Raw genomic sequence first — 144,179 nt, 5'->3', positions numbered from 1 at the left:
CGCCCCGCTCCGCGCTCCTCCCTCCTCAGCACGCAGCCGCCCCGCCCCGCGCTCCTCCCTCCTCAGCACGCAGCCGCCCCGCCCCGCGCTCCTCCCTCCTCAGCACGCAGCCGCCCCGCCCCGCTCCGCGCTCCTCCCTCCTCAGCACGCAGCCGCCCCGCCCCGCGCTCCTCCCTCCTCAGCACGCAGCCGCACCGCCCCGCGCTCCTCCCTCCTCAGCACGCAGCCGCGCCGCCCCGCGCTCCTCCCTCCTCAGCACGCCGCCGCCCGCCCCGCGCTCATCCGTACAATGCGGCCGCCGGCCCTGTGCTCCAGTCAGGAGTGTTTCATCTCACTTGGTCTCTGTCCTCCCTTTCAGTTAATTCAGAGATTAAATCAGTTTAGAAGAACCTTTGCCAGGAAGGCAGCCCGTGTGCTAGCCGTGCGACCTTCCAGCGTGTTGGAGGGTCGTCACCACAAACCCAGGGTGGATAGTGGCGCGCGGCGGCTTCTGGAGTGCGCGGCATCACCAGGCACAACCCATCCACCGCGGCTCCTGCTCCTGTGCCCGGAAACTTGGGGTTGTATTTGAGAACGTCATCCAGGTTTCCCCCGCCTTCTCCAGGCTCCCTCAGGGGAACACTTCCCAGCACCACAGGCCACCGCCTCCACAGGCAACAAGAAGTGTCCACGGAAATGCCCAGAGCCCCCTCCTCTCGGGCACACTCACATGGCTCTGCTGCCACTGGGTGTGAAGAGCCACTTTGAAGGGAAGTGTTCAAAGCTCAGGCCCCCGGGCATTCTCAGCTCCGGCCGTGGCCCGTCACCCCAGGTGAGGACTGCTGTCAACCGATTTTTGTAGGGAGGGGGTTCATCTTAACCACCAAGTCCTCCAGAAATGAAGTTCTTTGATAAAGAAGCTTCAAAAGACTAGAAAGTTGTTAGCTTATGCCCCATGACTCAGGCTATTTTTCACTGCCACCTAAATATAAAACTGAACTGTTGGGATCATAGGCTTAAAAAAAACACTCTGGGAAGCTGAGGCAGATGGATCGATTCGGCTTGTGAATTTGAGACCAGCCTGAGTAAAAGCGAGACCCAATCTCTACTAAAAATAGAAAAATGAGCTGGGTGTTGTGGCAAGTGCCTGCAATCCCAGCTGCTTTGGAGGCTGAGGCAGGAGGATTACTTAAGCCCAGGAGTTTGAGGTTGCTGTGAGCTGTGACAACACGGTACTCTACCCAGGGTGACAGAGACCTCTGTTCTAAAAAGTAAGTAAATAAATAAAAATAGAAGATTTTTAAAGGCCAATTTCAGGCAAAACCGGGAAGCCATAGAAACTTGCCATCTCTGTACTCCATCCTGATTTTTTCCCCCCCTCATTTTTTTCCTGTCCTGTGGATTGCAATCTATTCTCAAATCGCCTCTCCCAATTCTGGAAAGGTTCTGATGTTGGTTTACACTTTTAGTCACAGTACTCTTCAGACTGTTGAGAGAACCCTGATATCATTGGTTTCCAACTTTCGAGTTGTAAGCTGCCTGAAGGAAAGAGAGCCAAGATTGTAACAAACATAATAATTTAAGATTGGAAGATTCTTTTTTTGTGTGTGTGTGTGTGTGGTTTTTGGCCGGGGCTGGGTTTGAATCCGCCACCTCTGGCATATGGGACCGGTGCCCTACTCCTTGAACCACAGGCGCCGCCCAAGATTGGAAGATTCTTTTTTTTTTTTTTTAATTTTTTTTGTAGAGACAGAGTCTCACTTTCTGGCCCTCGGTAGAGTGCCATGGCCTCACACAGCTCACAGCAACCTCCAACTCCTGGGCTTAAGCGATTCTCTTGCCTCAGCCTCCCAAGTAGCTGGGACCACAGGCGCCCGCCACAACGCCCGGCTAGATTGGAAGATTCTTAAAGGAAAAGGCTCAAAAAGAGACTGCTACTGCAGGAAATTTTTTTTTTTTTTGTAGAAACAGAGTCTCACTTTACCACCCTCGGTAGAGTGCCATGATGTCACAGGACTCTCAGCAACCTCCAGCTCTTGGGCTTTCGCCATTCTCCTGCCTTAGCCTCCCGAGCAGCTGAGACTACAGGCGCCCGCCACAACACCCGGCTATTTTTTGGTTGCACTTCAGCGGGGGCTGGGTTTGAACCCGACACCTTCAGTATATGGGGCCCGGCGCCCCACTCACTGAGCCACAGGTGCCACCCTACTGCAGGAAATTTTAATAGTAAAGCAATTTTCTTCACAGATAATAAAACTGATTCTCCTTCAAGTATAAATGGCTGCATTGACAAAATGTCTTCAGAGAGTAAATTTATAGAGATGATAATGGAAGTGTGAGCTAATTGTCAATAGTGAGTAAAAACCACATTAGCAACAAATTAGAAACTAAAGGTACAGCCAAGCAGGCAGACTTCTGTTACTGGAAAATTCAGCAAATACCCAGTTTGATTGTAGTACAACTGACAGACTCACTCCAAGTTTTAATGGTGTCTGGGGGCAGCAAATGAAGAGACTCAAAGGGCTAGCTCAACAGTTAGGGCTGACTCAAAAACTAGAAAGCTGACCAATAACTGCACAAGGAGATTGACCCCTGAAGTTGAAATCATTGGAGATAAAAATGTCCTGTTAGTCAAGGTGAAAAAGACAAAGCATATAGCTTGACAGATAAAATTGTCCTGTTAGTCAAGGTGAAAAAGACAAAGCATATAGCTTGATAGAAGCCTTTCTAGGAACTAACTGGTCACACAAACCTTCCAAAGCAAGAAAGACGACCCGGTGATGTCAGGCACAGTCAAAGTGAGGTGTGTACCAAATTATGCTGGTGGGCTGAGAGTGGTAGAGATTTGACAACCAGCTCCCTTGAGGGATAAAGCTGTGATTTACAATGTGGAGCATGCACTCTTACCTGGTGTTTCCTCCTTACAGATAGAATAGACACCCCAATATCCCCAAAAGCACAGATTATAAAACTTAGTAAAATTGTTGGGTCCCTTCGTGGTCGCCACTTGTCAGGTCCAATCTGGGGTGCCACTTGGCGGAGCCCCAAGACACTGGGTCTCCACCCAACCCAGGGCTTTGGAGTCGGGACACTAGGTCTCTGGCCTGGCCCAGGAAACTGACTGGACATGGACTGCTATGCTAGCTTTCTCGGGTTAGGTCTCATTCAGGTCTCGGGTGTGGAAGCGCCTTAGAAGTCACAGTCAATATAGATATTTTTTGCAGTTTCTGGCCAGGGCTGAGTTTGAACCCACCACCTCTGGCACATGGGGCCAGCGCCCTATTCCTTTGAGCCACAGGCACCACCCCAGAAATCACAGTCAATATTGGTAGAAGCATCTCGGCAGCAATCTCAACAGCAGTCTGTCAGTCTTCCTTCTTTCCAGCAGCTCTTCCTGAGGTTATTTATAGAAGTAACACCACAGGTGTGGGGACTGCTGTGCAGTAATATGGTGGTCTTGTCACATGCTCACGTGCGCTCGTGCTCTTTAATGAGAGACCAATGATGTTAAATGTCCAATGATGTTAAATCCCTGCCCCAATCCCTTATAGCCAAGGTATTTCTCACAGGTGTCTCCTACAATTCCCCCCTTTTGTGTATTAACAGATCATACAACTGTTCTAACTGAAATTGTCACGATTCTTATTTCCCTCTCTCTCTTTTTTTTTTCCTTTCTGAAGATCTTACTGCTTTTGCTGCCTTTTGCTTGCTGCCTTTAGCTTGCATTCTACCACACTCTTTACAACTTCCAACATATCCACAGGAACTCTAACCCCTGCACACAACACACCTTTTACTTCTCATCTCAAACTTCTTTTTTTTGCAGTTTCTGGCCGGGGCTGGGTTTGAACCCACCACCTCCAGCATATGGGGCCAGCGTCCTTACCCCTTTGAGCCACAGGCGCCGCCCCTCTAACTTCTTACATCCCAAATCTCCCATACTCTCTGCATCTTATTTACTGTGAATTGTGTTAACTGGCAAACAAAAGGTCTTGCTTTCCTAGCAACGCAGAGTGTCCCCTTTTGCTATATAAATTGTAAAGGACTAACAAAGGGTCCCACTTTCCTTGCCATCTTTGATAGCGAGAATCTTACTGCATTGACTGTCTCTTGTCACCTCTGCCAGTAGTTGGCGACCAAGTCCCACGTTTCTTGCGGTCATTGGTAGCGAAGATTCCACTGCTTTCACAACCCCTTGCTGCTCCTGCTTTTTTTTTTTTTTTTTTTTATAGAGACAGAGTCTCATTTTATCACCCTCGGTAGAGTGCTGTGGTGTCACAGCTCACAGCAACCTCTAGCTCTTGGGCTTAGGCGATTCTCTTGCCTCAGCCTCCCAAGCAGATGGGACTACAGGCTGCTTCTGCTTTTGGTAGCTGGCAAATAAACGTACTGCCTTTTGCTACTTTGCCTTTAGCAGCTGGCGAACAAAGACACTGCTTTTCTTGCGGAATTTTTCCTTTGCTAGTTGAATTATGATAATTCCTACAAACTTCTCACAACCTTCTTATACTTGTTATCTTCTTTACTTCAAAATTCCTCACACTTCTCAAAACTCCCTATACCTCATATACGTCTCATCTCAAAATTCCTTCCTTATATCTCATACTTCTCATCTCAAAACTCCTTATACCTTTTATCTCAAACTTCCCAAATTTCTTATACTTCTTACATTTCCTATCTCAAACTTCTCATACTAAACTTATTATTCCCAACAAACCTCCTACAGTCTTTCATTCCCCCAAATTCCAGCACTCCGTCCAAAGCTCCCAACACTCAGTGCCACTCTTTCACTTACTGTCTTTAATTGCTGAAGGCTTCACTTACTCTCGCTCTCTTTCTTTAGCGGCTTCTTTTACTCCCGAGTCTTAGCTTTCTGTTTTTCTTTCTAATTGCCATTCTTGCAAGACTTCACTTCCCCTGTTGTTTCTTCACCAGCCCCTTCCCTTTCAAACAGAACTCTTTAACTGCCAGTAAGGGATTAGGGGCATGTTGTCTCCAAAACTACTTCCTGCTGACAACGGGTGAAGATATGGGGAAGGTAATTAGAACTTATAAACTTGGGGCGGCGCCTGTGGCTCAGTCAGTAAGGCGCTGGCCCCATATACCGAGGGTGGCGGGTTCAAACCCGGCCCCGGCTGAACTGCAAATCAAAAACTAGCTGGGCGTTGTGGCGGGCGCCTGTAGTCCCAGCTACTCGGGAGGCTGAGGCAAGAGAATCGCTTCAGCCCAGGAGTTGGAGGTTGCTGTGAGCCGTGTGACACCACGGCACTCTACCGAGGGCGATAAAGTGAGACTCTGTCTCTACAAAAAAAAAAAAAAAAAAAAAAAAAAAAAAAAAGAACTTATAAACTTTGTACTATAACCTCTCCTTCTGGCTACTCCCGAGTATTTCCTTTTTCAGTCTGCATCCACTATCCCATCCTCGTTGCCACTTGTCGGAGCCTGGAAATGCCGGATCTCCAGCACCGACCTGGGACCTCTTTGGAGTTGGGACTCTAGGTCTCTGACCTGGCCCAGGAAACTGTCTGCAGCAGCTTTCTCGGGCTAGGTCTCATTCCGGTCTTGGGTGTCGAAGCGCCTTAGCAGTCACAGTCAACATTTGTAGGAGTGAGATCTCAGCAGCAACGTCAGCAGTAGTCTGTTGGTCTTAGTTCTTTTTTTTTTTTTTTGTCCGGGGCTGTGTTTGAACCCAGCACCTCTGGCATATGGGACCGGCGCCCTACTCCTTGAGCCACAGGTGCCGCCCTGTTGGTCTTAGTTCTTTCCAGGAGCTCTTCCTGAGGTTACTCATAGCAGTAACACCACAGGTCTGGAGACTGCTGTGCAGTAAGGTCGGTGTTCTCCTCACATGCTCTTACTTGGCTTGTGCTCTTTAACAAGAGACCAATGATGTGAAATGATGTTAAATCCCTGCCCCAATCCCTTATGACCAAAGTATTTCTCACAAGCGTCTCCTACATAAAATAATAAGGAAATGATAGATTGTGAGTACTTATTTATCTTTGTTTTTACTGTAATTCATTTACTTATAATTATACAATTCAAGTTTTTTTTTAGACTGTCTCACTCTGTCACCCTGGGTAGAGTGCCATGGCTTCACAGCAACTTCAATGTCTTGGGCTCAAGTGATCCTCTTGCCTCAGCCGCCCAAGTACTTGGGACTACAAGTGCCCACCACAACACCAGGCTATTTTTAGAGGTGGGGTCTCACTCTTGCTCAGGCTGGTCTCAAACTTCTGAGCTCAAGCGATCCACCCACCTCAGCCTCCCAGAGTACTGGGATTACAGGAGTGAACCACCACACCCAGCCTACAATGAAATTTTTCTTTTTTTTTGCAGTTTTTGGCTGAGGCTGGGTTTGAACCCGCCACCTCCAATATATGGGGCCGGCACCCTACTCCTTGAGCCACAGGCACCGCCCTACAATTAAATTTTCAATAATGGCTATGGTTCACAACCAGCTCACAAAATTTCTAAAAAATTAACAATAAGCTCCAGCATATCCTTAAGCATAAAGATTTAATCAAAAGACAAAAAAGAACCACACACAGGAAGCCTTGCGGTGCACAAGATTATATTATTATACTTCTAGACATAGCACAGAAGCTTATGAAAAGTTGTAAAAAGAAAAAAACAGTAGAAACCCTGGTGAATACAATTGTTAGGTGCCACATGGGGACTTTTCTATGCTGCATTTAATGTAGAAAAACATGTCTATTAATAAAGAATCCAGAAGAAGAAACAAAAAGGAAGTAAACAGATTGGGTTCTCATCACAAACCAAAATGGGATAAAGAGAAGTGAGAAACGGGAGGAAAACATGCAGCTGGGCAAAAACAGCGCCCTGTGGGATTTAATGTGGCTCTTCTGCGGTTAGGAACCATTCTTTGTCTTACACTGGCTAGATATCACCAAAGCTGGTGTAAGAAATGAAATTTAGAAACACTGGTCTGTTTGCTTTCTAGACATTGCTGACTTTCAAGGACTTAGATTTGAGAGGAGAAATCATTTTGAAAAACATAAGGAATTAGGAAAACAATTTTTACTTTTTTCTTACATTGTCATCTTCTTTGAAAAATGAGATAGCGTTAAAAGTACGTGGGTCATGGGGCGGCGCCTGTGGCTCAGTCGGTAAGGCGCCAGCCCCATATACCGAGGGTGGCAGGTTCAAACTCGACCCGGCTGAACTGCAACCAAAAAAGAGCCGAGCGTTGTGGCGGGCGCCTGTAGTCCCAGCTACTCGGGAGGCTGAGGCAAGAGAATCGCTTATGCCCAGGAGTTGGAGGTTGCTGTGAGCTGTGTGATGCCATAGCACTCTACCGAGGGCCATAAAGTGAGTGAGACACAAGAGTGTCTCTACAAAAAAAAAAAAAAAAGTACGTGGGTCACCATGAAAATTTTGAGATAGACTGTTATGATCCATTATTTCACTTCCAAGAAGCACAGTCGACAGGGTCCCTTTTGATTCCCAGAGCAAGTTTGAACTTGCTCAGCTTATGGGTGGTGCTGGGAGGGCTGGGAGGGCTTCGTTTGTTTCTGTCAGTGCAGATTTTACATTTCTTGATTTTTGTGTATCTCAAAACTTTCGTAATGACCCATGTAACTCAGTGGTTTTCTGAGGTTGCCTGAAGGCTTCACTGTGCTCACTCAGGGCAGGTGCATACCCCATCAGCAATAGCCATTCCCTGTCCCACTGCAGCTGTCACTAAGGAGCAGGACACTGCTAACTCCAGTTCACAGCTGACAGGAAGCAGCTTCCACGTTAATCTGCCCAGGGGAGATTTTGTGACTCTTGTGTGACACAGTCTCAAAGTAGAAAATCTTACATTCCTCACGTTGCTGATGTCCCAACCATGTGCGGCCTCAACTCTACATGGAACGCTGGCTTATTTTAAGACTGGCTGAAACATGGAGTTCTACTGATTGCCTTACACACAGACATTTTTAGCCTGTATGATGTGATTTGTAGCCAATAATTTTAACTTCCATAATGTCATTTCCGATCAAAAGAGAACAGCTCCCATCTGAGGAGTCCTCCTCCCTTCTTTTAAACTTTCTTATAAAACTGGTCATCTGTGACAGACAGAACACCTCTAACTTTGTTAGTGGATCTTCCCAGCTTGACGCTCATATTCAGCTGCCAATAAATCTTTATTAAATTATTTCTTCCTCAACAGCCTTAATCTTGGCTGATGGCCTTTTGCCCCACTGAGCAAATGTGGTCTCCTAGTCTCAGCCAAGTCACCCCTGCACTCAGTTGTCATCAGGTGAAACCTTCTGTCCAAGGCAAGCCATCAAAAAGATGGAGATCTGGACTGCGCCTGTGGCTCAGTGGGTAGGGTGCTGGCCCCATATACTTAGGGTGGCGGGTTCAAACCCTGCCCTGGCCAAACTGCAACAAAAAATAGCTGGGCGTTCTGGCGGGTTCCTGTGGTCCCAGCTGCTCGGGATGGTGAGGCAAGAGAATCACCTAAACCCAGGAATTGGAGGTTGCTGTGAGTTGTGTGACACTCCGGCACTCTACCGAGGGCCATAAAGTGAGAGACTGTCTCTAAAAAAAAAAAAAAAAAAAAAAAGATTGAGATCAAATGGAAGTCTGCTAAAACTAAACAAAAACTTCATGGCGTTGTACGAAACACACAGAAAGCATCTACTCTACCACTGCTGAAAAGTCCCTGGCTGCTTAACATGAAGCATGCAGGCACAAGGATTTCAAAACTAAAAGCCACTGCTGCACTAATTGCAAAAAATTTCATCCAGGTCTATCTCTCACCTCTCCTTCCTTCATGAGAGAGACTCAGCTCTCTTTGGAAGTGCTCTAAACTTTCTCTTTGTTCTTCTTAAATAAAATCTGTTACCCTAAAAAAAATTTCATCTAATATTCAAGGGCTTGGAAGAGAGCCCATGGTCACTTTATCTCCATTAAAAGCAGTGAGATGAGCTTGTGCCCAAATGGAAACATTCATATTTCAAGTCTTTAAAAAAATTACCATGATTTAGCCATAGTCAATAGACAACTGGTGAGATTCTGATGCAGTTACAAATGCCAAGTAGATGCATCTTCCCCATCTGGGCTTCTTTAGTAACAGGAATAAGAGTTCAGTGTGCAGAAATCCAGGAACACAACAGCCTTCAAGGTCATCTAGTCTAACTTCCTTTTAAAATGACTTAAGACTTTTTATTCACGTAGACATAATATCCTTCCACAACTTGATTGTATTTTAATGTAATCAGTTTGGGCAATTTCAATTAAAGTAGGAAAAATAGAACATAGAGTTAGTCTCCTTTAGCCCCCCAAATTTATTTATTTATTTTTATTTTTAGAGACAGAGTCTCACTTTGTTGCCCTTGGTAAAGTGCTGTGGCATCACAGCTCACAGCAACCTCCAGCTCTTGGGCTTAGGTGATTCTCCTGCATCAGCTTCTCAAGTAGCTGAAACTACAGGTGCCCTTCACAACGCCCCGCTATTTTTTTGTTGCAGTTTGGCCAGGACTGGGTTTGAACCCGCCACCCACGGTATATGGAGCTGGCGCCCTACTCACTGAGCCACAGGCGTCACCCATCAAGGTTCTTTTTTTTTTTTTTTAATGCAATGAATGGTAAAGAATAAGATTGGTGTCATAACAATTCAGCTGTTATGTGACAAGTGATGGACCATGGGTTCATTTTCTTTTTTTTTTTTTGTAGAGACAGAGTCTCACTGTACCGCCCTCGGTAGATGCCATGGCGTCACACGGCTCACAGCAACCTCTAACTCCTGGGCTTACGCGATTCTCCTGCCTCAGCCTCCCAAGCAGCTGGGACTACAGGCGCCCGCCACAACGCCCGGCTATTTTTTTGTTGCAGTTTGGCCGGGGCTGGGTTTGAACCCGCCACCTCAGTATATGGGGCCGGCGCCCTACTCACTGAGCCACAGGCGCCGCCCCATGGGTTCATTTTCATCCACCGTCCCACACATCATGCCTTAGAATGCTTTGAAATCAATGTGGAAAAAAAAAAAAAGGGAAAACACGGTGGCGGGGGGGGGGGAGCAGAAAGGAAAAAAAGAAATAAAAAAAATCAATGTGGGGCAGCGCCTGTGGCTTAGTCGGTAAGGCGCCGGCCCCATATGCTGAGGGTGGCGGGTTCAAACCCGGCCCCGGCTGAACTGCAACCAAAAAAAAAATAGTTGGGCATTGTGGCGGGCGCCTGTAGTCCCAGCTACTCGGGAGGCTGAGGCAAGAGAATCGCTTAAGCCGAGGAGTTGGAGGTTGCTGTGAGCTGTGTGACGCCACGGCACTCTACCCGAGGGCAATAAAGCAAGACTCTGTTTCTACAAAAAAAAAAAAACAAAAAAACAATGTGAATTAAAAATAGCCTTTCTTAAAAACAACAAAAAAGCATGCAAAATTATTACGTAAGTTTAGGTATTATCACACTAATGTAAAACAAAGGATAAAGTATGCACGCACAACTCAAAAGAGTTTACAAAAAAGAATGAGGCAAATGCTTATTTGCTCAAATAATTATAAATATAAGCGAAGCACTTAAAGCAAAGAACTCACGTTCTGAGCTTTAAGTCCTCATCATTACAATTAAATCTTCTACAAAGCAAAATATTGATCAGAAAAGTTTATAAAATATTTTCAAAGATCCTAGTGCATCATTTGGAAATGATTTCTCTAAAATAATCAATAGTTCCCTCTCAAATCTCAAATGGTTTATCTGTTTTTTTTTTCTTTTTTATTTTTTGTAGAGACAGAGTCTCACTTTGTCACCCTCAGTAGAGTGCTCTGAAATCACACGCTCACAGCAACCTCCAGCTTCTAGGCTTACGTGATTCTCTTGCCTCAGCCTCCCAAGTAGCTGAGACTACAGGCGCCCGCCACAACGCCCAGCTATTTTTGTTTGGCCGGGGCTGGGTTTGAACCCACCACCCTCGGTATATGGGGCTGGTGCCCTACCCCCTGAGCCACAGGCGCCACCCAGTTTATCTGTGTCTTTAAAACACACACACACACAAGTTGGGAGAAAATTTAAGAATCCCCACACATAGCCGGGTGTTGTGGCGGGCGCCTGTAGTCCCAGCTACTCTGGAGGCTGAGGCAAGAGAATCGCCTAAGCCCAGGAGTTGGAGGTTGCTGTGAGCTGTGTGATGCCACGGCACTCTACCCGAGGGCCATAAAGTGAAACTCTGTCTCTACAAAAAATAAAAGAATCCCCACACAAAGGAACTCTGAAAACAGAGGTACATAATAAATACATTTTAAAGATATGATGACTTGGTTGAGTTTACTAAATGGGTATTTAGCCCACGGAAACACTTCACATCCAGAGGAAGGTGAACAAAGGTGACAGCAAGCAGAAATGAGTCAGGCGGGTCCATGTTCCTCCTTGACTAAGATGGGAAATTACTTACCTCCCTGTTAACAAAGATTAAATTTCTAACCGGACAAAAACACTCATTATGACCAAAATAGATTTATCATGAATAAGCACTTGTTGAATAATGTAAGAAAAAAAAATTTTTTTTTTTCAGGGGAAAGCACGAACACAGTCCCCCACTACCACAAATTATGCAGTCGAGTTTCCCACATTTGGGGAAATCGCAGGGGTCAGCACATCCGGAGTGCAATGGATAAGCCTCGCCCTGGGAAAACCACCTTCGTGATCATGGTATCTCCCCTCCCAAGTAAGTATTTTTTTTTTTGTAGAGACAATCTCTCACTATGTTGCCCGGGCTGGTCTTGAACTCCAGACCTCAAGTGATCCTTTTGACTCTGCCTCCCAAAGTGTTGAGATTACAGGCATGATCAATGTTAAGAAAAATTTTAGTCCCTTATTGTAAATTGCACAAAATGCCCATAATAATTAGCTGCTTATAAGGGTTTCCTGGTTCGGTGCCTGTAGCACAGTGGTTACAGCACCAGCCACATGCACCGAGGCTTGTGGGTTGAACCTGGCCCAGGCCAGCTAAACAATAGTGATGACTGCAACAAAAAAATAGCTGGATATTGTGGCAGGAGCCTTTAGTCCCAGCTACTTGGGAGGCTCAGGCAAGAGAATCGCCCAAGAGTTTGAGATTGCTGTGAGCTGTGATGCCACAGCACTCTACTCAGGGTGACATAGTGAGACTCTGTCTCAAAACAAACAAACAAAAAAAAACACCCCCCAACATAAGGGTTTCCCATTGAGCAATTAGGAAGATAAAGGTGATTTGAAGGAAACTTCTGTGGATAATTAATATTTCATATAAGTCATACATAAAACCAAGCATGTAATTATATGCCTTTGGATTTTGTAATGACAGGTACAAGACACGGCTGTCCCATATCCTTTTCTTAAGGGCTCCTCACAATACCTTGAGGGAGTGGTTGGGAGAAGTCACCCCAAGTCACACCACAGGATGACTGGTGAGGTTTCAAGGGTTAGTCATCAGCTGTCTTCGGGGACGCTTCAGTAAAACCCATTTCAAGGGCCAGGTGTGGTGGCTCAGGCCTGTGATCCCACCACTCTGGGAGGCAGAGGCGAGTGGATTGCCTGAGCTCAGGGGCTTGACTAACCTGAGCAAGAGCAAGACCTTGTCTCTACTAAAAATAGAAAAACTAGCCAGGTGCTGTAGTGGGCACCTGTCATCCAAGCTACTCGGGAGGCTGAGGAGGATATCTTTAGCCCAAGAGACAGGTTGCTGTGAGCTATGATGGTACCATAGCACTCTATTGGGGTCACAGAGTAAGACTCTGTCTCAAAAAAACAAAACAAAAAACCATTCCCCAAGGAATGCAGTCCCCTATCATTTTCAAAGACTCAGACTTCAAAATTAATTACCTAAGATTATTATTTGGTCTATGGCCCTAATTCTGTTACATTTGAATAACTCAAAGCAGTTCATGAAGTCTTAGAAATATTAAGATAGAAGCTCTCAGAGTTTTGATTATGGAGGGGTACAGAATACCCCAAAGTTAATATTCAGTATGATGTCTTGGCATACTGAATATTTTAAGCTGAAGGAGTACTGAGAAATGGAAGATGCTGGAGGGAGTGTGACCTGCTGAAACAGGTTACAAGACCATCTGAAAGAACCAGACCAGTGCCATCTTAGGAGTTAAGTTTTGCTCCCCCCCACCATTTCACTCAGTAAGCTTAACTTTCCAGGTAAGCCCAGGCAATTCCCCGAAATCATGAGACAACTGCCCACCAATCAGGGACCCCCCCACCTGACCAATCCAGAAGTGCCCCCTTTGTTTCAAGCTGTGCACGCCCACCCGCTGCATAGGACCATAAAACCCCCCTGCTCCAGAGCTTAGGGCTCCTGGCTCAGATCCATTGTAGCAGAGACCCCGGGAGCCCAAGTTCAAACTTGCAATAAACGGCCCTTTTGTTTTTGCATCAGACTCTGCTCCCTGGTGTTCTTTGTGGGGGATTTCAAGATCTGGGCACAACACATATGAGAGATGCCCTCCCTATACCTGGAGGAAAAGAAAGGAATTGAAATGAACAAGTCTTGCTGTTTCCCCCAGCTCTCTGCTTTTAGATTATACCCATTTATCCCATCACATATTCCTGTGATTTTCCACTCTTCATCAAACTAAGTACAAAAACACTTTGTTTAAAAAAAAAACAACTTTGTTTCACCATTTCTGTGGGTCTTCATTTCCTTATGTCAGGTAAAACTTGTACTAAATAAATTTGTTTACCTTTTTCTAGTTAATCTTTTATTTTTTATTTTTGTGAGACCAAGTCTCACTCGTCGCCCTGAGTAGAGTGCTGTGGCATCATCATGAAAGGACAAAGCTAACTTCATTTTGTTAAAACTAACTCCATTTTGTCTCACAGCCTTCACTGACCCCACTTTGCCCCCAGCCTTTAATTTACAGCTGCATACCAAAGGTGATAGGCAACCTGCTTCCTCCCCCACCCCGGCTCCAGTGTGTTTGCCCTGAGCGATAATGGCACCCACTCTCAGCCCCAGTAGTAGTAAATCTTTCCCCTAAGCCCCTATTCCTCCCCCCACTTTTCTGTATCCTTAAAACTGCTCTTCCCTCTGTTGTAGGGGCTTCTCTGCCCTCCTGCTGCGGCAGAAGCCCAGATTCAAATCTGTGAATAAACGGCTCTATTGTTTTTGCATCGCACTCGGCTAAGGTTAGTGGTCTTTGTGGGGGATTTCAAGATCTGGGCACAACAATCATAGCTCACAGCAACTTCAAACTCCTGGGTTCAAGCAATTCTTTTGCCTCAGCCTCCAGGGTAGCTGAGACTACAGCCATGTGCCATCACACCCAGATAGTTTTTTCCATTTTTAGTAGAGATGGGGGTGGAGTCTCTCTCTCTTGCTCAGGTTGGTCTCAAACTCTGGAGCTAAACAATCCTTCTGGCTCAGCCTCCCAAAGTGCTAGGATTATAGGCCTGAGCCACTGCACATGGCCCTTGTTAACCTTTCATCAGTCTAATTACTGGAGACCCAGACAATGAACCTAAGATAGGTAATGAGGGAAGAAAAAAAAAAAAAAAACTTGGTGTGGGGAATGTGAGTTCCTTTAGTTCAGGGGTCCTCAAACTGCGGCCCGTGGGCCACATGAAGCGGTGTGATTGTATTTGTTCCCGTTTTGTTTTTTTACTTCAAAATAAGATATGTGCAGTGTGCGTGGGAATTTGATTAGTTGTTTTTTTAAACTATAGTCTGGCCCTCCAACGGTCTGAGGGACAGTGAATTGGCCCCCTGGTTAAAGTTTGAAGACGCCTACTTTAGTTTATCAGGCCCAGAGAGACATTTAAAATGTACCAGTGATACCGGAGTTTCAGGTTCTCCGCGATTTGAAGAATGAATCCATGGACCACAGAATCAGTGGTAAGTCAGGATTTATTCACAGAAACAAAAATTACAACAACTACAAAACCCAAACCTCCAGGCAGAGAGAACCCAGAAGGGGTTGGAAGTCTATCCTCTGGCTCTCTGCTCAGGGGTTTACATAGTGGCAGGGGTTTTGTTTTGCAGGAACTCAATGTTGACTTTAGGGGGTGGGTCTTCCTCAGTTACAGCCAGCTGTCAAATGAACTCTCCTGCCTTGGAAACTTACTTGAAATCCACCAGTCAGAAGTCATTTCCATTGAATGATTGTTACTAAGGCTCAAAGATTATTAAATTGGGAGAAAGAGTGCTTTAATACAAAAACTCCATCACCGAAACAGCAGCACATTGTAATATATTTAAAACATGGGCCAGGTGTGGTGGCTTACGCCTGTGATCCCAGCACTGTGGGAGGCTGAGGCAGGAGGATCACTTGAGCTTAGGAGTTCCAGAGCAACCTGAGCAAGAGTAAGATCCTGTCTCTACTAAAAATAGAAAAACTAGGGCGGCGCCTGTGGCTCAGTCGGTAAGACGCCGGCCCCATATACCAAGGGTGGCGGGTTCAAACCCGGCCCCGGTCAAACTGCAACCAAAAAATAGCCGGGCGTTGTGGCGGGCGCCTGTAGTCCCAGCTACTCGGGAGACTGAGGCAAGAGAATCACTTAAGCCCAGGAGTTGGAGGTTGCTGTGAGCTGTGTGACGCCACAGCACTCTACCGAGGGCCATAAAGTGAGACTCTGTCTCTACAAAAAAAAAAAAAAAAAATAGAAAAACTAGCCAGGCATGGTGGGCACCTTTCGTGCCAGCTACTCAGGAGGCTGAGGCAGGAGAACTACTTGAACCCAGGAGTTTGAGGTTGCTATGAGCTATGATGCCATGGCACTCTACCAGGGTGCCAGAGTGAGATTCATTCTCAAAAAATAAAATAAAATAAAACCGAACAGAGTAAGGAAATGCTCATATTCAAATTTGAACAAGAAAGTTACTTAATTGAATTTGACACCCACGTAATTTTTCATAATTTATTTATGATGGGAAGTTTTTTTTTTTGTTTTTTTTTTTATAGAGAAAGAGTCTCACTGTACCGCCTTTGGGTAGAGTGCCGTGGCGTCACAGGGCTCACAGCAACCCCCAACTCTTGGGCTTACGTGTTTCTCTTGCCTCAGCCTCCCGAGCAGCTGGGACTACAGGCGCCCACCACAACGCCCGGCTATTTTTTTGTTGTTGTTGCAGTTTGGCTGGGGCTGGGTTTGAACCCGCCACCCTCGGCATATGGGGCCAGCGCCCTACTCACTAAGCCACAGGCACCGCCCAGAAAGTTGTTTTTTTTTTTGAGATAGAGTCCCATTATGTTGCCCTTGGTAGAGTGCTATGGAGTCACAGCTCACAGCAACCTCAAACTCTTGAGTTCAAGCAATACTCTTTTCAGCCTACCGAGTAGCTGGAACTACAGGTGTCCACCACAATGCCCAGCTAGTTTTTCTATTTTTAGTACAGACAGGGTCTCACTTTGCTTGGGTTGACCTTCAACTCCTGAGCTCAGGCAATCCAACTGTCACGGCTTCCCAGAGTGCTGGGATTACAGATGTGAGCCACTGCGCCCAGCCTATATGGAAAGTTTTTAGAGATTACGATTCAAGAAAAATAAAACCTTTCCTTTGCAACCCAAGCATATACTTTGTCTTGTTTTTGATACTAGATGCTTTGTATTTAACAAGAAAAACACCAATTGTATAAAATTGGAACATTTAAAACTTATTTAGATATATGTAATACATACATTAAATAAGGTTCAAAATTGTATTTTTTTTTTTGAGACAGTGTCTCATTATGTTGCCCTCAGTAGAGTTGTGGCTTACAGCTCACAGCAATCTCAAACTCTTGGGCTCAAGTGATTCTCCTGCCTGAGCCTCCCAAGTAGCTGGGACTACAGGCACCTGCCACAGCACCTGGCTATTTTTTGTTGCAGTTGTCACTGTTGGTTAGCTGGCCCGGGCTGGGTTCAAACCCAGCAACTTCAGTGTATGTGGCTGGCGCCATAAACACTGTGCTACAGGTGCCGAGCCAAAATCATATTATCTTTATTACATACTTATTATGTATCTTGGATATCTAACAGTTCCATAAGCAATCTCAATTGTATAGTGTGTAACTTCTCTTAAAAAATAAACTTGAAATTTTATGAGTTTTCCCACACATGAGCATGTTAGATTGTAGCAATAACCTACAGAGGTCAATGGGGTAAAATAATAACTCCATTTTTTTCTTTACAGATAGGGGTATAATAGATGGTAAAATTTTAGGACCCTCTAAATTCATTGTGCCAAGAGGGTTAGGGCCTGGGAAGCAGAGTAATAGAGCATGTTTGCAACCCTGCTTCTTAGGTTACAGGTTAGCTCTCTTCCCCATTATTCTTGTTCAGTGACTAGGAATGACCCGAGACCAGACCTTTCCTCCCTTCCCATCACTGATCTTCATGATAGTTAACTGTCTCCTTTATCATCCTGTTCCTAACTCAGACCAGAGGGAACCTGAGAACCCATAAAAGCTACATCTTCAGTTTGTGGAATGTTAAATATACCTTTCCCCAAAAGAAAAAGACCACTCAACTAATCAGATCATTGTAACCACGCGTTAAGCTTTACATGAAGATGTTGAAATTCTGTAAATCTTCCCTAAGCTTTATTTACAAAAGTGATCTCAAACTTCCACACTTTGGAACACTTGAGAATTTGTACTTTTTGGGCAGAGCTATCCTTTTTTTATTTTTATTTTTTTTGAGACGGAGTCTCACTCTATAGCCCTTGGTAGAGTGCCATGGTGTCATAGTTCACAGCAACCTCCAACTCTTGGGCTTAAGAGAGTTTCTTTTCTCATCCTCCTGAGTAGCTGGGACTACAGGCGCCCGCCACAATGCCCGGCCATTTTTGTTGCAGTTGCCACTGCTGTTTTAGCTGGCGGGGGTCGGGTTTGAACCCGCCACCCTCAGTATATGAGGCCAGCGCCCTACCCACTGAGTCACAGGTGCCGCCCAGGGCAGAGCAATCCTTAATCTCTGTGCTTGAATAAATCTCTTAAACTAGACTTTTTTTTTGAGACAGGGTCTGGCTCTATTGTCCAGGCTCCAATGCCACATCATCATAGCTCACAGGAACCTTGAATTCTTGGCCTCAAGCGATCCTCCTGCCTCAGACTCTCAAAGTATAGGATTATGGATGTGAGTCACCCTCCCAACTCTCTTTAACTAGATGCTGACTTTTTCCATTATTTTAAGGTTGACAGGAAAAATGAAGTATTTGTGATCAAAATTAGAATACAAATAAGATCCTCAAAGGCTACAGCAATGCAAGGGAACTTAACAAGTTGAAATTTAAACAGATAGGCTGGGTGGGGGGCTCTCGCCTATAACCCTAGCACTTTGGGAGGCCAAGGCGGGTGGACTGTTTGAGCTCAGGAGTTCAAGACCAACCTGAGCTAGAGTGAGACCTAGCTCTGCTAAAAATAAAAAAATTAGGCTCAGCACCCATAGCTCAGTGATTACAGTGCCAGCCACATACATGGAGGCAGGCAAGTTCAAACCCGGCCTGGGCCTGCTAAAACAACAATGACAACTGCAACAAAAAAAATAGTTCGGGATTGTGATGGGCACCTGTAGTCCTAGCTACTTGGGAGGCTGAGACAAGAGAATCACTTGAGCCCAAAGTTTGAGGTTGCTGTGAGCTATGACACCACAGCACTCTATTGAGGGAGACATAATGAGACTCTGGCTCAAAAAAAAGAAAAAAGAAAAATTAGCCAGATGTTATGGCAGGCACTGTAGTCCCAGCTACTTGGGAGACTGAGGTAAGAGGATCACTTGAGCCCTAGAGTTGGAGGTTGCTGTAAACTGTGACGCCAGAGTATTCTAGCAAGGGTGACAAAGTGAGCTATCTAAAAAAAAAAAACATTGTTTTTTTTAAACAGATACCATAGATTGTGTCCTTGGGGGTCTAAAAGAACAACTGCACAAACAAAATAGCTTAACAACAGCCCTCATGGAAAACAAGCAAGGCAATGAGTTACCAGTATTATACTGTCTCATAAAAAGCTGCTCGAATCTTAGACTGCGCTGGAAACATCATCAACACTCAGTGTCTACTGTCAACATCACTGCAGATAAACTAAGTGCTCTGGGAAAAGTCACATATTTATATTATCACCTATAATACGGGATTCATGATTATAATCAGGTATTTTAGATTTAAAAATGGGCAATGAACCTTTGTAATACTTCTGCATTTATATATGTAATTTTATTCCACCAGTAGGTCCTTGTGAGCTGTGATGCCACGGAACTTTACTGAGGATGATAAAGTGAGACTCTGTCTCTACAAAAAGCAACGGTTCTCAACCTATGGGTCACAACCTACAGAACTGTATTAAAGGGCTGCGGCATTAGGAAGGTTGAGAATCACCATTTTAAAGGGATTTCATCAATAATTTCCTATATTTAGTTAACAATTCTTGGTTAATCTGAAGTAGGGAATACTGAATAGCATCACTAAATATAAAATAAAAAGTTTTTAATAATTTGCAAAGACAGCACAGAAAATCAACACCATAACCAGAATGCCAGTTTCACCAACTGCAGCACTGACCCCTCTTGGCTGGAGAAGTCACGTGGGCTTGGTGTTGTCAGTGTGCAGAGTCCGTGTAAAGTGCTACTACTGTGAACAGACCCTGTGACTATGTAGTCAGAAGCTGCCTACGGGAACAGTTATTTTCAGTGAATGAGTCTGTAGACTCTACATTATAAAAACATCTTCAATAAACATCAAAGTAGCATTTTATTTTATTTAATATTTTTTACAGTTTTTATTTTGTATTTATTATTATTATTATTATTATTTTTTTTTTTTTTGCAGTTTTTAGCCGGTACCAGGTTTGAACCTGCCACCTCTGGTATATGGGGCCGGCGCCCTACTCCTTTAAGCCACAGGCGCCGTCCCAAAGTAGCATTTTAGATACAGTACTGTAACAGTGCTTACTACTTTTCTATCCCAGGAATAAAAATTGACATGTAATAAGATTTTCAGAGCCCTAACAATAGAGGGTCGCCCCTTTCTGGGCTCATCTGTAATTACACAACTAAAGGCTACCTGGAGTTTGTTAAATAATTCATTTTTTAAAAGTCACTTTCTGATATTTCTTCCAAAGTATGTCTCTTCATACTTTTTCATATTCTTTTTTATACTAAATGAAAAAGACACCAAGAAAGGGGCTTCAAGAGGAATGGGAGGAAAGCCTGGCCTGTGGAACGAAGTCTGGAGGGCCTGTAGGGTCATTCACCACCAACCAACAGAAAAGGACCCAAATGCCTGGCAGTGAAGGGGACTGAAGGACAGAGGAAGGGGAACTCACACCCCACGGCCCCTGTGTGCGTTTCTCTCACCTCTGCTCCTTCCCGGGGGGCCCACTTCCAGCTCTCTTTGGAAGTGCTCTAAACATTCTCCTTGTTCTCCCAGAAACTCGTGCAGGTGACTTTTGCTCTTGTCCACATGACCTGAGCCACCCCATTTTATTTTCAGTTTCCAATCACTTCTGTTTTGATTACTGCTGTGCCTCTATTGGAACTTTCTAGCTCAGTTGACTAATCAAACTAGGACCCCTAACCTCCAACACTAAACTCTTACTTACATCAAAATTTAAAAAATTATTTCCCCCTCTCTACCTTTTAATTAAATATTCCAGTAGAAGCTAAAACGGTCTAAGGAAAGAAAAAAATAGATTGTTACTTAATTTAAAAGTTCAATTTCAGATAGTAATTCAGATATTTAAACCTTAGAGAAAAACTTTATGAAAATTACCATTTTTTGATTTTAATGTTATTTTAGTTTTTAAAGAAACTTGAATGAGGGTAGGGGAGAGGAGGCAAAGGACAGAGTGGAGGAGGGAGGGCAATTGGCAGGATCTCACCTAACATGCACAATGTGAGGGTATTTGGCTCACCCCCGGTGAAGGGCTCAACTACAACTTGGAACTTTACCTTAGAATTCAAAACTACGAAACCAGGCGGCGCCTGTGGCTCAGTGAGTAGGGCGCCGGCTCCATATGCCAAGGGTGGCGGGTTCGGACTGCAACAGAAAAATAGCCGGGCGTTGTGGCCCGCACCTGTAGTCCCAGCTGCTCGGGAGGCAAGAGAATCGCGTAAGCCCAAGAGTTAGAGGTTGCTGTGAGCCATGTGATGCCACGGCACTCTACCTGAGGGTGGTACAGTGAGACTCTGTCTCTACAAAAAAAAAAAAAAAGCAAAAAAAGAAAAATACACAGGTACTAACAAGTCCTTTCAATTCTCACAAACAAAAGGACCTTTAAAATACTTCTAAAAACGATACATTTTCTTTCAAGTCAATCTGATAAACTTGATGACAGTTAAATTTTATTCACAAATGCTGTTAAACATGAGGGGCTAAGAGTTTTGCGGAAACACAAATTTCTACAAGATACAAATATTATTGGTGCATTTTGATAACAATGGAGTAAGTTATTTAATACACACAATTTTATGATAAAAGATACCCCAAATGGAAGTGTCATCTCTTTCCTGCTTGATAAACAACATTCCCAATATCAGCACTTTCCCCTTCTCTCTTAGGCAACCATCCTTTTGCCTTCTTCTACCTACTAGGTATCTGCCAAGATTAGGGTTTGGAGGCTGAAGTGAAGGCCCTTTCAGAAACATATTCTGGATGCCATCCTTATTTCCATGCAAGAAAAAAGCTAAGGGCGGTGCCTGTGGTTCAAGGAGTAGGGCGCCAGCCCCATATACCAGAGGTGGCATATTCAAACCCGGCCCCGGCCAAAAAAAAAAAAGGAAAGAAAAGAGCTAAAATTCCACATAAAAGATGCTGATTTTTCGGGCGGTGCCTTGTGGTTCAAAGGAGTAGGGCACTGGCCCCATATACCGGAGGTGGCCGGTTCAAACCCAGCCCTGGCCAAAAACTGCAAAAAAAAAAAAGATACTGATTTTTCAAATACATTTGGTACACCAGTGAGAAACTGTCTGCCCAATGGATCTACAGGTTGACCAGATTCAGCTCTGAGGACAGATTCGGCATACTGACATTTGTTAAATTTCAAATATTCCTGAATTAATTCATTAATTAGAAGGTTTTTATGAGACAATGATGGTTGGTGTTCATGGTCATTATCTAGGGCATCGGTTCTCAACCTGTGGGTCACGACCCCTTTGTAACAATGAAAATACATCACGGCTTTAGGAAGGTTGAGAACCGCTGATCTAGGGCATTAAAACTTTAGCTTGAATGCTTGATGCTTGCTTTTAAATGCCTTACTAGCCTTTCCAATGTGCTGTCTGCAGCCAGCATACGCCTCGGGTGCTCTCTGGCCAGTGACTTCTTCGTAGCCTCCCTGTGTCTCCCCAGGTCTAATTCATCTCTTCCTTTCCCTCAACCTCAGGATGAAACGCCACTATGATGAGGATTCTTTTTTTTTTTGGCCGGGGCTAGGTTTGAACCTGCCACCTCCAGCATATGGGACTGGCACCCTACTCCTTCAGCCACAGGCACCACCCTATGATGAGGTGATGAGGATTCTTATAAAAACCCTTGGGGGGGGGGGGTGTGTGCCTATGGCTCAGTTGGTAAGGCGCCGGCCCCATATACCGAGGGTGGTGGGTACAAACCCGGCCCCGGCTGAACTGCAACCAAAAAATAGCCGGGTGTGTGGCGGGCGCCTGTAGTCCCAGCTACTCGGGAGGCTGAGGCAAGAGAATTGCTTAAGCCCAGGAGTTGGAGGTTGCTGTGAGCTGTATGATGCCATGGCACTCTACCAAGGGCCATAAAGTGAAACTCTGTCTCCACAAAAAAAAAACAACAACAACCCTGGGCGGCACCTGTGGCTCAAGGAGTAGGGCACCGGTCCCATATGCCGGAGGTGGGCAGGTTCAAACCCAGCCCCGGCCAAAATCCAAAAAAAAAACTCTTAGGGAATCTCATCCCTCTCAAGGTTGAACCTTCAGATACATTAGAGAGTGTAAAGGCTGACCCAGGATAAGAAAGTAATTCCTTCTCATCAGCAAAGACTGATTCTTGCTGGCAAGTATCTGGAAGATGGACATACTCTGCCTGACTACAACATTCAAAAGGTGTCCACTCGGGCGGCGCCTGTGGCTCAAGGAATAGGGTGCTGATCCCATATGCCAGAGGTGGTGGGTTCAAACCTAGCCCCGGCCAAAAACCACAAAAAACAAACAAACAAAACAAAACAAAAAAAAAAACAAAAGGTGTCCACTCTTCATCCTGTGGTGATTTGAGAAGACTAAGACACAGCTAATTAAGCTAGCTGTCCTGACATACGGGAAGGTGGATGAGAATGGTAAAATTATAATCATCACCTTCATCAGGGGTGTCCTTCAGATGACTATGGTGCTGGGATTTTTATGGCCAGCCACTTGGATAGACATCACTGTGGGAAATGTTATCAGTAAGCCAGAAGACAAGCAGTTGTGTATGAATTAGTGAAAGGCATACCTAACAAATAAGTAACTAAATGCCCTAATACTATTTTTCCAAGGTGTCTTTTAAAATGGCCTTCAACTCAGTGACAGTCACCACTTTTCAATAGCTACCAGGGGTGTGCCTAGAAAAAAGTTATGTCTAGAACAACTGAATTTGCCAGGAAAGAAATAACATTTTAAGATAGACAATAGTATGTTACAGGTTACTATTTTCTCTCTGGCTTAATTTTCATTTTGAAAGGTTACAGAAAAGTCTAAAGTTTCTGAGTACAGAGGCAGACTAACTAAAAATATCTTCTCTTTTAGAGATGTTAGCAAGGAAGTCACTAATCCTCAAGAAAATGGGCATTTGATAAAATAACTGACATTAAAAACCACAAAATCTTTCTTTTACACTGCTGGTGGGACTGCAAACTAGTACATCCCTTTTGGAAAGGAGTATGGAGAATTCTCAAAGAACTCAAATTAGATCTCCCATTTGATCCTGTAATCCCATCACTAGGCATCTACCCAGAAGAAAAAACATCATCTTTTTTTTTTTTTTTGTAGAGACAGAGTCTCACTTTATGGCCCTCGGTAGAGTGCCGTGGCCTCACACAGCTCACAGCAACCTCCGACTCCTGGGCTTAAGCGATTCTCTTGCCTCAGCCTCCCGAGTAGCTGGGACTACAGGCACCCACCACAACTCCCGGCTATTTTTTGGTTGCAGTTTGGCCGGGGCTGGGGCCGGGTTTGAACCCGCCACCCTCGGTATATGGGGCCGGCGCCTTACCGACTGAGCCACAGGCGCCGCCCACATCATTTTATCTTGAGGACACTTACCTGGGACTGTTTATTGCAGCTCAATTTACAATTGCCAAAATGTGGAAACAACCTAAATGCCCACCAACCCAGGAATGGATTAACAAGCTGTGGTATATGTATATCACGGAATACTATTCAGTCATAAAAGTAAATGGAGACTTTACATTTTTTGTATTAACCTGGATTGAGTTGGAACACAGTAGGCTCGGCATCTGTAACTGTGGTTAGGGCACTGGCCACATACACCAAGGCAGGTGGGTTTGAACACTGGTCTGCCAAACAACGACAACTGCAACAATAAATAGCCGGGCGTTGTGGTGGGTGCCTGTAGTCCCAGTTACTTGGGAGGCTGAGGCAAGAGAATTACTTAAACCCAAGGGTTAGAGGTTGCTGTGAGCTGTGACACCACTACTCTACTAAGGGTGACATAGTGAGACTCTTTCAAAAAAATAAACAAAAAAACCCCCCCAAAATGGAGAAGCAAGAATCCAATGTACTCAATTCTTTTTTTTTTTTTTTTTTTTTGTAGAGACAGAGTCTCACTTTATGGCCCTCGGTAGAGTGCCGTGGCCACACACAACTCACAGCAACCTCCAACTCCTGGGCTTAAGCGATTCTCTTGCCTCAGCCTCCCTAGTAGCTGGGACTACAGGCGCCCGCCACAACACCCGGCTATTTTTTGGTTGCAGTTTGGCTGGGGCCGGGTTTGAACCCGCCACCCTCGGTATATGGGGCCGGCGCCCTACCTACTGAGCCACAGGCGCCGCCCCAACATACTCAATTCTAATATGAAGGTAGTAGATGATTTAATACAAGCTGGGAGTAGGGGAATGAGGGAGCAGGGAAAGGGGAGGTGTGAGGGGATGGGGATTACCATGTATGGCACACCTCTTGCGGGTGAGACACAATTATAAGAGGTACTTTACCTAACAAATGCAATCTCAGTGTAACCTAATTCTTTGTACCTTCAATGAATCCCAAACCATAAAATAAATAAAACCACAAATTGTTAAATGATACAATGTAACTATAAAAATTTTTTTTTTTCAGGGCTCCATGGCGCCTGCTGCTCAAGCAGCTAAGACGCCAGCCACCTACACCTGAGCTGGCAGGTTTGAATCCAGCCCGGGCCCAACAAACAATGATGACTGCAATGAAAAATAGCCAGGCCTGGGCGGCGCCTGTGGCTCAGTGAGTAGGGCGCCGGCCCCATATGCCGAGGGTGGCGGGTTCAAACCCAGCCCCGGCCCAACTGCAACAAAAAATAGCCGGGCGTTGTGGCGAGCACCTGTAGTCCTAACTACTCCGGAGGCTGAGGCAAGAGAATCGCTTAAGCCCAGGAGTTGGAGGTTGCTGTGAACGTGTGACGCCACGGCACTCTACCCGAGGGCGGTACAGTGAGACTCTGTCTCTACAAAAAAGAAAAAAAAAAAGAAAAATAGCCAGGCCTTGTGGCAGGCGCCTGTACTCCTAGCTACTTGGGAGGCAGAGGCAGAAGAATCACTTGAGACCAGGAGTTGGAGGTTGCTGTGTTCTGTGATGCCACAGCCCTCTACCGAGGGTGACAGCTTGAGGCTATGTCTCAAAAAACAACAAAAAAAAAACTTTTTCAGTTATTTATCTTCTATTTGGTTAGCAGGGCAGATTTCTCAAAAAGCAGGGTTAGTTAGGTGCCTAGTAAAGACATTAATAAAATAACTTTTATTAAAACAGTTTTGAAAAGAATTAAGTTTTCATTTTTCCAAATGACAGTAGAAAATCAGTTTCAAAGTTACAGCTTTCTGAGTTTTCCAATGATCAAATTTGCCCTAGGATACAAGGGCTTCTGATCACTCAGGAGCCCTTCCTGATCTCGAGGGACTGAACAGAGCAAGGTTCAGTTCCTGGCTGCCTTCTCTCTACACCACTGGGTAAGGACTTCAGTACCACTCACCTGCTGTACCTCTAGCCCCTATCTGCCTACTGAACCTATGTACTACGTCTGTGTCTTCTTGGATCCCAGATTTAGCAAGCCTAAAATCACCTTAGATCACCACCTGGTACCTCTTCCACCCCATCTCCAACTCAGGAAACCGTACCACCCTTCCCCAGGAATCACTCCTGACTTCTGCTGCCCTATTCCCTACGCGCAAGCAATTTATCAAGTCCTCTCAGCTCAAACTGTAGCACATTAGATACTTCCACCCCATAACGTAGTCTCTACCACATCTGCTTCCAGGGCTGGCCAACCTTTGTACTTCTCTGCGGCACATTGGAAGAAAAGTTGTCTCTGACCACATATTAAAAACACAAACACTAACAAAAAAAGAAGGGCATGCAGGGGCGGCGCCTGTGGCTCAGTCGGTAGGGCGCCGGCCCCATATGCCGAGGGTGGCGGGTTCAAACCCGGCCCCGGCCAAACTGCAACCAAAAAATAGCCGGGCGTTGTGGCGGGCGCCTGTAGTCCCAGCTACTCGGGAGGCTGAGGCAAGAGAATCGCTTGAGCCCAGGAGTTGGAGGTTGCTGTGAGCTGTGTGAGGCCACGGCACTCTACCGAGGGCCATAAAGTGAGACTCTGTCTCTACAAAAAAAAAAAAAAAAAGAAGGGCATGCATTATTTTTGTGATCTCAGACACACAAACAAAAACATCCTCACATAACCTGGGGCTTCAGGGTGGACACCCTTGGATGGCAGTAGACTCCCTCTAGTCTCTTGCCTATCTTTTGTTTTTTTAAGACAGAGCCTCAAGCTGTTGCTCTGGATAGAGTGCTGTGGCATCATAGCTCATAGCAACCTCCAACTCATGGGCTCAAGGGATTCTCCTGCCTCTGCCTCCCAAGTAGCTGGGACTGCAGGCACCCGCCACAACGCCTGGCAATTTTTTGGTTGCAGCCATCATTGTTGTTTGGCGGGTCCGGGCTGGATTTGAACCCACCAGCTCAGGTGTATGTGGCTGGTGCCTTAGCCACTTGAGCCACAGGCCCCCAGCCTTGCCTTTCTTTATCTTTCTTATCTTTTTCCCCACAGCCAATTCTCAACACGGGAGAGGGGTAATCTATGAAATGTAAATCGTATCTTAGCACTTTTCTGGCTTCCTATCAAACTGAGAATAAAATGCAAACTCTTTTCCAGAAACCACATAGCCCTTGCCATTGTATTACATAGGGTGTCCCCAAAATTGCCATATGCAGGTAAAATGAAAAATTGTAGCTAGATGTAGCTTTATAAAAGATCAGTTACAAACTTTTACAAAATATTGTGGACACTTCCTTGTAAAATTTTATAATGAGTTATTTTGTAAATGAAGGTCCATTTAGCTACAGTTTCCCATTTTCCCCTATGTGTGGTGACTCTGGGGACACGCTGTATGTTTGCTTCTTGTTGTTTATTCTAGAATATAAGTTTAAAGAGAGAAGGGATTTTGTCATTTTCACTGCTATATCCCCAAAACCTATAGATGGTGAATTAACCAATTTGCTAGACCAGCGAAGATCACTAGTTCTAGTGAGCATTATGATGCCCTTATCAGCTTGTAACAAAACTATGAAAACATAAGGGTTTGATTTTTATCAGCGTAATTTCAGATCAGTAACTTAACACATTAAAATGTGCTGTGATCTTACTGGTTAACTGTAACGCTGGGTGACTATTCCTTTCTTTCAGCAGTGCTAGAGGTGTAAACTTCAAATCACAGGGAGGTTTCGTGCTTTGTGATTACGGCTCCACTACTGCGGCCCTCAGGAGGGGCGACCACGACCACCGGTGATGAAAGGGCTGACAGACAGGCAAAGAGGACATGTACAGGCAACGTGAGCACTGAGAAAGCACGAGGATGTCATCTGTCTGCCGTCTGTCCGGGCTGGGATGACAAAACACCATCCATCAGGAGCTCTGTCAACAACAGAAGGCTGGGAAGTTGGAGACCAAGTCACCGGTAGATGTGGAGTGTGGTGAGAGAGACCATGTCCTCCAGGACAGCCATCTTCTCACTGCAAACCTTCACGCTTGAAGGGCAAGAGGTCTCTTTAGGGCCTCTTTATGAGGACACTAATCCCATTCATGAGGGCTCTGCCCCCAGGACCCCATCACCTCCCAAAGGCCCCTTCTCCTATTATCATCACCTTTGGGGATTTCTTTTTTTTTTTTTTTTTGCAGTTTTTGGCTGGGGCTGGGTTTGAACCCGCCACCTCTGGCATAAGGGGCCAGCGCCCTACTCTTTTGAGCCACAGGCATTGCCCTGGGATGGGGATTTCAACATAGGAATTTTGAGGGAATATCAACATTCAGACCACAGCAGCCAGTAATAGCCAATATATGGGTTATATCCTAAAATATGATGCTGGAAGGGCAGCAAAGCTAGACAGTAGCAGAGCACAGGGTCTCACCTACCTTGCTAAGGACTCCAAACCGTTAGCAGCCGCAGCACCCCCTGCCCCACCTGCACTTTAGAAAGCCTTCTGTGTGAGGGTGGAGAATGTGGAAGGAGTGTGAGAAAGGCAATGCCCAGAGGAGAGATCAGTTAGGAGGCTCCAGAACCAACTCAGGCAAAAACTGTGGCTGGGTTTAGGAAGATGTTCCTGTCAGCTCCAGGCTGAATCAGGCAGCTCTGAGGCCTCCCGTGTCACCCTGTTTCAGGACAGCCCGAGTGACTGAGTCTGGCACACTGGCACTGGTGTTACAGATATTTCTTCCAAAGATCCCTAGCATTCCATACTTAGAAATTCTCAGTCCTGATCCAGTTTTATCCTTGTCACATTAGCCTGAAATGTGGTCATTAACCCACTGTTCATTATGTGGTGCCAGCCGCCAGGAGGTTTCATGTACTCTGAGCTGGCCCAGTAGCTCTCTGAAGGCAGGAGCACCCTGGCATGGCAGCAGCGGTGGGATAGGGACACAGGCAGCATTCATGGGTCCTCTAACACACAGCTATCTCTCTACCAAGGTAAGGGAGTACCCTCCTCTTTCCGAAGTCTGTCCCTCAGTGGACTGCTCAAACTATTTCTGAACCCAGGAGGCATCTCCCACTCAGAGTATCTTGCCTGTATGTAAATCATTTCTTCAAAAGGAAATCATTAGTAAGAACTCCAAGGCTGAATTCAGAAATGTCTGAACCCTTCTCTAACCTCTCCCACTTCTGCAGCTGCTCCAACTAGCTCCCTCCAGTCTGAGAACCCTAATCATCACGTTTAAATAAGACCACTTTTAACATTCAGTAGCGTTAATTTTAAGAGACTCCCCTCACCATTTCTATTTGCTTCACCTTTTTTTTTTTTTTTTTTGCAGTTTCTGGCTGGGGCTGGGTTTGAACCCACCACTCTGGCATATGGTGCCAGTGCCTTACCCCTTTGAGCCATAGGCACCACCCACACCTTTTTATTATTATTATTTTTTATAGAGACAGTCTCACTTTATCATCTATCATCCTTGGTAGAGTGCCATGGTGTCACACAGCTCACAGCAACCTTCAACTCCTGGGCTTAGACGATTCTCTTGCCTCAGCCTTTCTAGTAGCTGGGACTACAGGTGTCTGCCACAACGCCCGACTATTTTTTTGTTGCAGTTTGGCTGGGGCTGGGTTTGAACCCGCTACCCTCGGTATATGGAGCTGGTGCCCTACCCACTGAGCCATAGGTGCTGCCCTGCTTCACCTTATGTTAAGAATAAAATACTACTTCAAAATCTACAAAAAGGGAACCATGACCAGGGATTAAGTGAACATAGTATCTATTTTTATTATGAAACATTAAATTTTGACACATTGCTTCATTTGCTTTTTAAAAATCTATTATCTGACTGGGCGGCGCCTGTGGCTCAGTGAGTAGGGCGCCAGCCCCATATGCCGAGGGTGGCGGGTTCAAACGCAGCCCCGGCCAAACTGCAATCAAAAAATAGCCGGGCGTTGTGGCGGGCGCCTGTAGTCCCAGCTGCTGGGGAGGCTGAGGCAAGAGAATCGCGTAAGCCCAAGAGTTAAGAGGTTGCTGTGAGCCGTGTGACGCCACGGCACTCTACCTGAGGGCGGTACAGTGAGACTCCGTCTCTACAAAAAAAAAAAAAAAAAAAAAAAATCTATTATCTGACTTAAACCTATTCAGCAAAAATGACAATAAATTATATAAATCATAATTTGGGTCTTTTAAAAACTAGGAACATAATATGTTTTGTGATAATCAACAATACTAAATCTGAATTGCATGAGCTGTTAACTTACAACATGTTCTAGATGTTTAGCTCAAAATAAAGAGAAAACCAACCATGTTAATACACTGTTGCCAAAGTTTCTCAGACTCATCGTCCACATCACCTGTGTGCACCAGCATCCTGCTCGTCACTGAGGACAGAATGCAGCCACGTCAGTGTCAAGGCACTCATTCTCAACCGTCCTATTCCGCACATCTTCGCAGTCACACTGGATGCAGGGCTGATGATACACATCATCTCTCAGCCCAGGCGATCTTGTCTTTAGGTGAACTCATTTCTTTAAAAGAAAATCATAAGCTAAAAACTCAAATGCTGAATTTAGAAACAATGATTCCAATTCAATACATATTAAATCAAGTATGTTAGTACTTAAAGTCACCAATTCTGAAAAGTAAAGTGAACTAAAGCCACTAGCACTGCCACCACACGCCTTAAATGGTGCATCCTTTGATGTCTGAAGCTCTCTGCAAATTGTATTTTGGGACAGTTCCTATGAATTTAAATAAAAGGTATGTATTCTGCATAAAGTTAGAGTTCTGGGGTTTTTAACATGGGTGGCAACATTGAAAAAGTATATCAATAGTCTTATTAGTGAATGTGTCTAAGTCTTTATTTTCTGCAGAGGCAAACCAAAGTACTGTCTTAAGATTCCATCCTCCAAGTTACAACATCACCCCTATCGTTCCTGGAGATTTTAAAGCTAGATACTATCCTGGTCCTTGTCAGCCTCTTCATTTTCATCATCCTCATCTTCTTGGTCTCCGGGTTCAACTTCATCCTCTTCTACAATCTAGATTTTAAAAAATGCTATTTAATATTATGAAGATTTGTTAATGTCACATTCAGCATGCAATAATATACACTCTATTGATAAGTTCTATATTCTAATAATTACAGTAGAATACAAGCCATGTGATTTTTTGATTTAATGCTCAAGGCTTCCTATCATTTTTAACATGAATGAGATCTTATCAGTTAACCCTGCTGATGAAATGGCTATACCTCTGTACACACATGTCTAAACCAAACATGGCAAAAGATAAGGGCACACTGGTGTGATGACAATTCTGCTGCCATAAACAGTCAAATCAATTCATGTGACAGCCTCAAGATATAAAAGAAAATAGATTACAGGTGTTGGGAACTTAACTTAATCCTTCTCTTAAAAGTCAATTCACTCACCACAGTGAAAGCAACATAGAGGATACCGTATACTCAAGAACCCACTGTGTATATTATATAGGTGCAACTTTCCCATGCTATATTAAAAATATTAAAAATGCATCGCAAAGAAACATTATACAAATCATTTTTGAAACATTTTAATCTTACTGGATAACCAAGATCCTTGAGTCTTTTCTTCAGTGACACTATTTTCTGATCTTGTTCAGCCAAGAGAACCAGGAGGTCATCTTGCTCTTTTCTGGAATCTGTAATTTCTGAGTCTAATTTGTCTTTCTCGTTTTGTAAGATGGCAATGGTGCTGTTAGATGAATCTAGCTGTTCTTTAATGGCAGTTTTTTCCTCAGACAGGGCTTTAATTTCATTCTAGAAAAATAAAGGTGAAAGTTAATAATCTAAAATTAGTACTTGCTTTTCTGGAGTTTTAACTCCAGGAAAACAATAGTTTGTTCATGGCTTAGCATCTGTAGCTCAGAGGCTAGGGTGCCTGCCACATACACCAGAGCTTGCAGGTTCAAACCCAGCCCAGGCCCATCAAACAACAATGACAACTACAACAAAAAAATGGCTGGGTATTGTGGCGGGTGCCTATAGTCTCAGCTCCTGGGAGGCTGAGGCAAGAGAATCGCTTAAGCCCAGGAGTTGGAGGTTGCTGTGAGCTGTGATGCCACAGCACCCTACTGAGGGTGATAAAGTGAGACTCTGTCTCAAAAAAAAAAAACAACAAAAAAAACAGAGAGTAAGAGTTTAGGGTGAAGGCTGAGGGTATTTCCAGTAACATGAGAATGAGGCAGACTATTCATCAGAGATGATTTTTCGGAAAAATTGTTTAGCATCCAAAATATAGTTTTAGTTAGCTATTCCTCAAAAATCTATGCGAGATGAAAAAAGCAATACTATTTCAGATGAGCAAGGAGTGAACAGAAACATAAAACATTTGACAGCAGACGCCTGCTTAGCACTCAAAACTCAATTTTTTTTGGATTTTGGCCGGGGCTAGGTCTGAACCCGCCACCTCCGGCATATGGGACTGGCGCCATACTCCTTGAGCCACAGGCACCGCCCAAAACTCAGTATTTTTAAAAAAATTTTTTATCCCAGGGCGGCACCTGTGGCTCAGTGGGTAGGGTGCCAGGCCCATATACCGAGGTTGGCAGGTTCAAATCTGGTCCTGGCCAAACTGCAACAACAACAAAAAAAATAGCCAGGCATTGTGGCGGGCGTGTGTGGTCCCAGCTACTCGGGAGGCTGAGGCAGGAGAATCGCCTAAGCCCAGGAGTTGGAGGTTGCTGTGAGCCGTGTGACGCCACCGCACTCTACTGAGGGCAATAAAGTGAGACTCTGTCTCTACCAAAAAAAAATTTATCCCAACATCATGCATATAATTAAATGGGAAAAAGTAACAGCTTCAAATAAAATCTATGGTTTAAAAACAAAATAATATGTCCACATTCCAAAGAGCACAGTGATGTCTTATCTTCATTTTCTAATTTTCGTTATGTCTCTCACTTCTTATTAGTGTTGCCTCATTCCTTTCTCACGTTATTTACTCCGATGCCCCTGTTACACCGAGCGAGCCAGATTCAACGTGTCTGAGTCCTCGGCCCCATGGAAAGCACACGTGTGCCCATATACAGCCAAATTTGTACTCCTTGTTTTGTTATTGTCATTAGATACTGATGTCGGTAAGAAAACTAAGATATTTTCAATGAATTTCACTTTCATACTACATAAATATACATACTTAGTTTATATATTCAGTATCAATATTGTTATTTGAAATGGCATTAAAAAGCTTCACTTGCAACATCTTTACTCATAAAAATAGAGGCCAGGCACAGTGGCTCACACCTGAAATCCTAACACTCTTGGAGGCTGAAGTGGGAGGATCCCTTGAGCTTAGGAGTTGGAGACCACCTGAGCAAGACTGAGACCCCATCTCTACTAAAAACAGAAAAGTTAGCTGGGTGTTGTGGCAGGCGCCTGTAGTCCCAGCTACTTGGAAGGCTGTTGTGAGATGAGATTATACCCCATTAACTTCATAAATCTAAGAATTTTTTTTTTTTTTTTTTTTTGAGACAGAGCCTCAAGCTGTCATCCTGGCTAGTGCTGTGGCATCACAGCTTATGGCAACCTCCAACTCCTGAGCTCAAGCGATTCTCCTGCCTCTACCTCCCTAGTAGCTGGGATTACAGGTGCCAGCCACAATGCCTGGCTATTTTTTGGTTGTAGTTGTCACTGTTGTTTGGGGGGCCCGGGCTGGATTCGAACCTGCCAGCTCAAGTGCATGTGCCTGGCGCCTTAGTCTCTTGAGCCTGAGCCAATAAATCTAAGAATTTGAGAGATGAAATGAAATAAAATTTCCTGGAGTTCTTTTCATATTATCTGTAATAAGTAAAAGTTTTACCAAAAACTAACCTTTAATTCTTTCGTTTCTTCTAATAATGCTGCCAGTCTTCCTTCTAGGTCAGTAGTTTGAGCTGCTATTGCAGTCTCACTGTCGCCTTGTACGGGAACCGATTTTGCCTGAAAGTTGAAAGAGGTAAGAAAATGTTTCTTTAAAGTCACAAACAATATCAACTTCCAAAGTGGTGATTTTAATTTTCTTGCTATTCTGAAGGTTCACTTTCAGTAACAGAAAAGATAATTCCTTATGTATTTGTGTGCAAAACCAAGTGCTCTCCACTGACAGCTGAGTTCCCCACAGCGAACAGCATCAAATCTTACCAGAGGATGAGGAAGGCTGGGCCAAGCTGCCTTAGAGTCTGCCCAGAAAAGTAAACAGTGAGGTGGCTCCCATGGAACCATCTTTGCTTATTAAACGCAGCATCTGATGAATATTCTACCACATTCTCATGTTAATGGACACACCCTCAGCATTTAATAAGCAAAGAAGCTATTCTCTCATAAGCTTCTCTGAAGTCCACACTGTCAGTTCATAAAGACAGGGAGATAAATTGAGCAAATGCCATTCATTAGTGAAATGCAAATGGGAGTAACTCTCAGGTCAGTTTTTCAGTCTTTTTCTAAATACCAGCAAGTGGAGGTGATGATGCCACAAAATACCTAAAAACATGGAAGTGGCTTTGGAACTGAGCAGAGGCTGGAGTTCTGAGGTGCATGCCAGATAAAGCCTAAATTACTTTAAAGAGACTGGGGATTTTGGTGAGTGATCAAAGAAAAAGGAGGAAAGCTGGCTTCCGTGGGGCAGGAATGCACAACTATCATTATGAGCAAAATGCAGGTGCTTTGGGGAGGTCTCAGATGTAAATGAGGACCATGAAATCAGAGGAGAGGCTACTTGTTATACAGTAGCAAAGACCTTGGCCAAATTGTGTTCAGCATTTTGTGGAAAATAAAACTTGTGATGAACTTGGATATTTCATTCAGGAGATTTCTAAGCAAAGTGCAGAAGCCCAGGTGAGCTGGTTTCTCCTTGATGCTTATACTGAGATGTGAGAGGAGGGAGATACACTGAAGAATCAGAACGTCAAGATTTGGAAGATTCTCAGCTTATGTATATTGCAAAAAATGATAAAGTCTCTTCTGTAGAAAACATCAAGGGTTTATTTATTTATTTTTATTAAATCATTGCTGTGTACATTAATGCAGTCATGGGGTATAATGTGCTGGTTTTATATACAATTTGAAATATTTTTATCAAACTGGTTAACATAGCCTTCACGGCATTTTCTTAGTTTTTGTGTTAAGACATTTATATTTTACATTTAGTAAATTTCACATGTACCCTTGTAAGATGCACCATAGGTGTGGTCCCACCAATTACCCTCCCTCCATCTATCCTACCCTCTCCTCTCCCCTCCCTCTCTCCTTTCCCCATATTTTTGGGCTATAATTGGGTTATAGCTTTCATATGAAAGAACATCAAGAGTTTTTGATAATTTTATACCAACAGAAAGGCTGCCAGCTAGGAATGAAGGGAGTAGAGATACGATTAGAGAAGGGGTCCATCAACAAAACAAATCATCAAGCAACTGAATAAATCCCGCTGGTGCATCTGACTACATAGGGCTGTCAGCATAAGTGAGAAGCTGGTGTCACTAGAACACCAACTAGTGTTTAATCCAAAGAGAAGGTGCTATCTGATAAATCTGCTTCTTTTTCACTGTGGCTGAGAAGTAATATAGCAAGTTTGGGGTACTATCTTTCAAAAGGAAAAACGAATTAACTTACACATGCTTCTGTTTTCTGCAGTAGCTCCTGCCTTTCTGCCTGTAGTTTGGTGATCTCCATAGACTGTGAGTTTAACTGAGACTTTAATGTTGTCAGTTCCTAAGAGACAAAAATAGTTGAGCTATAACATTAAAAAGTATTACTTTTGTCAAGGAAATGTCTATTTACAGGAAGAAATTTTAAAAAATGATTTCTTTTCTTTACTCTCTAGACAGGGGTCCTCAAACTTTTTAAACAGGGGGCCAGTTCACTGTCCCTCAGACTGTTAGAGGGCCAGACTATAGTTAAAAAAAAAATCTATTAACAAATTCCTATGCACACTGCACATATCTTATTTTGAAGTAAAAAAACAAAACGGGAACAAATACAATCACACTGCCTCATGTGGCCCGCGGACCGTAGTTTGAGGACCCCTGCTCTAGAATCACATCTAGATTCCAAGTTTTAAAATCTAACTCTAAACTCTCCTTGAACTATGGATTCAAGATAAAAAATTAAACATAGTGTTTACCTCTGTTCCCTTCTGAGATCCTATCGAATCATAAACAAATGAAGGAGGGGAAAAGGAAGAAAGGAAAGGATGAAAACAGGAAGGAAGGGAAGGAAAAGGGGAGAGCAAGAGGAAGAAACCTACAAGGACAAAGAGGCTAAGAGGAAAGAGCAATGTAACTGGGAACCTCAGAGAGCAACAACAATGGAAACCCTGGAACAGCAGACACCGGAGGCCGACTGCTGAGTTATGTAGCTGGTGCAGGAAGTGGTACCATTAGACACATATAAGTATACGTAAAAAATGGGGTTAAAAACTGTAGGCCTGGCTCGATGGCTCACGCCTGTATAATCCTAACACTCTGGGAGGCCAAGGCAGGTGGATTGCCTGAGCTCAGGAGTTCAAGACCAGCCTGAGCCAGAGTGACCCTGTCTCTAAAAATAGCTAGGTGTTGTGGTGGGCGCCTGTAGTCCCAGCTACTCTGGAGGCTGAGGCAAGAGGATGTGAGCCCAAGAGTTTGAGGTTGCTGTGAGCTGTGATGCTACAGCACTCTGAGGGTGACAAAGGGAAACTCTGTCTAGGAAAAAAAAAATCTCTGTCCCAATCTTGTGCATTAGACAACTAGTCCTCCTTGGACTAGTTGTTTATTATTTAGAAGCACAAAACAGGACATCTTTAGAGGAGGGGCCACCAAACATTGATGAAAAGTAGTAAAAACCAAGAAAGTAATTGAAAGTTTATATTAATGTTGGAATTTTCAAACTTCTCCCAGTTAAAATGTTGCAGGACCATCGAATTGAAACCAATGGACTTTCACCAAAGATTTTAGGGTAAGGAATTTTATTTGCAGGTGGGGAAACTCAGCAGGCCATCAGCCTTAACGTAATGAGCCCTGAGAATCTCTGGGTCTGAATCTGCCTGCTTGATTCCCAGTCAGGGAGCCAGAAAGTTGCAGGATTGGAGAAATGAAAACAACAGACTCTTCCCAAAGATTATAGGGGAAGGAATTTTACTTGCCAGCAGGGGGAAACTCAGCAGGCCCTCAGCCTTAAAGTAATGACTCCCTCCCAGCTCCCATCAGCTCTGTCCCTGTCCTTTTATTGGACTCACAAGTAGACAAAGGAATTACCATATTATTTCTCATTGGAGGTGTTAAGTCATGTGCAGGCTTTTTAGAAGTGGAAGCAAGCAGCAAGCAGGAAGCATTAGTTTTAAGGACCTAGGTAGGAAGTGAAGTTTTACAAATTCTTAAGGCCTAGGTTACCACTGGGAGGAGTGTCTGAGAAGTCTTTGTTTTTCTTAGACTTTACTTTTCCTGGGTCTCCTCCTTCAATACAGTATAGAATAAAGACCAACGGGTAATGTCTTAAGACACTGCAAAGTGGTGGGATGCTGGCATATAAAAAACTCTTATTCTTTGTAAAGTTGTTATGTGTACCTATGTGACTTTTCATTGTTCTTTTTGGTTATTGAAATAAGATACATTTAGTTTTCTTTACACAGTATTTTATTATATATTATAAAAAACAGTACTGACGTTTTAAATAACAATCTAAAATTTATAGAAGAAAATACATTAGAAAAAGTAAAAAATTAAGAGGCAATTCTCTTTTATAAAAATATATAATTAAAGTTTTGCTGGGAACCATAATTAAATAGCAAATATTTTTACTTGAAATTTACAGAGCAAGGCTACATATTCATAACTGAATTCCATTTTATTTGAATACAGTTCTAGTGTAGGTAGAGGTAATAAAACCAAAACAGCATTAATCTTCCCTACACAAACAAAAGACTATGAACATATACTGGAGTCCTAGAAATCCTAATAAGTGACTTTAAAAAACAGGTGGGATTGCATAAGAAGCTATAACAATGGAAACTCTTAGCTATTTATGTTTAGCACAGTTGTGAAAGGTAGTAATGAGGCTCCCTAACTTTCCTGAGGCATACTTTTCGGCTGTCTGGCACCTACATCCTTGACAATTACTCGTTTTGATCCACTCTGGATTTAAAAAAAAGAAAATACGAAAAAAACCCAGGTGGGTAGTGCCTGTGGCTCACAGAATTAGGGCACTGGCCCCATATGCCAGAGGTGGTGGGTTCAAATCCAGCCCTGGCCAAAAACTGCAAAAAAACCCAGGTGAAACAAGGTGGGATTTTAGAAGCTCCTCTAAGGTACATAGACCTGGTTTCTCTGGGTATAGTCCCTCCCCTTTCAGAGCAGCCATGTCAGTGGGCTGGGGCCAGCCTACTAGAGAAGGGGGAAGGAAGTCTGTCCTAGAATGGTAAACGCTGCTGTCACTTGTTACTTCAGTGTAACAGGTTTTTTAAAAGAAGTATGCATTCCTTTTGTAATAAGAAAGGAAAAAGGGAAGGAAAAAAAGAGACAGAAGTAAATAAAAGAAAATAGGAAGAAAATGACCCAGAATCTGTTTGGGGATAACATACACTATGAGCAACCTGGTGCTTTTCTAGATTTCCTTCATTAAATTATTTAATTCTACATGTCCACAGTTCCTTTCCCTTTTTTCTGGTTCTTTTCTTGAATAAATACATTTAATTTTCTCATTAGATAAAGATAAACGACCTAGTTTAATAGGAATTTATAAACATTACAAATTAATCAAGCAGAAAAAAATTTAATTCGCTGTTCAGCTAGAGTCATGTAATTGAGATACACACAAGTTCACTTCCTGTTTTTCCCCCTTCAAATTCTAAAATTCACCATTTTTCCTGATAGAATGGTTTAAAAACGTACATTTGGGCGGCGCCTATGGCTCGTGAGTAGGGCGCCGGCCCCATATGCTAAGTGTGGTGGGTTCAAACCCAGCCCCGGACAAAATGCAACAAAAAAATAGCCGGGCGTTGTGGCGGGTGCCTGTAGTCCCAGCTGCTCAGGAGGCTGAGGCAAGAGAATCGTGTAAGCCCAAGAGTTAGAGGTTGTTGTGAGCCGTGTGACTCCACGGCACTCTACCTGAGGGTGGTACAGTGAGACTCTGTCTCTACAAAAAAGAAAAAAAAAAAACCAGTACATTTATTTAAGTAATCACCATAGTCAATACATGAAAATTAGGCATAAGATTTTACATATTCATATTTGCAGCTTATAAATATTAAAAAATTTTTCTTTATTAGTTCACTGATAATCTACAAATAATGTGTAAGAGTCTGAGATTCCATTAAAAAGAACATCACTGAAAAATGGAAATAAGAAAAAGCAAAATACCATTACCATATAATTAAAAATAACTTCTAGATTTTCAAGTGGCTGTCTTAAATTTTGCTTACATCTGACAAAGTAGTTCTAGGATAATGAAATTACAGGGCTGTTACTCTATTATAATTAAAAGAAAACAAAATTGAACTAGGATCAATCTAAAAAATTACCAGTTTCAACTCTTCAACTTGTTCACAATCTCCATCTGAAGTAGGTACTGAAAACTGTTGATTCATGCCAAATGTTTGGGAAGATTTCAACAAATAGCAAAGAAATAAATGAAATAAATTTAGTCTAGAAAGACAGGCTAAAGCCAAACAGCACTGCACACATATAAAGCATAACTTATACATCCTTACCAAAAAATTCACATCAGCACTTTAATTTTTATGCCCATTATAAAATTTCAATATCGTATACATAATCTGTAACTTTTCCATATTTATAGCAAGTAATTTATTAAATCTAAGCATTTACCTGTGGTCATATGGAGAAATAGCATAAAAAGATAATTACTGAGCAACTTTTATGTATTAAAAGAGTAGTAAGTTATTTAAATCTCTTTGTTATGAAATATACTATCACTAAAACTTACAGATTAAGAAACAAGTTTAAAGAGGTTAACTAAATTGCTTAAATTTAATTAGCTAGGAAGCATGGAATCTTAGAGAGTCTAACTCTAAAACTCACACTCTAAAAAAAAAATCTTAGTATATGATATTCTGGCTTACGGGATGTACCAAAAAAAGAAACTAAAATTAAAAAAAAAGAAAGAGGCAGAACAATGAAAATTGCTCTTGACCCCTTATTTTAAATATTTACTTACCAAATTTTCAATCAGCTGACTCTGTAAAACTTCTTGATTACTTTTTAATTTTTCTGTCTCTTCTCGCAACATACCAATTTCTTCCGGCTGAATGCCATTCATCTGAGCCCCATCGCTATAAGAACTTTGATGATGACTGTCTTTTCCTATTCACCAAGAATAAAATTTTAAAAGCCAGTATAAAAATTAAGTTTTTCATTATTCAAACTATAAGATTCAAATACAATATTCTAATATACATATAACTTTCTTAATTCAATGACATTGACAGTACTTTTGCAACCACATTTCATCTTTACAGAATAGTGTCATTCACTCAGAGACACAGTCTCACCCTGTTGCTCTTGGCTAGAGCGCTATGACATCATACAAGCTCACAGCAACCTCAAACTCCTGGGTTCAAGAAATAATACTGCCTCAGTCTCCCATGTAGCTGGGACTGCAGGTGCCCACCACAAATCCCAGCTAATTTTTCTATTTTTAGTAGAGACAAGGTCTCACTCTTGCTTAGGCTAGTCTAGAACTCCTTAGCTTAAGCAATCTTCCCGCCTCAGCCTCCCAGAGTGCTAGGATTATAGGTGTGAGCAACCGTGCATGGTCAGAATAGTATATTTATAAAAATAATGAACCAATCATATTTTCAGGTTCTGGGAGGAAAAACAGCATAGTCAAACAGTTGACTAAACTGCATGGTCTGGTAATCTATGACTTAAGAACTATAATAATTTCAATCCAATTCTATCGATGAAGATAAAGTAAAATCCCTTTGTATTTTATTTTATTATTAGTATTTGTTTTTTGAGACAGAATCTCACTATGTTACCCTTGGTAGAGTGCCATAGCATCACAGCTCACAGCAACCTCAAACTCTTGGGCTTAAGAGATTCTCTTGCCTCAGCCTCCCAAGTAGCTGGGACTACAGTACCCATCACAATGGCCGGCTATTTTTGTTGTTGTTGTAGCTGTCGTTGTTTGGCAGGCCTAGGCTGGGTTCCTGGTGTATGTGGCTGGTGCCCTATACAATGAGCAATGGGCGCCGAGCCAAAATCCCTTTTTAATTTTTTTTTTTTGCGTTTTTGCCCAGGGCTGGGCTTGAACCCACCACCTCTGGTATATGGGGCCAGCGCCCCACTCCTTTGAGCCACAGGTGCCGCCCCCAAAATCCCTTTTTAAAAATCTTCACAAGCACTGCATGATGATAGTATTTACAAGCAGCTGAGCTCTTAACCATCTGCCAAGCAGCACTAGAATTTGATATATACATATAAAATTTCATTTAATTCTCAGATGTTATTATTTTCTCCATTTTGCAAAAGAGGAAATTGAAAGATCAGATTGGTTGTTCTCAATGGACTATACGAATCACCAGGGGAGCCTTTATAATTCCTGATGCCTGGACCCAACCCCAGACTAAATCAGAAACAGTATTGGGGGTATTTTTTTAACCAATGAAAAGCAAGTCAGGTAAGTCTAATGTGCAGCCAGGGTTGAGAGTCTCTGGGTTAGAGCATTAGGTAGCAAGGAGTTTGGATTTAGTCTCAACTACTCCTAACTATTATGCTATTTTGTTTTAAACTCAGATTTACATGTTTGTCACTGTGACTTAAGTTACAGAAAGATTAGTCCATAAAAGGAACCTAGCTCTTGGGGACAAAATGACCTGGATGCTGACAGAGCCAGCCAGTTGCACTCACCCAGCTGCACTTTGAGCAGATTATACTGATCCCTGTGCTGCTGAATCTGCGCCGCCTGCTGTGTAACTGCCGTCTGGAGATGCTCATTCTGACATTTCAGGGTAGAGACTTGTTGCCTTAACTCCTCAAGTTGCAGGTCCTGTGAAACAATGTATAATTCAAGTGTTTTATATTCACACTAATTATTGGCACTAAGAAGATGAATAAATTTTAAAAAATCAGAGGTTATTTTGGGTTCGTGTGTTAAAGTACTCAGCACTTCCAGTATCAAGCAGTGATGCATTCCTGGGCACCAACGCAGATTAACAGGGAGCAGAACTGTAGGGTTTCCAGTGAGGCCTACAAACAGACACTAGGGCACAGAATGCAACCTCACCGCAATTATGGGGACAGCAACTAGAACAAAGTCCATTTTATGACCCATCGAACCACTGAAGAAACGTACACCAGACTATTTAAGAAGCTTAGTGTATGTACATGCACAGATGCATCTATGTTATTTCTAAAATTAAAAGATAATCAAGAATATTTAGAAGACTGAAAAGAGAAAGAAGAGCTTTCAACTCTTACCACCGTAATACCATAGTTGGAATTTGATACAGTTCTTTACTTTCATGTAATTTTTTTCTAATCTATGTTTTTCAAACTTGTCACAATTGGTTCATATATAATTTTGTAAACTTTAATTTGCTTGCTATCCTAATTTTCCCATACTGCTGATTTTCACAATCCTAATTTTTTTTTTTTTTTGAGACAGAGTCTCACTATGTCACCCTTGGTAGAGTACTGTGGCATCACAGTTCACAGCAACCTCAAACTCCTGGGCTTAAGCAATTCTCTTGCCTTAGCCTCCCAAGGTCCTTAGGCTGGGACCACAGGCACCTGCCCCAATGCCCGGCTATTTTTTTTGTTGCAGTTGTCATTGTTGTTTAGCTGGCCCAGGATAGGTTCAAACCTGCCAGCCCTGCTGTATGTGGCCAGCGCCCTAACCACTGAACACACTGACCTATGGGCACCACGCCCACAATCCTAATTTTAAATGCTCGCTTAATACCTGATCAAGTAGATGCAATATAATTTAAATCCAATGTTTCTGACATGAAGTTGCTTTCCATTTTTCAAAAATATTTATCATACTATTATTATAAATATCTTAGTCCATATAATTGTTCTGAATTTTGGAGAATTTCCTTAGGATAAATTCTCAAATGTCATTCAAAGGATATGAACATTTTATAGCTCTAGATGCTTATAACCTAACACCAAATAGCATTTTAAATGGTGAGTGGGCGGCGCCTGTGGCTCAGTCGGTAAGGCGCCGGCCCCATATACCGAGGGTGGCGGGTTCAAACCCGGCCCCGGCCAAACTGCAACCAAAAAATAGCCGGGCGTTGTGGCGGGCGCCTGTGGTCCCAGCTACTTGGGAGGCTGAGGCAAGAGAATCGCTTAAGCCCAGGAGTTGGAGGTTGCTGTGAGCTGTGTGAGGCCACGGCACTCTACCGAGGGCCATAAAGTGAGACTCTGTCTCTAGAAAAAAAAAAAAAAAAAAAAATGGTGAGAGACTTCAAGTGAAGATTTCTTAAAAGAGTCATTATAGTAATTCTGTCAAATCACTCTTTTTTTCTTCCAAATCAACTGTATTTGTTAGTCCCAAGTGTTATTTTTGGGCCTCCATCATATTCCATGTGTTTACTTTTCCATCGTTCCAAAGATATTACATTTTACCAATTGGAAATGACTTCATGTTTGTACCAAGATACACAAAAGAAATCCTAATAATCATGGGTAGTTTGATGATTCAAATTTTGGTCATTCAAAGATGATTCTAACTTATTGCTTGTTTGTAAACTGAAAAGTTGAGACTGAATGCTAAATATTTAATATTATTTTTTAAAATTACAATCTCAGTAATATAGATTGTAGAAAAGAAATACAAACAAGTAGCTCTCAATTTAGAGAGTTCTACTTATGTTCTTCCCGGCCACGCCTGCCACAAGCTGCACACAGTTAAACAGTGAGGGTGGACGGCTGTGCAGGGCAGGGGACGGGCCTGACCCATTGTATCTTTTATGACATTGGAATTTTAGTGACATCACTTTTCAGATAAAATTGTAGCAATCTGTGGAATTAGAGTATAAACCAGAAGAAAGTAGAGTATGAACCAAGAACATATTTTGAAGGAATGTGACAGAAGGTTTAAGGTGCTCAAAGGAATGCTAGTAATGGAGTTGACTGGTGTCCTGAAAAGAAATAGTAAGTAGTTTCAACTTAACTCACCATTATCTACTCTAACAAATCAGCTCCTTCTACTGTACTGTCCAAATCAGTACCATCTACTCTGTTGTCCAAGACAGAAATCCAGGGGTCATATTTGACCCTTTCTGCAACCACAAACCTGCCTGTGAACACTACAAAGTCCTGCCAGTTTTATTTCCTTTAGTTTCCATATTTCTCACATCTGTCCCCTTTATACCACATAGTATTAGAATCCCAGTAACACACATGTATTTGAATTCTCTTTTACCAATTGCTAAGTGACCCTAGGTGATTTTAAATTCTTCTAAGTCTCAGATTCCTCACCTGTTCTAAACTGAAGATGGTAACTTCTTTGTCAGGGTATTGTGAAAATTAAGAGAGGTAAGAGATTAAAGCGCTTAGTGAACATGTAACACAGCCAACACAAAAGGCCGGCCCTCATCATCATCATTGCTCCCGTAAGTGTCCTAACCTCTTCCCCTAGCACATCTACTACATTAACCTCCCCTGCTTGGGCTTCCCCAAGATTTGCCCCATCTCCATTTCTCTACTATAGCCACAAGAATGTTTTACGTACAAGCCAGTACACTGACTCAAACATACCAAGCTGTTTGTCACTCCCTGCCTCCGTTCGCTCTCTCTCCCTGGACCCAAGCATCTCTTTTTCGTAAGCCCTCACCCTTACCTAGCTAAATCAGCCCCGTCAATGCTGCCACATACCTTTGCTTGTAGACTTTGTAAGTAGTAATTTGTGTGTCACAGTAAACTATTTCTCTCCACATGGAAATGAAGTGGACACCTGTCTGTCTGACTCTGTCTCTGCACACTGCAGCCTGCGCAGCGCTGAGCACATGGACCCCTGCCCGTCTGACTCTGTCTCTGCACGCTGCAGCCTGCGCAGCGCTGCGCGCACGGACCCCTGCCCGTCTGACTCTGTCTCTGCACGCTGCAGCCTGCGCAGCGCTGCGCGCACGGACCCCTGCCCGTCTGACTCTGTCTCTGCACGCTGCAGCCTGCGCAGCGCTGAGCGCACGGACCCCTGCCCGTCTGACTCTGTCTCTGCACGCTGCAGCCTGCGCAGCGCTGAGCGCACGGACCCCTGCCCGTCTGACTCTGTCTCTGCACGCTGCAGCCTGCGCAGCGCTGAGCGCACGGACCCCTGCCCGTCTGACTCTGTCTCTGCACGCTGCAGCCTGCGCAGCGCTGCGCACACGGACCCCTGCCCGTCTGACTCTGTCTCTGCACGCTGCAGCCTGCGCAGCGCTGAGCACACGGACAGTGCTGCGCAGTGCCAAGCACTCAAGTCTGCTGAACTAGATGCTCTGAGAAATTATGAGTTTTACTTTCTGTATCCCCTTTTATGTGAAATGCCAAGAAAACTTCCTTCAATGTAGAAAATACCAATCAGCATTAGTGAGAGGGCACACAATCCATTAGGACTCACTTGCTCTCGAATCATATTTTTGTAGTGAGTCACAATGTTGTCATGCTGCTCTAGAGTCTTCTTCACCTCTTCTTCTTTCTGATCTTCTTCACTGGACTTATAAATAGCCTTAGTTATAACACCTGTAAAAGAAAGTTTGAAATTTGTTTTAAGTGTTTTAAATACTATCTTATTTAACACTTACTCAACACATATAACTTAACTCCACAACAGATCAGAAATAATCTTTCTAATCTCACTGAAAGCCAAATGTCCTTGAATGGGCTACAGGTCAAGAGTTAGGAAAAACATCTTCTTTTAGGGTTATCATATAATCTGCATATATCTAGGACATAAATGCAAAATATAATCATAGTTATTTTCTAATGAATATCAAGATAAACCTTCTCATCTTACCTTCAAGTTCTTTTACCAGCTTTGTAAACTCGTGATCAAATATCATGTATTCTGGACTGGGAAAGTTTGGCTGGGGTTTCTGAGACGCTCTGGAATATAACTCATGCTTGCTAATAAATCCTAGTTTCTCTATGAAATTCTCTTTGCCAATCCTCTTCTCTATTAGTTGTTTTAGTTTCTCTCTATTAAGAGATAAGCGTATTGAAATGCTTTAAAAACATACAATCATAACAAAACATAAAAGCTTGGTCTACATTATACTTTGGCAGAAGAAGTGTACCACTTATGTCTTGATGACATGAGAGAGTCATCTTCCCCTTACTTACTTCATGCAGCTCTCAAGTGAGTTATCATTGAAGTAAATGGAAATGCCCAACAAAAGGGCACATAAGCCTTGGACCAACTGCTCTTCCTCTCCAAAATTTTCTGCAATCTGTCCTGTAAGCTGCAATCTTTGTTAAGGAAGCTAAGGATTCATAATATCAAGAATACTACATTTTATAATTTGATATATATGTCATGTAAGAGTTCCTATAAGAAATACCATATATATTCCAAGCCAGAATGTAACAAACAATGATACACATACACATCCATGGACACACACATATACACACACAGCTTCAGCAAACATCACAACCTCAACGGTTTAAAAAGCCGCAACACAGATACAATGGTGGAGAATCCAAATATTTGGGTGTAGAACTATTTCCACTTAAGAAAAAATTAAAAAGATAAATACTTACACATATGTTTCTAAGACATAAAGGATACAAATGGAACACTGGCTGAATTGTGAAGAAAATGCGTCACTGCAATGGGACAGTTGCTCAGCCAGGTACAAAGCAACATTAATAATCCAACCCTTGTTTGTATTTTGCTTCCCTGTAACAGACAAGGTGACAGAAATCTCTTTCCATTCATTTTCTTTTTTTCAGACTTAAAGTTACCCTAAGATCCCATCCTATTTGCATAAAAAGAATTTTAACATCTTACAAAAATGAGTGCCAGAAATGTAGATTTAGAAAACTGAACACGGGGATCCATTCTTGTGTGCACCACAGGCTGCATATCTCAAAATGATCACAGTGTGGCAATCAAAGTGGCATCTTTATAAGCATAGACTAGGAGCAGTTAAAGCATTGTTAGTATAAAAACATGGTCTCTGAATGAAAAAATTTATGATGTGGAGGTTTAAAAAAAAAATCTATCAACCATAAGACACTTTAAATGTGCCAGGCAAATTTATGATATTTCAATCAATACTTTAAAAATAAGTTCCTGCTGTGAGGACAAAGTCTGCCTCCTTCAAAAAAATCAAGAAAAATACAAAGAAATAATCTCCTGAATCACTCAGTCAAATTCCATGAGAGAACACATTTTCTTTTTTTTTTTTGTAGAGACAGAGTTTCACTTTACTGCCCTCAGTAGAGTGCCATGGTATCACACGGCTCACAGCAACCTCCAGCTCTTGGGCTTATGTGATTCTCTTGCCTCAGCCTCCCGAGCAGCTGGGACTACAGGCGCCCGCCACAACGCCCGGCTATTCTTTTGTTGCAGTTTGGCCGGGGCTGGGTTTGAACCCGCCACCCTCGGCATATGGGGCCAGCGCCCTGCTCACTGAGCCACAGGCGCCACCCGAGAGAACACATTTTCTTTTCTTTTTTTTTTTTTTTGTGATTTTTTTTGGCCGGGGCTGGGTCTGAACCCGCAACCTCCGGCATATGGGACCGGAGCCCTACTCCTTGAGCCACAGGCGCCGCCCCGAGAGAACACATTTTCTAACAAGAAGGTCAAGCATGCTACACACTCAGTGACAACACACTACCCAATGAGAAATCAACACACAGAGTCAAGGGGAAAAGACTGGAACCAACCAAGTGTCCCAGCCACTTCCTGCACTGCCACCTGGTTCATCAAGAAAATCAGCATGTCCAGCAAGACCAGCTCCCTACATTTTAAAACCACACATTTACATCTCCTATGTAGGTCATCTCTCCGTCTGTAAGACTGACACTGCTCATATTTATATTACCATAACCTACATTTTTTTCTTAAAGAAAAACAAAATTTGTTGGAAAAAAAAAAGAAGATCAATAGAGTCATGTACCACTTTGGGGCAAATTTTATAAAATATCTAAAATATATTTATTTAAAGATCTGGGCAAGGAATGGATTTAAAGTAATCACCACTGTTTTGAAAAATTCTACCACCTAGACTGGTCTAATTTCACAAACCTTGATTTCAGTATCTTGGCCTTTTTATAATTTATTTTCAGGTGATTTAATATTGAATTAAATAAATTTCAGCTGGATTTCTTCAAAGGATTTGCCAACTAAGCATTAATGACTCTAGTTTTACATGACATATGTGTTATTTTTACTTTTTCCTTGCTTCTGTGTCATTACTGTGCCCACAGTATACCTTCACGCTGCCTATATAAATGCAAAAGTTAAAAAATACAGTTATTCTCAAGTGACTATGCGCCATACAGAACTTACAACTACTCAAGATACAAGTGCATGTTTTATCTATGGGCTATATATGAAATTCACTATTGCTTAGACCAGTGGTTCTCAACCTTCCTAATGCCACAGCCCTTTACTACAGTTCCCACAAGTTGAGAACCGCTGGCTTAGACATTTGCAGGTACCAAATATACCTACAGTGCTCATATAAAAGCATCCTGTCAAATCACTGCTGATGTCTGAGTAAACAGCAACAGAATCAGATTTAAATCTGAATCGCCTGGAAGGATGCCCTTTGACACGGGAGCAAAGTTAAATATAGCCAGTGAGGAAACAGAATGGAGCAATTCATTTATGTAGCAACGAAAAAAGATAAAGTACTCAGGAACGATCCCAATCAAAATGGCATGATATTAGAACAAGAAAAATTTTAAAACACTCCTAAAGAGCACAAAATAGACAGAAACCAATGTAAAGACACTGTGTTCCTAGACAGGAAGACCTGACATCATGAAGATGTTGACTGTTAGTTAATTTATAAAACTAATGAGATTCAAATGAAAATATTAAAAGATTTCTTTTCTTCTAGAAATTAATATGATTCTTAAAACATATTATAAAAAAGTGAGAATAACTGGGAATACTGTACCAAAAAAAAAAATAGTCATGAGGGATCATGAACAGGTAGGAATCAAGGGATAGAACAGAAGGTTCAGAAATGGACCTATATACAAATGAGAATTTAGTACATGAAAAAAAGGTAGCATATAACCCTCAGTGGGCTACAGATGGACTTAAAAAACGTTGGGACAAGTAGATAGCTGCCTACAAAAAGATCAGTGGATCCATACCGCATACAGCTCATTCAAGGAAAATGGAACATCATGCACAAAAATAAATCAGAAAGTCTAAGATGAAAATATGAGTAAATTTCTCAAAATCTTTAAGTGGGAAGGCATTCCTAAATATGACTTAAAATACAGAAGCCATAAAAAAAAGTCTAAGAAAAAAAATCCAAAACAAAACATCAAGGTCAAAAGACAAAGGACACACCCTATTAAATTATTAACATTTATATTTGCATAATACTTTCTCAAACATAAAAGATTCTGATGATTAAGGTGATAAATAATTGTGAGTTATTAACACATGTTAGATCGTGTTCATACACAAAGTTATAATCCTAACAGACTTCAGTCATTACCACCTACACTGTTCAACTGGAATATGTGCCCAAGCATGAATATTAAGATATGCTCGTTTTTTGGTGAAACACACAAACCAAACCAAACCAAACACAAATAACACTCTTCCACTCACTAACCCTCATACAGGACTATAGTTATGTGGGTACATACTAGTTGTAGCATATGAATTATATCCAGAATAATACCTAATATTTTATTTAAAAATCTTTAAAATTACAAAATTATACTTGCTATGTACATTTAAAAATAGTCTAATTAATATAAAAGTCATCAATCTTTCATATACTGATGAACTGAAGACAAAAAAAAAATTTTTTTTTGAGACAGTTTCACTATGTCACCCTCAGTAGAGTGCTGTGAAATCACAGCTCACAGCAACTTCAAACTCTTAGGCTGAAGCGATTCTCTTGCCTCAGCCTCCCAAGTACCTGGGACTATAGGCACCTGCCATAACACCTGGCTATTTTTGTTGTTGTTGTCGTCGTCATTGTTGTTTAGCAGGCCGGGTCAGGTTCAAACCTGCCAGCCCTGGTGTGTGGGCCAATGCCCTAACCACTGAGCATACAGGCTCCAAGCCTAAAGACAAAAATTCTTAACCCTAAATTTTACTTCCTGTAACATGGTTTAAGGAGAAATAGAGAAAGCAAGCTTGGGGGGAAAAAACAGAAAAAACCAAAACCAAGTTATTCCATAAAGTGCAAGCATCCCCAGAGAGAGCACAAAGTATATAGCCTCAGATTCTCAGTCCCGGAGTTCCTGGTAACACCACGGCGGTATCCCAGGGAGAAGAACCAGAGAGCCACTTATGATAGAGATAAACTTGCTGACACGTGTGAGTAGAATATAACTTCAAACAAGCAGTTAAACAAAACCATCAGCAAAACCCAAGACAGAGAAAAAGCCTTCATATAAGAGGAAAATGCCTAAGCTAAATCGATACATACCCGTCTGTCGATCTTATCACCCTGCAAATTATACATTAAAAATTATTCATAAATATTACTACTTTAGACAAATGTAAATAAAAAAAAATCTCTCAATATTTTTTCACAGTCCCTTATCTATAAACCCAATAATTTGAGACTGTCTAGTTCTAATCACTTATTATGTAAAATTGACAGATATGAGGATAAAGAATTTTATAGCACTATAATTATTAATACTTAAAAGTAAGGAAGACACCATCTCCATTAGCATTTCTTACTATGCATTCATTGTAATAATAATGTTATGGAAAAATACGTGCTGATGCTGGTCAAACAGTTGGTTTGGCTTTTAAAAAAGCTAAGCTACTTTCTTTTTTTTTTTTGTAGAGACAGAGTTCCACTGTACCGCCCTCGGGTAGAGTGCCGTGGCGTCACACGGCTCACAGCAACCTCCAGCTCTTGGGCTTACGCGATTCTCTTGCCTCAGCCTCCCGAGCAGCTGGGACTATAGGTGCCCGCCACAACGCCCGGCTAAGCTAAGCTACTTTCAATAGACAGCAACATGAGAAGGAATGGAATAGTATTACATAAGTATATTAATACTTAAAATACTAATGCTAGTATATTAATAAGTATTAACACGTGAAAATTTTAAGGTAGTTTTTTTAACCACTAAAACACAAAATAAGTTTTCAACTGAAGTAGACCAATTTTAAACAACATTCTGCTACCTTTCCACTATAGTTAATTTTTAAGCTTTCACTTATAACTTCTACTAATGGGCACTAATGTTTTCTTAAAAGCTCCAAATAAGAAAGAAAAATTCAACGAGGGTGACAAAGTTAAAAACTAAGGTAGGACACAATACATTATTGTTTAGAGTGGGTAGGACAAATTCTACTGCTAGAGTAGTGGTTAGAGAAATTTTATTTTTTTTGGAATAGCCATTTTAGACTTATCTACTATTTACTCTCCCTGAGTGATTCTGAATGTTGATGACATTGTGGCTTTGCAAAATTGTTCAACAGCAAGGCAAATCATGTTAGTAATTACGAAGTGCCTAGCATTTACATGTCAATAAAGCTTCATTGTTTTCATTAAGAGTCCAAAGGAGTGATAATATTTTTAGTAACCTTTTCTCACACCCTCTTAGGTAAATTACATGCCTCAGGGACTTGTGGATTTGAGAACTCACAAAGGACAAGGGGGTATACTGTGTAACTTTACACACAATGGACTCCTATTCCCATTTTCTTTCTGGATGATCAATTGCTCTGAGAAGAGAAAGGGAGATGCACAGTTCTGAACCTCTCTATTCCATTCCCTCTTGTAAACTAACCTGAATTTCATTATTGAGAAAATGACATGCAAGAACGCTGTAGATGAATCTAAAAAGAAACCCCCAAAATAGCTGTCAGCTCACAATATGTTTCCCTCCTGATACAGATTCCAATAGGAATATTTATCACTTTCTATTCACTAAACTGTTTCAGGTTACAATGAACCAATGAGCAGACAAGTCTGCTCTCTTTTTCATCAGCATCTTCTAAGGGCACCCTGGAATCCCTGTATCACTAGCATCAAAATGTACAGCTAGAACTTCTTCCCCTAGAGAAGTTTCACGCAATACCATACCTGTGAAAGGATGTTGGTGCACTGCTGTAGTAAAGAGACTGGAGGGTTGCCAACACTTGTAGCAAGTTGAACCCTGAGCAACTGTTCTTTCTGGGTAGCATTTTCTTGCAAAGCATGGGCGAGGGCCACAGCAGCACACCAGTTTGAAAGTGAATCAGTAGAAAACAAACCTCCACACAGTAATTGACCAGCTGAGACTGAATTACCTGTTGCTACAAAGATGGACCACAGATGATAAAAACACATTAAATTTTGACTATGTGGGAATAAAACAAATTTTTATAAATTGCTTTCTATACATACAAAAATAATTATTTTCAAAACAAAAACGATTAAGGGTTGCGCCTGTGGCTCAGTCGGTAAGGCGCCGGCCCCATATACCGAGGGTGGCGGGTTCAAGCCCGGCCCCGGCCAAACTGCAACCAAAAAATGGCCGGGCGTTGTGGCGGGTGCCTGTAGTCCCAGCTACCCAGGAGGCTGAGGCAGGAGAATCGCTTAAGCCCAGGAGCTGGAGGTTGCTGTGAGCTATGTGAGGCCACGGCACTCTACCAAGGGCCATAAAGTGAGACTCTGTCTCTACAAAAAAAAACAAAAATGATTAAGGGGATTGGGATGCTCTCACTGAATGGCACGGGGGGGGGGGGGGTGTTTGGACACCTTTTGTGTGTAGGACAGAACCACAAAAGGGACTCTACCTAACAAAATCAAGTATCTTGACCTGGTTGCTTGTACCTCTGCATTAAAATAAATTTACTTAAAAAACAAAAACAAAAATGGTAAGAGAAAGGTACCTTGGAAGAAAAGTAGCAGAACAAAGAAACAGAAGTTATCTCTTTATCTGCAATGTTCTGAAGAGAAGTGTTTTAGATTTTGGATTTTCACATTTGGAATGCTCAACCTGTGTAGAACACTTCAGGCAGCATACCGATGATGGTAATACCTTAATTAAAAGCATTTCTAAAACAAATAGAGGGAACTGCCACATTTTAACAATTCCACTATATCCAAGTCTAATTTTCAGATTTATGGTAAATCATTTGTCACAGTTATAAACTTTTTACCAAAAAAAAATTTTGGTAAAACAGATTTAAATTTTGACAAAAAAGGGAGGGGGATATAAAATTAAAAGGAGCTCTCCTGACGTTTCCAATTGTTGAAGTTAACAAAGGTAAATATTTCAATAATTTAAGTAAAATGAAATATTTAAAGAATTCACAGAAAGAGCAATAACTCCACCCTATACTGGAACAATAGACCAAAATGTTCAGTGTGATTAAGTGGTAATATCTGTCTTTACAGTGATAATTATAATTACAGTAGCTTCTGTTTATTGGCATCTATTATATGCCGGGTACGTAAGTGCTTAATGTATGTAATTTAATTGCATGAATCCTCGCAGTATTCATAATGGGGTACTATCCCCATGTATAGATGAGTATTATCTCCCCCATAACTTGAGAAGGCTCAAGTTAAACAAGAGAAGCAGAAATTCTACAATGCAAACTGCGGTCTGACTCCAAAGCTTGTTCTCTAAACTTATTTGTAATCCTTGGACCTCAGTTTTTTTTTCTAAATGTACAAAGTATTTTAGGCTAACTCACAGAAAGATTCATTTAAAAGCTCAAAAGACATTTACTTTCTAACACGGAAAGTGAACAGAATCATTTACCATCAATGGTGGAAGGCAGAAGTGTCGACACGATTTCTCCTTGCCCCTTCTGGTTTTTATATAAGAAACACTGGAAACAGTAGAGCACAGCACAGCGCAGGACAAATGGCTGCCTCTCATTAACCATGGACATGAGCAGCACTACAATAGCTGGTCTGTTGCATTTAAAAAGAAAAGAATAAAATGAAACACTGCAACCCATGTACACAAACCAACAGCGAGTCATTTTTGTTGGTAGAAGAATCACGACCCGAACACCAGCAAGTTAAGTATTTCCATTTCACAGAAAACTGTGGCTGAGAAGTGAAGTAACTTGTCTGCTTAAGGCACACAACTAGGATGTGGAAGAGGTGATGTCTGAACCTAAACATCTGAGTTCCAAAGATACACGCTTTTCCAAACATCAGTATTTGGCAGGCACAGTGGCTCATGCCTGCAATCCTGGCACGGAGGGAGGTCAAAGTGGGAGGAATGCTTTATTTAGCCCAGTAGGTCAAGACCAGTCTAAGCAATATAGCAAGACCACCTCTACAAAAAATGTAAAAATTTGCTGGTGCAGTGGTGCATGCCAATTGTCCCAGCAACTTGGGAGAGTGAGGCAGGAGGATAGCTTGAGGTAGGAATCTGAGGTTGCCAGGAGCTATGATGACACCACTGCATTCTAGGCCAGGCAACAGAGGGAGACCTTGCCTCAAAATAAACAAAACAAAAAAACCCACCAAAAACCAAAAAACAAAACCCAGTATTTATCTTATCGGATAATTCCTAGCTTCAAAACATATAATTGAACTTCATTAAATATAGTAAGATGTGTACTTGAGCTATATTAACAACCCAAAATAAGTTTTTACTTCCTCAGAGGAATCTCAGTTACTCCCTCTTCCTACCTTGGTGGGTTTGAAGGTGCATTTACTGATGCAAAGTAGTCTTGGTTTACTTGGCAGCCGCGAATAACTTCTGATACAGTATTTATGGTCTGTTAAGAAGAGAAAAAAAAGAACATTAGAGAAAGTAAGTCAAGGAAGAAAACTTGTTTTCAAAAGAAGAAAATATTATGTCCTATTTTTAAGTCCAAAATTCAGGCCCCCCCCCCCCAAAAATCAATAACAACATTATAATCTTACAAAACTTCAAAAAATTTTAAACAGTAAGCAGGGGCCTCTCATTAAAAATAACACTTGAACATATGCATTTAAAATCTCAAGAAACTGAAATAAATAATACCTTTTAATAAAGAAGAGTAATCCATTTCTACAAAACAAGAAAAGATGTTTTAAAGTAAAATCAGAGGTCTAGGCTCACTGGCTCACACCTGTGATCCTAATATCAGAGCGGTGGGAGGATACCTTGAGCTCAGGAGTTCAACACCACCCTGAGCAAGAAAGAGTGAGACCCTGTCTCTACTAAAAATAGAAACATTAGCTGCGTGTTGTGGCAAGTACCTATAGTCCCAGCTACTTGGGAAGCTAAGGCAGAAGGATTGCTCAAACTGGGAAGTGAGGTTGCTGTGAGCAAGGCCGACGCCATGACACATTAGCCTGGGCAATAGAGTGAGACCCTGCCCCAAAACAAAAAAAATCAGAGGCCGGGTGTGGTGGCTCAAGCCTGTAGTCCCAGCGCTGTGGGAGGCCGACGCGGAGGATTGCCTGAGCTCAGAGGTTCGAGACCAGTGTGAGCAGTAGTGAGCCAGAGTACGACCCTGTCTCTACTAACATCAAAAACAGCGGGACAGAGCATTGCCAGAGGAAGAAGAAAATGAACAGCAAAAAAGAGTACTTCAAACGAAGAAGAATGAACAAGCAAGCTGAAATTAAAAATAAAAAAAATTGGGCAGCGCTTGTGGCTCAGTGAATAGGGCGCTGACCCCATATGCCGAGGGTGGCGGGTTCAGACCCAGCCCCGGCCAAACTGCAACAAAAAATAGCCGGGCCCTGTGGTGGGCGCCTGTAATCCCAGCTACTGGGGAGGCTGAGGCAAGAGAATCACCTAAGTCCAGGAGCTGGAGGTTGCTGTGAGCTGTGATGCCACAACACTCTACCAAGGGCGATAAAGTGAGACTCTGTCTCTACAAAAAAAAAAATAATAAAAAAATTAAAATAAAAAAATTAAAAAAAATCAGAGAACAGATTTAAAATGTAACAAATTAAAAATTCAATATAAGAACGTAAGTTAAAAAAACACCAATAAAGTAAAATAAAAAGACAAATTATATTTCAAAACATATTATACAAAATAAACATCTACAACTTGTATTTGTCTATTAAAAATCAATGAATTTTTTTTTTTTGTAGAGACAGAGTCTCACTTTACTGCCCTTGGTAGAGTGCCGTGGCATCACACGGCTCACAGCAACCTCCAGCTCTTGGGCTTATGTGATTCTCTTGCCTCAGCCTCCCAAGCAGCTGGGACTACAGGCACCCGCCACAACGCCCGGCTATTTTTTTTGTTGCAGTTTGGCCGGGGCTGGGTTTGAACCCACCACCCTTGGCATATGGGGCCGGCGCCCTACTCACTGAGCCACAGGCGCTGCCCAAAAATCAATTAATTTTTAAACAAGACAAACTAGGTCCAGAAAGTCTAACAATGTAATTAATTTAAGAGTTGCAGTTTAGCTGGGTCCTGTGACTCATGCCTGTAATCCCAGCACTCTGGGAGGCCAAGGCAGGTGGGCTGCCTGAGCTCAGCAGTTTGAGACCAGACTGAGCAAGAGCGAGACCCCATCTCTAAAAATAGCCAGGTGTCATAGTGGGAGCCTGTAGTCCTAGCTACTTGGAGGCTGAGGCAAGAGGATCACTTGAGCCCAAGAGTTTGAGGTTGCTGTGAGCTAAGACACCACTGCACTCTACCCAGGGTGACAGAGTAAGACTCTGTTTTAATTAAAAAACAAAAACAAAACAACAACTGCAGAAAGACAACATTAAAGAGAAGAGAAAATTATCAAGGAATACTAAAAACATCCTCAGAACTGTAGGCGTATGTCTCTAGCTGAAAGTGCCCAGTGAGTAGCAAAATATAATTAGGAATGGGGGTAAGATCTTGAAAAGGCCATGCACAGCACATCCTCAGTAAATTTCAAAAAAAAAAAGGATCTCTGAAGTTTCCACAGAGAAAAAGCAGGTCATATTTAAAAAAAAAAAAGGGTTGTTTGGATTCAGAAGGACTTGAATGACTTCAGACTTCTTAATAGCAACACAGGAATGATGTTCTGAAAACCAAGTGTTAGTGATTTCCAACCCTGAATTCCACACCTAGCCGAACAATAAATTAACTCTGACGTTTTCAGCCGTAAAAAGCTATAAGAAATTCTCTTATCATTTACTCTTTAGGAAATTAAGGAAAATTAGATAGTGAACCAAAGGATAGAGGAAAACATATGGGATCCAGGAGTCCAAGTCAAGAGGGAGGTAAAAGGAATTCCTAGGCGGATGGCAAAGTCCCAGGATAAGTGGCGTGTGGCAGAACTCAAGCCCACGTGGGAGCGGGAGGATGCAGGGTTTCCAAAGGCCTTAGGTGGGCTGTGGGCTGTGAAGCCTACGAGAGCACTGACACGCAGACAGACAGCAAGTCAGTGAAGTGAAAGAACACAATCGTAACTCAGGACAGAGAAAGAGATCAGAGAGAGGGCTCTGTTTGGCTTAGCAGGGACAGCACTATTATGGTTCTAATAATAGAAACCCTGACCACTGGTTTAAATGTAAATTCCATAAAGTAATTATGGGGTGACATGAGAAAGTAATATTCCCTTTACTTTTAATGAGCATGTGTTAATTTGAGAAAAATAAAAAAAATTAAATAAACTAAACTTCCTTTCTTCTAACTAAGTTCTTTTTCTTATAGGTAAGAAACAGAAAATGCCATCCACCAAGGAAAAGAATTTACTATTCAATGAACCTACTTGTTGAATTAGACTAAGTCACTATGTTCTCAAAAATCAAAACATGAATAATACTGTGCATTCCAGTTGAATACAATAAAAATGACAAACCTTCTAGATGGATCTGCTAAGCTTTAACATTATTTAGAGCCAGGTGGGGTGACTCACACCTATAATCTTAGCACTCTGGGAGGCTGAGGTGGTTGGATTGCTTGAGCTCAGGAGTTGGAGACCAGCAAGACCCTGTCTTCTAAAAAAAACAGCTGGACATTGTGGTGGGCACCTGTAGTCCCTGCTACTTAGGAGGCTGAGGCAAGAGGATCCCTTGAGTCTAAGAGTTTGAGGTTGCTGTGAGCTATGTGATGCCACAACACTCTACTGAGGGCCACAAAGTGAGACTCTGTCTCAAAAAACCAACACAAACAAAACATTATTTATATACTACAAAATTTGAAGAATGAGAATATCTTTGGGAGTCGATACTGTGAACAATATGCTTATTACATTTTAAGAAGATCAGTAAAGAATTTAAGATTAAAAAAAAGTTAGCCATTAAATTACTGTTTTTCCTTCAGCCAATATCTAATTCCTGCTAGGACTCCTGATTTTGACTTCCACAGAGCAGACATGACTCAGCTCACCTCAGTCAGGATATCCGCAGGCACCCGGGTAGCCATCAGGATGGTGCACAGCTGCTGCAGCAGCCCGCACTGAAACATGGCTTTCTGGCAGCTGCTGGTAGCACCAGGAGGGTTGTTGGGACATACCAATACACGAACAACCTGTAAAAGAAAGAGAAAACACTCTGTCTTTTAAAGATGTGAAAAGGCTATAGGAAAATCTGATCTACGTGAATTAGGAAGTCTCTCCTGCTCAGCTAGATCTAGGAGTTTCTTTTTTCCTCTGTGTTTACCTGGCAATAGTTCTGTTACAGTACATACTGCATCATGCTATTTTGCTTAAGGTTGTCTCCTTTAGCTAACTGAATTCCCAGAGAATAGAAACTGCCTTGGTCATTTTGTAACCCCCAACAAGCACAGTATTTGTTGCAGTTTGGCCGGGGCTGGGTTTGAACCCGCCACCCTCGGCATATGGGGCCGGCGCCCTACCCGCTGAGCCACAGGCGCCGCCCCAAGCACAGTATTTGTAAATGAGCAAGTTACAGGCTGGCAGATTTCTTATCAAAGGATGAACCACCTAATAACACAGCAGGTCTGAAAATGGAACAGCCTTTCCCCCTAAACTGTAAATATTTAAAGAGGCTAAAAGCAACAAAGATATGGCGGAAGATTCGTGCGTTAGGCAAAAGGTTGATCTTGTTGACTGTTGGTGTCAATTAAATCTCTATCATTCTATGATTACTCTGAACCTGAGATTTCAGAAACATGAAAAAAGTCATCCTAAACAACTATTTAGCATACTTAATAATATATCCCATTTTACATGTACTTTGTATCTTAAAACTAGTTACATGTGTATGTATGTACAAAATCTTACACACATGTATCAAGATCAAATGGAATATTTATAATACTTTGTTAACGACAAAGCTCTGTACAAATGTTGTGATATCACAGACTAAAACGATTTTATCACTACAGTGGGCACATACTACATACCATAGATTGTGACCTCACTAAGAATGTGGAAATTTTCTAGGGGAGCAGCAAAACATTAAAAAAAACGAGTTTGGGGGCAGCGCCTGTGGCTCAAAGGAGTAGGGTGCCGGCCCCACATGCAGGAGGTGGCAGGTTCAAACCCAGCCCCGGCCAAAAACTGCAAAAAAAAAAAAAAAAAGAGTTTGAAAAGTGTTATTTTTATTGTTGGTGAATAAAGAGGTGACCAGAAATCAGTAAAATTTGAAAAAAATCTCAATCAGTAGTTCAGTAAGTAATGAAAAAACAGATGTCTGGCTTAGCAGCCATTCTTAAAGACACTGAGAAATTGACATCACTGAAGAGAGGCTTCCGAGTTACACTGGCTGCAGTCCTGGGACTTTTCTAGTCAGACTTTTTTTTTTGGAGAGACACAGTCTCACTGTACCGCCCTCAGCAGAGTGCCGTGGCATCACACGGCTCACAGCAACCTCTTACTCTTGGGCTTACGCGATTCTCTTGCCTCAGCCTCCCGAGTAGCTAGGACTACAGGCGCCTGCCACAACACCTGGCTATTTTTTTGTTGCAGTTTGGCCGGGGCTGGGTTTGAACCCGCCACCCTCGGCATATGGGGCCGGTGCCCTACTCACTGAGCCACAGGCGCTGCCCTCTAGTCAGACTTTTCACGATTTTTTTTTTACACCCCTTTCTTTTATTTCCCTGCTACCTCCACTATTTTTCTTTCTTTCTTCTTTTTCCTTTTACTTCCTTCTTCTCTCTCTTTTCCTTACTTTCTTTTCCCTTTTCTGAGTATTTAAAGGAAATATCAAACAATACACGTATATCATTTCTCTCCTAAGTAATTCTGTATGCATCTCTAACTAGTAAGGATTTCTGCTTTGGTAGAAATGTACTCTCCCTATGTTGCCCAGGCTCTTAAAATCTTGGCCTCAAGCAATCCTTCCAGCCTCAGCCTCCCAAAGTGTTGTAGTTACAGGCAGGACCACCATGCCCAGCCTGATATGGATTTTTGAAAACATAATAATTATGCCATTATTTTACCTTAAAAAAAAACACACACACACACAATTTTTTTACTACCATCTAATAGGAATTGAGTATCTTTACTGATGATGAGTAAAGAAAAAGGAATTATGGGTGGCACCTGTGGCTCAGTGAGTAGGGCACCGGCCCCATATACAGAGGGTGGCGGGTTCAAACTCGGCCCTGGCCAAACTGCAATAAAAAAATAGCCAGGCATTGTGGCAGGCTCCTGTAGTCCCAGCTGCTTGGGAGGCTGAGGCAGGAGAATCGCCTAAGCCCAGGAGTTGGAGGTTGTTGTGAGCTGTGTGAGGCTATGGCACTCTACCGAGGGCCATAAAGTGAGACTCTGTCTCTACAAAAAAAAAAAAGAAAAAGGAATTATGAAATTTCTAGATGACAGAGAAGTAGGAAGGACAGTGAAGACGGAAGGCTGAAGAGGATAAGAAGATAAAGGAAGATCCAATAACATGCAAACACATGATATATCATCAACAAGGGATGGACTTCTACTGTTCCCAAAAAGCAAAAGTAGAAGAAATTTGTAGATGTTATGTAAAGATAGACTTTGATTTAATATATAGATTAATCCTAATAATCAACACTCCCCTACAAGGAAAAAGATTATCTCATAAGGTAATGAGGTTTCTGAGAGTCACGGGCAATACTGTCCAACCATGGCATAGAAGGGGTTCCTGTAGGGACAGGAAGGAGAGCTTGTCATAAAGATATGGAGTTCCATGAAAAATTTAAAATTATTTTATGCCTAAAAACTTTTTCAAAAGATGTTTCCCCTAAATTTAACCATGACAATAATTGTTATGATGAATAATTCCAATTAGGACATATATATACAAACAGGAAAACAATAAGGTATTTTTATTTGGTGTATAATAGTCAACTTGATATACAAGCAACCAACCTAAATAAAGCTATAAAGAATGAAAACTCTAAGAGGTGGAATAGTGGAATATAACCTGTGACCTGTAAAGTCATAAATGACTCAACTACTCAATGGTAGAAAATACATTAAAATGAATTAAACACAATTCCTTTGCTTGGAGTTCAGGGTCTTCAAGACTAATAAAGAGAGAAAAGCTTTATTAAGTTAGGAAACGCTACTTCTTTATACACTTTTTTAAAGCAAAGAATACTTAAAGAACCACTCAGTATGTAACTAGAATATTGTATTATTGAGGACTCAGCGACCACATTCTATAAAATACTTCTGAAAGTTTTAAGCATATTCTAAATAGAGTAACTACATTAATTTGTAATCCAAAGCATGCTGCTTTTTTTGTCAAAGAAGACACCATTAGTGATTACAAAATGAATAATATACCAGGGAACTGGCCATGATGCCACTGTAATTATCAATCAATCCTATGTAGGCAACTTCCAGGGCAAGGAATGATATTCAGACTCTTAATTTACTAGAGAGATTGGCCATTTAGCTTTAAAGTGCACAACAGCAGAGACACAGGTGCAATCCAGAGACATTCAAAGACCAAAAGATTACTAGAGAATTCGTAAGTGGGGAGGATGGTATAAACTTAAGAGTTTGGAGAAGGGGAATTCAATAAAGGAACAAATGAGTGAAATTATTTAAAGAACTTCAAAATTTTTTCTGATGAGGAAATCATTTGGGATCCTACTGTCCTCACTTTTATTATCACCACTGAGCTTTTACCATAAAGCTTTAATAAAGTCACAGGTAAGACCAGGCATGGTTGCTCACACCTGTAATCCTACCACTTTGGGAGGTCAAGGTGGGGGAATCGCTTGAGGCCAGGAGTTCAAGACAAGCCTGAGCAACAAGGCTGGTTCAAGAGCAGCAAGACCCCATCTCCACAAAAAATACAAAATTAGCTGGGCATGGTGGTATGTAACTATAGTCCCAGCTACTCAGGAGGCTGAGGCAGAAGGATCATTTGAGCCCAGGAGTTTGAGGCTGTAGCAAGCTCTAACGATGCCACTGCACTCTAGCCAAAGCAACAGAGTGAGAAAGAAAGAAAAGAAAGAAAGAGAAGAGAAGAAATCACAGGTGATTTGTCAATTTAATTTGTACTGTATTTAAAACTCAGGACTATTAATTTGGGGGAGTAAGGACAGTATTATTCATTTCCTAGTATCCAAGGCCTAGCTCTCAGTAAATGTTTACTGAATGAATGATAACTTATTATTTTGAATATTAAAATTATACTAGACACCTAGTTGAAAAAGGAAGATTTTAAAAATTTGAAACAACAATATAACCTATTATTCCCTAAAGCAAAATTCATCAGGAAACTACATATCTGTTTTTGCTTTAAAATAATACAGCAGAGTAAGAGAGAAGAATAAGAGATAAAACAAAATTGCAAGATGTTAATAATTGTCAAGGTTGAGTAGGTGGGTGGGATCTGAGTATAACTTCAAATTTCCACATTTAAAGAGTTTTTTAAAAGCCCACCTGAAACCAACTGAATGTCCTGCATTTATCAAATACAAGAAATATTCTTTTCTTCAAAAAGACCAATGTCAAAATTCTTCTCGCATTCACATCTAAGGACAGTATACCTGTAGCATTAGATGCAGACTGGTCACTTTCTGTGCAGACCAGCCAGAATTGTCATCTCCAACTTCAAACCAAGGTTTCATACGCTGAATATATGAGCCTTCTTTAAAAAAATTTTGATTGGAATTGTTGTTTTTTAACAAGTTTTGGAGCAAAATCAAACAATCTTCTACTACTATTCCTGGGGAAAGAATGTAAAATAAAGTGTTAAGGCTGATAAAATCTGATAGAAAATTCAACCCCTAGACCAGGCGTCCTCAAACCGCGGCCCGCGGGCCACATGAAGCGGTGTGATTGTATTTGTTCCTGTTTTGCTTTTTACTTCAAAACAAGGTATGTGCAGTGTGCATAGGAATTTGTTCATAGTTTTTTTTTTTAAACTATAGTCCGGCCCTCCAAGGGTCTGAGGGACAGTGAATTGGCCCCCTGTTTAAAAAGTTTGAGGACGCCTGCCCTAGACATTTAAAAAAAGATAAACCTCCACGCTCAGCATCTCTGTAGTATGGGAAGGCAGATGGCCTGCTCCAACTTCTGACTGCCCTGGACACAATTTGCAAACTCCTAAGGTAGGTCCCCACTTTGTTGTCTTGAATTCTATGCTCAACTATCCACTCACCTCAGGAACTGATAAATCTTCTTCAAATCCCAGCTTAGACATTACTTCTTCAGGAATGGTTATCAAGACTGTGAACAGGTTATGATCACCAGCTACATGCTGCAGAGGGCATCATGCTCCTTTTAATATTAGGTAGTGTCTATCTTCTCCACTACACTGTAATTTGCCAGCACCCTACTTAGCTCTGTGTCCTCAGCAGAGACAGAGACAAAACTGTGTCTCATTTTGGTCTCTAAGAAGCTCTTGGTACTGTCTGCACATCTCTTCTTTGAAACATCCCTTGGCTTCTAGAACACTACTCTCCTGATTTCTCTACAGTTTTCCTGCTGCTCCTTAGGCTATTTTCTCATGGCTCCTTTTGTCCTTTTCCATTTCTGCTTAGAACATACCACTCTCCAGAGCAATCGCCTCCACACTGCCGCTTCCACGGTCACCACACAAAAACTCTCCTACTGATCTCCACTTCACCAAATACTAAGTTCACCAATGACCTGTCTCTTCAGTGAGACACTGACTGACGCTAGACGCCCTTAGCCAGTACGCTCGTCTGGCACATCCCAGTGGAACTTTGTTCCCACTAGTGCAGCTGTATGTTTACAACAATCAACTGCTTTTTAAAAAAATTAACAGACTTTATTTTTTAGAATAGTTTTGGGTTTTCGGAAAGACTGAGCACAAGGAAAGAGTTCTCAGACACAGGCCTGCTTGCAGATAACTTGTTTGGTTCCAGATCACTGCAATGAGTAGTCACAATAAACCAAGTACACAAACTTTTTGGTTCCCAAGACATATAAAAGTTGTGTTCACACTATGATGTAATCAGTCTATTAAGTGTTCAATACCCTTCCTTTATGTCCAAAAAAGCCCTGATTAAAAATATTTCTAAAAATTGCTAACAATCCTCTGAGCCTTTAGCAAGCTGTTTCACCTTTTTGCTGCTGGAGGGTTTTACCTCCATGTTCATGGCTACTGACAGACCAGGGTGGTGGCTGCTGAAGGCTGCCCTGGCTGTCAATTTCTTTGTTTTTTTTTGGTAGAGACAGAGTTTCACTTTATGGCCCTTGGTAGAGTGCCGTGGCGTCACACAGCTCACAGCAACCTCCAACTCCTGGGCTTAGGCGATTCTCCTGCCTCAGCCTCACGAGTAGCTGGGACTACAGGCGCCCGCCACAACACCTGGCTATTTTTTTGTTGCAGTTTGGCTGGGGCTGGGTTTGAACCCGCCACCCTCGGTATATGGGGCCGGCACCCTGCTCACTGAGCCACAGGCGCCGCCCATGTTTTTTTTTTTTTTTTTTTGGCAGTTTTTGGCCAGGGCTGGGTTTGAACCTGCCACCTCTGGCATATGGGGCTGGTGCTCTAGCCCTTTGAGCCACAGGCACCGCCCGGCTGTCAATTTCTTAAAATAAGACAGCAATGGAGCTGCATTGATTGATTCATCCTTTTGTAACGATTTTCTGTAGCACACAATGCTACCTGATAGCATTTACCCACAGCAGAACTTCTTTCAAATTGGAGTCAATCCTCTCAAACCCTGCCACTGCTTTATGAATTTAGGTAATATTCTAAATACTTTGCTGTCATTTCAACAGTGTTCATGACATCTCTATCAGAAGCAGATTCATCTCAAGAGACCACTTTCTTTGCTCATCCACAAGAAACAGTAACTCATCCATTCAAATTTTCCATGTCACAAGGTTGCAGCAACTCGTTTGCATCTTCAGGCTCCACTTCTAATTCTAGTCCTCTTGTTATTTCTATCACATTTGCAGTTACTTCCTATATAAAAGTCTTGAATCTCTTTTTTTTTTATAGAGACAGAGTCTCACTTTATGGCCCTTGGTAGAGTGCCGTGGCCTCACACAGCTCACAGCAACCTCCAACTCCTGGGCTTAAGCGATTCTCTTGCCTCAGCCTCCCGAGTAGCTGGGACTACAGGCGCCCGCCACAACGCCCGGCTATTTTTTTGGTTGCAGTTTGGCCGGAGCCGGCTCTGAACCCACCACCCTGGGTATATGGGGCTGGCGCCCTACTGACTGAGCCACAGGCGCCGCCCCCAAAGTCTTGAATCTCTTAAAATCATCCATGAAGGTTACAATCAACTTTCCCCAAACTCCTGTTAAAACTGATATTTTAATCCCCAATGAATGTTCTTAATGGCATCAAGAATGAATCCTTCCCAGAAGGTTGCCAATTTACTCTGCCCAGATTCATCAGAACAATCACTATGACAGCTATAGACTTACAAAATGTTATTTCTTTTTTTTTTTTGTTTGTTTGTTTGTTGTTTTTTTTTGGCTGGGGCTGGGTTTGAACCCACCACCTCCGGCATATGGGACCGGCGCCCTACTCCTTGAGCCACAGGCGCCGCCCTAAAATGTTATTTCTTAAATAGTAAGACATGGAAACAGAAATTACCCCTTGATCCATCGGCTACAGAACGGATGTTGTGCTAGCAGCATGAAAACAACTTCTGTCTCTGTGCACATCTCCATCAGAGCTCGGGGTGACTAGGTACATTATCAATAAGCAGTAGTGTTTGAAAGAAAAATTTTCTGAGCAGTGGGAGTCAACAGCGGGATTCAAAATACTCAGTGAATCATGCTATAAACAGATGTGCTATATCACCTAGGCTTTGTTGTTCTTTATAGATCACAGGCAGAGTTGATTAAGGATAATTCTTAGGGGCCCTGGGATTTTTCAGAATGGTCAACAAGCATTGGGTTTAACTTAAAGTCATCAGATACATTGGCCCCTAACGAGTCAGCCTGTCCTTTGAAGCTTTGAAGTCAGCCACTGACTTCTCTCTAGCTATGGAAGTCCTAGATGGCACCTTCTTCCAAAAAGCTGTTTGAAAACCTGTTGTTTAGCACAGCCACCTTCACCAGTGACCTCAGCTGGATCTTCTGGAGAACTCGCTGCAGCTTCCCCATTAGCAGTTCATCTTGAATTTGTCATGGAGACGGCTTCTTTCCTTAACCCTCGTGAACCAATCTTTGCTAGCTCCAAACATTCCTTCTGCAATTTCCTCACCTTTCTCTGACTCCACAGAATTGAAGAGTTAGGGTCTTGCTCTGGATTAGATTTTGGATAAGGAAATGTTGTGGTTTGTCGTCTATCCAGATCACTAAAACTTTTTATCAGTGATAAGACTGGTTTACTCTGTTCTTTCTTTTTTCCTAATCCAAAATAATTTGCTATGACCAGGCACAGTGGTTCATGCCTGTAATCCCAGTATTCTGGGAGCTGAGGCAGGTGGATTGCTTGAGCTCAGGAGTTCAAGACCAGCCTGAGCAAGAGTGAGACTCTGTCTCTACTAAAAACAGAAGAACTACCTAGGTTGTCATGGTGGGCACCTGCAGTCTCACCTACTTGGGAGGCTGAGATAAGAGGATCACTTGACCCCAAGAGTTTGAAGTTGCTGTGAACTGTGATGCCCGGCACTCTACTCAGGGCAACAGACTGAGACTCTGTCTCAAAACAAAAAATAATTTGCCTTATGTTTTGCTTTCTTATCATCTGTGTGTTCAATGGAGCAGCACTTTTAACTTTTTTCAAGAACTTTTCCTTTGCATTCACAACCTGGCTAACTGGCACAAAAGGCCTAGCTTTCCGCCTATCTCAGCTTTTGATACTCCTTCCTCACTAAACTTAAAATCATTTCTAGTTTGTGGTATACAGGGAGAAATGTGTGACTCTTACTTTTACTTGAACACTTAAGAGGCTGTTGTAGGGTTATTAATTAATTAGCCTAATTTCAGTATTGTTGTGTCTCAAGGAATAGGGAGCCCAATGAAAGAGGGAGACTTGGTGGAGAAAATGGAATAGTCACAACAAAAACTAACATTTATGCTTAAGTTTGCTGTCTAAAATGGGCACAAAGTAGCATCAAAGATCACTCACTGATCACTAAAACAGACACAGTAATAATGAAAAGTTTGAAATATTGTGAGAACGACCGAAACGTGACACAGAGACATGGAGTGAGCAGGTGCTGTTAGAGAAATGGAGCCAGCAGACCTACTCAGTGCCGTGTTGATACAAACCCTCAATTTGTGAAAAAAATGCAGCAGATGTTAAATGCAGTGAATCAGGAATACCTCTACTCTCCTCCTCCCCCACCGTTAACATTTAACGTCTTGCACTAGTGAAGGACACTTGTTACAACTCCCGAATGAGTACTGATGCACTGTCATAAAAGCCCACAGTTAAGATCAGAGTTCACTTTTTGTGCTGTGAAACTCTAAGAGCTTTGACACATGTATAATCTCCTGTATCTACCATTACAGTATCACACAGAATAATTTCACTACCACTAAAAATACGCTGTACTCTTTTATTTATCCCTTTTGTCCTCTACACCCTAAATCCCTGGAAACCAGTGATCTATACTTTTACTGTCTCTAGGGTTTTGCCTGAGTGTCAGATAGGGTTGACCCTCGGCTGACATGGGCTTGAACTGCACAGGTCCACTTACGCTTGGATCTCCTTTGGTCTCTGCCACTCCTGAAACAGCAAGGCCAGCCCCTCCTCCTCAGCCCACCCAGTGTGAAGACAGCCGAGATGAAGACCTTTATCATAGCCCGCTTCCATTTTGTCAATAGTAAATACATTTTCTCTTCCCTATGATTATTTGAAATAATATTTTCTTTTCTCTAGCTCACTTTAAGAATACAGAACAGAAAACATAGAAAATATATACTAATTGACTATGTTATTGGTAAGGCTCCTAGTAAACCTAAGCTATTAGTAGCTGTGGTTTTAGAAAGTCATAAGTTCCATGTGGCTTTTCTCCTGTGCCAGGGTGTGATCCCCTTTACTGCACTGTCCAAGCATCCGCTGCAGTTAGAATCATACATTATGTAGCATTTTCAGACTGGCTCATTTTACTCAGCAATATGCACTTCATGTCTGTTCAGGGTTTGACAACTTTTTTTTTTTTTTTTGCTAAATAATATTCCACTGTAAGGATGTGGTATACTTTGTTTATCCACTCAAATACTACAGCATCCGTCCCCAACCTTTTTGGCACAAGGGACTGGTTTCAAAAAAGACGAGTTTTCCACAGAGCAAGGGGAACAGGGGGTGGGAGTGGATTCAGGATGATTCAAGTACATTGTATCTCCAGCTCAGAACATCAAGCATGACATTCTCACAAGGAGCCATGGCCTAGATCCCTCCCATGCGCTCCTGTGAGAATCTGATGCTGCTGCTGATCTGACAGGAGGCGGAGCTCTGGGGTATGTGAAACAATGAGGAGCAGCTGCAAATACAGATGAAGCTCCGGTCAGCCACTCACCTCGTGCTGTACAGCCTGGTTCCCAGCAGGCCCCAGACCAGCACCAGCTCATGGCCCTGAGGCTGGGGTCCTCAGTACTCAAGGACATTTTGATTGCTTCCAAGTTTAGGCAATTATGAACAAAGCTGCTATAAACGTTCATGTGCATGTTTTTGTGTGGACATAATTCTGAAACTAATTTGGGAAAATATCAAGGAGTATGATTGTTGGATCATATGAGGTCTGACAGTTAAGTTAGCGAACTTGTCCTAGAAAAGTTCTACACAGATCATTGCTGAGTATGATTATGGTTACCTTTGAAGCACACCCCTTGGTAAGCTATGCACTGATACCAGTGCCTCGTCCATCCTTCCTTCAAAGCAATTTTGGAATACTTTTTCTGGAATGACCATCAAAGCTGTCATCATATTACCCTGGATATCCTGAATGTCATCAAAATGTCTTCCTTCGATATTTCCTTTATCTTTGAGTAAAGAAAAAAGTCACTGGGTGCCAGGTCAGGCAAATAGGGAGGATATTCCAATACAAGCTAAAAACTCCCTCACAGAGAGTGCTGTGTGAGCTGGTGCATTGTCCTAATGCAAGAGTCATGAGTTCTTGTCCAAGATTCAGTTAAGATTTTCTTAACTATCTCTCTATTAATGTTTACTTGGTCTGCTGTGTTTCTCACAGTCACATGACAATTTTGATAATTCAACGAATTTTTGCAACGATTCATCAGTGACACTTTTGCCAAGTAGAACCAGAAATTTATGAATGTTTGTTTGTTGCTCTAATTCAAGCTCTGACATTCTTGTGACAGCACACAAAAACATTCAACGATAATGAACGCCACTCAGCAAGACACCCAGGTTGACACGAACACAGCTGTGGTGGCAAGTTCACAAATGTAATTGTCAGACCTTGTGTGGTAACCCTGTATTTATCTCTGTAAGGACTGTCAGACTGTTTTCCAGAGTGGTTTCACCATGTGCATTACCATCAGCAGGGAAGGGTTTCTGTAGCTGTCTGTCCTCAACAGCCCTTAGTGCTGCCAGTGTTCTTTTGATTTTCCTCATCCTAACAAGTGTGCACTGGTATCACTGTTTTAATTTGCAGCTAACATCATGTAATCTTGAGCATCTTTTCATATGCTTATATTTGCTGGCTGTATATCTTCTTTAGTGAGATGTCTATTCAGATCTTATGGCCATTTTAAAATTGGGTTGTTTTCTAATTGCTGAGTTTTAAGAGTTCTTGGAATATTTTGGACAGAAGTCTTTTTTCAGATACATGTTTTGCAATATTTCCTCTAAGTCTTTTCATTCTCTTAAGTGTCTTTTGCAGGGCACACATCCTTTGTTTATTTATTTATTTTTGAGACAGAGTCTCACTTTGTCACCCTTGGTAGAGTACTGTGGCCTCACAGCTCACAGCAACCTCCAAGTCTTGGGCTGAAGTGATTCTCTTGCTTCAGCCTCTGAGTAGCTGCGACTACGGTGCCCGCCAAAACACCCAGCTATTTTTTGTTGCAGTTGCCACTGCTACAGTTTTAGCTGGCTGGGGCTGGGCCTGAACCCGCCACCCTTGGCATATGGGGCCGGCGCCCTACCTGCTGAGCCACAGGTGCTGCCCTAATTTTTTTATTTCATAAATCATGCTTTCATGATTATGTCATCATCATCATTGTATTTAAGAGTCAATTGTTTTATTCAAAAAACATGTTACTTGCACTAGTTATTAATATGACATAAACTACCAAATAGAAGTGTGAAAACAGTTATTCTTAAGAAAACTAAATTTAAGTCTTTGGCAAAACTCAATGAAAACAAGTCACTAAAAATAATTATTAAGGCCACACACAGTGGCTCTCAGAACATCAGGCATGAGATGTAATGCTGTAATCCTTGCACTCTGGGAGGCTGCAGTGGGTGGCTCACCTAAGTTCAGGAGATCGAGATCAGCCTGAGCAATAGTGAGACTCTGTCTCTATTACAAATAGAAAAACTAGCCGGGCATTGTGGTGGATGCCTGTAGTTCCAGCTCCTCGGGGAGGCTGAGGCAAGAGGATCACTTGAGCCCATGAGTTTGAGGTTGCTGTGAGCTGTGATACCACAGCACTCTACCCAGGGTAACAGTGAGACTCTCTCTCTCTCCATAAAAAAAAAAAAAAAAAATCCCCAAACCGAAATCAACTGTTAAGGGATGGATAATATGATTCTAAAAGATAAGGTAAGGAAAGTAGTTGTAAAAACCTAGAAGGCTCCCACACTTCATTTTTAAAAAACCAAAATGCAAATTCTACACAATGTACATAAGGAAAATGATGGAAAGCTCTAATCAGCAGATGCATTTTTGAAGAACAAGTTCTGGCTCTGACTGAAAAGATCAATGTACACTTTTATTTACTACATTTAACTTAAAATATTTAAGGTGCACATTTTAAACGCCTCTTAAGAAAGACTGATGTAACCAGTCATCTGTCCTGATTCCAAGTCTCCTCTCCTCCTGCTGTGAACCACATGGACCCTCAGCTCAGGAGGAGGAACCACTACATCCACCTCTTAGGCAGGACCATAAACCTCCACTAAGTAAGGTCTGCCCTCAGAAGGAGCTGACGGGTCTGGAGGAAAAGGCCTGTCAAAGCCCTCACTGTCACTGGCAGGTCTTTCTCCCAGGCTCTAGTGGACCCTGGAACCCTGAAGGCCACTATCACTTATAAAGAGCCATTGAAACTGGTCTCAGCAACCCTGGAGATCAGCTAGTTTCCCCTCTCCTTAAAAACCCATTTTCCTCACTCACCTCCTAAAGTCTACCCCTCTCCAGTAAGCTTTCCCATTGTTGCATGTTGCAATGCTTCGTGTTTCCTCTCCCCTCCTTTCAAACCCATTCATGACCCTATCTCAAACTCTCACATGTTGGTTGATAAATGCTCCTGTACTCTAAATTACAATTTTTTGAAATTCTCCTTTTCTTCAAAGAACCCGTTTTATCCTGCAACCTTCTCAAGTGAAAGCAGTTCATGCTCTCAATCCTGTGCATTGGGGAGTCGGGATGTTAACTCCATGCTCCTCTAGGCAGACTACTTTCCAGAGACCACAGTTCCTTTATCCTCTCATATAAAAACCCCTGTTCCCTTGAGGATGAGGCTATCTGGCTGTACCATCTCTCACTATGCTCACTGTAGTTATGTAACAAATTTGTGGTCACTGCTCTTTGTTCACTGGAAACATTACTGGCAGCTCACTTTATGAGGTCTTCTTTCTTTAAGTGCTGCTGTCAGCCTTCACTTTAATTTCAACAACAACCCATTTAACACCTGGACCTCCCAGTTCCATTGCCTCACCTTCAGGGACAATCCTCATCCTCTTAGTACAATCTCTTATCTCTGTGGCTCAGGTATTCTCAACTTATCTGTTCCACAAATTCCCTGAGAATTTCAACCCTTTAACCAGACACCTTTCCCCCTTTTTAGAAGCTCCTGTCTTTACTTCTTTCCTTATTCAGCTTAGATTGTATAGATCTTCCCTTCTTCCGCTCTACAGATAATGTTAAGTTTTCCTGCCTCCTTGTCTTTTTTTTTGTAGAGACAGAGTCTCACTGTACCACCCTCGGGTAGAGTGCCGTGGCGTCACACTGCTCACAGCAACCTCTAACTCTTGGGCGTAGGCGATTCCCTTGCCTCAGCCTCCCGAGTAGCTGGGACTACAGGCGCCCGCCACAACGCCCGGCTATTTTTCTGTTGCAGTTTGGCCAGGGCTGGGTCCGAACCTGCCACCCTCGGCATACGGGGCCGGCGCCCTACTCACTGAGCCACAGGCGCCGCCTGCCTCCTTGTCTTTTTATAGCACCTTCCTTTCCACATGTGTCCCCACGCAGCCTAGTTCTACCGGGGGGAGGGAGGGAGCAGCTCATACTGCTGTGAAGTCATGATGGACGCCCTCATGGGTCCTTTACCCCTGACTAGTATCTTCCAATTACAGTGGTTAACTGCCTCTCCTATTCTCCAAAAGGTGACTTCTAACTTTCTCCACCGATTCTCAGCTGTGTCCTCCCTCTTCACTTTCAGCATCTGGCTTGGCCTTCAACTTAACTCCTCATCACCAAATCTGCAAAAGGGCCTCCATATTAATCCATGCCTAAAGAAAAACAGGGGAGATGTGACAATGCAGTATTTGAAGAGATATAGCTGTGATTTTCCAGAAATGATCAGACATCAACCTGGATTGCAGAAGCCTAATAAATACCAAACAGGACAAATGAAAGGATATCCATACTCAGAATGCTGCAGGGAAAGGAGACAGAGAGTATGAAGTGTGAGTTCCAACTTCTCCCTCCAGTCATGTTCTCTAGAGCCCAACAATTTAGTAAGTACAAAAGCAATCTCTTCACAAATCTCTTCATACTATACCTCCATCACTGTTCCCCTCCTCTGTAATAATGTCCAACAGTCTCTCAAAGGCATTTTCAAAAGCAACAATTTTCTGGATTGCTCCATTGCTTCTTGTTAGTGCCTGTAGTAGCAGAACACCCTTAAGGAGGAAGAAAGACAGTGTTTAGTGGAATACAGCATTTACAAGACATTTTAAAATCACAGAAGTTTCATAAGCCAACTCCTTTACTTTACTTATGGGGAGAACAAGCACAGAAAAGTTAAGCAAACTCCCTATGGTTGTAGACTTCCAAGGGACAGGGCCTAGACTAGAATCCACGTCTAACAGTTCCTAACTCACTTCTCTTTTCACAGTACAAAAGAAAGATACAACAATTCTTCCATATTCATCAATTACTACATAGCTTTCACTATAGGTTAAGAGAGTTGACCATAATTAGATCTGCCTTGGGAATGGCAATTTACATGCCTCATAGGAGTAATAATGGAAGGCTGTCTTTCAATGTGAACCAACAAACACTGTCACCTATGAGAGAAAGTTCAGAAATCCTTGTAAATATCTAGCCACCAAATTCCCAAAACTTGATTCTAAATCAAAAGAAAAAGGAAGAAAATTCATGGCTTATGAATGGTACACCCAACATAAGACAATTCACAGCAGTCTTTGCATCTTTTAGTTTTTCCTAGCTAGACTTAGTTCATTGATTTTGCAATCTCTTTATCATTCACTGCTATCCATTTTTGCTCATTTTTGTATCAATCAAGTATGTTATGAGCCCCTAAGCATGAGACAGTATCATGATGGTAAAAAGAGACAGCAAATATTTTGTGTAAAAAGCACAGCTTATTACTTGACAGCAAGAATAGCAGCACAGGTCATTCAAAAGTTCTTCAGAGGCAAATTCATTGTTGGTATTGGTACTAGGCAGATAAGTGTTCACATGAGACCAAAATGTCCACAGCCTTACTGAGTTCATGCCACTTAGTTCAAACTGACTGTCAAGATTCAACACTAAGATTAAGAAGGCGAAAGTGGTTATTTTTAGATGCCAAATTCTCCCTCTTTTTTTTTTTTGGAATTTTAATTTCAGAGTTTTATTGTATTGCACTAAAGGGACAGCGGGACGGTTATACAATTTTCTTTGTTTTTAAAATCTAAAGTACTTGCAAATTCTTAAGAATACCTTTACCACCAGATTAGAATAGTAAGCATAAGAACAAAGTTCTTAATAAGCAATGTTTTACAAATAAAAACACATTCAAAATAGCTTTAAATGCATTCTTCACAAGCAATTCAGCATATTTTTATATCATGTTCATTTATGCTTAAGAATTAAAGCAAGTATATTTGTTACTCTGGTGGAAATACAGGAAATCTCTCATTCATGCAATATACAGGGATAATATTCAAGTCAAAGGGAAAAAAAATTACACTCTTATTCTTGTAAACGTGCCCATATATGATCATCTCCATGATATCTGGGGAAACCCGAGACATTTCCCACCTCAGATACATATTCCAGCTCATCATAGCACCTGATACATACAGCTGATTTGTAACTAGATGTGTTTCAATAAAACCAAAACGAGCCCTACAAGTTCCTATGAACCAGAGCTTCCAATGGACTAGGACAGTCAGGGATCAGTGCAGTCATCCAGAGGGTTGGGGCTGTTCCTTAAGGAGTGCAAGTTCAAACCTGCCAATTCTGGAGGTAATCACTTCATATTAATTTATACGTAATTCCACTTAAATTCTTTATCCGAGTATAACATATGAAAACAGTCTTTCCACAAGCAAAAAATGTGGAAACATTTAAAAAATAAGGAGTCATTTTTTTAAAGTAACTGAGCAGATTCCATAGGCTACTCTTGGAAACAGGATCTTGCTGGATAGAACCCTTCATCTGGAGGCTTTTTGCATGCACTTAACTGGACCGATTCTTCCGTGTGTTGTTCTAAGAGCTCACCAAAACATAGATCATGCCGTATAGGTAGTAAAAAAATGCTAGAAGATAAAAAGCTAATTTGCACCATCCTTCTTTCTGACAATATGCTAGAATGTCCACATTCATGATGGTGGTGGGGTTATAGAGCCCGGGTCCGCTCATCACTGGTCTACTCATATACGGGATTCAGGGTATTACACTGGTCTATGGGATTCTTGTAATCAGTCTTCAGCTCATCAAATGCTATAATGTGCCAGATGGCGAAGAAGATGAGCGTGGCGGTGAGCAGCAGCGCCAGCATGTAGCAGAAGGCCGCGAACGTGAACCCCATGGCCGGGGAGGAGCAGGGAGCAGCGCCGGTGCCAGCGGAGAAAGGCGGTGCACGGCCCTCTGGGTAAAACCATTCACTTCCCTTGGCCACAGCCGCGACAGCCGCCTGCCGCGGCACTAGATGCCAAATTCTCCCTCTTAATGCTGCCAACTTGGGTTTAAATGCTATCGAAGGGAAGAAGAAATACAGAGGAAAGAAATCTGAGGCTCTGAGATAAAGGGGGTTTAAAACTGACTGCCTACTTACCAGTTGTGTAACTGAAAGCAAATTACATAAATCACGTATAGTAATGTATGCAACTAATGTTATTAGGCTGATAATATCTTTATATAGGGTTTTTATAAAGACTAAAAGAGATAAAATATTAATACCTTCTATAGAGCTCACTATATTTTAAATTCTCAGTAAATGTTAGCTTATTTTCCCATTATCCTCTTTCATAGGTCTACTGAAATTTAAAAAAAAATGGCTTTTAGAACATGTAAAAACCAAAAATCTATACATTACAACAAAAACAGAACTTAATCCCAACTGTAAAATTAATGAAATTCAAAATAAATCATCATTTTATTTCTCTCAAAAATTGAAAGAAAAAAGGGTGAGTTAAAGAAAAATAATACATTTAAGAACCAAGATAATGAGTTCAACACGGTGGCTAATGCCTGTAATGTTGAGCTTAACAGTTCAAGACCAGCCTGAGCAAGAGCAATACCCAGTTTTTACTAAAAACAGAAAAATAGCCAGGCATTGTGACAAGTGCTTGGTGTCACAGCTACTCGGGAGGCTGAAGCAGAAGGAACACTTGAACCCAGGAGTTTGAGGTTGCTGTGAGCTATGATGCCACATTACCCTAGCCTGTGCAATAGAGTAAGACTCTGTCTCAGAAAAAAAAAAAGAACCAAGATAACACAGTTATTAAAAAGGAATGATTTTATATCTGGAAATAAAAATTATAATGTATTAATAGGGAAAGTTAGAGATATTTATTTATTATTATTATTTTTTTGAGACAGAGACTCAAGCTGTGTCCTAGGTAGAGTGCTGTGGCGTCACAGCTCACAGCAACCTCAAACTCCCGCCAGCCTTGGTGTATGTGGCTGGCGCCCAACCCACTGAGCTACAGGCGCCACTTATTTATTTATTTTTTTGTAGAAACAGGGTCTCACTTTACTGCTCTTGGTAGAGTGCCATGAGGTTACCTGGCTCACAGCAACCTCCAGCTCTTCGGCTTACACAATTCTCCTGCCTCAGCCTCCCAAGCAGTTGGGGACTACAGGCATCGGCCACAATGCCCGGCTATTTTTTTGTTGCAGTTTGGCCGGGGCTGGGTTTGAACCCGCCACCCTTGGTATATGAGGCTGGTGCCTTACTCACTGAGCAACAAGTGCCACCCGCTTATTTATTTTTTAAAAGATAACTTTTTTTTTTTTTGAGACAGATCCTCAAGCTGTTGCCCTGGGTAGAGTGCCGTAGCATCACAACTCACAGCAACCTCAAATTCCTGGGCTCAAGCGATTCTCCTGCCTCAGCCTCCCAAGTAGCTGGGACTACAGGCGCCCGCCACAACGCCCAGCTATTTTTTGGTTGCAGCCATCATTGTTGTTTGGCAGGCCCAGGCTGGATTGGAACCTGTCAGCTCAGGTGTATGTGGCTGGCGTCTTAAGCTGCTTGAGCCACAGGCCCCGAGCCTAAAAGATATCTTTTTAATTATATTCTGTTGGGCAGCGCCTGTGGCTCAGTGAGTAGGGCACTGGCCCCATATACCGAGGGTGGCACATTTGAACCCGAACCTGGCCAAACTGCAACATGAAAATAGCTGGGTGTTGTGGCAGATGCCTGTAGTCCCAGCTACTCGGGAGGCTGAGGCAAGAGAACTGCCTAAGCCCAAGGGCTAGAGATTACTGTGACCTGTGATGCTACAGCTCTCTACCCAGGGTGACAAACTGAGACTCTGTCTCAAAAAAAAAAAAAAAAAAAAATTACATTCTGTTTAAAAAACTGACAGCCAAGAGAAGAACACAACAGCAACTTTAGGCTTAGATTTACAGTCGTATTTTAGTTGAGGAAAGATACTCAAAATTCCTAAACAAGCAATTCTTAAAAGGTAACATTTAAAGAAATAATAAAAAATGTCCTCACAAATTATATTACTATATAATTTCATTATCTATGATATTGCTTTGACATACAAACTATAAAATTTCTAAGATAAACAGTTAAAAAAAAACTTCCTAAGTGAACTAGAAGCCAAAAATGCTTCTGTTTTATCTCTGCTTTGCCGCTAACCAGGAGAGCAAATGGTATTGACTAGCAATCAGGATGAAAAGGCACAGGGCTGGGGACCAGCAACACAAAGACGCAGCAACAAGGAATGACTTGACTTGGTTTCTGTGGGTCTTGGGCTTTTCACTAGAGATATGAAGATTTAACTAGCTTGATATAATCTCTTTAATTGAATTGAATTAAATCCAGAACTCAACTTTACACTTTTCCCATTTCTTTTTTTTTTTTTTTTTTGGTAGAGACAGAGTCTCACTTTATGGCCCTCGGTGGAGTACCATGGCATCGCACAGCTCACAGCAACCTCCAACTCCTGGGCTTAAGCGATTCTCTTGCCTCAGCCTCCAGAGTAGCTAGGACCACAGGCATCCACCACAACGCCCAGCTATGTTTTACTTTTTTTTTTTTGGTTGCAGTTCAGCCGGGGCCGGGTTTGAACCCGCCACCCTGGGTATATGGGGCCGGTGCCTTACCGACTGAGCCACAGGCGCCGCCCACACTTTTCCAATTTGTATCTGAAGTATTACAGAGTTTTGATTAAGTTGTAGGTATCAACAGAAAAAAATAATGCTCAAGTAACAAAATAACATGGCACCAATACAAAATATTCAAACTTCTGTGCAAATATTAAAATAAATAATAGAAAATAACTCCAGAATCATGCTCTACCCTTAAATAGCAACACCCAAGAAGATCCTCAGAAATACCCAAACGAAGGCAGAACTCCAAACACAATGCTTTGTCAGAGTCACACAGCTCTATGTCTGGGGATATCTCCCCTTACTCATTGGGAGGAAAAGGAATTATGGAGGTAGAGTTTGGTGTAAAATGAAACCCTCTGGAAGATGGCAAAAGAAATTCTAAAGTTATGGAAGGAATAATTTTGAATAGCAAAATGGCCTAAGCCAAATACTAGATTAGATAGGAAAGAAGTAAAGAATGTAGCTTTGTATGTAGTAACTTAAAAAGGTCATTGTCCCAACTTACTCACTTCTTGTAACAAGGAATGAGAGCCAACAAAGATTTTATTTACAAAAAAGCTGCAAATTTACAAAAAAGTTATACATTCTTGGATTTTGTTTTCAAATTTAACTTACATCATTACGTATAACTTCCCTGGAATCTGCTAACAAGTCCATCAATCTTGAAACACCTAGAACATACAACCACATGAAAAGTGCTGGCAGACATATTTATATAAATAGTGATTCAAATTGTTAACGATTCATGAACACATCATTCCAGTCCCCTACTCGAGGAAATTATCCTCATTTTTTGATTGAAATGACATAGCAAAGTTAAGTCACTTACCCATGGGACTAACTAAAATAATTTGTTGCACCTGAGGCCCCAGCTGTTTTAAAAGAGAAGTAAGAAGCTTGACACCAGGCCAACGGACATGGAAATCAAACTCCTGCAATGTAAGAATTTAAAATATTTAACATCTATAATTCACATTTTTTTTTTTTTTTGTAGAGACAGAGTCTCACTTTATGGCCCTCGGTAGAGTGCCGTGGCCTCACACAGCTCACAGCAACCTCCAACTCCCGGGCTTAAGCGATTCTCTTGCCTCAGCCTCCCTTTATAATTCACATTTTTAAGAAAAACATTTTTCTTAACTTTTAAAAAGTGAAACCAGAAACTATAAGTAAAAAAAATAGAAGTTCACCAATGTTTTAAAAAAAGTATTTTAAGAAATAAAAAAATAAAGAAAATAGAGTTAATGTATAATAAAACAATTAAACTGATCAAACTGTCACTGATGGGCTAAACAGTATTTTGTAAAAACAGAAATAAGACGCAGACATTTAAGAGTATATTTCTTAATGCATGTGGACCTCTGGCTCTGATACAATAAACTTCACTGCCTTTAAAGGTATGTACACATTGCTCCTTCAGTAACATCTACAAAGGCAATAAAAGAAGCTATTAAGATGGAAAAAAAAAAAAAAAGCCAAGGTTCCCTATTTACCTCCAATAAAGACAACAGAAGGGTGACATTTTCTTGTTGCTTAATGAAAATTTCTGTAAACTGGCTTCCCAAATCCTCACTCTGTCTTGTGGAGTTTTCTTCTGTAATTCAAAGATAAAGAACTTCAACATGATGATATGTTAAAGTAAGTATCCTTTAACTGAAGAGTTAAGCAGAAATGATATGCTTCCTGAAACAGTATGGCTGGTGGTGATAGCACAGTTACGATGTAAAGCTATATCCTTAAAATAAACTTTCATATTCACTTAAATTCTTTTTAATTTGTCGAGTGCTTAAATATGATATCTTAAGAAAAGATAATTAAATATTCACATTTTCTCAAAGACATTTTTACCTTAAATTTCTGTTAGGGGTTAGGAAACTGAAGTGATAGAAATATTCTGTCTTGAATGTGGTAGTGGGTATATGTCTGTCTACTTCTGTCCAACCTCACAGAACTCTACAACTTCAAATAGTAAACTTTTCTGTATAGAATCTCAACCCCCACATCCCACAAACATTAGCAAACATGTAGTCCCTTCTAATTGTTAGTATTACTGTATTTATTGTAAAAGTAAACCAATTATCTGTATATTCGCCAGTATTTTTTTCACATTCATATCCTATAAAACTATTTGGTGATAAAAATCAGAATTTTAGCCAGGTGTGGTGGTGTGCAGCTAAGGCAGGAGTATTCTTGAGCCCAGGTGCTAGAGGCCATAGTCACTGCACTCCAGCCTGGGCAACAGAGCAAGGCCCTGTCTCAAAACAAACAAATCAATAAATAAACAAAAACCAAACCAAACTAAATAAAACAAAAAACCTCCTCCATATTTGACATTTAATTTACCATTTACTCTTTAAAAGATTTTGCTTTTGTTCTTAAAGCTTAAAAGTCTTTCGGATTAAACTATTTGTTGTTTCGATGTACTTTGTCAAAAAAATGTAAAGGATCACTAAAAATGGGAGCAACAACTGCCAAAACAAATTATCATTTAAGATCTGCCTATATTCTAAACTCAATTCCGAGACGACGAATACACTATTCCCATCCCTCACCCACACCAGACACACCTAACTGATCCCAACCTCAGCTGAGCATCAGAGTCCTCATCCACGTCATGCTTCAGGAAGTTGTAAGTCAATGGAGCTGAAGGTCAAGTTCAAGCCTGTTATCCCTGAAAAAGTTCTTTTCTAAATGTGAGGGGGAGGGGGGAGACACTAGATGACAGGAGAAAAACAGCAAAGCAATCCAAGAGTAAGAGATAATCTCATCTAATTATTTGTAGAAATAAGAAAAAGAAAGATACCTAAAATAGAAAAGAAATGTTTTCCACGATCAACTATCCAAATGTGCTAGGTTTATCCTTCAGAAACTTTAAGAAACATTTCTCTCAATCATCTCTTGTATTATTAAAAGAATTCACTGCTTCTTAGCTTAAAACTATATTACAAAAAAAAAAAAAAACAGGGAGATTGCTTTGACTGCTATGCAGAGAACAGATTACAGGAAATAAAGAAAAGAGAATGACATGGCAAGAGGCAATAATCAAAGTTGGAGGTAAAGGTGGCTTAGATCTTAGGGGCCATAATTCTTATGAAAACAGAGGAAAGAGGATTCATCGACATACTGCATAGAGGAATGTGGGGGTGGGAAAGGAGAGTTACCCCAAGGTTTTAGAAGAACTGGGAGGATTGAGCTGACATTTACTAAGATGGGAAACACTGTGAGATAAGCAAGCAGAGAATAAAGAGAAAATCAGAAATTGAGTTTGGGAAGTGTGAGGTTACAAAACCCCAAGTGAAGGGACCAAGCAAGCAGCCTTATAAGTATGAGCACAGATGTCAGTGGAGAGGTCTGCACATATGTTAGAGTCTTTTTTTTTTCCCATTTTTAATTTTTTTAAATTTATTTATTTTTATTGTTAAATCATAGCTGTGTATATTAGTGCAATCAAGGGGTACAACGTGCAGGTTTCATATACAATCTGAAATACTCTCATCAAACTGTTAATGTAGCCTTCATGGCATTTTCTTAGTTACTGTATGTAGGCATTTGTATTCTGCATTTAGTAAGTTTCGCCTGTACCCATTCTAAGATGCACCGTAGATGTGGCCCCACCCATAACCCTCCCTCCACCAAAATCTCCCCCCTTCCTTCCCCTTCCTTGGCCCCATGTTAGAGTCTTAATGAAAAGAATATTTAAAGTCACAAAGCTGGATGACAAAAGACAACTACAAAAAACTTAGAGCTAACATCATAATAATGGTGAAAGACTGAATGACTTCTGTTAGATCAGGAAGAAGACAAGAACGTCCACTCTTACCAATTCTAATCACTAATTGAAATCCTAATTGATGCCATAAGGCAGGAAAAAGAAATAAAAGGAATACAGATTAGAAAGGAAGAATTCTCAAATAAAAAAAAAGGAAGAACTAAAATTACCTTTCTACAGTTTTACATTTACAGATGACATGTTTGAACATGTGGAAAATCCCTTGAAATCTACAAAAAAGCTATCAGAACTAACAGTGAGTTTAGCAAAGTTGCAAGATAGAAGGTTAATAAACAAAATGAATTTATTTCCCTATGCTAGTAATATTAATTAGAAATTGAAATTTTAAAAACAGTACATACTTACAACAGCATCCAGAATGGACATCAGACAATAGACGGGTACTATTTATGCCTTGGAAACTGCAAAACATTACTGAGAAAAACTGAATAAGACCTACATAAATACTATAAGATACAATACATTCCTGTATTAGAAGGTATGATTCTGTTAGGATGACAGCTTTCCCAAACTGACCTATAGTCAACAAAATCCCAATCAAAATCTCAGTTACCAAAATCCTGGTTTTGCAGAAATTGGACAAGATGATTCTAAAATTTGTATGTGAATGAAAAGTACCTAAAACAGTCAAAACAATTCTGAAGAACAAAGTGGAAGGTCTTACACTAATTTCAAGACTACACAGCTACAGTAATCAAGAAGGGCCATGTCTCGATCAAGGGAACAGAAAGTGCAGAAATGTCCTATTAATTAAGTGTAAAACTAGAAATGAGCCACAGACCTAATTTTAAGAGTTGAAACTAAACAGATTTTTTTTTTTCTTGTAGAGACAGAGTCTCACTTTATGGCCCTCGGTAGAGTGCCGTGGCCTCACACAGCTCACAGCAACCTCCAACTCCTGGGCTTAAGCGATTCTCTTGCCTCAGCCTCCCTAGCTGGGACTACAGGCACCCACCACAACGCCGGCTATTTTTTGGTTGCAGTTTGGTCGGGGCCGGGTTTGAACCCGCCACCCTGGGTATATGGGGCCGGCCCCTTACCGACTGAGCCACAGGCGCCGCCCGAAACTAAACAGATTTTTAAAAGAAAACACGATAAAATCTTAGTGATCTTAGATATGCTAGAGATTTCATTAATAGGACACAAAAGGTCTAAATTATGAAAGAAATTGATAAAATGTACCTAATGAAAATTTTAAACTTTTGCTCTTCAAAAGACAATGTTAGAAAATGGCACAGACTGAGAAATTTGTGACATATACCAAAGGACTTGAATATAAATTACATAAAGAACTTAATATATTCCTGCATTAAATATGACATTTTGTTTAAAAAAAAAAAACACACACAGGGCGGTGCCTGTGGCTCAGTGAGTAGGGCACCGACCTCATATACCGAGGGTGGTAGGTTCAAACCCAGCCCCAGCCAAACTGTAACAACAACAAAAATATAGCTGAGCATTGTGGCAGGCGCCTATAGTCCCAGCTACTTGGGAGGCTGAGGCAAGAGAATTGCCTAAGCCCAAGAGCTGGAGGTTGCTATGAGCTGTGACGTCACAGCACTCTACCAAGGGCAATATTTCAACTCATTTAAGACAACCCCATAGGACACAAAGGTTTGAATACATCGCTAAAGAAGAAAAATATGTGAATAATAAAAGAAAGAAAAAAGTTACACAAAAGTCATTCAACATCATTATTCATTAAGAAAATACAAATTAAAACTATAATGAGGCCTGGCTGGCCTGTAATCTCAGTACTTTGAGAGGTCGAGTTGAGAGGATTGCTTGAGCCCTGTAGTTCAAGACCAGTCTGGGCCATACAGCAAGATCCCAGCCTCTGCCAAAAATAAACCCCCAAATCAGCCAGGCATGGAGGACTGGGGTGGGCAGATGGCTTGAGCCTAGGAGTTTGAGCTATCATCATGCCACTGACTGTCCTCCAGCCTGGGAGACAGCGCAAGAACCTATCTTTGAAAACTAAGAACAAAACCAAACGAAACTACAATGAGATATCATCACACATGTATTAGAATAGCTATAATGACACTTTAAAACCTGATCGTACTAAGTGTTGGAGATTATGTGGAAGAGACGGAACTCACACACCACTGGTGGGAATATGAAATGGTACAACTACCTTGAGAAATGTGGTTTCTTACAAAGTTAAATAATAAACCCACCATATCACTAGATCACAATTCAGGAGTGGATATATGTTGTTATTTCTCTTCAGTAAACACTATTCTATTACAGAGTTTTACTGAAGAGACATATACAACATACCACTCCTGAATTATGTAGAAATGTTTATAGCACTCAAAAATAGGACACAAAAACCTAAATTAAAAAAATTGATTAAATGGAAGGAATCACAATTTAATAGCTCAAAACTAGAAATAACCTAAATGCTCATCAATAGAATAGATTTACAAGTTGTTTCATCTTCATATAACAGAATACTACTTAGCAATAAAAAGGAATGAACTTCAAAACAATTATGCTAAGTAAAAGAAGTCAGATTCCCCAAGCCACCAAAAAGGGAATATACTATATGATGCCATTTATATAAAATTCTAGGACAATATCTGCACAAACTAGTCCACAGTGACAGAAGGAAAATGTGTGGTTCAATGGGGGCAAGGAGCAGGAGCAACAGATTACAGTATCACAGGTTCATACAAGTCTCGAAACTCATCCAACCATATATTTACATATTTAATGTAATGTTTGCATTGAGCACAAGCTAATAACTTGGTAAGGAGTTAATACCTTTGATTCATTCTGATATAGTAACCTATCAGAATATAATTAAGATTTCTTTTTTTTTTTTTTTGTAGAGACAGAGTCTCACTGTACCGCCCTCGGTAGAGTGCCGTGGCGTCACACGGCTCACAGCAACCTCTAACTCTTGGGCTTATGTGATTCTCTTGCCTCAGCCTCCCGAGCAGCTGGGACTACAGGCGCCCGCCACAACGCCCGGCTATTTTTTTGTTGCAGTTTGGCCAGGGCTGGGTTTGAACCCGCCACCCTCGGCATATGGGGCCGGCGCCCTGCTCACTGAGCCACAGGCGCCGCTAAGATTTCTTTTTTTGGGGGGGGATAGGGATAGGGTCTTGCTCTGTCACCCAAGCTGAAGTGCAGTGGTGCAGTTATAGTCTCAACCCCCTGGGCTAAGGTGATCCTCTAGCCTCAGCCTCCCAAGTGGTTAGGATTACAGGCATCCCTACACCTGGCTAATTGTCTTATTGTTTTTTGTAGAGTTAGGGTATATTGCTATATTGCTCAGGCTGGTCTCAAACTCCTGGCCTCAACTGATCCTTCCACCTTGCCACCCAAAGTGCTGCGATTACAGGTATGGTGATACACAGCCAAGACCTACATTCTGAAATGAACTAGTAAAACACAGTCCTGTTCCAAGTATTAATGGTTCCTTCTGGCTTAATGCTGTCAGTTAAAAAAAGTGTTAGTAAGACAGACTTCACTTCTTTTATGTTATAGGCATAAGATAGCATGTCTTACCTTTAATGGAGTTCCTCAAAATTAGGTAAGCAATTAAATAGACAAAGCTCATTCCTTAGTGTAGCAGTATTTAAGCTGTAACTACTATAAACTACTATATGAATTATTATATCTAAAAGTTGTAAACCAAAACTGAAAGCATGAGAAATTATATCTATTATCCATATAAGCAAAAGTATGAGACAAGTAAGCCATCCTCCTTCATCCAGTATACTGAGATTACAACTTCGAGAGCTTAGTTTATTTTTTATGTGCTATAATTTAAATGCTATATTCTACCATACACTTACAATCTGCAAAAGTAATTAGCCATTTATCAAAGATACATGAAAAAAATAAGATTAAAACAAAATGGCCCTCGTTACTATAGTAAAAGTAAACCCAAGACAGGAAGGTAAAACAAAAGACTGCTCTTTTTAAGTACTTTCACTGATGCTTTTCAATTTACAACAGAGCAAACTGAAAACATCATTAAATTGAAAATGCATTTAATATGTCTAACCTACCAAACATCATAGCTTAGCCTAATCTATCTTAACTGTGCTCAGATCACTTACATTAGCCTGCAGTCGGGCAAGATCATTTAACACAAAGCCTATCTCATAAAAAAGTGTCTCGTAATTTATTGAACATTGTGTTGAAAGAGAAAAACAGAATGGCTGTACGGGTACTCAAAGTATAGTTTCTACAGAACTGCAGAAGCCTTTAATTTATTGTTTTCATACCACTGGAAGTCAAAAAATTACAAGTCAAACCATTATAAGCAGTGACCCATACACCTCTGGACACTTTCAGACCTGTTGAGATGATTTGATTTTAACTAAAAATGTATAGATACATTTATTCTTTTTTTTGCAGTTTTTTTGGCTGGGGCTGGGTTTGAACCCACCACCTCCGTCATATGGGGTCGGCGCTCTACCCCTTTGAGCCACAGGTGCCACCCGATACATTTCTTAAAATGTGTTTACAGTTGTACTTTATTCAGAGGTATGAACAACATTCAAAAACATCTCTGGACATTTTCTTTGGCTCTCCACTCCATATCAAGTTCACACCTATATTATGAAGAACAAAACTGCTTTATAAATAGATATATTCTACTGAAAATAGTACTAACTCAAAGTGAAGGAATATCAAATAATCTTCTTTTATAATGTGGTCAATTAAAAAGGTACACCTATACTTTTTGACATTTGTTTGAATCTTCTATAAACTAATATGTAAGTTATATGATTTAATAAAGAATCTAGTCAGAAAAATAAAAATAAAATTGGCCACAATTTTTTCCACTAGAAATCAATTAAATACTAATAAAAAAAGAGAAAAATATATATTAAAAAATCCTCGTACTCACTAGATGATACCGCATAAGTTACATAAACTCTGAGCTTTCATTTTCTCATCTCAACATAAGAGAAAAATAACACCTATCTCAGAGGCTTGAGGAGGATTAAGGGAATGAACACGAAAAAAAGGCTAAGTTCTGAAGGCTTCATACAAATAGATAAAACAGTAACAGAAAAAAAGACTGAGCTGTACTACCCAACAAGGACACAGTCTGGCAAAAGTCAAGTACAATGCTCTGGTATTTCAGACAAGGGATTCAAGTGTCACAAAAAGTGATGCTTCACACTTTTATAAGTTAGTTTCCTTGTTAGTTGTTTTGTTATGTATAGGTGACTTTGTTATGTACTATTTTAAAACTACTTTAGATAAGAATATTCCTTTCCTGATTTAAAAAAGCTAAACAAGTCAGGAAAATTGGTAAAACAACAACAAAAATTTGGTTAGTTTAATTATGAGGAAAAGAAATATCAATATTAAAAGTAAATGGAACTTGAAACAGATCATCAAAATATTGGTGAGTTTTACGAATTACTGTAAGAAATGTCAGTAACTAGAACAGTACCGTGCATGCACTGATTTTTAAAGGGACAATATCAATATACACCTATTCTCTGAACTGGAATAACTTCCAGTTCTTACTGAATATAGGTAAAATATGTATGTATACCTTGATAATACATGTATATATACTCAAATATCATATTTGTTTATTTTTTAGAGATGAGATTTCACTGCATTGTCCAGGCTGGGGTGAAGTGGCTATTCATGGATATGATCGTAGCTCACTGTACCCTCAAACTCTTGGCCCCAAGCCATCCTCCTGCTTCAGCCTCTTGAGTCATAGCAAATATTAAATAAGCTATCGAAAAATTTTTTTTCTAGGAAGTATACATGAAATAATTTTGAATAAATTGTCTTACCAAAGAAAGCCTTTAATTTTATTAAGAGATGTACTAGAATATTTTATGTGTTCTGGACAGTAAATAGATTTAGTAGCCATAGAAATAATAGTAAGTTTATCAAATATTCCTCTTTAGTTAAGGAATTTTAATATAGTAAAACAAATCTTGGATTTCTTTAGCAGCCAGAAGAAACATCACTTGACAGTGTCCTTTTACATTATTAGAAATTATGCCTAAAAGCATCACGCATATGTAAATGCAATCTTTACCTTCAACATCATCTGAAAGTAGACAAAAATAAATAAAAGTGGGTGATAAAGAAAACAGTTTCTGATGTACTAGTATACACAATAAAATTGGAGCTTAAAAGTGTCAAACAAGCCATATATATGATACATGTATAGTTTCTCGGAAGAATATTCATTTTAGTTAAAGCTGAGATATCCTAAAAGAGATAAAGCACATGCTATATTTTTAGGACTATGACACAGTTTTATCATTAAAGGGTTACAAAATATTCCTAAAGTAAATAATTCTAAAGTAACGTTCATTACGTCAGCTAAGAATTACCTCTGAAGAAGTAGTAAAGTGGAAGTATCAGTAAAAGAACTGAAGAACACATTTCTCAGTATCTAGATTTTTATAAGACTAATTCTTCAGGATGAGTAAATTTTTAGAAGAAAAAGTCCTTTAAAAAAGTGACTCCATCACTGTTTATTGAAACAACTGTTTATCTTGTTTTATCCAAAGAATCCGTTTTGGATGCTAAATTAAAAGTAAAGAGCCTAAATATGCAAAGAAAAACAAAAAAAGGTGTTCTCTAAACATAATTATAATGTAAGTTTATAATAAAGGAAACCAATTAACTAAAATCTATTGCTGTTATATATATATTTAAGAACAGTCTTTTTCTTTAATGTGGTCAAACAAGTGTGTTGTATCTAATTTTCTTACCTTAGAAATAACTAGAAAAACAAGTATCTTTTTCTTTGAAGTATGCTGTGTTTATTGTATTTAAGTGTCATGTGACCAATACCCTCTTTTTCCATGGGTACCAAATTATATCCACTAAATATTTTTCACCCCTGAGGAATCAATAAAGTTGAGTAATAGTCTAGATATCACAGAGAAGTAAAAATGTAAATAAAAGGATAATTCGGTCTAAGGAATTCTGACTGTTCAACACAAACTTTCAAATGTCCTCATTACTAGCATTCTGTGAAGCTAATACCCACATATATTCCTGCTCCTTTATTTTAATAAAACAATGCAACAATATACACCTACATTTCTTTATGATTAATCTATTCACAATTTTGAAAGAACACTTAATTTCAGTGTAAATTAGACTTATAAAATACATGAATACATTCATCTTCTGACTTTATAAAATAATGGAAAACCCATTTTGTCCTACAGCAGCAGCCAATGTGATAGTAAGAATGTGCTCTCCAACAGAAGTGCACAGGGCTGCTCACCATGTATGTTTCCCTGCACATAGGACAGAACGGGCACAGACTTCCAAGCAAGAATTTCAGTGACAACAAAGTAAGTAAATGACAAACCGCCTTACTTTTAGTATGCAGTATTTTGAAACAAAAAAGAAAAAAGAGGATGCATGAGAGATATGTGTGGATTTCAAATTTATTCATTATCACTGCACACCAGACTTAATATAAAGAAAAAGTACTTTTTAAATTTAATAAATTGTTGCTCTAAACATAAGCCCTATGTGGAAAGTTTAAGTATTAGGAAAAACTCTTGAATTTCATATTGCCTACCAATAACAACATATAAATTAAAGAGTGTGATTTTTCAATCAATAGCCAAAAATGATTATTTAACTCAGAACTGGCCAAAATGTATACTGCCTAACTAAAACTAAATACAAAGAGGGCATATTATTACTTAAAAAAGAAGGTTCTTATTCCATCTCATTATAATGTTCCAAATCATTCACAATCGCCCTAAAAATACATTTCTAGAACTAAAGCTATATGCTTATTAAAGAAAAAAAACTTATACATAAATACATTTGTGACATAAACTCAACTTTAAAAGCAGCAATATTAGCGCAACCCAGGTAACAGAAAAGACAATAAAAATAACTCAAAACTTACCTACTTCTTCTTCTTCATCATTAGATATTATATTATATAGTGTGTCCAAAGCATAACCTATTATTTCAGAATCCGAACTGGAAAAAAGAAATTGTTAAACTTTTACACTGCTACTTAGAGTGTAAATTTTTATGACTGCTTTTACGTAGTCATTAAACAAAACCACATGAAACAAAATTCTACTTCTAAAATCCTATTCTAAGCAAATATCAGATTACAAACTATAAACGTATATGGAAGATTGTATAATTGCAAAAAATCAGAAACAAACTAAATGTTCAATAATAAAAGAAAATAGTATGGGGAGATGTCTGTGGCTCAGTGAGTAGGGCACTGGCCCCATATACCGAGGGTGGCAGGTTCAAACCAGCCCTGGCCAAACTGCAACAAAAAATAGCCCGGCCTTGTGGCGGGCACCTGTAGTCCCAGCTACTCAGAAGGCTGAGGCAAGAGAATCGCCTAAGCCCAAGAGCTGGAGGTTGCTGTGAGCTATTGACGCCACAGCACTCTACCAAGGGTGACAAAGGGGAACTCCGTCTCTAAAAAAAAAAAAAAAAAGGGAAAAAGAAAACAGTATGGCAAATCCATACATATCATGCAGCAATAAAAATGCTTTTCATTTTTGGGTTTTTTGAGATACTTTCCTGCTCTGTGGCTCTGACTAGAGTGCAGTTGCATCAACATCGCTCACTGCAGCCTCCAACTCGTGGGCTCAGTTGATCCTTGAGGCTGCCTCAGTCACTTGAGTAGCTAGACTATAGGAATATGCACCACATCCAGCTAATTTTTCTACTTCTTATGAAGATGGGGTCTCACTTTCTTGCTCAGGCTAGTCTCTAACTCCTGGCCTCAAGCAATCCTCCTGCCTTAGCCTCCCAAAGGGCTAAGGTTACAGGCAAGAGCCACCACACCCGGCCAAAAATGTATTCTTAAAGAACATATAAAGCCATGATAATTTTAAAAACTCCTGATAAGATGCCAAATGGAAAAAACTGAATAAAAAAATGTATGTACAGAATAATCACTGTATATCTGTGTCTATACATGTGTTTTAAAATAGTATACATTTATAAAATGAACCCAATTTTAAAATCAGCTAAAGTAGCACAACTCAGATAATTTTATGTATATGTGTTTATATATGTTTTTTGTTTTAAATATACATACAAACACACACATAACATTATTTCCAATTGGACTTTTAAAGTTTGTTTCCCTTCTCTATTTATTATTTTCTTCAAAGAAAAATCTTACAGCAAACAGGTACTATTTATACAGTCAAGAACTATAAGAATTTGTAGTTGCTGACAAACAGACAAATTCTGAAATAACGTAAAATGATGGCATTTAGAGCAGAAAGCAAGAGTGAGAGATCCAGGTTTAAAGATTCAGTGACTATGAAGAAGTGATCAGGACTGATAAATACAAAGATAAGGTATCAAAAGGGATTGCAACCAAAGGATATAAATATCAAAGTCGATTTTTAAAAAATTATTTACTGAGGTTGGGCACAGTGGCTCATGCCTGTAATCCTAGCACTCTGGAAGGTGAGGCAGGTAGATTGCTTGAGCTCAGGAGTTTGAGATCAGCCTGAGAAAGCAGTTATCTAAAAAATAGCTGGGTGTTGTGGCATGTGCCTACAGTCCCACCTACTCAGAAGATAGAGGCAAGAAGAGAATCACTTGAACCCAAGAGTTTGAGGTTGCTGTGAACTTCCACCTAGGGCAACAGAGAGAGACCCTGTCTCAAAAAATAATAATAAAATAAAAATAAAAGATTACTTTTGTTTTGTTTTTGAGAAATTTAGAGGGGCATCTTTTAAAAAACTTGAGAACCTAATAATGGAAGGGAACTTCTGCAACATGATAAAGGCACGTATGAAAACGTCGCACTCAACTTCCTATGTAGCGGTGAAAGATGGAATGCTTTCCATCTTACCGCTAGGGTAAGGAATAAGATAGTGATGCCCCCTCACCATCTCTAATGAACACTGGACTGGAGGTTCTAACTAGAACAACATGCAAGAAAATAAAAGGCATGCAGACTGGAAAGGAAGAAGAAAAACTATACCTTTTCACAGATTACATAATCTCATACATTAATTCATTAAAATCTTAAGGAATTCATTAAAACTTACTAGAACTAATAAATTCAGCAAAGTTACAGGATACAAGCTAAATATACAAATGTCAATTCTGTTTCTACAAAATAGCAATGAACAATCAGAAAATGAAGTTAAGAAAATAATTTCATTTAAATAACATCAAAAAGATTAAAATATTAAATATTAAAATAAAATATGTAATATTAAAACTTTGGAATAAATTTTACTACAGATGTACAAGATTTGTACACTGAAAACCAGAAAACATTGTGGAAAGAAATGTACCAGATCCAAATAAGTAAAAAGACATTCTGCACTCAGGGATAGGAAGAGGTAATACTGTTACAATGACAACTTCATTTACAGATTCAACACAATGTCTATCAAAATTCTTGTTCCTGTTGTTGATAAGAAATTGATAAGCTGGGTGGCACCGGCCCTATATACCAAGGGTGGCGGGTTCAAACCCGGCCCCGGACGAACTGCAACAAAAAAATAGCCAGGCATTGTGGAGGGCGCCTGTAGTCCCAGCTACTCGGGAGGCTGAGGCAAGAGAATCGCCTATGCCCAGGGACTTGAGGTTGCTATGGACTGTGAGTGCCACGGCACTCTACCGAGGATGATAAAGTGAGATTCTGTCTCTACAAAAAAAAAAAAAAAAAGAAAGAAATTGATAAGCTAGTCATAAAAGCCATATAGAAATACAAGGGATTCAGAATAACCAAAACGATCTTGAAAAAGAATAGCAAAGTTGCTTATTAAAAATTTACAGCAACCAAGACTGTCTCGAACCATGAAAAAGACAGACATATAGATAAATAGAATAGAACTGACAATGAAGAAATAAAAAGTAACATTTATTTCAAAACTGATTTTCAGCAAGGATGTCAGGACCGTTCAATCAAGAAAGAATAGTCTCTTCAACAAATGGTGCCAGGTCAACTAGACATCCACATGGAAAAGAATGAAGTTGGTTCCCTATCTGACAGCACATACAAAAATTAACTCAAATGGATCAAAGACCTAATGAGCTAGACCTATAAAATCTTAAAAGAAATCGCAGATGTAGATCTTCAAAATCTTGAATTAGGTAACTGTTTCTTAGATGCAACAACAAAAGCACAGGCAGAAGATAAAAGAAAGAAGTTGGAAATTTAAAAACTTTTTGTTTTTGTTCTCACAGGGTCTTATTGTTACCCCAGGCCAGAGTGCCAAGGCATCACCTGACTTATAGCAACCTCACATTCCTGGGCTGAAGTCATCTTCCTGCTTCAGTCTCCCAAGTAGCTGAGACTTCAGGTGCTCACCACTATGGCCAGCTAATTTTTCTGTTTTTAGTAGGGATGGGATCTCACTCTTATTCAGGCTATTTCTGCTCAAACTCCTGAGCTCAGGCGATGCTCTTATCTTGGGCTCCGAGAATGTTAAGATTTTGGGCATTAGCCACTGGGCCTGGCTAATATTAAAAAACTTCTGTGCTTCAAAGGATACTATTAAGAAAGTGAAAAGACAACCCGCAGAACTGGAGAAAATATCTGCAAGTCACTTATCTTATAAGGGACCTATATCCAGAATATACACATAACCCCAAAATGCAAAACACAAATAATCTAATTAAAAATGAATGAAAGATTTGGATAGACATTTCTCCAAAAAACATAAACAAATGGCCAATAAGCACATGAAGAGATGCTGAACATCATTATTATTAGGCAAATGCAAATTAACACCACAATCAGAAAATATTATGGAATACCACTTATACTCACTAGGGTGGTTGCAAAAAGGGAGGGGGACAATAATAAGTATTGGTGAGGATGTGGAGAAACTGGACCTTCATATACTGTTGGAGAAAATATAAAATGGTATAGTCCCTATGGAACAGAGAGTGACACTTACTCAAAATGTTAAACATAGAGCCATCCCAGACCCAGCAATTATACTCCTAGGTATTATATATACCAAGAAAACTGAAAACATACGTTCATACAAAAACTAATACATGAACGTTCATAACATCATTCAAAATAGTCAAAACCTGGAAATAACCCAAATGTCCAACAATTGATAAACGGGTAAATGAAGTGTGGTATATCCACACAATGGAATACTATTCAGCCATAAAAAAGAATGCTGTACTAATACATGCTTCAACATGGATGAACCTTAAAATGTCAGGCTAAGTGAAAGATGCCAGACACAAGACCACATGCTGTATGATTCTACTCATATGAAATGCCCCAAACAGTAAAATCTATAGACAGAAAGTGAATTAGTGGTTGTCAAGTACGGTGATGGGGAGGAATAAAGAATAGATATTGGATGTGGGTGTGTGATGCAATGCTCTGGAATTAGATAGTGGTGATGGTTGCACAGTTTTGTGAACATACTAAAACATACTTTAGAAGAGTAAATTGTATGATATATAAATTATAGTTCAAGTAAAACAACTACTGAGGTATCATGGATTGGCAATATTAAGTTTCAGACAAGTTTTGGGCCTTGAGTCTGAGAGTTAGGAGAATGAGCAGGGAAGCAGATCCACAGCCAGACGGAGCTGCAGGCTAAGCCAAGAAAGGGAACGTGACTCTCTTCAATGCTGCTGTGGATGAAGGGGATTCAGGGCAAGAACTCTCAGTGTTAGTTACACAGGCCAGGACAAGAAGCACAGAACAGTAATGAAGGTGAAGAGCAAGTGGAGTAAGAGAGAGATGGCTGTGGAACACAGACCTCTGCATTTAATGAAGTTTAAAAAAACATCCACAGAACACTAAAAACAGACGAAAATATGCTAATTTAGCACAAGAAAGGGAATGAAATACAAGATGGATCACAGAAGTTTTGCTTTTTTATTGTCTAAGAGTCCCAAGAAAACATTCAGCAGCCCTTGACATAATTACCTATTCACATATTCACAAGGCTATGTTGTATATTCTACTCCTAAGTATGATGGCTGGCACACAGTAAACATGCAACAACAATTTTAAGATCTATTACTTAACCTCTATCAAGAGCATTTACACATTTATTTCGTGCTGTGTAGTGAAAATAACAATGAAGTGGAACGCTGCATAAGAAGCGGTGTTCTACTTTCCACACCGAGATGTCAGTCATTTCATTCCTATCTCAGACTCAGGGAGAACATGCACCTGTGATCTAACAAATATGGAATAAAGAAAGCTTGTAAGTACGTATAAGCATCACACTAATCTTCCTTTTATCCAGCTTTTCTAACGGCCACCCATATTCATTGGCTCATGACCCCTTCACTCCATTTTCTTTTTTCTTTTCTTTTCTTTTTTTTAAGAGACAGAATCTCACCCTATTGCCCTCAGTAGAGTGCTGTGACATCACAGCTCACAGCAACCTCCAACTCCTAGGCCTAGGCGACCCTCTTGCCTCAGCCTCCCGAGTAGCTGGGACCACAGGCACCCACCACAAAATCCGGCTACTTTTTGTTGCATTTTGGCTGAGGCCAGGTTTGAACCCGCCACCCTTGGCATATGGGGCCGGCACCTTACCCACTGAGCCACAGGCGGCACCCCCTTCATTCCATTTTGGGAGCCAGCAATAGCAGCTGCTCTTCTCCTATCACTACACTTCCACCTGTTTTGCCTTCCTGTTCCAATTTTAAGGACCCTTGCAATAACATTGGGTATCTGGATAATCCAGGATACTCTCCCCTTTTTAAAGTCCTTAACTTAATTCACATCTGCCACGTCCCTTTTGCATGTAAGGTAACATTTGCAGGTTGTGGTGATAAGCATATAGATATCTTTGGTGGGCCATTATTGTACCTTCCACAGTTATCCACTAGGATGCTAAGAAGACAAACAATTCTGACACATTCAATGCATTGATCCAAGTGCATTAGACTCAGTTGGCTTTGAAAGGTAGTCAGTGTGGGTACATTGTCTACAGAGAAGACAAACGTCTTAACTGGTATGAATAAGCAGCTAGGAATTGCTGAACTATAATCGAAACACAGGCCATGAAGTTAGATAGATAGGCAGTACCCAAGACCTATAATAGCTTAAATTATTTGCTTTGTTTGAGAAACTTGGACTTCACACTGCACAAAGCATCAAATAGGTGAGTGACAGAGATCTGCATTTCGGAAAGACAATTCTTGCAACATATGGACTGAATGGAAGTATAAAGAGATCAGAAACAAAGAATAGTTTACAGGTGGTGGAGATTTTAATTTATGTCTAAAACTCTTTGATACAGCTCTCTTCGAAAGGTAGAAGCTAATCCTCCCCTTAAGCATGGACTGTACTTAATAACCTGCTTCTAATAACTACACTGTGGTGGGACCAACAGTATGTGACTTCTGAGACTAAGTTAAAAGAGGCATTGTGATTTTCTCTTTGTTCTCTCCAGGATCACTTGCTATAGTGCAAGCCACATGGTGAGAAACTGTGGCCTCTTTCCAAGAGCAAGCTTGGAATCAGGTCCTCCCCCACCCCCGGTCGAATCTTCATATGACTGCAGATCTCTGTGTCTTGACTGCAACTTCATGAGACCCCAATATCACCGCAATAAGCCATCCCCCAATTCCTGAGCCCTGATCCACACACACTGAGATAATAAATATTTCTTATTTTGAACCACAAACTTTAGCAGTAATTTGTTATGCAGCAAAAGATAATTAAAACAGAGACTATGAACGTGGTTTAAGCCACTGATATTGAGAATAAGAACAAAGGCTGATAGAGGAAACGGAGAGAAAAATCATGGATTTCAGTTGTTTTTTGGTCTGTGAAGGCATAATGGGTTCAGAACAAGTATGAGGTCAACAGGAATACTCCAGTCTCTGGCTTGAATGGAAAGGTGCTATTGACCAGGCTGAACTCAGTGCAAAAGCAGCTGAAGGGGGCAAGGAAGGGCTAGAAACAAGAGAACTAGAGATACATGAGCTTTTGAACAATCTGAATTTAAGGTACCTGCAAGAGACCTTGGTAGGGTAGAAAGGTCTGATGAGCAGCTAAACCATGTAAGACATTCCACTAGAGCTAAGACTCAAAAGCTATCTGTACAGTTATTATAATCAAAGATGGAAATAAAGTCTCTTAAAAAGAAGTTGGGATAACTGATATACCATAATATGAATATTATAACATGGTATATATTGATAAGTGAATATCCAAACATCTGTTTGCACAGTTCAAACCCCAAATCTCAAATCTTTAATTAACAGTTACTTCATTTTTATATCTCTGCTTTAATACTTAGCATGACGGCTTACACCCAGTGTCCAATAAAAATTTATTGAAATAACAAGTGAAAGTAAAAACTTAATAGCTTAAATATGTTGATAACTTCTGGAATAGTGATATTGACTTTAAAATAAATTAATTGAAAGTTCATGAAAAATTAGGGAGAAAAATCATTAAACAGAGACTCACCGATCTGTTTGTAAAACATGGATAAGGTGTTCCATTGCTTGGATACCCACTTCCAAGCGATACTTCTGCACATAAAAAGGAAAAATGTTATTAAAATAACTAATATCCAACCTAAGAAAACTAACAACTTATGAGGTTTTACGGACCTTCGATAAGGATTTGAGAGCACGCACAGCATTCCTGCGATCATCCAGCAAAGTAGATGAAGCTACTCTGTCACAAAGCTTTTGAATCTGTCATGGAAAAATAAAATAACATTAAAAGAATAAAAAGAAAAAAGAGACCGTAAAGGTTTTATCCCCCAAATCTATAGCTCATAATATTAAAAAAAAAATTCAGCAAATAGGACATTGTGGAAATGCTCTCTCACAAATCTAAGTTATTTATTAGGTAGTATTATTATCTCATTGCAAAGATCAAACAGATTCTTTGTAAAGACCACAAAGCGGGAATGGGTGAAAGGGAATCCAATTAAAGTAAGTCACATAAATTCAGGAATTACGGAAAATCTTGAGTAGAATTACAACTTTCTAAACATGCCACAATATGACTGTTTGACTCAAGAGGAAGCATAATCCAATATGGTAATGATAGATGGCAGAAAGTTATTTAAATTTTTTAAAATAATAGTTTACATGGTAACTTAGGTATCCTAATCTTTCCATTGTATATTTGGTAAAGAAAAGTCATAAATGGGGTGGTGCCTGTGGCTCAAGGAGTAGGGTGCCGGCCCCACATACCGGAGGTGGTGGGTTCAAACCCAGCCCTGGCCAAAAACTGCAAAAAAAAGAAAAGTCATAAATGTATATCAATAAAGCTTTCGGTGTGCCTCAAAATCTATAAGTATAAAATATTCCTATTATAATTTGTAGGAATTAAAATCTGAACTAAATTTTAAAATAAATCTTGGAACATTCCTTATAAAAGGGAAAAATAAGAAATAAGTTAACTATTAACTTACTTTAATAACATTTCTCAATGAGAGAAGAAAAGCTAAGTAAGTTGTGGTATTTTCTGGTGAAATACCATACAACTATTTAAAAGAATGAACTGTACCAACATGAAAATACCATGACACAATAAATATGAGAAAAAAAGCCTGCTATAACAACTATGTGCAAATTATAATCCTACAGAAGCAAAAGTACCAAACTGTGTATATTAAATCACATTAAAAAAGAATTTGGGCAGCTCCTGTGGCTCAAAGAATAGGGCACCAGTCCCACATGCCCGAGGTGGTGAGTTCAACCACCAGCCCCGGCCAAAATCTGCAAAAAAAAAAAAAAAGAATTTGGGGACTGGTACCCTCCAACCTTTTCAGTGGTGCATAGCTGAGAATAAATAACAGGGTGTGGCGGCTTACACCTGTAATCTTAGCACTCTGGGAGGGAGGATTGCTTGAGAGACCAGCCTGAGCAAGAGCGAGACCCCATCTCTACAAAAAAATAGAAAAATTAGCTGGGTGGCATGTGCTAATGGAGGTGGGGGATCACTAGAGCCCACATGTTTGAGGCTGCAGTGAGCCATGATGACCCTGTCTGAAAAACAAAGAAAATAAGGAGAAAATATTAAACTTGCCACTTAAAAAAAATAAATAAATCACTCTCGTTCTAAAACAAAATATGTTGAGTTTTAACAGCAAGTACATATTCTTCTCAACTGGGGATTGTAACTGGAACTTTCTCAACCCCACCGTAAACCAATGAGAGTCAAAGGTGAATCTAAGAATAACTTATTTATCTAGCACCATTAGAATAAATGAGTGATTTCAGATACCTGCTGTCAGATTCCAAAACTTTACCCTAGAAGTGAGAACAATGTAAACTAAAAATTGTACCCTCATATTAATTCGAAAAATAAATAAATAAATAAAAAATAAAAACCAAAATGGGGGGCGGGGTTTCTGTTTTAGTGGTTTCTGATGGCAATCCAAAACGAGTTACATGCTTTTTTATTTTTTTTCTGTTCTTAGAGTCTTGCTCTGTCATCTGGGCTAGAGTGCCACGACCTCAGCCTAGTTCACAGCAACCCCAAACTCCTGGGCTCAAGCAATCTTCCTGTCTCAGTCTCCCAAGTAGCTGGAACTACAGGCACACACCACCACACCTGGCCATTTTTTCTATGTTTAGCATAGAAAGGGGTTTCACTCTTACCCAGGCTGGTCTCAGGATCTCCCCACCTTAGCTCCCCAGAGTAGTAGGATTACAGGCATAAGCCACCACGCCAGTCTTCTTTGTCTTCTTAAACAAAGACAATTATAAACCTAAATTCTATTTAGCATATAAACCTAAATTCTCTCCTATATGATATAAAGAATGTGTTAGATATTAAATGAAGAAGTAGGCCGGGCACAATGGCTCACTCTGGGAGGCTGAGGCTGGTGGATTGCCTGACTCTTGGGTTCCAGATCAGCCTGAGCCAGAGTGAAATCTAGTAAGTAAAAATAGCTGGGCCTTGTGGCAGGCACATGTAGCCCCAGTTACTTGGGAGGCTGAGGCAAGAGAATCACTTGATGAGCCCAAGAGATTGAGGTTGCTGTGAGCTGTGACACCAGAGTACTCTACCAAGGGTGACAAAGCAAGACTGTTCAAAAAAAAGAAAGAAATATAAAAGGCTATGTATAGTACCTGGCACCTGTGAGTTCTCAATAAATGTTACTAAACTTTATCATTACCAATTTTCTTATGACTTCTTCTTCTTATTCCACCTTTTCAGGCTTTTGGCTAATATTTCTATCATCTGTATCTCTAATAGACCATCCAAATTTTACAGATTTAATTTGCTACATAGTAAGATACTCAATAATTAAATAGCACTGTTTACAACCAAAATGTTAAGGTTTGAAATTGATATTACATAGACTTCGCAACTTATATATCTGCTATTTGGAGGCCTTACTACCTCCCAATATTCCAGAAGGTTGAAGGTAAAAAGTGGTATCTCCAGGGCAGCGCCTGTGGCTCAGTGAGTAGAGCACCGGCCCCATATACCGAGGGTGGTGGGTTCGAACCTGCCCCGGCCAAACTGCAACAAAAAAATAGCTGGGCGTTGTGGTGTGGTTGCCTATAGTCGTAGGAGGCCAAGGCAAGAGAATCGCCTAAGCCCAAGAGCTGGAGGTCAGTGTGAGCTGTGACGCCACAGCACTCTACCAAGGGTGACAAAGTGAGACTCTGTCTCTAAAAAAAAAAAAAAAAGTGGTATCGCCATAAAGAGTGTTAAGTAGCTACTCTTTACAGACAATTAAAACCAAGTGAATGGAAAATGTATTACATATGTTCCAAAGCCTACAAAGATTTGCCCTTGTTTTAGTCCAAACAGGTATTTTTCAGCTGATATTTACCAAATAAAAATTTTGTAGCTCAAGTGTGCTTAATTTCTATTCAGAAAGATCTCAAAAACCATTATTCCATTTATTCCTCACTTGAAAAACCAACTCAATGCAGTTTAATTATGCTCCATTGTCCATTCTCTCCTCCTTCCCTTCAGCTACTTAAAGCCTCTGTGCTTTAGCTAGGCATGCGGCTTCTACCTAGACTCTGTCCCAAGCCTTCCTCACAGCTGGGCACGGACAGTGACTACATTCTGGCCAGGGAGTTATGGATACCTTCAAGTTCATGTCCTTAAAAGGAAGCTATTTGGCAGTGCCTATGGCTCAGGGAGTAGGGCACCAGCCCCATATACTGAGGGTGGTGGGTTTGAGCCCGGTCCCAGCCAAACTGCAACAAGAAATAGCTGGGCGTTGTGGCGGGTGCCTGTAGTCCCAGCTACGTGGGAGGCTGAGGCAAAAGAATAGCATAAGCCCAAGAGCTGGAGGTTGCTGTAAGCTGTGATGCCACAGTACTCTACTGAGGGCGACAAACTAAGACTTTATCTCTCTTAAAAAAAAAAAAAAAAAAGTAAAAAAAGGAAGCTATTTGTTTCTCACTCCTCTGTCTCATTGCTCAGTCTAGTCTGGAAGTTGAACCAGATGATTAACGAGGTACCATACGACAATTCAAACAAGTGCAGCATCCTAGGGGATGGAGAAGCAGATAAAAAGCAGCAAGCCCAGCTACTTTTTTGTTGCAGTTGTCATTGTTGTTTAGCTGGTCTGGCCTGGGCTTGAACCCGCCAGCCTCGGTGCATGTGGCTAACGCTGTAACCACTGTGTATGGGCCCCAAGCCTAGCCAGTTTTTATTAAAGTCAGAAATGTTTGCCCTTAGGTCTTTTATCAAAGTATTCTTTATCTCAATATACTATTAAGGCATAACATTTCAGGTGACTATTCTGAACACCTGGAACAGAATTTCACCTTCTGAATAAACACAGAAGTAAATACAGTCAAGGTATGTAAGGTTACAAATAGAAAACAAGAAACAGATCTTTGGCCTGTTTCTTTTTTTTTTTTTGTAGAGACAGAGTCTCACTTTATGGCCCTCGGTAGAGTGCCATGGCATCATACAGCTCACAGCAACCTCCAACTCCTGGGCTTAAGCGATTCTCTTGCCTCGGCCTCCCGAGTAGCTGGGACTACAGGCGCCCGCCACAACGCCCGGCTATTTTTGGTTGCAGTTCAGCCGGGGCCGGGCTTGAACCCGCCTCGGTATATGGGGCCGGCGCCTTACCAACTGAGCCACAGGCACCGCCCCTTTGGCCTGTTTCTTAAAATAAATCTCCAATATCTACCATTAAATGTTCTAAAAAACAAATACAGCTACACATCTCACAGTAACATTTTGGACCATGTATATGATGGTGGTCCCAAGACTATAATGGAGCTAAAAAATTCCTATCACCTCAGTGACAGTTGTAATCTTCTTATTGGTGGATATGTCATTGTGTTTGTGGTGATACTGATATAAACAAACATACTCAGCTGCCAGTGTACAGAAGTACAGCAAATACACAATACTTCACTATGCTACTGCCTTATGTATTCATTATACTACATACTTTTTAATGGTTATTGTAGAGCATACTCCTCTACTAATTAAAAAGAAAAGGTAACTGTAAAACACCCTGATGTAGATGTTTTAGGAGGTACTCCACAAGAAAGCGCTGTTCTTAGGAGATGACAGCTCCCTATGGATTTAAACCCCAGAAGACTTTAACGTGACACAAGACGTAGAGGTAGAAAACAGTGACACTGATTATTCTGCCCTACGTAGGCCTAGGCTAATGTGTGTGTGTCTTAGTTTTTAAACCAAAATTTTTTTTCTTTAAATAGAAAAACCTTATAGAATAAATATATAAAGAGGCCAGGAATGGTGGCTCATAGTTGTAATCCTACTACTTTGGAAGGCCAAGCTTGGCTGGAAGATCACTTAAGGCCAGGAGTTTAAGACTAGCCTAAGCTGGGGCGGCACCTGTGGCTCAAGGAGTAGGGCGCCGGTCCCATATGCTGGAGGTGGTGGGTTCAAACCCAGCCCTGGCCAAAAAAAAAAAGACTAGCCTAAGCAATATAAGGAGACCATGTCTATATAAGAAAAAAAAAAAGAAAAATATTTTTGTACTATACTATACAATGTGTTTTTGTTTTACGAAAAGTCAAAAAGTAAAAATTTATAAAGTAAAAACATTATTATAAGCTAAATAATTTATTGAAGAAAATTTTAAAAATAAATTTTGAAAGTCTATTTTCTATAATGTCCTAGGCCTTCACATTCCTTCACCACTCCCCCAGCGCAACTTCTAGTCCTGCTAACTTCATTCCTGGTTAAGTGCTCCATACAAGCACTTTTTATCTTTTATCTTTTTATCTTTTATTACCATCTCTGTATTTAGATGTTTAGATACACATATACTTACCCTGTGTCACAGACGCCTACAGTACTCAATACAGCACATACAGTACAAGTCAGCAGCTCGGGCGCAGTGACTGTCCCACAGCAGCAGCACTGGTGGGCTATACCACCTGAGTCCGTGTGAGGGACTCCATGATGTATAAACAATGTCGAAATCACCTACTGACACATTTCCTAGATTCCTGTTGTCACATTCCTGACAGAAATGACTGTATCAGAATATAATTATTCCACTCATTTGTGTAATTATACACAGTGGTAAATACAAAGAAAACACTCTGGAAGGATATACAAACTTTATTAGAGATTACTCTTGTGATGAGAGATGAAGTTGTGAATGAAGAAAGAGGCAATTTTAGACTAAATACTGATTTGAATCATTTACAATAAGCATGTTTTTACTATTGCTTCAATTAACTAAAGAGAGAAAATATAAAGAAATTTCCAGAATATATCAGACCTTGCTTTTATCCTACTACCTGCTCTAACCTGATTACCCGAATGCCTTACTATTCGTGTCCTTTATGAATACAACCGATTCTCATTATTTGCAGTAGTTATGTTCTATAAAGTCACCATAAACACTGAATTAGAAATACTAAACCACCACCCCTAAAGGAAATTCAAGGTTAGTTTTCTGAGAGCCTCTGATCACAAAATTTTTATCAAATGACAAATACAAAACCTTGTTTTATGTGTATTCCTGTTTAAAGACTTCTTATGTAATACATACCATACTTGATCACTCATGCTGAACTCATGGCCAGCAGCACTCTAACTCACGTCTGAACAAAGCTTATGTAACGTACACCTCTTGTCTGTAAAGAGCATCATAGCCTTCTTGTGCTACATTTGCAGGCCATTTTGAACAGGAAAATCACCAAGAAAAAAATACAAAAAAATGCAAAAAACGCAACAACATTTAGACTGTGAGAAGGACTCCTGTTTGAAATAAGGAGACAGAGCATCTCCTTAGCAGGGAAATGTCCACTGGGGACGTCAGATTTCCTCACCGCTCTGTGCATGTGAGTATTGTTTTGGGGGTAGTGAGTACGTGAATCTGCAAATAGTAAGTTGACAAAGCTCAGCGCCAGCCACATACACCAAGGCTGACGGGTTTGAACCCAGCCAAACAATGACAACTACAACAAAAAAATAGCCAGGCGTTGTGGGGGGACGCCTGTAGTCCAAGCTCCTTGGGAAGCTGAGGCAAGAGAATCGCTTAAGCCAGTGGTTCTCATTGCCTCCTAATTCCGTGAACCTTTAATACAGTTCCTCATGTTGTGGTGACCCCCAACCATAAAATTATTTTCGTTGCTATTTCATAACTGTAATTTTGCTACTGTTACAAATCGTTAATATAAATATCTGATATGCAGGATGTATTTTCATTGTTTTTTTTGTTTGTTTTTTGAGACAGAGCCTCAAGCTACAGCCCTGGGTAGAGTGCTATAGCGTCACAGCTCACAGCAACCTCAAACTCCTGGGCTTAAGCGATTCTCAATGCTTGGCTATTTTTTGGTTGTAGTTGTCATTGTTTGGGCAGGACTGGGCTGGATTCGAACCCACACCTCTGGTGTATGTGGCTGGCGCCTTAACCACTTGAGCTACAGGCACTACCCTATATTTTCATTGTTACAAAGGGGTCATGACCCACAAGTTGAGAACCACTGGCTAAGCCCAAGTGTTTGAGGTTGCTGTGAGCTGTGATGCCAATGCACTCTACAGAGGGTGAGGGTGACATAGTGAGACTCTGTCTAAAAAAAAAATAAAAAAAGTTGACATAGAATAAGAATGGACTGTATCTTATTTATTTATTTATTTGAGATAGAGTCTCACTTTGTTGCCCTACGGTAGAGCCCTGTGGCATCACAGCTCACAGCAACCTCAAACTCTTGGGCTCAAGCAATTCTCTTGCCTCCGCCTCCCAAGTAGCTGGGACTACAGGCACCCACCATAACACCTGGCTGTTTTTAGAAGGTCTTGATCTGGCTCAGGTTGTTCTCGAACTTGTGAGTTCAGGCAATTCACTCACCTCAGCCTCCCAGAGTGCTGGGATTATAGGCGTGAGCCACCTGCCCGGCCTGTACCTTAAATACAATCTTTCTAAGTCAGTTTCATCATCTGCAAAATGGAAGGATAAACTAGGTGAATTCTAAGGTTATGTAACGCTCAAAACTTAGAATACTAGAATGATACTCAATGTTATCTAATAAGTAATAATGTATAGTATTCACTATACTATTTGAGTATTTAACCAATTTTTAAGCCAACATTTAAAAACTGAAAATTTTCATATAAAAATCCAGATTTCTATCTTTTCTTGAAAAATATTAGCCTGATAGCTAATGGTAGCTGACACTATATTTCATACAATTAAGAAGTCATCAATTTAAAGATCTACCATATTATCAAGAAAAAACAACAACCCCAATTGTGATTACAAAATGCACCCTGATTTCAGAGATGTTTAAATGCTATGTGTACCTTAGAATCAGTAAAATGTTACACATTTACATTTACTATGTGCGAGCTCTATCCTAAAATCTTACATTTTAAAAGTCATTTAATCTTCACAAAACCCTGTGAGATAGGCACTATTACTACCTATCCACATTTCAGGGATGAGGAAACAGGCACAGTGGTTAAGGAACTTGTGCATGTTCACAAAACTAAGTTGGTGAGCTAGGACTCAAAGCTAAGCAGTTTGAGGGCTTACCCTCACGTTACATTGGCTCTGGCAGCCTACATTCCAGTAGCCAACAACTGGCTGGAGCTTAGCACTAGCCCCATCCTTGACACAGGATAGGGAGGCTCCAGTTTCATCTCTTCTCTGACCAGATCTGCTGCTTCACTGATTCCACCCAACTGGAACTTGAACTTGTAACCATTGTGTTAAACAACAGGACACTATACATTAACAAGAAACAGTTCTAGCAGGAAAAATACATATCTGAGTAAAATTTAACCCATAGTTTTATTTAGGACCAGAAAGGGGAGAAAGGGGCGATAATAGGAAAAATTTAAGTGACAGAAGTTTATCAACTAATTCATATTATGCTAACTAGTTTATTAGGTGCTCTGAGAGACACAAAGATGAACAAGATATTGACTGTGTTGTCAAGAAGCTTGTACAGACCAGGCCAGTGGCTCACGCCTGGAATCCCAGCACTCTGGGGAGCCAAGGCAGGTGGATTGCTGGAGCTTAGGAGTTCCAGACCAGCCTGAGCAAGAGCAAGACCCATCTCTACTAAAAACAGAAAAACTAGTCAGGCCCTGTGGCAGCCGCCTGTAGTCCCAGCTACTCAGGAAGCTGAAGCAAGAGGATCACTTGAGGTTGCTGTGAGCTATGACATCATGGTACTCTACCCAGTGTGACAAAGTGAGAGTGTGTCAAGAAAAAAAAAAAGCTTTTATAGTCTCTTAAAAAAGATTATAGTGTGCTTAACAAAAGTAACTGAAAAACTGCTAATTTTAATACTTTCTAATAAAGCTCTATATGCTTTAACATGAAAGGATCACCAAAACACATCAATGAAAAAGGTAAGCTACAGTATAAACAGTATGTTATTTATTTTAAAAAGAACAAACTTGCTAATGCTCATACAAATACATAATTCTATACTACATAGAGACATGATTATGCACAAAGGTCTGGAAGGACTTACACCAAAGTAGTAGTGGTCATCTCTAGAAAGATAACTGAGATCAGAGATGGGAATCAAGGGCTTAAAATTTTCTAGAATCGTTTGCCACTTTACATAATAAAAAGATGAAGAAGATAATACAAGGTGTAACATTAAGCAGCTCACGCAGATGACTGTGTGAGAACTCTGTGTTTTAAAAAATTTTTTTAATGTATTTACTCAAGGCATATGCCATGTTTTGACATACAGTGAGTGTACTTAGGCAAATGAATAAACTCATCCTCTCACACGGGTACCCTTTATGTATGTGTGACATGAACACCAAAAATCTACTTCACTACATAATACAAAATTGTAACTATAGTCTTCATTTTGTATCCTAGATTTCCAGATTTATTCACCTTTCACATCTGCAATTTTGTCTCTTTTTCCCTACATTTCCCTATTTCCTACTCCGTATAGCCCCTACCCCCACACCCTGTAAGAACTCCTCTTTGTTTCAATAATTGTCATTTGAGATTCACAATTCCACTTATCAAGTGAAACATGTAAAGGGAAAATAATCCCACTAACCATTGGTAAACTGGGCATAATTAGAATTATAATAACTAACTTGTCATATTAAAAAACTTTCTTTACTATCCAATAGTGCCATTTATTTACATTTAATAATATACAGAGAGAGACCCAAAAAGCAGCAGTGAGAATAGGAATGACTAGGACAGAAAAAACTGAGATGAAGAATATGAAAATGCAAAATTACCAGAAGGGGAAAAAAGAAGACAGTATAAAACTACAATGGGATACACTTAAAACTTAAAGGACCCTGGTATTAATATAGTTTGCAGTATCTTCTTACAACTGCTAACAAAAATCCTTCCTCCCCACTCTTTTTTTTTAGTATTCAGTAACTAATTACCTAACTTGTAAAAAGGAATGCTATTAAAACTCTAACTCTAAGCCCGATGTGGTAGCTCACACCTGTAATCCCAGCACTCTGGGAGGTCAAGGCAGAATATCTTGGGCTCAGGAGTTAAGAGGTCAAGGTAGGTGGATTGCTTGAGCTCAAGAGTTTGAGACCAGCCTGAGTAAGAAGAAGACCTCATCACTACTAAAAATAGAAAAAAGCCGTGGGTGTTGTGGGGATGGCTGTAGTCCCAGCTACTTGGGAGGCTGAGGCAGGAGGATCACTTGAGCCCAGGAGATTGAGACTGCCATGAGCTGATACCATGGTCCTCTATGGAAGGCTACAAATGAGACTTTTTCTAAGTAAATAAAAAAAATTACAAATGCAAATAATGTAATCTAATTATGTGTCTTCATATTAACCCACAATAGAAAAGAATTAGAAAAATTAGCTGCACATTGTGGCGGAAACCTGTAGTCCCAGCCACTCAGGAAGAGGCTGAAGCAGGAGGAATGCTCAAACCCAGGAGTTTAAGGTTGCTGTGAGGTAGGCTGATGTCACAGCACTCTAGCCGGGCAACAGAGTGAGAGTGCCTCAAAAAAAAACCCTCCAAAACAAAAAAATCTCCAACCATTCATTTATTCAACAAATATTTATTAAGAACCTAATAACAGCTTAATATTACGATATAATCTTGCCCTTGTCTTCATGAAGCTGAAAATATAGTTGTACCTTCCTGAAAAAGAACTTCCCTAACCATAACTATTTACTGTAGGACTAAAAAATAATTCATGTTAGGGCGGCGCCTGTGGCTCAGTGAGTAGGGCGCCGGCCCCATATGCCGAGGGTGGCGGGTTCAAACCCAGCCCCGGCCAAACTGCAACAAAAAAATAGCCGGGCGTTGTGGCGGGCGCCTGTAGTCCCAGCTACTCGGGAGGCTGAGGCAAGAGAATCGCGTAAGCCCAAGAGTTAGAGGTTGCTGTGAGCCGTGTGACGCCACGGCACTCTACCCGAGGGCTGTACAGTGAGACTCTGTCTCTACAAAAAAAAAAAAAATAATTCATGTTAATAGTCAACTCATTAATAGCTTTAATGGAATTTAAAAATTACTGTTTTAGAATACAAAAAAAGAGCCAGAAGTTAATTTGTTTTAAACTGAACTCTGTAAGTGAAGACTTCATTAAAAAAAGCAAAAGCTGATCTTATCTTCAGATGGCCTAAATTATTATAATCTAAAAAAAGATGTGAGAGCACTACACAGTGGAACGCAAGTGTCTCTGCAGACAAATCCAGTCACTCCAACACAGTTTGCTTCCATTAGGATCCCCTAGAAGACAGCCAAAGGAACACACGGCTTCATCTACTCTCCTTGATTTCTCCTAGAAATGAACTATGTTTTTCAAAAGAACACCTTTTTAAGCATGAAATCTACCAAATAACCTACCACAAATGGTAGCATCTTTAATCTTGAGCAAAAGATGAATGACTTTTTATAGAAAGAAAGTTTTGGGCATTTCTGCCTGACAGATAAGCATAATAATAACATGCATAACTTTTCTGTACCGACCATAGACAGAAAGCAGAATACAAAACAGTGTAAATAATAAAATGTACACATAAAAAAAGAGAAACGGTACTTGTGTCAAGAAATTTATGTAAGGAATTCTTCTGGGCTCTCCTAAAAAATAATAAGATTCAAGAATGATTATAATTACTTCTCAAATCCTAAGACATCAGGACTTACACATGTATAACCTCCAGGATAATTTTTCCCCAGGTATGTTCCTCAACTTACTAAACCTACAGAGTTTCCTAAAGTAAAAAAAAAAAAAAGGGAAGGAGTTGGTCAAATAAATTTGGCAAACACTGCTTACTTCGTATCTTCATTTTAAAAATATTGACACAGGCTCTGCGCCTGTAGCTCAGGGGTTAGAGTGCTGGTCACATATACCGAGGCTCGCAGGTTCAAACCCGGTCAGGCCTGCTAAACAACAATGACCATTGCAACAACAACAACAAAATAGCCGGGTGCGGGCATTGTGACGGGCACCTGTAGTCCTACCCTGTTTCCCCGAAAATTTTAAGGTGTGCTCCCAAAGATGCGCTAGGTCTTATTTTCAGGGGACATCTTATCTTCCCTGTAAGTAAGTCTTATTTTTGGGGAAACAGGGTAGCTACTCAGGAGGCTGAGGCAAGAGAACTGCTTAAGCCTAAGAGTTTGAGGTTGCTGTGAGCTGTGACACTACAGCCCTCTACTGAGGACAATAGGAGACTCTGTCTCAAAAAACAAAATTAACACAGTGCCTGCTTACCAAACCTTTTATAAACATTGGAGGTTTTTATTTTATTTATTTTCTTTGTATTATCAGTATTTTGTTTTGTTTTTGATTATTACAGTACACACTTCCTTGTTAATAAAATTCTTTTCAAGGATATTTATTCAAAAATTTTGGATCATACCTTGGTAACGTTAGGACATGTAAAGTTCAAATGATTCCAGTTTTCATAAATTACCCTAAATAACCTACATAATTAATCTTCAAAAGCCATGTAGTATTTAACAGACACTACTTAAAAAGAGTATAAAAGACATCTTTGCTTGGATATAGAAATGATCAAACACAAATTATTAAGGTTTTCTCTGACATTGTCATTGCTCAAGACAGGCCAAGAGAGAAACACATTCCAGTTGTGACATTGACCTAGTTATAAATATGGGATATGAAACATTAACCCAAATAGGAGTTTCAGACTTCACATTTATAGCAACACGGTATAAAATGTGCTTGACCAAACAAAAACTATGTCTAAATTTAAGCCACACTCCTTAATAATGATTTTTATTAAAAGAAAGTATAACTGCGTCTATACTATTAGCCCTTTTGTTTTCTGAGCTAGCTGATCAAAGCATGATCTAAAAAGAGATGGAACAGCATAGAAATTCTGAATGCTTTCTCTGGACTTTAGCTACCTTCAGGCCTCAGGATCCAACGTGAGAACAGACAAATGCTCCTACGATTTATCAAAAGTAGTTAACATGTCTTCTGGAATTTTCAAGAAACTAGCCTTAAACAAAGGTACTAGTTGGAAGGCACATGGAACACCAGACACATGTGAGCTACAACAGCATGAGCAGCCCCTTTCTAGTAGTTAGGGGGAAAAAACACTGAAAACAAAAGCATGAGTGGGATTTTTACTATATGTTTATTTGCACCAAGCAAATGGTGTCAAGCCTGAGGCAGTATCAATCATCAGAAATCACTGTCTTTTCCTACCTTAAGAAAGAAATCAAATTCAAAAAATGTATGATTCTATAATGCAAAACATTCAACGTGGATAAAATTCTGTATTTAAAATATCCAGCACTTTATCAAATTATTGACTATCCTATGATACATACATGTATTTACTACTTCACTGATTCTGAAGAACATCTTAATTATCAGTCCAAAATGATTCTTTTTTATTTATTTATTTTTTTGGCCGGGGCTGGGTTTGAACCAGCCACCTCCGGCATATGGGACCAGCGCTCTACTCCTTGAGCCACAGGCGCCGCCCCCAAAACGATTCTTAATTAAGATTATGAAAAGCTAGAAACTGAATAATCAATACTATAACTCTCACACTTTACAAGACATTTAGTAAAATTAGAAAAATTAAGACAGTGGTCAAAATATTTAATAATCTGAAAAAAATAAAAATTTGACATAATCAACCTCAATCATTTGAAAACTTTGATTGCTAGTCTTTAAGAAGTATTGTTTAATCCTAATAATTGGTGAGTAGCTATGATTAAGATCTATGATTTATTTCAAGTAAAACAATTATTCATTTTACAAGTACTAATTGAACACAGTAGGTGCTCCAACTGAGCATTTTGGAACAACAGATTAAAATACATATGAACCTGCTCTATAGATATTTTAAGAGTCTAGAAGGGCTAAGTTACATATACGTATGGTAGAAAGCATAAGAAATTCATAGTCTAGTTAAACTACAAAATTACTCGGAGGTGAAAGAGTACGTATGTGCAGTGTGGTAGGGGAAAGAAGCTCAGAGTGCAGGATAGAAAAGCACTGATGATGAGGCTGAAGACTAGGCAGAATTCAGACAAAACAAAGAGGCCTTCCATTGGAAAAAGATCAGAAAAGCAAAGAAGATGGAAAACTACAATGAAAAAATTCAATTTTGCAGAATGGAAAAAAAAAATACAACATACTACATGATAATAGCAAAGTTAGAGGTTCCAAGCTCTGGTAACTCAAAATATCCAGGCCAGATCATATTACCTGTGAAAACATCGAATGTTGTACTAAACACTCCAATGATGCCCTACAATGCTTCTAAACTAGTGACCCATGATCCTTTATATCTGTTGAACTTCCTGATGGAAGGAGATGATGAAACAAGTTCTGTTCACACTGTAACTCAGAGTAAATGAATTTTCTTCAGAAGACAAATACTTTTCCAAGTTTCCAAAGTTAGGCAAGAACCACTTTCTTTTCAATTTATATATTCAAGCTTCATTTAGAAATCACAATGCGTTGCTCCATTCGCAGTGGCAAGATCAAAGTGTTCTAGTTCCAGCTCTGCGACATTGTGCAAGCTGCTTTAGTGTTTTATGCTTGTAAAGTGAGGAGGCGCTACCAGGTCCCTTTAAAATCCCACACTGTGACAAATTTTATACTATCCTTACTAGCGAAGTCACTGTGAAAAGACCAACTATAAGAACAACAAAAAAAGGGTATTCTTCCCCAACCACACACAGTAAAAACTACCATTTATTGAGCACCTACTAAGTGCCAGGCTCTTTCTATTTATTTCACTTAATCCTCACTTCATCCTGAAGAGTAGGCATGTTCTTCATTTTACTCTGAGGGTAATTGCCATCTCTTGCCTGTTCAATCCAATCAGGGGTAGAAAGCCAGGAGTCAAATCAAGGTCTTATGCCAAAGCAAGATCTACTAAACCATATTTTAAAACCTGGTCTCTCAAATACTAACATTAGACAAAATAAATGAAGATCATTTATTTTTGGACTATTAGGGGGTACACATGTTTTGTTTACATACTTTTTATAAAGACTGAGTCAAAGTTACATTTGTGAGTGTGCCCAGAATAAATTTATTTTGAAGTTCAGTTGGTATGTAATGGAAATGAGGACAGAGGGCTTTTAAAAGAAATAAATGTTTTATTTGATAATAATTTTAGATTACTTAATCTAAATCAATGCTCATCACGGTGAGCAGGTATGACTTTTAAAGGTAAACTTTGGATGGTAGTTGTAAGCATAACTTTTGTTACTGGGAATCTGAAGTTTTTAAAATAAACATTTTTTTTTTTTTTTTTATTTATTTTTTTTTTTTTTTATTAAATCATAAGTGTATACAATGATATGATTATGGGGCATCATACACTCACTTCATAAACCATTTGACACATTTTTATCCCAGTGGTTAACATAGCCTTTCCGGCGTTATCTCAGTTACTGTGCCAAAACATTTATATTCTACATTTACCAAGTTTCGCAAATACCCCTGTAATATGCACCACAGGTGTGATCCCACCGATTCCCCTCCCTCTACCCACCCCCCCCCTTTCCCACTTCCCCCTATTGTTAAGTTGTAGCTGGGTTATAGCTTTCATGTGAGAGTCCCAAATTAGTTTCATAGTAGGGCTGTGTACATTGGATATTTTTTCTTCCATTCTTGGGATACTTTACTAAGAAGAATATGTTCCAGCTCCATCCATGTAAACATGAAAGAGGTAAAGTCTCCATCTTTCTTTAAGGCTGCATAGTATTCCATGGTATACATATACCACAATTTATTAATCCATTCGTGGATCGATGGGCACTTCGGCTTTTTCCATGACTTAGCAATTATGAATTGGGCTGCAATAAACATTCTGGTACAAATATCTTTGTTATGTTGTGATTTTTGGTCTTCTGGGTATATGCCCAGCAGAGGAATTACAGGATTGAATGGTAGATCTATTTTTAGATCTCTGAGTGTTCTCCATATATCCCTCCAAAAGGAATGTATTAATTTGCATTCCCACCAGCAGTGCAGAAGTGTTCCCTTTTCTCCGCATCCACGCCAACATCTCTGGTCTTGAGATTTTGTGATATAGGCTAGTCTCATTGGAGTTAGATGATATCTCAAAGTAGTTTTGATTTGCATTTCTCTGATGATTAAAGATGATGAGCATTTTTTCATATGTCTGAAGGCCGTGCGCCTGTCTTCTTCAGAGAAGTTTCTCTTCAAATCCCTTGCCCAGCCTGCGATGGGATCCCTTGTTTTTTTCTTGCTGATGCGTTTGAGTTCTCTGTGGATTCTGGTTATTAAACCTTTGTCAGAGTTATACCCTGCAAATATCTTCTCCCATTCTGAGGGCTGTCTGCTTGCTCTGCTTACTGTGTTCTTAGCTGTGCAGAAGCTTTTTAGTTTGATCAAGTCCCAGTAGTGTATTTTTGAAGCTGCTTCAATTGCCCGGGGGGTTCTCCTCATGAAATACTCACCCAGACCAATTTCTTCAAGGGTTTTCCCTGCATTCTCCTCTAGTATTTTTATAGTTTCATGTCTTAAGTTTAAATCTTTAATCCAATGAGAGTCTATCTTAGTTAATGGTGAAAGGTGTGGGTCTAATTTCAGTCTTCTGCAGGTTGCCAGCCAGTTCACCCAGCACCATTTGTTAAATAGGGAATCTTTTCCCCACTGAATGTTTTTAATTGGCTTGTCAAAAATCAAATAGCGGTAAGTAGCTGGATTCATCTCTTGGTTCTCTATTCTATTCCAGATATCTACTTCTCTGTTTTTGTGCCAATACCATGCTGTTTTGATCACTATCGATTTGTAGTAAAGTCTGAGGTCTGGTAGTGTGATTCCTCCTGTTTTGTTTTTATTTCTGAGTAATGTCTTGGCTATTCGAGGTTTTTTCTGATTCCATATAAAACGAAGTAATGTTTTTTCAAGATCTTTAAAATACGACAGTGGAGCTTTAATAGGGAGTGCGTTGAAAGTATATATTGCTTTGGGTAGTATGGACATTTTGATAATGTTGATTCTTCCCAGCCATGAGCATGGTATGTTTTTCCATTTGTTAACATTTTCAGCTATTTCTTTTCTTAGAGTTTCATAGTTCTCTTTATAGAGATCTTTCACGTCTTTTGTTAGGTAAATTCCCAAATATTTCATCTTCTTTGGCACTACTGTGAATGGGATAGAGTCCTTAACTGCTTTTTCAATTTGACTGTTGTTGGTGTATATAAAGGCTACCGATTTATGAATGTTGATTTTGTAACCTGAGACGCTGCTGTATTCCTTGATCACTTCTAGGAGTTTTGTAGTAGAGTCCCTAGTGTTTTCCAGATACACAATCATATCATCTGCGAAGAGCGAGAGTTTGATCTCTTCTGACCCTATATGGATACCCTTGATCGCCTTTTCTTCCCTAATTGCGGTGGCTAAAACTTCCATTACAATGTTGAAAAGCAATGGAGACAATGGGCAGCCTTGTCTGGTTCCTGATCTGAGTGGAAATGATTCCAATTTAACTCCATTCAATATGATATTGGCTGTGGGTTTGCTGTAGATAGCCTCTATCAGTTTAAGAAAAGTCCCTTCTAGACCAATTTTCTTGAGTGTTCTGATCATGAAGGGATGCTGGATATTATCAAAAGCTTTTTCTGCATCAATTGAGAGAATCATATGGTCTTTGTTTTTTAATTTGTTTATGTGCTGAATTACATTTATAGATTTACGTATATTGAACCAGCCTTGAGACCCTGGGATAAAACCAACTTGGTCATGATGTATAATTTGTTTGATGTGTTGCTGGATTCTGTTTGTTAGGATCTTGTTGAATATTTTTGCATCTATATTCATTAGTGATATTGGTCTATAATTTTCTTTTCTTGTTGGGTCTTTTCCTGGTTTGGGGATCAGGGTGATATTTGCTTCATAGAACGTGTTGGGTAGTCTTCCTTCTTTTTCTACATTTTGGAACAGGTTGAGTAATATAGGTACTAATTCCTCTTTAAAGGTTTGGTAGAATTCTGACGTGAAACCATCTGGTCCCGGGCTTTTCTTTTTAGGGAGGTTTTGTATAGTTGATGCTATTTCTGAACTTGATATGGGTCTGTTCAACATTTCCACTTGATTCTGGTTAAGTCTTGGAAGGTGGCGTGCTTCCAAGTATCGGTCTATTTCCTTCAGATTTTCATATTTCTGAGAATAAAGTTTCTTGTAATATTCATTAAGGATTTTTTGGATTTCTGATGAGTCTGTGGTTATTTTGTCTTTGTTGTTTCTGATTGATGATATTAGAGATTTTACTCTTTTTTTCCTGATTAGGTTGGCCAGAGGTTTATCTATTTTATTGACCTTTTCAAAAAACCAGCTTTTTGATTTATTGATCTGTTGTATTATTCTTTTGTTTTCAATTTCATTTAATTCTGCTCTAATTTTGGTTATTTCTTTTCTTCTACTGGGTTTGGGGTTGGAATGTTCTTCCTTTTCCAGTTGCGTGAGATGTCCCATTAAGTTGTTAACTTCCTCTCTTTCCGTTCTCTTGAGGAAGGCTTGCAGTGCTATAAATTTCCCTCTTAGAACTGCCTTTGCAGTGTCCCAGAGGTTCTGATAGCTTGTGTCTTCATTGTCATTTTGTTCCAAAAAATTGGTGATTTCTTTCTTAATCTCATCTCTGACCCAGCTATCATTCAGCATAAGGTTATTTAACTTCCATGTTTTTGTATGGGTATGCAGATTCCTGTTGTTACTCAATTCAAGTTTTATTCCATGATGGTCCGAGAAGATGCACGGAATAATTTCTATTCCTTTAAATTTACTGAGGTTAGACTTGTGACCTAAAATGTGATCAATTTTGGAGTAAGTTCCGTGGGCTGATGAGAAGTATGTGTATTCAGTTTTGTTGGGATGAAATGTTCTGTAGATGTCTGCTAAATCTAAATATTGGATGGTTAGGTTTAAATCTAAGATTTCTTTGCTCAGCTTCTTTCTGGAGGATTGATCCAACACTGCCAAGGGAGTGTTGAAATCTCCAACGATTATGGAGCTGGAGGAAATCAAGTTACTCATGTCTGTTAGAGTTTCTCTTATAAATTGAGGTGCATTCTGGTTGGGTGCATAGATATTAATAATTGAGATCTCGTCATATTGAGTATTACCCTTAACAAATATGAAGTGACCATTCTTGTCCTTCCTTACTTTTGATGGTTTAAAGCCTACTGTATCTGCAAATAAAATTGCAACACCTGCTTTTTTCTGATTACCATTTGCCTGAAATATGGATGACCATCCTTTCACCCTGAGTCTGTATTTGTCTTTTAAGTTGAGATGTGACTCTTGTATGCAACAAATATCTGGCTTAAGTTTTTGTATCCAGTCAGCTAACCTATGCCTCTTTAGAGGACAGTTTAAGCCATTCACATTGATGGAGAGTAAGGATAAGTCTGGTGGAATTTTGGGTATCGAGTTTTTCAAAGGTCCAGTGGACATTTTTAATCCTTTCGCCAGTGTGGAAGTTTGAGTTTGATCCGAAGTTTCTGAGTGAGTTTACTTTTGTGGTATAGGATTGGGTTGGTCATTGTGGAGGATAGGTCTGAGAACATCCTGAAGAGCTGGTTTACTTATGGCAAATTTTTTCAACATATGAATGTCATTGAAGTATTTAATTTCTCCATCATAGATGAAACTCAGTTTAGCTGGATACAAGATCCTGGGTTGAAAGTTTTTTTGCTTTAGGAGATTAAAAGTTGATGACCAGCCTCTTCTTGCTTGAAAAGTTTCAGCAGAGAGATCTGCAGTTATTCTAATATTCTTACCTTTGTACGTTATAGTTTTCTTTTGCCGGGCTGCTTTGAGAATCTTCTCTTTCATGTTAACTTTAGTGAAGCTAATTATGATATGTCTGGGAGATGGCTTTTTGGGGTTGAATCGTGCTGGGGTTCTGAAGCTGTCTGCTATCTGAATTTCAGATTCTCTAGGCATGTCTGGAAAATTTTCTTTCATAATTTCATGTAGAAGGGCCTCTGTGCCCTTGGCTGCCACATCATCAGCCTCCGAAATTCCTATAACCCTTATGTTATGTTTTTTCGAATTATCTGAGAGCTCTCTGAGTGAGTGATCCGTTTTTGCTCTCCATTTCTCTTCCTCTTTGAGAGATTGGGAGCGTTCGAAGACTTTATCTTCAATGTCAGAAATCCTTTCTTCTGCTTGCTCCATTCTGTTACTGAGGGATTCTACTGTATTTTTCATATCTTTGAGGGCTGTAAGTTCTTGTTTCAGTGTGTCTAAGTCTTTGGTGGTTTTGTCTTTAAATTCGTTAAATTCTTGAGACAGTTTTTGAATTTCTCCACGAATTCCTAATTCCATTTTATTAATCTTGTCTGCAAACCAAATTCTGAATTCGACTTCTGACATCTCAGCCAGTTGTTTATGAATGGGATCTTCAATCACATCTGCCGTATCTTTTCTTGGGGGGGTTGATCTATTCTGGTTATTCATGTTACCAGAGTTTTTCCGCTGATTCCGCCCCATGGTTTACTCCCTTTGGTTTTTCCCCTGGGGTTTTATCGAGGGCCCGTACAGTGTTGTGGCCTGAGAAACTGGGGCCCTGTCTGGTGTGGTGGAGCAAAGTGGTTCTGTCTTGTTTTCAGCTGGTTTCTGTTCTATCCTATTGCAACTTCTACTCTGGCTTGAAGTCTCAGCTGTGTGGAAAAATCAGCAATTAAGTCACCCCGCCTGCCCACCTCTGGCCCCAGTTGGAAAAGGAGAATCAAACCTTCCTACAATCGCACACCCAGGGCACCACCTGAAAAGTCCTCAGTCTATTAGCCCAGATCAAAAGGTCCGAATCAACTGTCTCAATCGGCACTTGTCTCAGGTGGAAGGGTTCAAGAGGTCTCTGGGAACTGGATCACAGGGGCCTGGTGACTCCTCTGAGACAGCTCACTCCAGTGCAGCGTGGAGTCAGGAGGAGCCACCCCGCAAACAGAGCAGTCTGGGAAGGTTGACGTCTCCTTCCCCACTTTGCCCCTCCGTCGGACCCAGTCACTGGTATCTCTGCAGATGGCTAACCCAGTTGCCTGCAGTGAACAGACACTCCAGGGGTTTGCACCTGCCTGAATCGCGAGGAAGTCTGCCAGGCCCCCGCAGACTGCCGCTATCTAGCAGGAGGAGATGGGGCCTGACATCTTTGAGTGTTTGATGCAGGTGATGGGAAGGAGGTGTTCACTCAGGCTTAGCCCCGTCCCTGATGGATGCTGCTAACAGAACAGAACAGAACAGACAACTTTGTGAGGTTCTGTCTCTGTTCCTGTCGTCGCCTACAGGAGACGGGCTGTTTTGAGTTCAAACGTCTTTGCTGCTGGAGAATTGCGTCTGAACACCTCTCTGGGTCGGCCCCGCCCTGGAGGCTTCTGGGTTTGTGAGTCGTGACACAGGTGGCCTCCTCTGGTTGCCCAGGGAGACAGGGGGTGTGGCCTCAGAATATCCAGAAGTGAGCGTTCTGCCGTTAAAGAAAAAACGGCTGTTGATCTACCTCCAGGGAACTGCTGCTCTGGTGTGGGCACTCAGGCGACCCTTTTCTCCTCTGTCCCGCGCCCCAGAGTCAGCACTGAGCGGCCGCAGTTTGTGCTGGGTCCACACCCCTTAAGAGATCCCCCAAGAATCAGAACTCTTGGGGGATGGGCGCCCAGACCCGGATTGGGAGTGGGGCGGGGGGGAAGCTAGAGTTTCATTCAGTTTCACGCAATACTACGGTCCGGGGAGGGCTCCTGCACTGCACCGCAGGGAAGTGCCGCCAAGGCTTGATTTCCCCTCAGCGGAGTGCCCTATCCTCGCTCACGTATCCCAGAGTCAGCGCTGACCTGACGCAGCTCAGGCACTGTGCACTCCCCTCGAGAAATCACCCAAGGAGCCGAACTCCGGAGGGATAGGCCCTCAGACCCCGAGTGAGAGTAGGGGCTCTCAGCTCTCAGCGGGGAGGCCAGAGTCTTATTCAGTCTTGTGCCCGGGGAGGGCTCCTGCACTGCACTGCAGGGAAGTGCCGCCAAGGCTTGATTTCCCCTCAGCGGAGTGCCCTCTCCTCGCTCACGTATCCCAGAGTCAGCGCTGACCTGACGCAGCTCAGGCACTGTGCACTCCCCTCGAGAAATCACCCAAGGAGCCGAACTCCTGGGGGATAGGCCCTCAGACCCCGAGTGAGAGTAGGGGTTCTCAGCTCTCAGCGGGGAGGCCAGAGTCTGATTCAGTCTTGGGCCCCGTATGCCCGGGGAGGGTTGCTGCACTGCACCGCAGGGAAGTGCCGCGAGGCGTGACTCCCCCTCAGCCCGGTGCCCTCTCCTCACTCGGCGCGCCTCAGAGTCAATGCTGACCAGACGCAACTCGGGGACTGTCCACTCCCCTTGAGAAATCACCCAAGGATCCGAAGTCCTGGGGGACAGGCCTCCAGACCTCAGTGGGCGGGAGGGGAGCGCCGGGGATTCAGGGTTGCCGGCAAAGGATTCCCAAAGTTTTATTCAGCCCTATGTCCGGCAGGAGAACGCCACGGCACCCCAGTAGGGGAGGTAGGTCCAGTTTTTAGAAGGTCTCTCCCGTGGAGTGTAGTGGGAGGGGCTTTAATTTCTGCCCACTTGTTCAATTGTGGGGCTACAGAGCCGGTCTCATGGGGGAGGGGGACTCCCGTCCGCTTGGTGGTGGATTTTGTACCTTTTGTTTGCGTCCTTGTGATCACAACTTGCCTCAGCGGTGTTGATGTGCGTTCTTCAGCCTTCTCTCTTGGTGAGGCTCAAGTCCACCAGGATACTTACTAAATTCCTGTCCCTTAACTCTCCTTCTGGACGGGAGCCTTTGTTGAAAGCTGGCTTCAGTCCGCCATCTTGTCTCTCAGTCCCAAAATAAACATTTTATTTGAAAATAATTTTAGATTACATTACAGTGAGCAGATATGATGTTTTAAAGGTAAACTTTGGGAAGTAGTCCCAGATATAACTTTGTTACTGGGAGCCTGAAGGGTTGCAGTTATGGTGATTGGGAAAGAACAAGGTCTTCTAAGAGGGCAGTTTGGCTGCCTCATCGCCAAGTAGGAATGCACTGGTGAAGCGAGATATTCTGTGTTTGTGTGTGTGAGACAGCCATCTCCTGATGTTCAAATGAAGGAAACAGTCATCAGCTTTAAACAATTCTAACCCAGATTTGTGTGGTTAATTCTAATATATAAATTTCCCAAATTCCCAGATAGCACTGAAATATGGGCATCAGCAATCAAGTCAAGGCTTTAAAGAAAAAAACACCTGGCTCTGGTCAGCAACCTGACCCTGTTCAAGATACTTCACTTCTCTAAGCCTCACTTCATTTGTAAAGTGAGGATAGTATCACTTATTTTGCAAAGTAGTTAAGGATTTAGAAATGTGGACTATAAACAGCTCAACACAGAACCTACTATAAACTAGGAGTTTGACAAATGAAAGCTACCATTTTTACCCTTCAAGCTCCCAGTAACAAAAAGTTGTATCTAGGACTACTTCCCAAAGTTTACCTTTAAAACGTCATACCTGCTCACTGTGATGTAATCTAAAATTATTCTCAAATAAAACGTTTCTTTTAAAAACTTCGGATTCCCAATAACAAAGTTATTCTTATGACTACCATCCAAAAGTTTGCCTTTAAAACGTCATACTTGCTCAATGTGATGTAATCTAAAACTATTCTCAAATAAAACGTATATTTTAAAAAAGCCGTATGTCCTCAGTTTCATTACACACCAACGAAACTGGAATATAAGTTTACCCCAGGCACACTTACAACTTTGATTCAACCTGTACAAAAAGTATATAAACAAAACATGCGTACCCCCTAATATTCCGAAATTTAAATAAAGAAAAAAAGCTCATCCTAAACCTAAAATCTAAGCCCTAGCAAATACTGTTTTCAGTAGCTAATACTTTCTAAAAATGATATTGCAAATCGTTGTCATTCAGGCAGAAAGCAGGAGGTCTCCCCAGAGCGCAAAAGATCACAACGACGTCCAACTAAGTATTTGCCAAATGACATATATTTGGGTGAGCCCAAAAAGTAAGGTCTGAATTAACACCAAGCAGAACGACCGTCCTTCCAGTTGATGGGACAGGAGCAGGTGGCTTTGTGCCCCAAAGAATATCGTTTTATTCTCCCCCACATGCTCTCGCCAACAGCTGGGTTTTAAACCTTGCAGTCTTCCCCAAAGCCCAAGTTTCAGACTAGGAGGGAGGGAGAAGGACTTCACTGGACTCCTCTCCGCCAGTGGAGACCCAGGCGAAAGACAGGGAGGGAGGAGTCGCGGCCCTGAGGGGCGTGGGAGACAGGTCGGGCCACCTCTGCCGGTGGCTGAGGTGTCCTTCGCTCCCCGGGCCGCACCGCTCGCGGACCACTCTGCTCACCCCGAGCTGCGGAGCTCGGGAGCTGCGGGCGCGGTTGCTGTCAGCCCGGCCGAGCCGTCGCGGCGGGGACTGTGCTGGGAGCGTGAAGGAGTAACTGGGAGATTTCAGGAGAGGAAAGAAAGAAAACGGGGAGGCGGCATGTGGATCCCCAATGCACGATGGGGCGCGAGAGGTGACCTCTAGACCCCCCGGCGTCCCGTCCCGCCCGGACCCTTCCCAAGTCCCGGACCCGCCGGTCCTCTCACCGTCTCAGCTTCTGTGTGCTGGGGGCCGGCACTCCGACCTCCCATTACCCCACGGAGGAAATTCATCTTGCAGCTCAGCCACCGGCTTTACCGGCCCTTTAGGGGAAGAAAACAAGACCACTTCGCCCGCGCTGTGCACTCCCGGGCCGCCGCCACCACTGCTTCCAGCACGGCTCCAACCGCCTAAGGCCGGAAACAACCGCCACCGCCGGACAAGGTGCGCATGCACGGGGACGTGGCATTACGTGGCGGCTCGAAGGGCGAAGGCAAAAGGGGAGAGAAGCCGAGAGGAACCCGGTCGCCAGGTTCCGCCGCAGGCCCCGCCCACCATGCAGGTCCCGCCTCCTGCCGCAGAGACACGCCTCCTGCTCCCGCCCTTCGCGGATCTTTCCCGCTGGCCGCTGCCACCCACCTGGTAGAAGCCGGGCCCTGCGGACTGAAGTGGATCTGGTTAGACTGCGCGTTTCCGCTTGCACGGTTGTCGCCGAGAGGGACTTACTGCAAGCTATTGCCAGATCTGGGTTCTTATTTTGCTAAGTCGAAAGTGAGATTTTACTTCGTCCGACGTGACAGGTAAGGGGTTCCATTCCCTGGGAACGTTCGTTTGGTTGTGCGGTTTAACAGTACCAGCGTCGTGGCCTTCTGAGCCCCATAAATTGCATCTCTTCACAGGGCTTTGTTTGGTGGCAAAAAGGTGCTAGAGACCCTTCCTTCCACGGCCACTGGGGGGCGTGTTTCTCAGCTCTTGCTCGTCAAACCTGTTAAAAGGAAGAGTGCGAGGAGGAAACCCAGGGAACCCTGCGTACAGCTTACATCGTTCTGCAGTGTCACTTGGGCAGAGACTAACAATGTTACTAATTCTCAGCCCCTGTATTTTCAGTTTTTTTTAAACAAAAATATCGTTTTTTTCAAATCAGTGTGCCTGTTCCTTTTAAAATGAGGTTGCCAGGTACACGTACTTCTGGAATAGTCTTATAAATTTCCTAGGACTAAAAAGCACAGAATCTAGTTAGCTAACTGACTTAATGAAACTCTCGTATTCCCACACAGACCTCAGATTCAGCACTTAAAATTGAACTCGTCACCTTCCCCTGCCTCCCTTAAAGGAAAAAAATCAATATGCCCTTCTACTGTGTGCCCCGCTATGCTCAATAAATAGTACCACTATCCAAACAATTGCCTTAGCCAGGAGGAGGAACCTGGGAAGAATCCTAATCCCTGACTTCAACTCCTACATGTCCAGTCAATAGTCAAGTCCTGTAATTGCTATTTACAGAATGTTTCTCAGATAGGTCCTGTGCTCTCCATCCTTTCTGCCTGGGACATGTGGTTATATTCTTTTCAACATTTCTGAGGTTACAGCAAGCGCTTCCTAACTAGTTTGTCTGCATTTAGCCCTGGCTTCCCTCCAGTCTACCCTTGGGTGAGCTTAACAACAACAAAACATCTGTTCATGTCACTCCTCTTCCTACAATCCTCTGGTGGTTCCTGGTTCTCTCCATAATAAAATGCAAACTCCTTAGTACGGTTTAAAGGCCTGTTACGATCTGGCTCCTGCCTACCTTTCCAGCTCCTGCCTCCTCCACATACTCGGGGCACTTCTCTCATACCTAGATAGGCCCTTCCTCTTGCTCCTCCTCATTAAGCAAACTCTTGCTAATTCCTTAAGATTCAACTCTGGCATCCTCTCCTAAAAGCTTTCCCTGAAATCCAGATGCGTATCTATATGCTAGCACTTTACGTTTATTAATATTCTATGTGGGGGCACTCAACAAATGCTTGGTAAGCCAAACTGTTAAGGGCATGACTGTATTCATTTTTGTATCTTCTCTTGCTTACCACTGTTTCATAAAAGGTGATATTGATGGAAAAATAAATCATTGAAAGAGTATATGAATATTATGCTGAGGAGGAGGTACTTTTTTTTAACTGTAAAGTGGAATTGTAGAGAGCTATCACAGGCTATGGTGAACATTCATTTCCCAGTGTCAGGGTTTTAAGCCTGGGTGACTTGGAGAATGAATGGTCGGGTCACACTGCCAGAAATGCTGCGTGCTAAGTATTGTCCTCTGCTTTAAAACTAGACACTTGACATTTTGCTTTGTACATTTTCCATGGCGGCATTTTGTTGCAGCCTAAAAAAAGTAACTAGTAAATACTCAGCATATTTATTACCAAAGTAATGTGTTCAGGCTGAGTGCAATGGCGCATGCCTGTAGTCCTAGCACTCTGGGAGGCTGAGATGGCCTGAGCTCAGGAGTTTGAGACCAGCCTAAGCAAGAGCAAGACCCGTCTCTACAAAAAATAGAAAAACTATCCGGGTGTTGTGGTAGGCACTGGTAGTCCCAGCTACTCAGGAGACTGAGGCAAGAGGAATTCTTGAGGTTACTGTGAGCTATGACACCCTGGCACTCTACCCAGGAAAAAAAAGAGAGAGAAGTAATCTGTGCGAAGAACCTCACCCATACCCTGAGGCCTACTCTTAGCCCTCCCAGTGCCCCATTTTACCCTGTCATCATGGATGAGGCTCTGAGATTCAGTGGACTCATGGACATCTACTACCGCTTTTACTTGGTAATAAAATGACAGTGCCTTGACATTTTGGCATAGTTGTTTTACGGCATAAGCCTTGTCAAATATCCTGTTTTGTGTCTTCCCTAATGACATCCCCTGAGCAGGAAGGATGGACAGGTGGGTGATGAGAGTAGAGTCCCCCAAGACTGGTTACACTGTCTTGCCTCTGTTCTGAGAATGTGTCGAGCCACTCCATACCTCCAGCCTCAGGAGGCAGAGAAGGAATGGTGGCTAATTTGTCCTCCAGTTAGTGTCTGAAAGAGGAACAGAGGCATCGTCGACGGACTGCTTATTTCAGAAGAAGAGGGTTATGTATTAATCCACTTGCACCGATTTTTGTAGAGAAATATCAGGGACTTTGTCTTATTCCTGTCTGCTCCCCTTAATCATCTAGCATAATTCGTTTAACATGTAGGTGCTTAAGAACTGTTAATAAAAGAAGTGAAAAAATGAAAAAGTTGTGACTGCACTTAACACTATTATATGTCTGACTTTCATAAACCTAAGCATTTAGGCTAAGAATGCCATGAATCATTAAAATACACAAAATCCAAAATTTGGGGTAAATAATGTTTTTCTTAAACCAAACCTGACAATAGAGCAACTGATAAAATTTGTAGGCTTGAAATCCATTTTTTAAAATTGCTTTTTTCAGTGGCTCACTTTTCCAGCTTTTCCTCCTTCCTTTGGCAAAAGCAATGAAACATTGCCCAATATTGTTTTTAAGTTGGGAATAGGTAGCGGGGTGGGGTGTTGTCTATACCTGCTTAGGAAGGAAAGCAGAAATGATAATTTATGTTTGAAATACATCCTGTACAGGTTTTTAAAGACTGGTTACTGGAAAAATCAGCCTCCAAAATTATTGTTGATACTATCAGTTACCCAAGCAACATGCAGCAAAATACATTGATAATGATAAAGCAGCAGTCAGTCAAACACACAGTGTTCTTTCCTTGCCAGACTGTTCAAAGTGCTTTGGTTAAAATAACTTACTTAATCCTCACAATGGCTCTGTGACGGGGGTAGTGTCATTAGCCCTGTTTTGCAGATGGGCTACTGATGAGGAGGGCGACTTGACCAATGTTGGATGACTAGAAGGTGGCACAGCTGAGGCACAAGTGGGCAGTCTGGCTCCAAAGCCTGTGCTCTTAGGTACTGCATTAACCTGCATCTCTAGATTCAAGACAGTGATCGCCCGTTAAGTAGAAAGGGGGCCTACAAGTCCACACGTAATCTTCCCCCTTCTCTTGTTTCCCTGAGCTCTCTTGTTTCCCTTGTATCTTCCAAGGGTGGGGACGCTGCAGCCTTAAGGCCACGTGTGGCCCTCTAGATCCCTAAGTGTGGCCCCTCATCTGAATCCAGACCTCACAGAACAAATTCCTTTATTGAAATCTCATTCACTCCACTCCAGATGTACTGGCCGCCTTCCTTGATGTTGCTGAAACTTGCTACCCCGGTTACCTTTGCATTTGTTCTCCCTGTTTGGATGGTTGCTCCTCCACCCACATAGAGATCCGGTTGTTCTATTTCTTCCTGGCTGAGTCTAGGGAGAGGATGTGATTTTAAATATTGATCCATTTCCTTCACATTGTCAAATTTCTGGGCATAGAGTTTCTGGTAGTATTCAGACATGATCTCTTGTATCTCTGTGGGATTAGTTGTTATTTCCCCTTTATCATTTCTGATTGAGGTTACTAGAGATTTTTACTTTTCTATTTCTAGTTATTCTGACCAAAGGTTTATCTATTTTATTTATTTTTTCAAAAAACCAACTCCTTGTTTCATTAATTTTCTGAATGATTCTTTTGTTTTCAATTTTATTGATCTCTGATTTCATTTTGGATATTTCTTTTCTTCTACTGGGTTTAGGCTTAGATTGTCCTTCTTTTCCAATTCCACAAGATGGCTTGTGAGTTTGTTGGTGTGCTCTCTTTCTGTTTTTCAAATGTAGCCATCTAAAGTGGTAAATTTTCCTCTCAAAACTGCTTTTGCAGTATCCCACAGGTTTTGGTAGCTTATGTCATCATTGTTGTTACGCTCAAGGAAGTTAATGATTTCCTGTTTTATGTCTTTGTGACAGTTGGGTAACTGTCATTCAAAAGAAGGTTGTTTAATTTCTATGCCTTTGTATGGGGTTGAATGTTTTTGTCAGAGTTGAGTTCCACCTTTAGTGCCTTATGGTCTGACAAGATACAGGTAAAATTTCAATCCTTTTGATTCTGTTGAGGTTTGTTTTGTGGCTTAGGATAGGATCAATTTTGGAGAATGTCCCAAGGGGCGATGAGAAGAATGTATATTCTTTATCTTTGGGATGGAGTGTTCTATATGCTTCTATCAAGCACAGTTGTTCTAGGGTCTCATTTAAATCTCTTATATTTTTGTTGAATTTCTGTTTAGAGGATCTTTCCAGCTCTGTAAGAGTAATGTTAAAGTCCCCTGTTATTATAGTATTATCTGATATCATATTGCTCAGAGTGAGTGAGGTCTGTTTCAAAAATCTGGGAGCATATAAATTGGGTGCATAAATATTTAGAATTCAAATGTCTTCTTGTTTAATTTTTCCCTTGACCAATATAAAGTGACCACCTTTGTCTTTTTTGACTTTAGTTGCTTTAAATGCACATGTGTCTAAAAATAAGATTGCAACTACACTTTTCTTCTGAATTCCGGAACTCTGAACTGAATAAACATTTATTCTTTATAAATAGCCCAATTAGTGGTATTATTTTTATAACAAATGAAAGAGGACTGAGACAGCATGTGTGGGCTCAACCATGCCCTTACTCAACCACAATCACCCTGGAGGGAATCTTTGCTCTGAAAAGTGATTTACTGGCCAGGCATAGTGGCTCACAATGGTAATCCTAGCACTCTGGGAGGTGGAGGAGGGTGGATTGCTTGAGCTTAGGAGTTTGAGACCTGTGTGAGGCAAGAGAATCATTTGAGTCCCAAGAGTTGGAAATTACTGCGAGCTATAATGCTATAATACCATTTATTGGGCTATTTATAAATAGCCCTATCTACCCCGGGTGACAGAGTGAGACTCTGTCTCAAAAAAAATAAAAATAAACAAACAAAACACAAAACTGATTTACTCAACTTGTAGGCATGCTAAATGTGTGAAGACAATAGCAATAGATAAAACTGACATTTTATGGCAAAAACAATGACAAGAAAACCTCACATTTCCACATGCGTAATTCCTAGAAAACTTAGGTAGGTGCTGGTGGACAAAGTAATAATATAAGTCAATCCTTAGCTCGATTCAACCCCAGTCAGAGCAGCAGTGTCTGCACCAGGCAGGAAGAACACAAGGGAGGTTTTTGTATCACTTCCCCCTTGGTCTGGAGCACTGTGTAAGTGTTAGTGTTACCATGATATGCACAGCAGTAATAGTCAGCCTCATCCTCAGCCTGTAGCCCAGAGATGTGCAGAATTGCTGCATTAGCCGAGCCATCTTTGGATCCAGAGAAGCGGCTGGGGACCCCAGAGCCCTGATGCTTATCTGAGTCAGACTTGAATCTCAGGAGATACCGGGGACGGCCCCCTGGCTTCTGCTGGTACCACGTCATGTGATAGCCACCAACAACAGAACTGCTGCTCAGGGTGCAGGTGAGTCTGGCTGATGCTCCAGGAGAAGCAGAGAGGAAAGGTGGCTGAGTCAGCACAGGCTGGGAAAGGGAACCTGCAAACACAGATGTTCGTGGTTGAAAAACCAGGGACAAAAGTGGAGCTGCATAGAGACATGAGACAGAGGGCACTGGCTGGGCCAGGGGGCTGCTCCAGGACATGGAGGCCCATCCCTACCTGAGAAGTAGCAGAGGAGAAGGAGGAGGAGAGGGGGCCAGGCCATGGTGAACACGGTCCTCCTGAGGTCCAGAGCAGGACTGGGATCCCAGGCCTCTCTTATCCCTCCACTGAGGTCACAGGGGAGGGGTTATGGATGCAAATATGTCCCGCCCATCACCTGCCCTGCCCAGCCGCATGCATTTGTTGAGGATCTGGGGGCTGGTGGAGGGGGGAGTATGTCAGGCATAACCTGGGAGGAGGCAGGTGCTAGAAAACCACACTGAGAGAACACAGCTGCAGAGTCTGTGCCAGGCTCCACTGCCCCAGCTATAGGCAGTTTGGGGGTTGGCAGCTGTTGGTGTCCCCTGTGCAGACCCCAGAAAGAGCCACAGCGGCCCCCCTGCTCACTGCGCAGGCTGCAGTCTGTCAGTGGGAGTCTATGTGAGTGGCCCCACCAACGGCCTGTTCACTGTCAGTCCACAGAGTCCACAGCCACACCCTGCTATGTCCTGAGTAACCCATGGTCATAATCAGCCTTTCCAGTAAGGACGCCTGAATCACTAGGAGAAGCCATGTGGGAAATATGATGACATTCCGGTGTTGGAAGCTGCAGTGAGGTGGGGGGATGCAACGGGATCTGAAAGCAAAGCCCTTAGCAGTCCCTTCCCCAGGAACCAGGGAAGGAGGCAGCTACTCCCTGGGTCTGAATGGAGAGTGGGCTCCTGTTGAGGGACAAATATGGAAAACACTATTTCTAAATGAAATAGATGCCCCTTCTAGAAAATGGAGTAGTGTATAAGTACAAAGGTTCAGATATGTCAGACTGTGGGGTGTTGAGAATGACAGAACTTCTCACTTCAAAGGTCTCCTGGTTTGGGGGTGATGCTGTGGCCAGGTCACACTGCGTGTCCATGTGTTGCTGCTTCCCTGGTTACAGATGACCTTGCTCCAGCCACCCTAGCACTGTGCATAAAAAAGTCAGCACAGCTGGAACAGAAGGATGTGAGATAGCTTCTGTCTTGGGACTTTGGAACATGCATCCATACATGCAAAAAAAAAATTATGAATTAATATTTATGAAATGAGTCTTAAAACTCAGTGGATTTACAGGCATGAGAATAGGAAGGGGAGAATCATGAAGCCCACTGTGAGAAATTAGGGGAAAGGAGAATGGGTGGGAGATGGTTGAAGAAGGGAGATGCCCCAGTGATGACAACAGGTTTTGTCATGGAAGATACGAATTTAACTTCATTAGTTTCCCTTAGTCTCCTGGTCAACCATGTAGGGATCAGTGATGTCTTTGGGGTAGGACTTCCTAATGGCATGGGGCTCTGTCTTCCTTCCTCTCTCTTTGTTTTCCCAGCTTTAAGAGAGTTTGCAATTCCACATACAATGGGGAGCGTGAAATTGCTCCTTCTTTGGACAATCTCCATCAACTTCACCTTATGAGTGAAACAAGAAATAAAAGTCTTTTCTAAATTGTGGTTGGAAACTTCAATCATTGGCTTTACAGAATTTGGGCCTGTTATTTTTTATATTCATCTAATTTCTAATAAAGGCCCTACTGTTGTGCCCAGGAATTCCCAAAGACCACGCCATCACCCTAGCCGAATTAACATAAGAGTCCTCTATTGAAGAGCCAGCTGGCGACTGCCTCACTGCCCCAAGATGGGGTTTCTGAGAGCAGCCCCTAGTGCTTAAAAGGTCATGTTTTTAAGGCTCGGTCTGCATCGTGGTTGGCACGCAGGCTGTCTAGGTGCATCTGGGTAGGGTAGCAAGCAAGCATTGTACAGAAGCAGAATTTTGCTGTTAGTTAGCCATACATTTTTGTTTTAATATTTTTCCCCTATATATCTTAGTTTCAGTACTTTTCCCACCTGGTATTGTTTAAAAGTCAGTCTGGAAACAGTTGGTACCTCCCCGTCTGTTTCCCAGGGAGTTAGCCAACCAAGAAACTTGGAGTGAATTAGAAGCAAGAAATTAATTAGTACTTTCCCATCTGTCTTAGGTGTGAACTAGACTTCTTTCTTTCTTTCTTTTTTTTTGAAAGTTTATGGTCCAGAAATTTACCAGGAGTTAACTGGTATTTTTCCATTATAGCCTAGGCCTGACACCTTTGTGTCTTAGCCTAGGCTCACTAGGCCTAACACACCGTTATAGTTTATTTTTACTTTGGCCCCAACCAAAGTTGGGGCCTAGTAACACACTTCCCAGGGTGTCATGGGCAAGGTCAGTCCTGATCCTCTCACTGCTATGGTCAAGGGGAGGAAGGGAGGGAGACATCTGAGGACCAATGTGGATTCTCAGAACTGGGATGGAGGCCCAAGGAGGACATGACAAGGCTATTCTCTGTCTAATGGAAAAAATTCCTTATCGTCACCTGATTCTGGATGTGGCTGAAGTTCCCATACAGGTGACATTTGGCATAAGATATTCCTCCCTAACTGTGACTGTTGTATATGTTTGTTTGTTAGACAATTAGTTTGGTTTCCTTTGATTATTTTGAGTCTTCAAAATTGTTGGGAATTATTTACTGGGAAATTACTGGGAAATATTTCTGATTCACTAAAATAATAGTGTGGGTATATTTTAATTTGAAATAAAAGTAATAGGCAGTTTTTGTCCCTCTTTCATCTGTGTGTGTCACTGTGAGTGGAACCACTGTGCCCAATGGCATGGGAATAGTGAACCTCATCCTCAGCCTGCAGCCCAGAGATGTGCAGGATCCCTGCATTGGCCGAGGCATCTTAGGATCCAGAGAAGGAACTGGAAACCCTGGAAGATCTGGGACTTGTCGGAATCTGACTTAAATTTAGGAGATACTGGGAGAGCTCCCTGGCTTCTGCTGATACCCGTGTATGCTAATGTCATCAACACAGAAGCCGCTGCTCAGGGGCAGGAGCATCTGGCTGATTCTCCAGGAGATACAGAGAGGGAGGGCGGCTGAGTCAGCACAGGAAACCTACAAACACAGATAAGCATCGGATGATGCAGAGGCAAGGGTACATACTCCAAGGGCATGATTCAAAAGAAATCAAAATAGATTTTGGGTTACCCTGGGCCTCTAGGACCTATCCCATCTACCTGAGCAGTGAGAGAGGACCAGAAGGAGGGCAGGAGCCAGGCAATGGTTGTCACAGTCCTGGTCTCCACAGAGGGACTGGACTGCCCCAGGTCTCCTTTTCTCCTCACCCTCTGTGGAGAAGGGGCTGCTTGTGCAAATGTGTTTACATCTAGGAAGTTGAAGCAATAGTCACTTGGATACTGTTTAGTGATTCTCCCCCAGGAAGGCATCCTCCAAGTCTCTAGATCACATCTGATGGGGCCACAGAAAATGCTCATGCAGTGTTTTGCTTAATGGCCACATATTCAGTATGTGACATGGGCAGAGTTAAGAGTTTAAGTTACTTTGACATGTGTGCTCCAAGGTGAGGCTGATACCTGGTAGCTGTTGGATCAGCCACCTTGAGCAGAATGTTTCAAGAATAAAGGCATACGGTTCATGTTCAGTAATGAGTGTTATGGGGATACTTTAAAAATGATAGAAATTGCTAATCTCTCATTTGTACTGATGTCTAGTGCACAATACATTTCAGAAACAAGAATCATAAGCAAAAAATAAATAAATAAATAAAGAAGATGACCCCTTCTATAAATATAAACTATTTTTATGAATGAAAGAACTCTGGCATTATAGGCCTTGAACTCTTAAGAAATTTTTATTTGTTTGGCTTGCTGCCTGTAGCTCAATGGCTAGGGTGCTGGCCACATACACCGAGGCTGTCGGGTTTGATCCCAGCCTGGGCCTGCCTAACAACAAAGCCAACTACAACAAAAAAACAGCTGGGTATTGTGGTGGGCACTGGCAGTCCAAGCTACTAGGGAGGCTGAGGCAAGAGAATCACTTAAACCCAAGAGTTTGAGGTTTCTATGTGCTGTGATGCCATAGCACTCCATTGAAGGCAACATAGTAAGACTCTGTCTCCAAAAAAAAAAAAAAAAAAACAAAGGAAAGAAAAAGAAACTCATCTCTTAAAAAGAAAGAAATAGGCCTTGTGTTTAAGGAACTTTACAGTTCAGTGAGAGAAAGGGAGAAAATCCTTTACTAAACACTCTAATACAAGGTAGAATATAAGAGGTCTGTCAATGCAAGTTGGGGAGAACTTTCACAGCATTAGAAAGCAGGAGAGAAGCAAGAACTATAGTTATGGGCTGGGCACAGTGGCTCACGCCTGTAATCCTAGCACTCTGGAAATTGCCTAGCACTAAGGCCATGGAATGCCTGAGCTCACAGGTTCTAGACTAGCCTGAGGCAGAGCCAGCCCTTGTCTCTAAAAATAGCCAGGCATTGGAGCTGCCCTGGGACCCTTTATCGGACCTCCAGAAGACCTGCGCTGGGACCCGTGATCGGCACCCTCCTGGACCTCTGGAACAGCTGGGCTGGAACCGGGATCAACACCCTACCAACTCCGGAAGAGCTGCCTTGTAATTGGCACCCTCCCGGACTTCCAGAAGAGCTGCTCTGGGACCTGCTACCCTGCCTGTCGGGACTCTGCACACCCTGACCAGGAACTTGGGGAGCTGCACAACCCCACGTCCTCCCTCCTGTACCCTCCCTGCCTCCACACCTGCCTGCTCATCTGGCCAGGGACTCTGGTAGCCATGTGCCCTCCATAACCCTCCCTGCCTCTACATGGAGCCCTCCTCCTGGCCAGAGACTGCTGGAGCCTTGGGCCCTCTGTGCCAAAGTCACTGGGCCCCAGGCACTCCCAGAAGTGTGCACACCATCCCCTGCCCTGTTGCTGGATCCGGGTGTGTCACACTCGGGAGCTGCTCCCACAACCAGAATTCCCTGGCTCGGGCAGCCCCAGAGGAGCTTCACAGGGTCACTCCCTCCAAAGATCCAGCAATAATAGAGTGATCCAGCTGGGGTCTAATCTTGGAGAGACACCTCCCAACTCTGAGGATGGCCAGAGGAAATGGTATAAAACAATCATGAGGCGAAATCAAGGGAAATACTCTGGCAATATGAATAATCAGAATAGATCAACTCCCCAAAGGAACAATGGGGAAGACACAGCACAAGATCCCATGAACAAACAAATAGCTGAGATGTCAGAAATCAACTTCAGAATCTGGATAGCAAATAATATTAAATTAGAATTCCAAGCAGTAACCCAAAAGATGTCTCAAGAATTCAACAAATTCAAAGACCAAATGACCAAAGATTTTGACACATTGAGACATTTATCAAAAGGCTTATCAATATTCTCAATTAATGTGAATAGTTTAAATTGTCCTCTCACAAGGCTTATCAATATTCTCAATTAATGTGAATGGTTTAAATTGTCCTCTAAAGAGGCACATGTTGGCTGACTGGAAGTTTACTGCATACAAAAACTCAAGCCAGGTATCTGCTGCATACAAAAATCTCATCTTATATTAAAAGACAAATATAGACTCAAGGTGAAGTGATGGTCATCTATACCCCAGGCAAATGGAAAACAGAAAAAAGAAGGCATTGCAATCCTATTCTCAGACACAATAGGCTTTAAACCAACCGAAATGAGGAAGGATAATGATGGACACTTCATATTTGTTAAAGGTAATGTACAATATGATGAGATTTCAATTATTAATATTTATGCACCCAACCAGAATGCACCTCAATTTATAAGAGAAACTCTAACAGACATGAGCAACTTCATTTCTTCCAGTTCCATAGTAGTTGGAGATTTTAAGAACCCCTTAGCAGTGCGGGATAGATCCTCCAAAAAGAAGCAAAGCAAAGAAATCTTAGATTTAAAGTTAATCATTCAACATTTGGACTTAACAGACATCTACAGAACATTTCATGCCAACAAAACTGAATACACATTCTTCTCATCAGCCCACAGAACATCCAAAATCAACCACATCCTAGGCCACAAATCTAACCTCAGCAAATTTAAAAAAATAGAAATTATTCCTTTTATCTTCTCAGACAATCATGGAATAAAAGTTGAACTCAATAACAACAGGAACCTGCATACCCATACAAAAATGTGGAAGCTAAAAAACCTTATGCTAAAGGATATATAGGTTATAGATGAGATTAAGAAGGAAATCACCAAATTTTTGGAACAAAACAACAATGAAGATATGAATTATCAGAACTGCTGGGATACTGCAAAGGCAGCTTAATAGGGAAATTTATAGCACTGCAAGCCTTCCTCAAGAAAACAGAAAGAGAGGAAGTCAATAACTTAATGGGACATCTCAAGCAATTGGAGAAGGAAGAACACTCCAACCTCAAACCCAGCAGAAGAAAAGAAATAACCAAAATCAGAGCAGAATTAAATGAAATTGAAAAGAAAAGAATTATACAACAGATCAATAAATCCAAAAGTTGGTTTTTTGAAAAGGTCAATAAAATAGATAATCCTTTGGCCAAACTAACCAGGAAAAAAAGTAAAATCTCTAATTTCATCAATCAGAAATGGTAAAGATGAAATAACAACAGACCCCTCAGAAATTCAAAAAATCCATAACGACTATAACAAGAAACTTTACTCTCAGAAATATGAAAATCTGAAAGAAATCAACCAATACTTGGACGTACAAAACCTACCAAGACTTAGCCAGAACGAAGTGGAAACATTGAACAGGCCTATATCAAGTTCTGAAATAGCATCAACTATACAAAATCTCCCTAAAAAGAAAAGCCCAGGACCAGATGGCTTTACGTCAGAATTCTACCAAACCTTTAAAAAGGAACTAGTACCTATATTACTAAACCTCTTCCAAAATATAGAAATAGAAGAAATATTACCCAACACGTTCTACGAACCAAACATCACCTTGATCCCTAAACCAGGGAAAGACCCAACAAGAAAAGAAAATTATGGACCAATATGACCAATTAATATTGATGTAAAAATACTCAATAAGATCCTAACAAACAGAATCCAACAACACATCAAAAAAATTATACACCACAACCAAATGGGATTTATCCCAGGGTCTCAAGGCTGGTTCAATATACGTAAATCTATAAATGTAATTCAACACATAAACAAACTAAAAAATAAACACCACATGATTCTCTCAATTGATGCAGAAAAAGCTTTTGATAATTTCCAGCATCCTTTCATGATCAGAACACTTAAGAAAATTGGTATAGAAGGGATATTTCTTAAACTAATAGAAGCCATCTACAGCAAACCCACAGCCAATATCATATTGAATGGAGTTAAATTGAAAGCATTTCCACTTAGATCAGGAACCAGGCATGGTTGCCCATTGTCTCCATTGCTCTTTAACATTGTCATGGAAGTTTTAGCCATTGCAATTAGGGAGGAAAAGGCAATCAAGGGTATCCAAATAGGGTCAGAAGAGATCAAACTTTCACTCTTTGCAGATGATATGATCGTATATCTGAAAAACACTAGGGATTCTACTACAAAACTTTTAGAAGTGATCAAGGAATACAGCAATGTCTCAGGCTACAAAATCAACACCCATAAATCTGTAGCCTTTATATATATCAACAATAGCCAAGCTGAAAAAACAGTCAAGGACTCTATTCCTTTCACAGTAGTGCCAAAGAAGATGAAATATTTGGGAGTTTATCTAACAAAGGACGTGAAAGATCTCTATAAAGAGAACTATGAAACTTTAAGAAAAGAAATAGCTGAAGATGTTAACAAATGGAAAAACATACCATGCTTGTGGCTGGGAGGAATCAACATCGTTAAAATGTCTATGCTACCCAAAGCAATATATAATTTTAATGCAATTCCTATCAAAGCTCCATCATCATATTTTAAAGATCTTGAAAAAATAATACTTCGTTTTATATGGAATCAGAAAAAACCTCGAATAGCCAAAACATTACACAGAAATAAAAACAAAACAGGAGGAATCACGCTGCCAGACCTGAGACTGTACTATAAATTGATAGTGATCAAAACAGCATGGTAATGGCACAAAAACAGAGAGGTAGATGTCTGGAACAGAATAGAGAGCTAATAGATGAATCCAGCTACTTACCGTTATTTGATCTTTGACAAGCCATTTAAAAACATTCAGTGGGGAAAAGATTCCCTATTTAACAAATGGTGCTGGTTGAACTGGCTGGAGATCTGTAAAAGACTGAAACTGGACCCACACCTTTCACCATTAACTAAGATAGACTCTCACTGGATCAAAGATTTAAACTTAAGACATGAAACTATAAAAATACTTGAAGAAAGTGCAGGGAAAACTCTTGAAGGAATCAGCCTGGGTGAATATTTTATGAGGAGGACCCCCCAGGCAATTGAAGCAGTACCAAAAATACACTACTGGGACCTGATCAAACTAAAAAGCTTCTGCATAGCCAAGAACATAGTAAGTAAAGCAGGCAGACAGCCCTCAGAATGGGAGAAAATATTTGCAGGTTATACCTGTGATAAAGGTTTAAGCAGAATCCACAGAGAACTCAAACGTATTAGCAAGAAAAGAACAAGTTATTCCATCTCAGGCTGGACAAAAGACTTGAAGAGAAACTTCTCTAAAGAAGACAGACACACAATCTACAGACACATGAAAAAAAGCTCATCATCCTTAATCATCAGAGAAATGCAAATCAAAACTACTTTGAGATATCATCTAACCCCAGTAAGAGTAGCCCACATAACAAAATCCCAAAACCAGAGATGTTGGCGTGGATGTGGAGAAAAGAGCACACTTCTACACTGCCGGTGGGAATGTTTCTTTTGGAAGGATGTTTGGAGAATACTTAGAGATCTAAAAATAGACTTGCCATTCAATCCTATAATTCCTTTACTAGGTATATACCAAGAAGACCAAAAATCACAATATAACAAAGACATCTGTACCAGAATGTTTATTGCAGCCCAATTCATAATCGCTAAATCATGGAAGAAGTTCAAGTGCCCATTGACCCACGAATGGACTAGCAAATTGTGGTACATGTATACCATGGAATATTATGCAGCCTGAAAGAAAGATGGAGACCTTGCCTCTTTCATGTTTACATGGATGGAGCTGGAACATATTCTTCTTAGCAAAGTATCTCAGGAATGGAAGAAAAATATCCAATGTACTCAGCCCTACTATGAAGCTAATTTATAGCTTTCATATGAAGGCTATAACCCAAGTATAGCTCAAGAATATGGGGAAAGGGCCAAGGGAGGGGGGATATTAGGGTGAAGAGAGGGTAATGGGTGGGACCACACCTATGGTGCATCTTAGAATGGGTGCTGGAAAGAATAGGGGGGAGGGGAGGGAGGGGGAGGTGGGTAGAGGGAAGGGGATTGGTGGGATTACACCAGTGGTGCATCTTACAAGGGTATATGTGAAACTTGGTAAACGGTCTGTGAAGCTAGTGAATGATGCCCCATGATTATATCAATGCACATAGCTATGATTTAATAAAAAAAAAAGAATGGGTGCTGGAGAAATTCTATTAAATGCAGAATACAAATGTCTACATACAATAACTAAGAAAATGCCATGAAGGCTACGTTGAACAGTTTGATGAGAATATCTCACATTGTATATGAAACCAGCACATTGTACCCCTTGATTGCATAAATGTACACAGCTATGATTTAACAATAAAAAAAGTGCTAGAATTATAGGTGTGAGCCACCACTCTAAGTAACTCATAATAGTGTATTTTCTATGACTCAAAATGATTATGGCATATATTTCCATTGGATTCTTTATCTTTTTGTGATTTGAAACTTTATGACAATGTAATTCTTGTGACCTATTTTCATGGATATTAGGGCAGATTTAACAAATGGTTTATTCAGCCATGTATTGTAATAAATCTTTACTGAGTAAAAAAAAAAAAAAAAAATAGTCAAACATTGTTACAGGTGCCTGTAGTCCTAGGTACATGGGAGGCTAAGGCAAGAGGATCACTTAAGCCCAGGAGTTTGAGGTTGCTGTGAGGTGTGACATAACAGCACTCTACCCAGGGCGACATAGTGAGACTCTGTCTCAAAAAAAAAGAAATTTTGTTTGAAAGCTTTTGGAGTTAGCACCCTCTAATCCCACCCTGGTTGAGTAAACACTCCTGCCATCTCAGAGACAGAATGTGGGGACAGTGCCTGGGACAGAAGTCCCTGGGCTGTGAGGGGCCCTCAGGCAGCTCTGAGTCCTCACCTGGCCTAAACCTCAGTGAGCAGAGGGAGGAAGGAGGGGAAGGGGGGAGTCCAGGTGTGGGGAGCACCTCTGCTCTGTTCCCCGGCCCCCCTAATGGAGCCCCAATACCCTTGTCTCCCGATCCTCCCCTCTCCCTGGACAGAAACAGTCCTTTCTTCAAACCTGTGATCCTCCCCTGGGCTGTGCTGCCCCACTCAGGGCAGAGTGTGACCTGCCCATGGGAGCTGGTGCTGGGACAGAGACCACAAGGAAGGAATGACCTGCACACCCCAGAGGCTCTGGGAGGGACAGCGGGTAGGACAGATGGCCCTGCATAGAGGACACTGACCATGGTTGTTCCGTGATCTTTCCCAGAACCCTTCAGGCCTAGGTTTTGTTCAACTCAAGATCTCAGGTTGACAGGTCTCCTCTTTGTCACAGCTCTCACAGCTCTATTCCCCATGTGTCCTCTCATTAAGGGTCACAAAATAAAATCGTTCCTTCATGCTGTACCCCATTACCACATCTGCCCCAGACCTGTCCTCTGACCTCCCCCTGCTCACTTCACTTTGCTTTTCTGCATAACCCTGGGGCCTCGGCCCCCAAAGCTGTCTCTGCAGGACCCACACTGCAGAGAACTCAGCGCCTAACAGGACAGCTGGGCCTCTCTCTCACTTCCCTTCTGCACCAGCCCTCGGCCAAGCCAGAGCCAGGCCCTGCAGATGCTGAGCCTACATCTCCCTCAGGGTCAGACTTCACTGTCACGGTCAGTTCCTGAGGGGCAGACGTGGAGTTGGAGATTCTGTCTGAACAGACTGCTGGAAGTGCTTTCTGATCATCCCAGACACACACTGTCTGCCTATTAGACAGTTATCCTCGCTCCTCCCAGCCTTTGGTCACTAATCGACAGTGGAGGATTAAAGACCTGAATACCACAGAAAATTCCAAGGTTGAGGAGCTCATCATGGTGCACGAAGGAGCAGGGAGCAGAGAGCAGCTGCCCTGGTGGCTCTTGGTAGATGCTGGACAAGGTGACAGTGCTCTGTGGTCTGACCTTTAGTAGTTCACAACGCAATGAGGTGAACGTTAGTATCATCCTGGTAACCAACAACATAGACAGGGGTGGGTGGGTGAGGAATAATTAAGGCATGTGAGGTTAAAGTTGAGAAACTTTAACAGATACAGTGCACTCATCTGGATGAAGGGCACACTTAAAACTTTGACCTGAAATCAAATTATGTAATCAAAATGTGTGTACCTCTATAATATCTGAAATAGGTAAAACATAAATAAATAAATAAATAAATAAATAAATGCAAATAAACAAAGTAGGGAAGGTGAGCAGTGATGGGCCCCAGAGCCATCTCCTTTTGGGGATCGTTCATCGTGCGTGTGAGGATCCAGGAGCTTCCTGTGGACACACTATGAAGAGGAAGAGGACACAGGTTCCCCAGGATTTCAGAGATCAGAGAATAATGCAGAAGTCTGAGCCAGGTGCAGGTGCCATGTGGGGTGTGGACAGAAGGGACCTGGGGCAGCTTGTGTGACATGGCAGGTGCCCCAGGTCCCTTCTCCCTGTTGCCCCACCCACACATGGTGGGGTTCTTATCTCAGGAAACGAATGTTCTATGGCCATTGAAAGGCCAGTAAGAAAGGGCTTTATTGCCCTGGATGAGAGAAATACTAGCCTAGTTGAGAGAATCAGACCTCCTGGAAGCACAAGTAACAGCAACAGCCACAACCTGAGCAGGAAGGGCCACGGGATGGATCCAATGAAGGGCGTGGAGGGAAGATTCTTCTCTCACTCTCCATGGATGGGAGCTCTCAGTGGCATCTGGTTTTATTCAGTTGTGACAGTGATGATCAGCCTGACCCTCAACCTGGAGACCAGGGGTGTCCCGGAGGTTGTGCTGACAAAGAAGAATCAGGTTGGTGCCCCCGAAGGTCCATCACTTCTTTGCTGGGTTATAAAGTGAGAGGTTCTTCCTGGAAGCCCGGGCACCAGTCTCCGTGGTAGCTGTGAAAGAGTGTGCAGCACTCTGTGCAGGAGAAGGTGACTCAGGATATGGGCATGTCACAAGCTGCTGGGGACAGCTGGGTGATACATGCACAGAGAAGTTTCTGCTCCCTTATGCCCCTCAGACACACCTTCCGCCTCAAAGCCCAAACTGTTGAAGGGACCACAGTTAGTGTCTTTGGGCTCAGGAAACCCACCCTTGGGGTCCCAATGTCCCTGAGTGGGATCAGGTGTAGGAAACTCACATTCATTCCCCCAACTCCCTTGGAGCAGGCTCAGCATTTCACAGCAGAGGAGGAGCCTCCCTTTCCCCTCTCACCTCACACGAGGACATTGCTGACCTCACAGCCATTGTTGTCCCCATAGCTACCCCTCTGTCCTGATGTGACAGCTAACGCTGTGAGTACCCATGAGTGAGCCAGGCCACCTCTATGCCTGGAATTCCTCCCTGACCTATGTCCTCAGGCAGGAAATCACTTCCCATTGTCTGGTCAACCACAATGTAGGGAGATTGGGAGCCTCAGGCAGCCCTGAGCACAGGTGACTGGGAGGGAATGGGAGGTGTCTGCTTGACAACCAGAAGGACACAGTTCATGCTGTAGGACTGTCCACCTGCTGAGATGGTCCCTGGGTTCTGACCAAGATGTGAGTCAGAAGAGGCTCATTTTCCACCTTTGAAGAAAACAAGACCAGCCCAGCAGACACTGGGTTTAGCACATTTAGATAAACAGGCAACATTTCAGGGTCAGCACAGGGGTTTGTTTTTGCTTTGAGTTTTCCTGAGACTTCAGAACCGTTGAAGGGAATATAGAGTGGAAAGATTTTAAATCCAATGTGCTTCCAAGGAGAGTTTGTTTATATGGTACATATTTTAAAGTCTGAAAATTGTCATAGAACAAGACCTTAAGCAGGCTGAGGTTTTTGTCCCACTTCCTCATCTGCCCGTGTCACTGTGAGCAATATCACTGCTGTCATAGGACTGACAGTAATAATCAGCCTCGTCCTCAGACTGGAGGTTGGAGATGGTCAAGTAGCGGTCAGCCCCAGAGCCCGAGCCTGAGAAGCGGTCAGGGATCCCGTCCCCCTTGCCATTGGTTCCATCATCATCAATCCACATCAAGTACCCAGGGGCCTTCCCTGGCTGCTGCTGGTGCCATGCAATGGTGTAGTCACTGTATCCACTGCTCAGGGTGCAGGTGAGCTTGACTGAGGCTCCCAAGGAGGCAGATGCAGAGGGCGGCTGAGTCAGCACAGGCTGGGAGAGGGACCCTGGAAACACAGACACCCATTATGAAGGACAAGGGGGAAGGACAGTCCTGGCATGGATGTGGGAGGAGGTGTCAGTGGGCTGGGTGGTCAGGGTGCTGAGGACCGTCCTGACCTGTGCAGTGAAGGAGGAGGGTGAGGAGGAGGAATGGGGTCCAGGCCATGGTGCAGACACCCCAGAGCTCTGCTGAGGCAGACACGCTGCAGGTCTCTCTTATCCCCCCTCCAGCCCCAGAGGAGAGAGAGGGGCCCTGCATGCAAATGTGCTGCTCAGTCCAACCCTCCCTGGGCCTGTGTGCAGCCTCACTGGCTGGGTGTCATTTCTGGGAGGGAGGCTGGCCTAGGGATCAAGAGTGAACACAGCTACTGGCACCAGCGAGTCCTTAGCAGAGCCCAGGGCCAGGAGTCTGGGTTCTCAGCTGAGCCCCACAGAACCCTCAGTGTCAGGCCCGCAGCGCCCCCTGCTGCCCACTTCCAAGGCCAGCGTGTCTGTGACCAGAACCCAGGGGGTCCCGAGAGAAGCTTCTGCCCCCACCAGGGCCTTGATCACTGCCCACTCCCTGCCCAAGGGCACAGTGAGGCTCCTTCCTCCTCAGGGCAGCTCCTACCTCATCTCAGTCCTTCGTTGTCTAGTTCTGGCTCCTCAGTAGGAACAGGACACACAACTCAGCCCTCATTAAGGGGATGGGATGTCTCATACACAAATTGTACATGAATTAAGATGCCCATTAGCTAAGAACAGGACAGTTCAGCCATGATCCCACTTCCCAGGCTGCTCTTGAAGCCTGTTTCTCTGTCCCCATTGGATCACTCAGGAGATCACACACAGGGAGCAGAGTGGGGAGGTCAAAACACTCTATCAGTCATCACAGCCTGAAAACAGAACCCAGAAACAAAAATCAGACACGTGACAGGACTGAGGAAGGAAGACAGAGGGACCCCTTTAAAGGATTGTCTCAGAAATCTTTTTGTACCTGGGCAAAGAGTGAGGAGGAAGAGTCCAGGCCATGGTGTGGACTTTCCAAAAATCCTCCAGACCAAGACTGTTTCTGGACTCTGGGATGGTTCTTTGATCTCCTCCTCAGCTCCGTGGGAGGAGGGTGTGTGTTGGGTTGTGCATTATGGGAATATGAGCCCTTCACCAACAGCACCAGCACCATCTGATTCTCGGTCTCCCCAGCCCAGGGAGCAGCAACAGTGTCAGGCAGGCTGGGTGCTGGGAGCCCCTTAGGAGGAAGCACTGGTGTCCCCTCCAACTCAGGCCAGTGAGCTCAGGCCCAGGGAGCATTAAATTCGAGCATTTGAGTGTTTTTCAGCTCTGGCTCAGCCCTGAGAAGACCCACAGCTCCCCCTGCTGGGCTCAGGTAACTGTGGTTCATACTTTCTTCTCTACTTAGAGTGAAGTATCTTCTCTAATGTTTGAATTTTAGTTTCATATTTACTTGTACTTGAGCCTTTACAGAATGTTCTATTAAAAAGCCATTTTATTTCAATAAAACTTTTTGTTCTATAACTTCCATTTAGTTTTTCTGACGTCTACATTTTTCTGAGATTTTTATCCTTTGCCATTTGTTTCAAAAATATCTGAAATAGCTGATGAAAGGAATTTTACAATTGCCGACTTAAATCCATCAGCCATACAATTTCATCACCTAGATCATCTCACTGTCTATGTCTGTGGATCCTGTTTTCCTCATTCACGTTGTAGTTTTCCTTGTTCTTGAAACGACGAGTGATTTATTTTTGTATCTAAGATGTTTCAGATATTATATTATGAGACTCCTGGAGGTTTTGTCAATAGAGCTGAAATATCACCTGGTGTTTGTTTACTAGTTTTCTCTATTGGTTTTCATTTTGTCACTCTAGGAAGAAATGAGA

General features: G+C 41.4%; 1 protein-coding gene, 1 non-coding gene, 1 pseudogene and 2 gene segments (V, D, J or C); all 5 read right to left on the bottom strand.

Moving 5' to 3' along the window:
- Window positions 1–11,494: 11,494 nt before the first annotated feature.
- On the bottom strand, window positions 11,495–11,658 carry LOC128585179 (U1 spliceosomal RNA). Its single transcript, XR_008379914.1, has one exon. It is a non-coding gene; the product is annotated as a U1 spliceosomal RNA (small nuclear RNA).
- An 18,516-nt stretch (window positions 11,659–30,174) lies between these two features.
- LOC128584883 (general vesicular transport factor p115-like) lies at window positions 30,175–122,661 on the bottom strand. 8 transcript variants are annotated; one of them, XM_053590158.1, is made up of 25 exons: window positions 122,519–122,661; window positions 97,642–97,728; window positions 97,496–97,560; window positions 89,984–90,060; window positions 79,799–79,899; window positions 79,138–79,240; window positions 78,924–78,979; window positions 73,288–73,408; window positions 62,985–63,163; window positions 58,431–58,571; window positions 54,803–54,891; window positions 53,916–54,070; window positions 52,247–52,458; window positions 50,630–50,650; window positions 46,783–46,893; window positions 46,335–46,453; window positions 46,009–46,190; window positions 45,613–45,734; window positions 41,913–42,051; window positions 40,219–40,364; window positions 39,563–39,616; window positions 35,683–35,781; window positions 33,907–34,014; window positions 31,639–31,854; window positions 30,175–31,096 (listed from the first exon to the last, which is right to left on the bottom strand). In XM_053590158.1, the coding sequence occupies exons 1-25, from the start codon at window positions 122,582–122,584 to the stop codon at window positions 31,007–31,009; spliced, it is 2,859 nt and encodes a 952-aa protein (XP_053446133.1). In that variant the 5' UTR covers window positions 122,585–122,661; the 3' UTR covers window positions 30,175–31,006. The 8 variants fall into 8 exon arrangements, with proteins under 8 accessions (XP_053446133.1, XP_053446140.1, XP_053446135.1 ...); XM_053590165.1 differs by having other exon boundaries at window positions 39,563–39,652; window positions 40,222–40,364; XM_053590160.1 differs by lacking the exon at window positions 39,563–39,616.
- On the bottom strand, window positions 74,349–76,084 carry LOC128584893 (protein cornichon homolog 1-like; annotated as a pseudogene). The gene has a single exon (XR_008379759.1). The product of XR_008379759.1 is annotated as a protein cornichon homolog 1-like (transcript).
- Window positions 122,662–128,352: 5,691 nt separating the features above from the next.
- Window positions 128,353–129,033, bottom strand: LOC128584888 (immunoglobulin lambda variable 5-39-like). The segment is given in 2 exon segments: window positions 128,353–128,777; window positions 128,900–129,033. Coding segments are annotated over 2 exon segments (456 nt in total).
- A 12,668-nt stretch (window positions 129,034–141,701) lies between these two features.
- On the bottom strand, window positions 141,702–142,542 carry LOC128584889 (immunoglobulin lambda variable 4-69-like). The segment is given in 2 exon segments: window positions 141,702–142,304; window positions 142,417–142,542. Coding segments are annotated over 2 exon segments (384 nt in total).
- Window positions 142,543–144,179: the final 1,637 nt, after the last annotated feature.

Source organism: Nycticebus coucang, chromosome 4, assembly GCF_027406575.1.
Source record: "Nycticebus coucang isolate mNycCou1 chromosome 4, mNycCou1.pri, whole genome shotgun sequence".
Taxonomy (NCBI): Eukaryota; Metazoa; Chordata; class Mammalia; order Primates; family Lorisidae; genus Nycticebus; species Nycticebus coucang.
Note: the sequence above shows the minus strand (reverse complement) of the source record. Positions and strands in the feature narration are given on the sequence as shown.

Bases quoted from the DNA above. Each gene is read 5' to 3' on its own strand.
- LOC128584883 (XM_053590165.1), bottom strand. From the start codon at position 122,584: ATGAATTTCCTCCGTGGGGTAATGGGAGGTCGGAGTGCCGGCCCCCAG. The intron at 52,459-53,915 runs GTAAATGATTCT...CCATCTTTGTAG, and splicing joins TCTGCCTTCCACCATTGATG to CAACAGGTAATTCAGTCTCA. The intron at 45,735-46,008 runs GTAAGATGAGAA...TTTCTTTTACAG, and splicing joins GCTGGTAAAAGAACTTGAAG to GTGTTATAACTAAGGCTATT.